This window comes from Trichechus manatus, unplaced genomic scaffold, assembly GCF_000243295.1.
Source record: "Trichechus manatus latirostris isolate Lorelei unplaced genomic scaffold, TriManLat1.0 scaffold00231, whole genome shotgun sequence".
In the NCBI taxonomy this organism is placed as follows: Eukaryota; Metazoa; Chordata; class Mammalia; order Sirenia; family Trichechidae; genus Trichechus; species Trichechus manatus.
In genome coordinates this window covers 998,445-1,126,397 of record NW_004444167.1, presented here as the reverse complement: position 1 = coordinate 1,126,397, position 127,953 = coordinate 998,445, and the positions used below count along the sequence as shown (strand labels likewise).

The window sequence follows — 127,953 nt, the reverse complement described above, 5'->3', positions numbered from 1 at the left end:
GGTGTATCTTTGGCTATGTGTATTTTCTCCAAAAAAAAGGTTGAGAAGTTAGAGGGTTGACATGTATGGAGTTGTTAACAAATGTCATAAAAGAATATGTGTACTACTGTTTCATGAGAAACTATTTGTTCTGTAAGCCTTCACCTGAAGTATAAAAACAAAAAACAGAATAGACAGGGAGACACACACAGGGGGAAGACAGATACCTCATTTACAAGTAAAGGAACACCAGGGATTGCCAGCAGCTACTAGAAGCTGAAATAGACAAGGAAGGACCGCCCTCTAGAACCACATCCTGAATTCGAACTTCTAGCATCCTGAGCTGTGAGAAAATAAATTTCTGTTCTTTAAAGCAGAAAAAAAAAAAAAAATTAAACACTTATGCACATCGAAAGACTTCTTCAAAAGAATAAAAAGAGAAACTACAGACTGGGGAAAAAAAATTGACAACGAGATATCTGACAAGGTACTGATTTCTAAAATTTATAGAAAAGTTCAACACCTCAACAACAAAAAGAAACAATCCACTTTAAAAAATGGGCAAGGGACATGAACCGACACTTCATCAAAGAAGCATTCAGGCAGTCAACAAATACATGAAGAGATGCTCATGATCATCAGCCATTAAGAAAAAAGAAAGAAAAACCAAACCCATTGCCATCAAGTCGATTCCAACTCTTAGCGACCCTATAGGACAGAGTAGAACTACCCCATAGGGTTTCCAAGGAGCTACTGGTGGATTCAAACTGCTGATCTTTGGTTAGCAGCCAACTCTTAACCCTATGTCACCAGGATTTCCATCAGCTATTAGAGAGATGCAAATCAAAACAATAATGAGATATTACCTTCCACCAGCAATAATGACAATTATCAAAAAAATAAAAAAACAGAATACAATAAATGCTGATGAGGATGTGAGGAGGTTGGAACTTTCATACACTGCTGGTTGGAATGTAAAAGTTTACAACCACTGTGGAAAATGGTATAGTGCTTCCTTAAAAAGTAAGAAATAGAAATACGTACGATCCAGCAATTCCACTACTAGGTATATACCCTAGAGAAATGAGAGCTGTGACACAAATAGATACATGCACACTTATGTTCATTGCAATATTATTCACAATGGCAAAACGATGGAAACAACCTAAGTGCCCAATAAAGGATGAATGGATAAACAAACTGTGGTACATACACACAATGGAATACTACACAACATTAAAGAATAATGATAAATCCATGAAACATCTCACAACATGGATGAACCTGGAGGACATTATGCTGAGTGAAATAAGTCAATCACGAAAAGACGAATATTGTATGAGACCACTATTATAAAAAGTCAAGCAAAGCTTTGCACTCAGAAAGAAACATTGTTTGATGGTTACCGGGGATAGGAGGAGGAGGGAGAGAAAATCAATAACAAGACTATTGTCAGGTGCCGTCGAGTCAGTTCCAACTCAAGTGACCCTGTGTATAACAGAAGAAACTCTGCATGATCCCACACCATCCTCACAATCGTTGCCATGCTTGAGCCCATCATTACAACCACTGTGTCTATCCATCTTATTGAGGGTCATCCTTTTTTTCGCTGATCCTCTACTTTATCAAGCATGATATTCTTCTCAAGGGACTGGTGCCTCCTGATAACATGTCCAAAGTAGCTGAGATGTAGTCTTGTCATCCTCACTTCTAAGAATTCTGGCTGTAATTTTCCAGGACAAATTTGTTTTTTCTTCTGGAAGCCCATGGTTTATTCAGTATTCTTGGCCAACATCATAATTCAAAGGTGTCAATTCTTCTTCAATCTTCCTTATTCATAGTCCAGCTTTTACATGCATAAGAGGTGATGAAAATATCATGGCTTGAGTCAGGTACACCTTAGTCTTTAGTGATATATTTGCTTTTTAACACCTTAACGAGGTCTTTTGCAGCAGATTTGCCCAATGCAATAATATGTCATTTGATTTCTTGTTTGCTGCTTCCATGGGCATTGATTGTGGATCCAAGAAAAATGAAATCCTTTACAACTTCAATATATTCTCCGTTTATCATGATGTTGCTCATTGGTCCATTTGTGAGAATTTTTGTTTTCTTTATGTTGAGATGTAATCCATAATGAAGGCCTCAGTCTTTGATCTTCATTAGTAGGTACTTCAAGCCCTCTTTGCTTTCAGCAAGCAAAGTTGTGTCATCTGCATATCACAGGTTGTTAATGAGTCTTCCTCCAATTCTGATGCCCCCTTCGTCTTCATATAGTCCACCTAGATAGTAGATACTTATTAACCTGGCTGAGGGAAAGACAATACATAATATAGGGAAAGTCAGCACAACATGACCAACACAAAGGAAGACATTGAGAGGTACGCAAGAGTAAAATGCTACAACAGTAAATACTATTACACAATTCTACAGTAACAGTAATAATAAACAATAATTTACAAGTGGATACATAGGTAGATATGTAAGCTGAACAGGTACGGGATGGCATATGGGAGTATACCCATGAGCATATATAGATTTGACATAGGGTATTTCTACATATGCATATGTATGTGTTGCAATTATATCCACGTATGTAGTAGAATACAAGGGGACGCAGTTATGAAAACTTCTTAGACATAACCAAACACCTCTAGGAACTGAGTCATTGGGCTTTAGGGCTTATGACCTTAGTCTTGGGGGGACATCTAGGTCAACTGGCATAACATATTCTATAAAGAAAATGTCCTACATGCTACTTGGGTGATTAGCTACTGGGGTCTTAAAAGCTAGTGAGAGGCCATCTAAGACACAACTATTGGTCTCTTCCTGTCCGGAGCAAAGAAAAGTGACAAAAATCAAAGTCTCAAGGAAACAATTAGTCCAAAGAACTAACGGTCCACACAAACCAGTTACCTCCACTAGCCTGAGACTAGAAGAACTAAATGGTATCTGGCTACCACTACCGAGCACTCTCAGCAGGATCACAGTAGAAGGTCTTGGGCAGAGTGGGAGAAACATATATAGCAAAATTCAAATTTATAAAAAACACCAGACTTACTGGTCTGATAGAGACTGGTGGAACTCCCAAACTAAGGCCCTTAGACTCCCTTCAGACCTGGAACTGAACCCACTCCTGAAGATCACCTTTCATCCAAACAATAGACAGACCTATAAAATGAACAATAACACCCATGAGAAACACACTCCTCAGAACAATCAACCACATGAGACCAAAAGGACAGTGTTTGCCCAAAACAAAGTTCAGAAGACAGGAAATGACAGGACAGATAGGCAAATGGAAACAGGGAACTCAGGGAGGGAGTAGGTAGGGTGCTGTCACGTCGAGGGGATTGCAACTAACATCACGAAACAAAATATGTATAAATTGTTGAATAGGAAGCTAGTTTGCTTTGTGAACTTTCATCCAAATCACAATACAATGTTCAGAAAAAAAAGATAATACTGAGATGAGAAAAAATGTATTTAGAGAGGTTATGTGACAAAGGTCAAATAGATAGTAAATGGTAGATATTAAGAGTTGAAGGTCAAAAGGTGTTAACTAGTAGAGGCCATTAGTTTAAGTTACATGTAGATGATAAATAGTAGAGATTATGTGTCCCAGTCACATAAGTGTGAAGTGGTAGAGGTCATGAGTGCAAGATCACATAAGTGGTAAGTGGTAGAAGTTAGGTGTTAAAGGTCAGATAGATGGCAGATGGTAGAAGTTGTATGTTCAAGATCACATAGATGGTGAGTAGTAGAATTTATGTTTCAAAGGCCACATAGGTGGTAAGTGGAAGTGTCTCTCCAGCTTCAGTTTTCTCATTAGTAAGAGGAAGGCTTTCGTCTGGATGGTTGTAGAGCACATTACTGGTTACTCAATATCTATTTTTCCTTTTCTGGCATGGTTAGAAAGTTACTTGACTGCCTAACCATGTCAGATAGCTGATACGACTGCCCAACTAGAACTTCATTTCCCAGTGCTACTTGTAGACTGGTGTGACTTAGTGATCAAGCTCTCACCCATTAAATGTCAGCAGAAGTGGTATTTATCACTTCCAGGCCTGGCCTGTAAAGTCTTGCGCTAAGCTCCTGTATCCATATTCCATTTTCACAAAATGAAATAAGGAAGTGCGCGAGCCCAGCTTTACTCAAGCAAGGCAGGACAATGTCCAAGGGAATCACCCAGAAACAAAATAAGATAAGCTGAGTCTCTAAACCATTGCCTGGAGCACAGCCACATGACAACCCGGAATGCTCACCTCAGATTGTAACATGAGAAAAAAATAAAATTTTATTTTCTTTAAGCCACAAAACTATTGTTAATTCTCTTTGTTACAGCACCCAATCCTTACCTTAACTAACACAGTGAATTCACAAAAACCAAGTCAAAACAAAGTCGTTTGCCATCAAGTCAATTCCAACTCATGGCAACCTCATATGTACAGAGTATGCAATCTATAGGGTTTTCAAAGCTGTGACTTTTCAGAAGAAAATCTCCAGAACTTTTTTCTGCAGAGCCTCTGGGAGGGTTCCAACTGCCAACCTTTTGGTTAGTAGTGAAGTGCTTAACCATTTGCACCACTCAGGGGCTCTGTCAGTGAACTCACAGATGCCTTAAATTCTAAAATCTGAAGTTTTCATTAAAGAAATATAAAGATGATAATGTTATGCCCATAATTTTATAATAAACAGAGCAGTTGATGGTTTGATAAAACTAGAATCCCTAGCACTATATCTCTTTCCCTAAAATGATGTACAATGTACACCATTTCTGATATTTACTTCCCTGGTTTCACATCAATTTGTTTTTCTTTATATGATGGCATCACTAAATATAACCTTAACATCCCCTATCATGTTTCCTTATACTTTTAATTCATACCATAATGTTAAGTAAAAACTGTAATGAAGAAATCAGGCTATTTTGCTGTAGATAAGAAATTGTGCCCGATCAATTTTATAGCATTGGAATAACTTTATGCTCAGAATCATGACTAAACTAAAAGAGATTTTCTTTCTATAATACCACTATTCTGAATTTTAATGAATATGAAAGAGGACAAAAAGTTGTGAAAATAAACGAATGCACTCTCCATCACAATAGCAGCTTTCAGAAATTAATATTATATGTGGGATAATTTATATTAACAAAACATATTTGATATTTTCTTGTTGAAAATAGTCCTATGGCAATAATTTTACTTTTGGCAAGATAATGGCAAGTCCCCCAGCACTTTGCATGTTACTGAATAGTAGCAGCTCCATCATTAAATCGTCAAGTGTTTTTGAGTATCCATTAAATGCCTCCATGGACAGTGGGGTCACAAAAACATGTAAGAAACAATTCTTACTTTCCAAGAGTTTTCAGTCTAGTTGGGGAGATAAAATTACACATATGAAATGAATTCAAAGAAAGAATTCAATACATACTGAAGTGATTTAGGGAAATTTTCCAGAAGAGGAACATCTTAATCTAGAATTTTGACTGGCAACAGAAGGCTTTTTTCAAGATAGAAAAAAATAGCAGTGAACAAGGTTAAAAAAGTAGTGGAACATTTCCAGGCCAAGAAGCATGAGTACATAGAAATCTGGAACTAATAGGAACATAAGTAATGTTGGAAAGGCATGATGAAGCTAGATTATTTGCAACTTTAGAAATGTGGGTATAGGGTTTGTATTTGATACCAAAGTCAATAAGAAGAAATGATATGTTTCCAAACAGTTCTATGCTTATGTTTTAGTAATATCACTGCAACAGTTTTATGGAAAAAGTTATTGGATTGGCGAGAAATTGAAGACAAGGAGATATCCATATCATGAAAATGATAAAGCCTTCTGTGAGTTCTCCATTCTGGTGGATTTTTGACCTATTTGTTGGAGCCTACATGTCTTCAGGGGGACACCTTGGAAACAAGGGAGAAGCAATCTCTCCCCAGCTCTTCATTTCTCCAATTTATATATTGAGGTGTGTCTTAGTCATCTAGTGCTGCTATAACAGAAATACCACAAGTGGATGGTTTTAAGGAAGAGAAGTTTATTTCTTCACAGTTAAAGTAGGCTAAAAGCCCAAATTCACGGCATCAGCTCCAGGGGAAAGCTTTTTCTCTCTGTCAGCCTTCTTCTCTTCAGCGTTCCCCTGGACTAGGAGCTTCTAGGTGCAGGGACCCTGGTCCAAAGTACACGCTTTGCTCCTGGCACTGCTTTCTTGATGGTAGGAGGTCCCCCACTCTCTGCTTGCTTCCCTTTCCTTTTATCTCTTGAGAGATAAAAGGTGGTACAGGCCATACCCCAAGGAAACTCCCTTTATATTGGATCAGGGATGTGACCTGGGTAAAGGTGGTGTTACAATCCCACCCTAATCCTCTTTAACATAAAACTATAATTACAAAATGGAGGCCAACCACACAATTCTGGGAATCATGGCCCAGCCAAATTGATACACACATTTTGGGGGGGACATAATTCAAACCATGACAAGGTGTTATGCGATATTTGGTTTGCAAAAGTAGTTCTACTGGTGTGCTTTTTTAATGGTTAAAAACAATAACCCTGGGTCAATAATTTTAAGAAATATTGATTTCACATTATATTTCTCATCCAACACTCTTGAGACTATGCCTTCAAGCATATAGAATCATTTGTATTCCTTCCCTCCTCTAGCATTAAGAATGTAAGTTTATAAAAGATTAACAGAAAATATATAACAAGCACGAAATTAACACATAATGTATATAAGCTGAAAATTCTCTTACTACCAAAGATCTCAATATTAAAATTGTCCTTAAGATCATTTGTAGTGGTAGGAATCCTTCTATTCTGACCAAGCTAGGAAACTTCTATATGCCTTTACTAATGCCATGATCCTGGACTTCACCATCTTTCTGGGGTTTTGGTTATATGGTCACTTTTCAAGTCCTTCAAGACCCACATGCTTTATAATGTTACCTACATGTTTCCAGCCACTTCAGTGGCCTCCCTTCCTACAGTTATCTGCAATCACTCCAAGAGTACCCATGGTTTTAGCATTTGGGAAAAAGGAAATCAGAGCCTGGTTCATATCTTTTCAATGACTTCCTTTGTATCTTTATAATGTCCCAACCTATAATCAACATTTGCAAAACTCAGACTATATGTCGGGCTTTATTCCAGATGCTGGAGAAACAAGAACAAACAGGTCACAGTTTCTTCCAAAAAAATAACCAACAGTCTGGGGTGCATAAACCAATATGCATCATGAAAGAAGTATGTGTAAGATAATTTGGGGCACAAAACAAGGCATGACTGATTAATCACACCAGTGAGTCCAGAAAAACTTCATCAAAAAGGTTGCCTGAGGAAAATAAAGAGGAATAGTCATATAAGCAGGAAAGACGGGTAGAGATGGGAGAGGAGAGGAAGGGAGAAGGAACTGAACATTGCAGGCAACATGACAAAAATGCAGAGGCTTTAAACAACATGGTACACACAGAAAGGGCTTTGGTAGAGTTGGGTATTGGGTTGTGAAGGCCTCATGGTGATAGATGACTTTAGAGAGAGAAGAAATTTGTTGTTGTTGTTGTGTGCCATTGAGTGGATTCTGACTCATAGCAACCCTAAAGGACAGAGTAGAACTGTCCTGTAGGATTTCCAAGGCTGTAATCTTTATGGAAGCAGACTGCCAACACATCTTTCTCCCACAGAGAGGCTAGTGGGTTTGAACCACCCACCTTTCAGTTAGCAGCCAAGTACTAAATCACTGTGCCGTCAGGGCTCCTTAACCTGTTCATGGAACGTTTTACATTTCATTACTAAGGATTGAAAATGGAGCCCTGGTGGCACAGTGGTTAGGGGCTCAGCTGCTAACCAAATGGTCAGCAGTCTGAATCCACCAACTGCTCCTTGGAAACTCTATGGCGCAGTTCTACTCTGTCCTATAGGGTCACTGTTAGTCCGAATTGACTCGTCAGCAACAAGTTAGGAGTTTTTTTTTTTTTTGAAGCAGTTATAATTAAGGTACATATATTTGAGTACTTACTATGTTCCAGGTGCTGTTCTAGACTGTTTACTTGCATGAGCTTATTTGATTCTCAAAAACAATAATAATAATACTATTAGATAGGTAGTATTGTTATTCCCTTTTAAGCATGAGAAAGCTGAGGCCCGGGATGGTTTAGTAATTTGCCCAAGGTCACAAAGCTAGAAAGTGGAGGAACCAAGAAGCCTGACATAACAAACTGGGGCTTTATTTATCATGCTGACCCCCTTTAGTAATGTGTGCTTTAGTCCATTGAAAACAGTCATCTATTAAAGTATTTTAAGTAGAAGAATAATATAATATTTCAGCAGTAAAGATGAGACAGGATTGGAAACAAGGGAGGTGGGAGGCAATAGGAAAGGAGAAAATGAGATACGGAGAAATGATATTAAAGAAGTAGAAGCTATAAAACCAAAGACCAAATCCATTGCCGTCGAGTTGATAGTACCCAGGAAATGATTAAATGCAGGAAAACTATATCAGTAAGCTTTTGCTGAATAACTAAGCACTCCAAAATTAGTGACTTGAAATAACAAGTATTATTTAATTCATAAATCCACCTTGGAAACTCTATGATGCAGTTCTACTCTGTCCTAGAGGATTGCTATGAGTTGAAATCAACTTGACGGCAAAGGGTTTGATTTTTTTTTTTTCAGGATGGATACAATCTAAAAAGACAGACAATAACAAGCATCGGTGATAATGTGGAGAAATTTGAACCCTCACACACTACTAATGGGACTCTAAAGTGATGCAGCCATTCCTCAAAATGTTGAACATAGAGTTATCACATGACATAACAATCCACTCCTAGATATGTGCCCAACAGAAAGGAAAGCATATGTTCACACAAAAACTTGTATGTGAATGTTCATAGCAGTATTATTCACACAAGCCAAAAAGTGGAAACAATCCAAATGTCTGTCAACTGATGAATGGTTAAATATAATGTAATATATCCATACAATGGAATATTAAACTAGTTGCCTTCAAATCAATTCCAACTCATGGCAAACCCATACATGTGTCAGAGTAGAACTGTGCTCCATAGGATTTTCAGTGTCTGATTTTTCAGAAGTAGATCACGGCACCTATGGGTGGACTCAAACTTCCAACCTTTCAGTTAGCAGCCTAGTGTGTTAATCATTTGCACCACACAGGGACTTCTAGTGGAATATTATTCTACCATAAAAAAGAATGAAGTACTGATACATTCAATAACATAGATGAACCTTGAAAACATTATGCATAGTAAAAGAAGCCAGTCACAAAATGTGACATGTTGTATGATTTCATATGTATGGAATTCCCAGGATAGGTAAATCCATTGAGACAGAATGTAGAATAGTAGTTTCCTAAGTCTGGATGTGTTGGAAATGAGAGTGACTGCTTATGTGTATGAGGTTATTTTGGGGATCACAGACATGTTCTAAAATTTTTTGTGGTAATTAATGATTGTACAACTCTGTGAACATACTAAAAACCACTTAACTGTGCACTTTAAATGGGCAGATTGTATGATATGCTAATTATATCTCAATAAAGTTGTATTAAAAAGGTTTTTCAAGGCTAACGATAAAAAGGACTTAGAATGACCTTGGAATTAGACATTTGCAAATATAGTTACTATACTTGGTACTAGGAAAAAAATTCTTAAGCTTAAGGTGCAAATACTTGGAATAAAAATAAAATAAGTAATAAGGCCCACTCAGATTTAAGAGAAAGGGGAACAGACTATACCTTTGGTAGGAGGAGCTGCGAAGTCACATTGCAAAGGACATTGAAAAAGGAGGAATAGAAAATTGTCACCATTTCTTATCTAATTGACAAGATGAGAAAAAAAAAATCATCAATAAAGACTTTCTGAATTCTTGCCTGAGAAACTGGGTGGATGATGTGATGTCATTTAGAGATGGGGCCAGTAGGACACCACACCGGTTTTCCCCAGAAAATTAATGTTTTCATGCTTGTATTCAGTAGTCTGAAAGACAATGGTCTACACAAATGACACAGCAATAATAACTGCAAGAATTGTGGTTGAATATTCATCGTAAGACTGAATTTAAGGAAAAACGTATTGAAAACTACATATCACATGATACTGCATCAGAAGCTACTGACCTTTCATAATGCCAGACTGTGTGAAAATAAGCCATGATTTCTTTTGAGGTCTGAAGCCATAGAAAGCTCACTCTCACATCTGTCAAATCAGTCTTCTTGTGGAAATTCACCAAAATGAAACCATTGTCAAGGATGTTATATAAATAGGCTTTATGCTCACTGAGCTCTGCTATGTTTAAAATCAAGTTAAAAGCCCTTATAGAAATAGAAATATTTCATGTGTGCTGTTGACAGAAAAATATCAGAGCTGATGTGGAAGAGAGAAAGTACCTTTGAGAGCTGGGGGAAGAGATATGACGTAGGGCACTCGTTGTCCCAAACTAGTGATAGAAATCAAGTCAGAGTGGTTATTATGGTTTGTCAACATGCATTCTTTGCTTAGCTCAGAGGAGATTATCAGATTATCAATTGGTTTTATAAAAGGAATTCCACTTTTTGAATCAAATCTGCTTCTAATTCTTGACTCCCATGCTCAAAAACTTGAATCAAGTTTCACATGACCAACTCAAGTAAACTCAGTTTTTTCAGCCTAGTATTCAAGACTTTAGCCAAACCAGAACACAAACCTGTTGCCTTAAAGGTGATTCTTACTCATAACCAAAAAGAAAACCAAACCCGTTGCCATCGAATCCATTCATCTCTCAACCCATATTTCTCAATCTTCATTTAAATTTAGCCAAAGGTATTGTTCAAATGATTTATATGCTGTCCTGCAAACATACCCTGTCCTTCTTTGTTCTTTGCCTTCTTCACTCATCTTTTCAGCCTCAGCTCATGCTGCTTCCCTATTTCTCAATGCTTCAAAAATCTTAGTTGTCCTTCAAGTCATGACTCCCATACTAACCAATTTCAGCAAGCTTATTATGACTCCTCTGTTTCTTGAACTACCATTCCACTTTGTACCTCACTCTTATCACTATTTCAGTCTTCCCTCTGTTAAACTTTTTGTTTTATCTCCTCCTTCCTTATACACTTCCTTAGGGCACACGAATCCACTGTTTTTTAACTGGAGTTGCCAAGACTGGGAGGTGGAGAGTGAGCGCTCCTTCTGCCAACAATTTTTTATCTGCTTCATATAATGTCTATAGATTTCCAGAGAATATATCATTTGAATTAAGAGTTTTGTAGATTAAAAAGTATGTTGGAAAACTACTGTTTACTTATTTTTGCATCCCCTACTGTTCCAAACACCTTCTTTTTCCCATGGTGGTGGGCACAATATGTATGAGCTAAACCGAGGGTAATGAATAATATTGTCCTCTACCTACCAGAAAGGATAAAGGGATATCAACTATGAGAAATTTCATATCCAATCAGTTGGTGTATATTGGTTTATAATGTTGATAATTGTATAATCATTAGCTTAAAAATTTTTTTAAAAGTGGCAAGCAAACAGAAAAATAAGCAGTGTTAAAGAAAGTGATTGTCAGTGCTGGATTCAACTTGGATCAAGCATCAATAAAAAAGATGATCAGAACTTCTTAAAATGAATAGAACTTCTTAAAATAAGCAGTGAAGTAAGATATTAGCAAGTATTAAATTGTAGTGCATAATCTACTCTGAACTCCTGACCTAAACATGCAACCATAACTATACCATCTTAGGTTTCGATCTTTGCTTTACCCTTGTGGTAGGCAGAATAATGCCTCTCTTCAAAGATGTCCTGTATATATGTTACTTTATGTGGTGCAGGGGAGGGGAGAGGGAAGAAGCTTAAGGTTGCATATGAAATTCAGATCCTAATTAGCCGACATTTAAATAAGAAAATTACCTGTATTATCCAGATAAGCCCAAAGTCATAACATACACACACACACATAAACAGTTGAAATTGAATTGATTCCAACTCATAGTAACCCCATGTGTTGCAGAGTAAAACTGCATTCCATAAAGTTTTTAAGGCTGTGAATTTTCAGAAGAAAATCTCCAGGCCTTTTTTTCTGAGGAGCCTCTGGGTGGATTTGAGCTGCCAACCTTTTTGTTAGTTATCCAGCACTTAATCATTTTCCCCACCCAAAGACGCCAATATAATCAGAAGAGTTTCTTAAATGTGAAAGAAGGAGTCAGGTGAATCAGAACCTGGGAGACGACATTGTAAGAACACTTGACCAGCCATAGCTGGCTTTGAAGATGGGAGGAGGCCGTAAGTCAAGGAATCCAAACAATTTCTGCGAACTTGAAAAAAAATGGAGTCTCCCCTAGAGCTTCCAGAAAGGAGTATTGACATGCCAACACCTTGAGTTTAGTTCAGTGAAAACTATTACAGACTCTCCACCTCCAGAACTGTAAGATAATAAATTTCTGTTGTTTTAGACCACTAAGTTTGTGGTAATTGGTTATAACAACAGTAGGAAACTAATGTTATTGTCGTTGTCATTGTTATGTGCTGTCCAGTTGGTTCTGACTCATAGCAACCCTATGTACAACAAATGAAATGCTGCCCGGTCCTGCGACATCCTCGTGAATGTTGTTATGCTTGAGTCATCGTTGCAGCCACTGTGTCAATCCATCTCGTTGAGGGTCTTCCTCTTTTTTGATGACCCTCTACTTTAAAAAGCATGATATCCTTCTCCAGGGACTGGTCCCTCTGAATAACATGTTCAAAGTATATGAGACAATATCTCACCATCGTTGCTTCTGAGGAGCATTCTGGCTGTATTTCTTCTGAGACAGATTTGTTCTCTCTTTTGGCAATCCATGGTATATTCAATATTCTTCACCAACACCACAATTCGAAAACATCCATTCTTCTTCGATCTTCCTTATTCATTGTCCAGCTTTTGCATGCATAGGAGATGATTGAAAATACCATGACTTTGGTCAGGCACACCTTAGTCCTTAAAGTGACATTTTTACTTTTTAACACTTTATTTAAAGAGTTCTTTCACAGTAGATTTGCCCAATGTAATGCATCGTTTGATTTCTTGACTGCTGCTTCCATGGATGTTGATTGTGGATCCAAGCAAAATGAAATCCTTGACAACTTCAAACTTTTCTCCATTTATCATGATGTTGCTTATTGGTCCAGTTGTGAGGATATTTACTTTCTTTAAGTTGAAGTATAATCCATACTTAAGGCTGTGATCTTTGATCTTCATCAGTAAGTCCTTCAAGACCTCTTCACTTTCAACAAACGAGGTTGTGTCATCTACATAACATAGGTTGTTAATGAGTCTTCCTCCAATCATGATGCCCTGTTCTTCTTCAATGGTTCAGCTTCTTGGATTATTTGCTCAGCATACAGATTGAATAAAGCTGAAAGAACTGAAGAAAAAATTTCACCCTCGAGTTGCAATAGTGAAAGATTCTGAGGGCAAAATACTGAACAACGCAGGAAGCATCAAAAGAAGATGAAAGGAATACACAGAGTCACTGTACCAAAAAGAATTAGTCGAAGTTCAGCCATTTCAGGAAGTAGCATATGATAAAAAACCGATGGTACTGAAGGAAGAAGTCCAAGCTGCACTGAAGACACTGGCAAGAAAGAAGACTCCAGAAATTGGCTAAATACCAGTTGAGATGTTTCAACAAATAGATGCAGCTCTGCAAGTGCTCACTTGTCTATGCCAAGAAATTTGGAAGACAGCTACCTGGCCAACTCACGGAAAGAGATCCATACTTATGCCTATTCCAAAGAAAGGAGATCCAACTGAATGCAGAAATTATCAAACAATATCATTAATATTGCACGCAAGTAAAATTTTGTAAAGATCATTAAAAAGCAGTTTCAGCAGTACATCAACAGAGAACTGCCAGAAATTCAAGCTAGATTCAGAAGAGGATGTGGAATCAGGGATACCATTGCTGATGTCAGATGGATCCTGGCTGAAAGCAGAGAATACCACAAAGATGTTTACCTGTGTTTTATTGACTATGCAAAGGCATTCAACCATGTGGATCATAACATTATGGATAACATTTCAAAGAATGGGAATTACAGAACACTTCATTGTGCCCATGAGGAACCTGTACATAGATTAAGAGGCAGTAGTTCGAATAGAAAAAGGGGATACCTAGTAGTTTAAAGTCAGGAAAGGTGTACACCAGGTTCTATCCTTTCACCATACTTATTCAGGAAATTAATACACACACCAACATTATTTCAGCTTCCCCAGATGCCCAGAAGACTGTTCTCTCCTCATCAAGTATCTCTTCTATTGCAATCATCTGTCATTACTCCCAAACTATCTTTATTTGTAAGATGATCATTATACTTTGATAAGATAGTGATGTTTTCTGTAAATTGCTACTATGTCAAAACAATTACTAGGAAAGATATTACCAAAGACTTAATGAATATTTAAGTCATAATTACAGAGCTATTTTTATCAATGTCATTTCAGAACTAATTTAGAAGCAAAATATATTTTTAAATCCAAAAATGCACACAACACTTTTAACATACTATTTTTCACTATTTTTAAGAAGAAAAACTGGTTGCCAGTGTTGTGTGTTGACCTCTTCTTTAAAAACAAACCATTTCAGAAAACTATTGTTTATTTGGTCTTCCTATAATAGGTGTGTAGGGAAGCATAAGAGAATGAGGAGAATAAAGGTGATATCGCACATCTTACATAATTTCTTCAAGATAATAATAATCTATTTAAAAGACTGCGAAGATCAAACAGAATTGGGAATTAGAGAAAAACTCAATTTCACGGACATACAGATTGCTTCTGTTTCTAACTTGCTTTTGTTTCAGTATTTTTTAGAAAGTGTGAGAGACTCCTCTTTTTATCTTAACAACAAAAAGTCATCACCAGACAAGATTTGCCAAAATACTGACTCTAGTTTAGAGAGTGAATTCCTCTAAATCTAGTTTTCTCATATGTAAAAGAGAGCTGATTTTACCCAGCTTACTTCCTACATGGGTTGATTCTGAGGATCAAATGAGATAACGTATGCAAAACATTTAGTAACCTGCTAAACCTCAGTTCTTACTCTGAGAAAAACACCAAGCTAGGTACACAAGCAAGAATTAGACAAGTTGATGCCCAAGCCAATAAATCAATATTTAATGTACAATATGACACAGAACAATATGAGAATCATTGTTGAAACTGAAAGGGGATGGTGAGATACCCTCATCCCTAAGGAATAAGAGTGCCAACTATGTGCCAGGAACTAAGCATATTAATTGCTTTATGCACACTATATCATTTAACCCTCACAATAATCTAATGAGGTAGTTTTTCCCTTTTTACTGAAGAGAAAACTGAGTCTTAGAAGATTAACTTCCAAGGTATGAAAACAATAAGTGGTAGACTCATTCATTAATTTATTCATTTAACAAATAATTATTGAGCATCTGCTGTGTAACAACATTGTTCTTGATGTTGAGATTACAGCAGTAAACAAAACAGATAAAAATACCTGTGTTCAAAAAATTTATATTTTAGTTGCGGAGACAGAAAATAAACAGGATAAAAAATATATATATAGCATGGTAGCTAGTGATAAATTGCCAAGAAAATAAATAAAGTATGGAAATAGAAGTGGGTGGAGTTTGAAATTTTAAGTAAGTCCTCATGTTGAACATGTTAAGTTTGATAGCTTATTAGACATCTGTCTTAGTCATCTAGCGCTGCTCTAACAGAAATACCACAAGTGGATGGCTTTAACAAAGAGAAATTTATTTTCTTACAGTCTAGCAGGCTAGAAGTCCAAATTCAGGGTGTCAGCTCCAGGGGAAGGGGAAGGCTTTCTATCTCTGTTGGCTCTGGAAGAAGGTCCTCATTGTCATTAGTCTTCTGCTGGACTAGGAGCCTCTCTGTGCAGGAACCTCAGGTCCAAAGGACACGCTGTGCTCCTGGTGTTTCTTCTTGGTGGTATGAGGTCCCCAATTCTCTGCTTGCTTCCCTTTCCTTTTATCTCTTGTAAGATAAAAGGTGGTCCAGGCCATACTCCAGGGAAACTCCCTTCACATTGTGTCAGGGATTTGACTTTAGTAAAGGTGTTACAAACCCACCCTAATCTTCTTTAACATAAAATTACAATCACAAAGTGGAGGACAACCACACAATTCTGGGAACCATGGCCCAGCCAAACTGATACACACATTTTTGGGGGGACATAATTCAAACCATGACATTCCACCCTTTGGCCCCCCAAAAATCATATCCTTGCAACATGGAAAACATATTCACCCCATCATATCATAGCAAGTGTTAACTCCAAGTCCAAAATTCAAAAATTCCTCTTCATCTGTGAAATCTAGAATATAAGTTATCTGCTTCCAAAGGTACAATGGCAGAACAGGCACAAGCTAGACATTTCCATTACAAATGGGAGAAACTGGAGGGAAAGAAGGGATAACAGGCACCAAGCAAGTCAGCAAAACACATTACATTAGCCCTCAAGGCTTTGAAAATAAACCTCTGTTCTCTGAGACAATTTACACAATGGCCCTGCCCTCCAGACTTTAGGTACTGGCCACAGTCGCCAGATTCTGAGTGGAAGCCGCTCGGCCCTGGGCTTCAGCTCTGCCTTCCAGGCCCACTGGGACAGCATCTCTGCTCCCCTGGCTCTAGGCACACCATTCTCCCAGTCCATCTGAGTGGCAACTTCACCCTTACAAGCACCAGAGGCCATGGCTCCACCCCTTGAAATCTCTGAGGTCATGGCCATACCTTTTGAGACTGAGGCAGCTCGGCTTCTTGTGTTCCTTGCCTCTTCAGCTGCTGCTTCCTGTGGCCTCTTGGCCCTTGGGCCTCAATCCTGCATCTGCCCTGCTGGGGCAAGTGTTCCAAAGCTAGGTATCTCCACCAATAAGTGCCCGGAAGCACCCTACTCTGCCAGGAAGCCTCCGGCACACAGGCACTTGGCTCTCTGGCTCCATAGGTCCATTCCAGCGCCATCTCACGCTGGTCTCCCGGTTCTGCTGCTGTTGGTTCTCTGCCACTGCCACTCACTCCTCTATCCATTCACAGGTTCAAAACCACTTCTACATTTTAGGTTATCTGTTAGACCAGCACCCCGCTCTCTTGGCACCAAATGTCTTAGACTGGGTTCTCTAGAGAACCAAAACCAATAAAGCATATAAATATATATATAGAGAGAGTTATATCAAGGAAATAGCTCACACAGTTGTAGAGGCTAAAACGTCCCAAGTCCATGGATCAGGGTAGAGGCCTCTCCCACTTCACAGAGCCGCAGAAGCTGGTGAACCCAAGGTGGGCAGGTCGGAGAGCAGCTCCCACTCACAGGCTGTGAAGGTCAATGAATTCCAAGATCCACAAGGTTTCTCCTGATTCATGTAGCTGCAGGGGCTGGCGAACCCAAGATCAGCAGGTTGGGGAAGTGGACTCTTGCTCACAGGCTGAGAAGTTCAATGAATTCCAAGATCAAAAGGTAAGCTCCTAGCTCAAGTCCCAGGAACTGGAGGTGAGACAACAAGAGACAGCTGCTGACTCCAGGACAAGCCAAAAACCTTGGCAAGTCGAGCAGGCAGAAAGTAACTGGTGGAAGGCAGAGAGATGAAACTGAGGTGGCGGTGAGCTGCTACAGGCCCCACCTCCACCAGTAACACCCAGCAGATTCCATCATGGGGGTGATCACAACATTATACAACTGCTAAAACACTGAGAATAATGGCCTAGCCAAGTTGACATACAATCTTAACCATCACAACATCCAAGTTTACTTTTCAGATAGGCAGTGAATATATGAGAGAAGGCAACATTTGAACAATGGCCTGAAAATACTGAGAGAGCTGGACATGCAGATATCAAAGGAGAAAGCATTTGAAGGAAAGCATACAGTAAGTGCAAAGATCCTGTGATGGGATGTTAGTGTGGCTGGAGCTAAGTGAGAAAAGGGAAGATTAAGTCAGTATGGTAATCAGGGACAAGGACCGGGATGAGGCCTTTTAGATCATTGTCAGGTCTTTGGAATTTTCCCCTTATAAGAAAATAGAGTTTTAATTCAAGATATCTTCTAACCAGCGATACTGGTTAAAACATGTCCAGGAAAAAGAAGATGGCAACTTAAACAGTAGGTAAATTATAAATTGTCAGGTTCTGAATATATTCTGAAGTAGAACCAGTAGGATTTGCAGATGAATTAAATGTGGGGTGTAAAAGAAAGAAAGGAGTAAAAAATGACAGCAAGGTTGAAGACTGAGACAGCAGAAAGATGTTTGCCATTAACCTTTGGGAGGAAGAGATATAATGGGAAATATCCAGAGCTTCAATTTAGACACAGTAAGTTTGATATTCTTATTAGACATACAAATGTACTTGTCAAGTAGAAAGTTGAATATATCAGATGCAGTTTTGGGGGAAAAGCCTGGGCTGAAAAAACAAATTTAGAAACCACTAACATAAAAACTTAATTCCACATTTGCTTGCTTCCCAAACCTAGCTCCTAACTTTGGGAGCAATTCTTCACTGCATAATATATCCATCAGACTAACTTTACAAGATGAAAACATCCTTGGAAACTAGAAAGAGGCTCTCCCTCCAGTCAGATGGAAGATTTGCATCTTGACCAGAATAGTAAAGATAATGTCTCCCTCAGGGGCAAAGATTGGACACATTGGCTTGTAGCCCCTTATAAGGTTGGTTTTTTTAACATTAGGCTTCTTCAGACATCACAAAATCTACCGTGTGTGAAATGACCACCAGGGACTACTCTGCGTCACCATGAGACAGCAGGCAATAGGAAACGATGCAATCTGAAGTTCATTCAGCTTGTTGTCCCATGAGTAGAAAACTGCCTAAATCCACTTAGGCTCAACATTTACTTACAAACCATATTTATAGTAACCGCTGCTTGTCTGTCTGTTAGGTGTCTTCGAGTCAGTTCCAACTCACAGTGACCCTATGTACAACAGAACAAAACACTACCTGGTCCTGCGCCATACTCACAATTGTTATGTTTGAGCCTGTTGTTGCAGGCATTGTGTCAATCCATCTTGTTGAGAGTCTTCCTCTTTTTTGCCGGCCCTCTATTTTACCAAGCATGATATCCTTCTTCAGGGACTGGTCCCTCCTGATAACATGTCCAAAGTACGTGAGACGTAGTCTCACCATCCTTGCTTCTAAGGAGCATTCTGGTTGTACTTCTTCCAAGACAGATTTGTTCATTCTTTTGGCAAAAATATTCTTTGCCAACACCACAATTCAAAGGCGTCAATTCTTCTTCAGTCTTCCTTATTCATTGTCCAGCTTTCACATGCATGTGAGGCGACTGAAAACACCATGGCTTGGATCAGGCACACCTTAGTTTTCAAGGTGACATCTTTGCTTTTCAACACTTTCAAGAGGTCTTTTGCAGCAGAGAATGTGCAATGCAATACATCTTTTGATTTCTTGACTGCTGCTTCCATGGGAGTTGATCCTGCATCCAAGTAAAATGAAACTCTTGACAACTTCAATCTTTTCTCCATTTATCATGATGTTGATTATTGGTCCAGTTGTGAGGACTTTTGTTTTCTTTACATTGATGTGTATTCCGTACTGAAGGCTGTGGTCCTTGATATTCATCAGTAAGTGCTTCAAGTCCTCTTCACTTTCAGCAAGCAAGGTTGTGTCATCTGCATACCACAAGTTGTTAATGAGTCTTCCTCCAATCCTGATGCCCCCTTCTTCTTCATGTAGTCCAGCTTCTCAGATTATTTGCTCAGCATAAAAATTGAATAGGTATGGTGAAAGGATACAACCCTGATGTACATCTTTCCTGACTTAAACCACACAGTATCCCCTTGTTCTGTTCAAACAACTGCCTCTTGATCTATGTACAGATTCCTCATGAGCACAGTTAAGTGTTCTGGAATTTCCATTCTTTGCAATGTTATCCATAATTTATTATGATCCACACAGTCGAATGCCTTTGCATAGTCAATAAAACACGAGTAAACATCTTTCTGGGGTTCTCTGCTCTCACCCAGGATTCATCTGACATCAGCAATCATATCCCTCATTCTATGTCCCTTTCTGAATCCGGCCTGAATTTCTGACAGTTCCCTGTCAATATATTGCTGCAGCCACCTTTGAATGATCTTCAGCAAAATTTTACTTGCATGTGATATTAATGATATTGTTCGATAATTTCCACCTTTGGATGGATTACCTTTCTTGGGACTAGGCATAAATATGGATCTCTTCCCAGCTGGTTGGCCAGGTAGCTGTCTTCCTAATTTCTTAGCATAGATGAGTGAACACTTCCAGTGCTGCATCTGTTTGTTGAAACGTCTCAACTGGTATTCTATTAATTCCTGAAGCCTTGTTTTTTGCCAATACATTCAGTGCAGCTTGGACTTCCTCCTTCAGTACCATGGGTTCTTGATCATATGCTATCTCCTGAAATGTTTGAACGTCAACCAGTTCTTTTTGGTATAATGACTGTGTATTCCTTCCATCTTCTTTTGATGCTTCCTGCGTCATTTAATATTTTCCCCGTAGAATCCTTCAATATTGCAACCCGAGGCTTGAATTTTTTCTTCAGTTCTTTCAGCTTGAGAAATGCTGAGCCTGTTCTTCCCTTTTGGTTTTCTATCTCCAGCTCTTTGCACATGTCATTATAATACTTTATCTTCTTGAGTCACCCTTTGAAATCTTCTGTTCAGTTCTTTTACTTCATCATTTCTTCCTTTGCTTTAGCTACTTGACATTCAAGAGCAAGTTTCACAGTCTCTTCTGACATCAGTTTTGGTGTTTTCTTTCTTTCATGTCTTTTTAATGTTCTCTTGCTTTCTTCATGTATGATGTCCTTCCACAACTTGTCTGGTCATCGGTCATTAGTATTCAACTTGTCAAATCTATTTTTTTTTTTTTTTTTTTTTTTTCTTTTTATTGTACTTCAGGTGAAGGTTTACAGAACAAATAGTTTCTCATTAAACATTAGTATACAGATTGTTTTATGACATTGGTTAACAACCCCATGACATGTCAACCCTCTCCCTTATCGAACTTTTTTAATTTTTTTGGTGAAAATATACATAGCCAAAGATACACCATTTCAAAAGTCTCTACATGCACATTTCAGTGACATCAACTATGCTCTTCCAGTTGTGCTGCTATTCTCACTTTAGATGAAGGTTTACAGACTAAAATAGTTTCTCATTAAACAGTTAGTACACATGTTGCCCTATGACAATGGTTAACAATCCCACTACACGTCAACACTGTCCTTACTCAACCTGGGGTTGCCTATCACCAGCTTTCCTGTTCCCTTCTGCCTTCTAGCCCTTGTCCCTGAACTGCTGTGTCTCATTAGTCCCATTTTCTTTTATGGGGCTGTCCAATCCTGGCTGAATGGTGAACCTCGGAAGTGACTTCACCACTGAGCTAAAAGGGTGTCTGGGGGCCATACTCTAGGGGTTTCTCCAGTCTCTTTCAGGCCAGTAAATCTGGTCTTTTTTTGTGTGTGTTAGAATTTTTGCTCTACATCCTTCTCCAGCTCTGTCCAGAACCCTCTGTTGTGATCCCGGTCAGAGAAGTTAGTGGTGGTAGCTGGGCACCATCTAGCTGTACTGGACTAAGTCTGGTGGAGGCCTTGATAGCCGTGGTCCATTAGTCCTTTGGACTAATCTTTTCCTTGTGTCCTGCTCTCTTCATTCTCCCTTGCTCCCAAAGGGGTGAGACCAGTGGAGTATCTTAGATGGCTGCTCACAGGCTTTTAAGACCCCAGAAGCTTCAAATCTATTCTTGAGATGGTTTTAAATTCAGGTGGGATATGCTCAAGGTCATACTTTGTCTCTTGTGGACTTGTTCTAAATTTCTTCAGTTTCAATTTGAACTTGCATATGAGCAATTGATGGTCCCTGACCTTGTTCTGACTGATGATATTGAGCTTTTCCATCGTCGCTTTCCACAGATGTAGTCGATTTGATTCCTGTGTATTCCATCTGGTGAGGTCCACGTGTATAGTCATTGTTGAAAAAAGGTATTTGCAGTGAAGAAATCGTTGGTCATGCAAAATTCTAGCATGCAATCTTTGGCATCATTTCTATCACCAACGCCATATTTTCCAACTGCCTATCTTTCTTCTTTGTCTTCAACTTTTGCATTTCAACCACCAGTAATTATCAATGCATCCTGATTGCATGTTTGATCAATTTCAGACTGCAGAAGTTGGTAAAAATCTTCAGTTACTTCATCTTTGGCCTTAGTGGTCGGTGCATAAATTTGAATAATAGTCGTATTAACTGGTCTTCCTTGTAGGTGTATGGATATTATCCTATCACTGATGGCATTGTATTTCATGATAGATCTTGAAACGTTCTTTTTGATGATGAATGCAATGCCATTCCTCTTCAATTTGTCATTACTGGCATAGCAGAGCATATGATTGTCCCATTCAGAATGGCCAATACCAGTCCATTTCAGCTCACTAATGCCTAGGATATTGATGTTTATGCATTCCATTTCATTTTTGACGATTTCTAATTTTCCTAGATTCATGCTTCATACATTCCTTGTTCCTATTATTAATGGATCTTTGCAGGCGTTTCTTCTCATTTTGAGTCGTGCCACATTGGCAAATGAAGATCCCAAAAGCTTAACTCTATCTTCGTCATTAAGGTCGACTCTATTTTGAGGAGGCAGCTCTTCCCCAGTCATATTTTGAGTGCCTTCCAACCTGAAGGGCTCACCTTAGGCACTATATCAGACATTGTTCCACTGCCATTCATAAGGTTTTCACTACTAATTCTTTTCAGAAGTAGACCTCCAGGTCTTCTTCCTAGTCTGTATTAACTAGGAAGAAGCTGCTGCTTAGGGACTGTTAAACTACTTAACAATAACTATCACTATTTTATGCTACCTGGAAGAGACGGAATTGAATATTGAGGTACCAGGCAAAGGGAAAGAAGGTGCAGGGACAGAGTGGAAAAGACACTCCTGACAGAAAGAACAACATATGCAAAGTGCTAGAAATGAGAGAGAGCATAACCTTTAAGGTAAACAACAGTGAACATTCTTAAGGCTTTCATCAGGAGACCTTTATAAACTCCACATTATGTCATACAATTCTATTTGATGCTGAAACCAAACTTTATCTCTTCATATTATTATTACTTACATTACAACTGTATGAGAATAAATAACCCCACTGAGATGCAAATACTGGACAGGTGAAATGACTTAGGTAAGAACTCACAAATCTCAGTCTCAAGAGTAATGAAAATTATACCTCATCAAAATTACTAGGTAATGTACATCATAGATATGAGTAGTTTAAATAACAAATGTTAAACACAGTAGTAGCTCAGTATGGCCAGCATAAAGCACAAGGGCAAGACTGAAGGAAATGAGTATAGACATGCAGGAGAAAATCCAGAACGGACCTTTTATGTCCTGCTTTGAAGGAAGTTGAACTATGTCCTAGAGATCAAGAAGAACCACTGACAAAATTGTAACAAGGGCAAAGGCATGATCTGATTTGAACTTTGAAAATAAAATCCCTCTGATACCAGACGACAAGTTGGACTGGGGAAAAAGAAATGAGAGTGGAAGCAGATAAAACAGTCAGACTATGTTGCAGTAATCCATGCAAGAATTGACAAAGGCCCAAACAAAGGTATTAGCAAAGGATTGAAAGAAGGAGGCGGCTTCAATCGGACTTAAAGTTGTATCTTCACAACTGTAAGTTAGAATGATTTCTACTGTAAATAAGAGAATAATTTTGGGTCTTTTTTTTTCATATATGATGTATGGAAATGGGTAAGTTTGCTCCAGTGTCTCAGGGATGTCAGAACTCTGTGTTGACTTCTCCATGGTGCTGTTGTCTCTGTTTCATGGTCTCAAACAGCAGCCTTGAGTATCACATCCCCAAACAGTGTTCATAACAGGAAGGAAAGGAAGCAGTTCTCTATACAGGTATCTGTTTGTTTGTTTTTTATCATAAAGAGAGATCTTTCCCAGAAACCTTTAATCTGACTTTCCCTTTGACCAGGATTGTTTCAAATGTCCACACCTTAAATGAAAGGACAGTTGAGAAAACAAGATCTAGCCATTCCAGCCTTTAGAATGGGATATGAACTGCAACAGAAGGAATAGAGGGTTGAGGTTGACTCTTACAGAGGCAAATGTTAGTGTCTACCGGAGTAGTTGACTATATGTGGAAGGTGAAAAAGGAGAAAGCAAAATAATTCCTTAGATAGCTGCCTTGGGCCATTGGCCAGAGGCATTAAGATTAAAAAAGAAAAAAGAACAGAAAATAACAAATGTTGGCAAAAATGTGGGGAAATTGAAACCTTTATCCATTGCTGGTGGGAATGCAAAATGGTACAGTCGTGGAGAACAGTGTGGCAGTTCCTCAAAAAACTAAAAATAGAACTACAGTATGACCCAGCAATTCCACTATAGGTACATACCCACAAAACTTGAAAGCAGAGACTCAAACAGAGACTCGTACACCAATGTTTATTGCAGCATTATTCTCAATATCCAAAAGGTGGAAACAAACATCCATCATCAGACAAATGAATAAATGAAATGTGGTACTTGCATACAATGGAATACTACTCAACCAGTAGCAGAAATTAAATCCTGATATATGCAACAATATGGCTGGAGCTTGAAGACATTATGTTGAGTGAAATAAGTCAATCACAAAAGGACAAATATTGTATGATCTCACTTATATAAAAAGACAAGAACAGGCAAATGTATAGAGACCAGTGTTTATTAGTGGTTACTGGGGTGGGACAGAGGGGAAAGGGAGATGGGGTTAATGGTGATTGAAAAAATCTCATTGAAAGAGTAGCAGCTGAGGCTGCTTATGTACAACCAAAAACCTCATGGGATTTGATTCTTTGATTTGGAGGTTTAGGGTCATGGTTTCATGGGACATCCCAGTTAACTGGCCTAATAATGTATTTAGTGCCTCTGTTCTGCCTCCTCATTTGTTGCGTAGTGCCTGGGGCCTTAAAAGTCTGCAAATGGCCATCTAAGGCATGTCTGCAGCAACAGAGGAAGAAAGAGAATCAGGAATAGGAGGAGGATATGGAATGTGTGGCTAATTGCCTCCATGAACAACTGCCTCTTTTGCCATGAGACCAGAAGAACTAGATGGTGCCCAGCTACCATTACAGAATATTTTGATCAAAGATTCTGTAGAAGAATCCTGATCAAAAGTGGGGAAATACAGAATTTCAAAATCTCATGGACTCCAGACTTTCTGGAGCCATGGAGGCTGGATGAACCCCTGAAACTATTCCCCTTAGACAAACTTTAAACCTTAAACCAAAAAATATCACCTGAAGTCTTCTTAAAACTAAACAATAATCTAGCTTAACCAGTAAAAAATGTCTGTCTTGAACACTATGCTCTTTTATGATCTATCCATATAGGATCGAACTGACAACAGTAACTTGAAATATTAGGTAGGAACCTTAGGGGATGGCGAGTTTATGTTAATGGGAGAGGAACAACTTAGAAAAAGAGGGTGAGAATGGATGCACAATTTGGAAAATGTAATCAATGTCACTGAATTGTACATGTAGAAATGGTTGGGGAAAATAAGAAAGAGAGAACCAAAGAGAAAATCCAGGAAAGAGAAGTCCAGTTGAGAGATTTAGAAAGAAAGTCCATGGAAGTAAGAAGGAAAGCAGGAGAGAGCAATGTTTTAAGATGGAAAAGACGTTAATGGTATTAAATGCCTCCTGGAGATCAAATAAAAAGTGAAAGAGTGTCTGTCAGTTTTAGCAACAAATATGTCATGGTAACCATTGCCAATCAAGAAAAGATCTAGGAAGCTGGTTACAGAGAAAGGATTTTTCACCCATTGCTTATAATTGCTGTTTCCTTCTTTGAAAAATGTTTTCTTTATCAAGGTTAACCATTAATTTGCTTATTCATTACTCACAAAAAGATGGCAAAATAAAATTTAAGAGATATAGTATGCAATGAAAAGCAAATTTCTCGTGGTGGTGACCTGAGGCAGAGTCACAGTTGATGTGGGAGGGTTGCTATTAAAGGAAAAACTCTAAAATTTTTCATCACTCTCTGTTTTGTGTTTTTCTTTTTGAGTTCTCTGATAAGTCGTTTAAATGAAAGTGGATACTAAGTTTTGTGTTGTAGTACATTTCAGTTTAATGGATTTTTTATAGTCTTAGATGTCTGCTATTATTCTATAGAAGGTCAGCCAGAGTGACCTGTTGTCCATAAAGAACTGGAAAAAATACAACCCACAATTTATGAGCAAGTGCAATACTCTCAGCACAGTGTATGCAATTTCACATTCAATCATGCCCTCTTGTGTTTGAATGTAGCCTAGCAACTCTCATTTTAAATTGAAATGCCTTAAACAGCACTGAGAACCCTCTACGTGCCGGAATCTATGCCAGGAGCAGAGGATATAGCCATGGATAAGACCTTGTTCTTTTTACCTGTCATCAAGTCGGCCTTCGACTCATGGTGACCCCCTGCACCATGGAACGAAATACTGCTAGTGCTATTCCATCTTCATGATCAGCTGCAGATCAGATCATTATGATCCATAGGGTTTTCATTGGCTGATTTTGCAAGTAGATCACCAGCCCTTTCTTCCCAGTCCATCGCAGTCTGGAAGCTCTGATGAAACCTGTTTATCATCATAACAACACACAAGCCTCTACGGCAGATGGGTGGTGTCTGTGCCTGAGATGCATTCGCTGTGAATCTAACTGGGTGTCCCAAAAGGAAGGTGAGAACTCTACTACTGAAACACTAATGTCTTTGGACAATACCTACAAGGTCCCTATCCTCATGGAGATTAGTAAGGACTTGCTTTAATTATTACAGAAGTTTAAATTCCATTTGAAAGCCTCTCCATTTGAAGATTAAGCTTTTCGTTACATGGTACAAATAGTTTTATCAGTTAAAAGAGAAATATTGTCAATAATTTCTTTAAATAATTTCTTAAATTATGGATTTGATTTATCCTTAAACTTTTCTTTTTAACTTCCAATGACTAAAATTTTAGAATATACTGATTTAGTTTTATAGCTATTATTTACAATAATAATCTTGAATATAATGCATCGTGGTGTTTAATTCTAAAGCTCTTATTTAATCTTAGTGTTAGTTGTCATTGAGAAGCCTATGAGGCTATAATTTCATAGTTTATGATCCCCAGAAAGATTTCTTTATTAAATTACAGACAAGAGACGGAGCTTTTATTCTATGCTATAAAGTTGAAATTCCCTGAATCTCATTATATCTTACCATCTGCGTTTTTATGATTTTTATCTAATGTCAACTCTGAAAATCTCAGTGCTGATATAAATTCCTCAAATTTTACTGTCTGGTGCTTGTGGCTTTTGGAACAAAACTTCTTGTTTTGATTCAAAAGAACAATGACTCAATTATGTATAGTATAGGTAATATATTCTGTGACCCAGAATGAATCTATCTATAATGATTTCAGCTATGATGAGATGTTAGCCATGGTGGGAAAATTTGGGAGAATTCTGCTTTTAATAAAACGTAATCATCCATTTTAGCTTTTGATTACACAAAGATTGTTATTTCACCTTGAACAGTTAAATCATCGTATCTCTGTATTAGGGGATTGTCCCCTCATTCCTAATAAGAAGACCACTATGCATTTCTCATTCAACCAATTGGTCATTCCCCGTCAGAAAGATAACAACATAAACTTACTGTGTTAAGGCTCTAGTCTATTTTCCTGTGTCTCTAGGCAGGAAGTAGTTGGTTAAAGTTAGTCCTATGAGTGGTGGCTTTAGCTCCTCCCCTCAAAGGATCCCAGATTAACCTAAAATCTGATTAAAAACAGTGATCTTGCTATGCAAATTTAGCTTCAAAGCAAGTTCCCCAGTCTCTTTTACGAGTGGATTGCTAACTCAAAGCCTCATTTACATTAAAAATCTAAATGTTCCCATTTGCCCTCTCAAATTGTATATTGTATTTTTTTAAATAAGTGGATGATGTGAGCATATCCCACTTTTCCCTAGGAAGGCTTTTGCCCCATCCAATTGTATATCAAACCTTTGGCTAAAATTATGAATGAAAGCTTATCAAACCTGCATACACCCTGAATTGCCTGCCTTATCTGTGGAGGCCTAAGTCATGAATCAAGGACCATGATCGGACAAACAGTTGTTCATGCGTGATGTAAAAGGCAAGTTGACACCTTTGCTGAAGAGTTATGAAATCCACCTCAGCAGATATATCCAAAATCTCTGACAGCTTTTTCGTCATGCTGGAGGGAGGAGGGATTTGCCCATGATCATACTCCTTCCCCAATATTTTTAAACAGATCTGTATCAGTTTAGCAATTGGTACAATGATGTGAAGTAAACCATCCCAAAGCTCAGTTGCATTAGAAAGGATGTGGATACAAGAAGAGTTAGACAAATGAGGTGATTTTTGTTAACAAATATGCCACAGAAGTCTAATAATAATGCCTATATAATTATCTCTTTTCTGAATCAAATCTGACCTTACTTTTGCTTTTTTTATACACTCTGACCAAGAAAAACTAAAACAGACACCTATGCATCCACTTTTTGAGTGCTCTCTGCTAACACTTATGAGCTCATTCTTGTCAGTCCATGTCTCTACTTATACCTGACTGCACAAGGGACCTCCAAGATTTAAACTTATTTCTTGTCTGAGGGCTTATAAACTTTTTCATATAATGGGACACAAAAAATAGATTATGTCCATATAAGACACTGTTATGGATTGAATTGTGTCCCCCCAGAATATGCATTGAAATCCTAACCCCGTACCTGTAACCATGAACCTCTTTGGAAATAGAGAATTTGTTGTTATGTTAATCAGGCCATACCAGTGTAGGGTGGGTGTTGATCTAATCACTTCTGAGATATAAAAAAGCAAAACAGAGACACACAGAGGCGAAGAGGAAGACAGAGGATGATTACAGATACACTTAAAAAATCAGGAATGCTAAGGATTTCTGGAAGCTATTGGAGGCTTAAATAGACAAGGAAGGGCCACCCCCTAGAGCCACACCCTGAATTTGGACTTTCTAGGCTTCTGAACTGTGAGAAAATAAATTCCTGTTTTATAAAGCCACTCACTTGTGGTATTTTTTATTATACTCATTTGTGGTTTTTTTGGCAGCACTAGGTAACTAAGACACTGAGGTAAATTAGAAAAGTTTTGAAAGCATTTATGCCAAGCTAATGGGAAAGTTTATTATTTATATTACATAATTAAGACAAAAAATGGAATATAAAGTATTGGGAAACATATTAGATTCTAAATTTGTATGAAATTCCCAAATAAAATCCTTTTAATATTTTTCTTAAGAAATTTGATCTTGCTCCCATGAACATAACTTTTTTTTTTTTCCTACCAGATTGTTTGCTTTTACGGCAATAAGCAATTGCTGATAGTGACTTTTTAATGAAGATCTCTCTGAAAGATTATTAGTCATCTTTCATAGGAAGCAAATACATTGTAACTGCTAGAAAAAGAAAATTTATTGCTTTTCACCAACTTCAGAAACTCACTTTTCAGCATTAAACACAATTTGGGTAATAAGATTTCATTAAATCATATTTCAAGGATCCAACCATACTTTAAATCTATTTGAGATAGAATCAGAGAAAACAGACTTCTGACTTAAAAAATTAAAAAAGTAGACAAAGCATAGGAAACAATAGCTCCCAAGACACTGAAGATTAGGCAATTAAAGAAAGTGATCCTACAGAGATGAGAAACAAGAAAAGTGAGCCTTATAATTGCCCCAGCTTAATGCCTGGAGAAAGATTCTATGATGTAGCACAGGCAGAGGAATCTCAGCAGAGCTCTATGGTCTCACTATATTGAGAGGGTGAAGCTCGGAATCTAAGAAAGCCAACGTAGCTAGAGTTTACCACAGAAAAGAGAGTTATACTTTGCAGACTGCACAGATAAAGAACTCTGGACATCTTCAGAGGGTTCCCCTGGACTATTTAGTTGAGTCCTGAGCAAGATAAGCAAGTGAGGAAACTACTTGAAGTTGAGGAGAAAACCACCTGAAAGGAATAGAAGGAACACTGTCTGGGGCATATATGGGGTAAGACATAGAACTTGTTCCCAAAGCTAGAGTGGAAAATACCATAATTTCTGAAGTAATGGTTAGAGTATGTCTTAGTTATCTAGTGCTGCTATAACATAAATACCACAAGTGGATGGCTTTAACACACAGAATTTATTCTCACACAGTTTAGGAGGCTAGAAGTCTGAATTCAGGGCACCAGATCTAGGGGAAGGCTTCCTTTCTTTGTCGACTCTGGGGGAAGCTCCTTGCCTCATTTCAATATCTGTGGGCCCGGCTTTCCTTGGAAATCTCCATGTGTCTTGGCATCAATCTTCCTCTGGGTCTAGGAGGTTCTCAGTGTAGGGGCCCCAGGTCCAAATGACACACTCCACTCCTGGCTCTTCTTTCTTGGTGGTAGTAGGCCCCTCTTCTCTGCTCGCCTCTCTCTCTTTTTATCTCCTCTAAGATAAAAGGTGCGACTCAAGCAAGGGTGGTACATCCCACCCTAATCCTCATTAACATAACTATCTTAGGCTAGGTTCTCTAGAGAAGCAAAACCAGTGAAGGGTATATAAATGGTGTATGTATATATATATATGTTTTTATATATATACAGAGAATGAAAGAGAGAGAGATTTATTTCAAGGAAATGGCTCATGCAGTTGTAGAGGCTGGCAAATCACATTCCGTGGGTCAGGAGTCAGCCTGCAGGTTTCTCCTAACTCATGTAGCTACAAGGACTGACGAACCTCAGATGACCAGGTCACACAGCAGGCTGCTGGCTCACAGGCTGCAGAGACTGACAGATTCCAATTTCAGCAGGCAAACAGCTACCTCAAGTCCCAAGAAGCGGAGGTCACATGATGATGAGCCGTTCGCAGGATCCAGAGCAAAAGTCTTGCTGGAACACCCATTTATATACTGGAGGCAGGCCACACCCCTAAGAAAACTCCCTTTCTAATGATTGGCTGCTGATACCAGATCTCATCATGAAGTTAACTATATCATTACCTAACTGACAAATTACATCATTACATAACTGATGAACCACCGAGAATCATGGCCCAGGCAAATTGATACATAACCTAAACCATCACAGTCCATGCCTTGTCAACTTGGCGCCTGTAATACATCTCCTTAAACCATACACAATCTACAAATAAAGACAATTACAAAGTCATACTTGCACCTAACACAATACAGTAACACATGTACAACCGAAAACGCACTAACCTTGTTTACATCTTATTATTTTATAAGTGAAGAAAAATAAATGTTTGATGCACACATACAAGGAAGAAATACTCATAAAAACACCCATAACAATTACAGTCCTTGTTTCTGCAACTGGTCACCTGGTCATAACTAGTATTTAGAGCTACCTTTTTCCACCACACATTCCATATTCCTTTTGCGCTATGCAAGCACCTCAGCTGGTCGTGGTTCTTTGCCTGGTGGGGTGACCCAAACCGTTATTTCTGAAGGGTCTGGGTCATTAGTAGTGGTGTCAGAATTAGGTCGCTGTAGTTTTCTATTGACTTTAATCACAGGGCATGATAGCACTGAAAGATGCCCTAAGGGATCTCCTGCATTCCAGACATACTTTTCTTTACCTCCATTATGTAATACTAATCTGGTTTCCTGTTGGTAATGAGGATCAATCACACCAGCCAACATGGAACTCCCTTCTTTGCCTGTTGATCCAGAGGCATAAGGAGCCCAAAGTGGCCAGGTGGCATTCTTAACTTCCAGTTTAATGGAATCAGTGATGTGTCTCCAGGTGGGAGCTTGCCTCCCTTTGGAACTAAGACCTCCAGGCCTGCAGAGCATGGGGTGGCAGGGATAGGAAGCAAAATTTTGCAAGTGGGTCACTAAGGGTAATAGTGAGTGTTGCCACTCCCATTTCTACCCCTTGATTCCTGGACCCATAAATCCTGGCTATGGGAGAAAGAGAACCATATATTGAACTCTGGTTTAGAGCATATACAACCTCCTAGAGAACATTGTCCCAACCCTGTAAGATATTACCACCTAGGTGGCACCATAATTGTGTCTTTAGAAGATAATTCCGTTGTTCTATCAAGCTAGCTGATTCAGGATGATGGGGAACATGGTAAGACCAGTGAATTCCATGAGCATGTGCCCATTGCCATACTGTATTGGCTGCGAAGTGAGTCCCTTGATCCGAGGCAATGTGGTGTGGGATACCATGACGGTGGATAAGGCATTCTGTAAGTCCACAGATGGTAGTTTTGGCAGAAGCATTGTGTGCAGGAAAGATAAATCCATACCCAGAGTAAGCATCTATTTCAGAAAGAACAAAACATTGCTTTTTCCATGATGAAAGCAGTCCAATACAATCAACATGCCACCAGGTTGCTGGCTGATCACCTTGAGGAATGCTGCCATATTAGGGACTTAATGTTAGTCTCTGCTACTGACAGACTGGGCACTCAGCAGTGGCTTTAGCCAGTTTTGCCTTGATGAGTGAAAATCCATGTTTCTGAGCCCATGCATAACTTCTACCACAGCCACTTTGTCCATGAGTCCATTGGGCAAAGACTGGAGTGACTGGGGAGAGAGGATGATTGATTTCTATAGTCATCCTATCGACTTGATTGTTAAAATCCTCCTTTGCTTAGGTTACCCCTTGGTGAACATTCACATGAGATACAAATATATTCACTTCTTTGGCTCATTTAGAGAGATCTATCCACATATCTCTTCCCTATAACTTCTTTTGTCCAATTTTCTAATCTTGCTCCTTCCAAGTCCCTAACCATCCAACCAACACATTGGACACAGCCCATGAATAAGTATATAATCACACATCTGGCCATTTCGCCTTTCAAACAAAGTGAACAACCACATACACTGCTTGGAGTTCTGCCCATTGGGAGGATTACCCTTCAGCACTGTCCTTCAAGGAGGTCCCAGAAAGGGGCTATAGTGCCGCCACTGTCCACTTTCCAGTAGTGTCTGCATATCTTGCAGAAATATCTGTAAACCAAGCACAAGTTTTCCCTTCCTCAGTCAACTGATCATAAGGAACATCACCAGTAGGGGCCTGCCAAAATCTCCAAACAGTATCTCTATCTGTCATTGAAACTTCAAACACTTTGGATCAGCAGGATCATATGGTCCAAGTGGTAGAGTGGCTTGCACAATAGCCTGAACCTGTTGCAGAGCCTTCTCTTGTTCTGGACCCCACTCAAAACTAGCAGATTTTCAAATCATTTGATAAATAGGCCGGAGTAGCACACCTAAATGAGGACTATGTTGTCTCCAAAGTCCAAAGAAGTCCACCAGGCATTGTGCAACCTTTTTAGTTGCAAGAGGATGTAGATGAAATAACTTATCCTTCACTTTAGAAGGAATAACTTGAATTCCCCACACCACTAAACCCCTAGAAATTTCACTGAGGTGAAAGGCACCTGAATTTCTGTTGGATTAATTTCCCACCTTCCAACACATAAATGTTTTACCAATAGGTCCAGAGTTATTGACATTTCTTCCTTATAAGGTTTGATCAGCATACTGTCTTCAATGTAATGGACCAGTGTAACATCCTGTGGCAGGGAAAGGTGATCAAGCTCCCTGTGGACTAAATGATGACATAGGGTGGGAGACTTGATATACCTCTGAGGTAGGACAATGAAGGTGTATTGCTGGCCTTGCCAGCTGAAGGCAAACTGATTCTGGTAGTCCTACAAAACAGGTATGGAGAAAAAGGCATTAGCCAGATCAGTAGCTGCATACCAGACACCAGGAGATGTATCAGTCTTCTCAAGCAATGAAACCACATCTGGAACAACAGCTGCAATTGGAGTCATCACCTGGTTGTTTTTGATAATCCACTGTCATTCTCCAAGATCCATCTGTTTTTTACACAGGCCGAATAGATAAGTTGAATGTTGAAGTGGTAGGAATCACCACCCCTGTGGCCTTCAAGTCCTTGGTGGTGGCAGTAATCTCTGCAAGCACTCCAGGAATGTGGTATTCCTTTTTGTTTACTATTTTCCTAGGTAGGGGCAGTTTTAATGGCTTCCACTTGGCTTTTCCTACCATAATAGCCCTTTGTCGACTTGTTAGGGATCCAGTGTGGGGCTTCTGCCAGTCGTTGACTATATCTATTTCAATTACACATTCTGGAACTGGGGAAATCACTACAGGATCTGTTCGGAGATACACTAGCCCCACTGTGAAATGAATCTCTGCTAAGACTCCATTAATAACCTGACCTCCATATGCCCCTACTCTGACTGGTGGGCCACAGTGACATTTTGGGTGTCCTAGAATTAGTGTCAGTTCAGAGCCAGTGTCCAGTAATCCCCAAAAAGTCTGATTACTTCCTTTTCCCCAATGAACAATCACTTGTGTGAAAGGCCATAAACCCTTTGTTGACTCAACCAAATAAACTATTAGATCCTTTCCTAAGCTCTTGAGCTGAAATACTGAATGAAGAATCTGTGATTAGTGGGCCCGTATCAATAAAGTTAGACTGATTCAATTTTATCTTCCTTGCATCATTATCTCATACCCTTAATAGCCATCCTTACACATATTCTCCAGGTTTCTGTTTGTACATATTACACAAGTCAAGCAGTTCTTTTTAAGTATGACCTCAGGAGGAGGGTCAAATTTTGTTCTTCACCTTTTGTTGCTCACTGGGACTTAAGTCTATTTATAGATCAAGAAGCAAAAATGGGTGGTGAGGATGTGTTCTGAGAAGTTTCAATAGTGTTTTTTAAGGCATCTGTCTCTGGTGATGCCCCAGGTAATGACTCAGACACCTCCCCAGAAGAAGACTCAGACAAAGTCTCTGCAGACACAGCTGGGTTAATCTCATCAGATTGGGGTGGAGGGGCTAATGGTTTTACTGGGGAGGGTGGCTTAGCAGACAAAGATGGAGTAATCTCATCAGATGGGAGTGGAGGGGCTAATGGTTTTACTGGGGAGGGTGGCTTAGCAGACAAAGATGGAGTAATCTCTTCAGATGGGAGTGAGAGGACTGGTTCTGTTGTCAGGAGTGATTCAATGGAATTTAGGGTCTCAGCTTCCTGATTATTTGCCCATATGTCCCTATCCCAAGTTTCAGGATCCCATTTCTTCCTAATCAATGCCCTCACTGTAACTTAAGACAACATTCAAGGTTGGGAATTCAACTGACATTGAAATTTAGCCACTTTTACGATAAGTCTCTGAGTTTGATTTTAGGCGATATAAACTTTATTACTACAGGAAACAAGACCTTCTTTCAGAAATTGAAAAATTTCTTGAAAGCCACAAACTACCAAATCTCACTCAAAAAATAATTGATAGGTGATGTCAGAGAAAATGGTGGAGTAAGGACGTCTGAAAATACGGCCCTCTGTAAAAGCAAATTAAAAAGGGCAAACTATCAGAATCAACATTTTTGGAACTCTGGGACTTAACAAAAGGTTCACAGCAACCTGGGGTGGGGGTGGGGGGGCTTATTCAAGAAAAGTCTCTGAATCAAGATAAAAACAGTGAGCTTTTTGATATTTTAACTTACTCTAGTTCCATCCCCTGTTCCTCAGCACAGTGGCAGTCTTGAAAAATAACAGCCTGCATTCCCAGTACCCTGTTTTTGTTAAGTGCCTTCAAGTTCGTTCTGAATCATAGCAACCCTACGTACAACAGAACGAAACACTGTCCAGTCCTGTGTCATCCCCACCATTGCTGCTATGTATGAGCCCATTGTTGCAGCCATTGTGTCAGTCCGTCTCTTTAAGGGTCTGCCTCTTTTTCTTTGACCATCTCCTTTATCAAGCATGATGTCCTTCTCTATGGCCTGGTCCCTCCTGATTATATGTCCAAAGTACTTGAAACAAACTCTCCCCACGCTTGCTTCTATGGAGCATTCTGGCTGTACTTCTTCCAAGAGAGGTTTGTTTGGCAGTCCATGGTATATTCAATATTCTTTGCCAACATCATAATTCAAAGGCTGTAGTCTTTGATATTCATCAGTAAGTGCTTCAAGTTCTCTTTACCTTCAGCAAGAAGGGTTGTGTCATCTGCATATCACAGGTTGTTAATGAGTCTTCGTGCTGAGTTCTTCATATAGTCTAGATTCTCTGATTATTTGCACAGGATACAGATTGAATACATATGGTGAAAAGATACTATCATGTCACACACCTTTCTTGATTTTGAAAAATTCAGTATTCCCTTGTTCTGTTCAAGCAACTACCTCTTGATCTATGTACAGGTTCCATATGAGAACAATTAAGTGCTCTGGAATACCCATTCTTTGAAATGTTATCCATAATTTGTTATGACCCACACAGTCAAATGCCTTTGCATAGTCAATAAAACACAGGTAAACATCTTTCTGGTATTCTCTGCTTTCAGCCAAGAGCCATCTGACATCAGCAATGGTATTCTTCATTTTGTGTTCTCTTTTGAGCCCAGGTTGAATTTCTGGCAGTTCCCTGTTGATGTACTGCTACAAAATTTGACTAACATGTGATATTAAGGATATTGTTTGATAATTTCTGCATTCAGTTGGATCACCTTTCTTTAGAATGGGCACAAACATGGATCTCTTTCAGTCGGTTGGTCAGGTAGCTGTCTTCCAAATTTCTTAGCATACACGAGTGAGAACTTCCAGCGCTGCATCCATTTATACTAACATCCAATTCCTGGAGCTTGTTTTTCTCCAATGTCTTCATTGCAGCTTGGACTTCTTCCTTCATTACCATCAGTTCTCGATCATATGCTACCTCCTAAAATGTTTGAACATCGCCAATTCTTTTCAGTACGGTGACTCTGTATATTCTTTCCATCTTCTTTTGATGCTTCCTGCTTCGTTCAGTATTTTGCCCAAAGAATCCTTCAAAATTGCAACTCAAGGTTTGAATTTTTTCTTCAGTTCTTTCAGCTTGAGAAATGCCAAGCGTGTTCTTCCCTTTTGGTTTTCTGACTCCAGGTCTTTGCACATTTCATTATAATACTTCGCTTTGTCTTCTCTAGCCATCTTTTGATATCTTCTGTTGAACTCTTTCACTTTATCATTTCTTCCATTCATTTTATACTTTCAAGAGCAACTTTCAGACTCTCTTCTGACATCCATTTTGGTCTTTTTTTCTTTCTTGTCTTTAATAACTCCTTGCTTTCTTCATGTATGATGTCCTTGATGTCATCCCACAACTCGTCTTGTCTTTAGTCATTAGATTTCAGTGGATCAAATCTACTCTTCAGAAGGTCTCCAAATTCATCTGGGATATAATCAAGGTTATATTTTGGTTCTCTCGGACTTGGTTAAATTTCCTTCAGCTCCAATTTAAACTTGCATGTGAGCAACTGATGGTCTGTTCTGCAGTGGCCCTCTGACCTTGTTCTGACTGATGATATTGAGACTTTCCATAGACTCTTTCTACAGATGTAGTCGATTTGATTAGTGTGTTTTCTATCTGGTGAGGCCCACAGATAGAGTCAGAGTTTATGTTGTTGAAAAAAGGTGTTTATAATGAATAAGTCATTGTTGTTGTTGTTGTTGTTGTTAGATGCCATCAAGTTGATTCTGACTCCTAGAGAAACTATGTACAACACCATCCTCACAATCATTGCTCTGTTTGAGCCCCTTGTTGCAGCTACTGTGTCAATCCATCTGGTTGAGGGTCTTCCTCTTTTTTGCTGACCCTCTACTTTCCCATGCATGATGTTCTTCTCCAGGGACTGGTCCCTCCTGATAACATGTCCAAAGTAAGTGAGATGAAGTCTTCTCATCCTTGCTTCTAAGGAGCATTCTGGCTGTACTTCTTCCAAGACAGATTTGTTCATTCTTCCGGCAGTCCATGATATATTCAATATTCTTCGCCAACACCATAATTGAAAGGCATCAATTCTTCTTCTGTTTCCTTATTCATCGTCCAGCTTTCACATGCATATGAGGTGATTGAAAACATTATGGCTTAGGTCGGGGGCACCTAGGTCCTTAAAGTGACATCTTTGCTTCTTAACACTCCAAAGAGGTCTTTTACAGCAGATTTGCCAAATGCAATATGTCGTTTGAATTCTTGACTGCTGCTTCCATGGGTGTTGATTGTGGATCCAAGTAAAACGAAATCCTCGACAACATCAATCTTTTCTCCGTTTATCATGATGTTGCTTATTGGTCCAGTTGTGAGGGGTTTTGCTTTCTTTATGTTGAGGTGTAATCAATACTGAAGGCCATTGTCTTTGACCTTCATTAATAAGTGCTTCAAGTCCTCTTCACTTTCAGCAAGCAAAGTTGTGTCATCTGCATATCACAGATTGTTAATGAGTCTTCCTCCAATCCTGATGCCCCCTTCTTCTTCAGATAGTCCAGTGTCTCAGATAACTTGCTCAGCATACAAACTGAATACGTATGGTGAAAGGATACAACCCTGATACACACCTTTCCTGACTTTAAACCAAACAGTATCCCCTTGTTCTGTTCGAATGACTGCTTCTTGGTCTATGTACAGGTTCCTCATGAGCACAATTAAGTGTTCTGGAATTCCCATTCTTTGCAATGTTATCCATAATTTGTTACGATCCACCCAGTTGAATGCCTTTGCATAGTCAATGAAACACAGGTAAATATCTTTCTGGTATTCTCTCCTTTCATCCTGGATCCACCTGATATCAGCAATGATATCCCTTGTTCCACGTCCTCTTCTGAATCCGGCTTGAATTTCTGCAAGTTCCTTGTCGATGTACTGTTGTAATAGTTTTTGAATGATCTTTGGCAAAATACTTGTGTGTGACATTAATGATATTTTTCGATAAATTCCACATTATGTTGGATCTCCTTTCTTTAGGACGGGTACAAATATGGATCTCTTCCAGTCAGTTGGCCAGGTAGCTGTCTTCTTAATTTCTTGGCATAGAGGAGTGAGTGCTTCCAGAGCTGCATTCATTTGTAAAACATCTCAAAGAGTATTCTGTCAGTTCCTAGAGCTTTGTTTTTTCACCAACGCCTTCAGTGCAGCTTGGACCTCTTCCTTCAGTACCATCAGTTCTTTGTCATATGCCACCTCCTTTAATGGTTGAACGTCGACCAATTATTTTTAGTATAGTGACTCTGTGTATACCTTCTATTTTCGTTTGATGCTTCCTTCCTTGTTTAATATTTTTCCCATAGAATCCTTCACTATTGCAACTCAAGGCATGAATTTTTTTCTTCAGTTCTTTCAGCTTTAGAAATGCCAAGTGTGTTCTTTCCTTTTGGTTTTCTATCTCTAGATTTTTGCACTTTTCATTATAATACTTTATTTCGTCTTCTCTAGCCTCCCTTTGGAATCTTCAGTTCAGCTCTTTTACTTCATCGTTTCTTCCTTCCTCTTTAACTACTCTACATTCAACAGCAACTTTGAGAGTCTCTTCTGACATCCATTTTGGTCTTTTTTTTTATTATTTATTGTCTTTAATGACCTCTTGCTTTCTTCATGTATGACGTCCTGGATGTCATTCCACAACTCATCTGGTCTTCAGTCATTAGTGTTCAATGTATGAAATCTCTTCTTGAGATAATCTCTAAATTCAGGTGGGATATAGTCAAGGTTGTACTTTGGCTCAGGTGAACTTCTAATATTCTTCAACTTCAACTTGAACTTGCATATGAACAATTGATTGTCTGTTCCTCAGTAGGCCCGTGGCCTTATTCTGACCTTTAATATTGAGCTTTTCCATCGTCTTTTTGCACAGATGTAGTCAATTTGATTACTGTGTATTCCATCTGGTGAGGTCCATGTGTATAGTCAACATTTACGCTGTTTAAAAAAAGTATTTGCAGTGAAAAAGTCATTTGTCTTGCAAAATTCTATCATGCGATCTCTGGCGTTGTTTCTGTCACCAAGGCCATATTTTACAACTACTGATTCTTCTTCTTTGTTTCTAACTTTTGCATTCTAATCACCAGTAATTATCGATGCATCTTGATTGTAAGTTTGATCAATTTCATACTGCAAAAGTTGGTAAAAATCTTCAATTTCTTCACCTTTGGCTTTAGCAGTTGGTGCATAAATCTGAATAATAGTCATATTAATTGGTCTTCCTTGTAGTCATATGGATATTATCCTATCACTGACAGCATTGTACTTCAGATAGATCTTCTAAAAAAAAAAATTTATTGTTTTAGCTTAAGTGAAAGTTTACATTCCAAGTTACTCTCTCATACAAAAATTAATACTTACATTGTTACGTGACCCTAATTGCTCTCCCTATACTGTGACAGCACATTCCTCCTTTCCACTCCTGATTTCCCATGTCCGTTCAACCAGCTCCTGACCCTCTCTGCCTTCTCATCTCACCTCTGGACAGGAGCTGCCCATTTAGTTTCATGTATCTACTTGAACTAAGAAGCACTCTCTTCACGAGTATCTTGGTTTGTTTGTTTGTTTATTGTTGTAGTTTAAGTGAAAGTTTACATTTCAAGTTAGTCTCTCATACAGAAATTTATACATACATTGTTATGTGACCCTAATTGCTCTCCCTATACTGTGACAGCATACTTCTCCTTTCCACCCCTGATTTCCCATGTCCATTCAACTAGCTCCTAACCCTCTCTGCCATCTCATCTCACCTCCGGACAGAAGCTGCCCATTTAGTCTCATATATCTACTTGAGCTAAGAAGCACAATCTTCACGAGTATCATTTTATGTCTCATAGTCCAGTCTAATCTTTGTCTGAAGAGTTGGCCTCGGGAATGTTTTTAGTTCTCAGTTGACATAGAGTCCAGGGGCCACACTTTCTGTGGTTCCTCCAGTCTCAGTAAGACCATTAATTCTGGTCTTTTTACTAGAATTTGAGTTCTGCACCCTACTTTTCTCCTGCTCCATCAGGGCCTCTCTGTTGTGTTCCCTGTCAGAGCAGTCATTAGTGGTAGCCGTGCATCATCTAGTACTTCTGGTGTCAGGCTGATGGAGTCTCTGGTTTATGTGGCCCTTTCTGTCTCTTGAGCTAATACTTTCCTTGTGTCTTTGGTGTTCTTCATTCTTTACTCCAGGTGGGCTGGGACCAATTGATGCATCTTAGATGGCCGCTCGCTAGCTTTTAAGACCCCAGAGGCCAGCCACCAAAGTAGGATGCAAAACATTTTCTTAATAAACTTTGTTATGCCAATTGACCTAGATGTCCCCTGAAAGTATGGTCCCCAGACCCCCACCCCTGCTACTTTGTCCCTCAAAGTGATTGGTTATGTTCAGGAAACTTCTTAGCTTTGGTTTAGTCTGGTTGTGCTGACTTCCCCTGTAGTGTGGGCTGTTCTTCCCTTCACCTGAGTTAATTCTTGTCTACTATCTAGTTAGTGAATAACCATCTCCCTCCCTCCCCACCCTCATAACCATCAAATAATGTTTTCTTCTGTGTTTAAACCTTTTCTTGAGTTCTTATAATAGTGGTCTTATATAATATTTGTCCTTTTGTGACTGACTAAATTCACTCCACATAATGCCTTCCAGATTCCTCCATGTTATGTTTCACGGATTCATCGTTGTTCTTTATTGTTACATAGTATTCCATTGTGCAAATATACCATAATTTGTTTAGCCATTCGTCCGTTGATGAACGTTGTTTCCATCTTTTTGCTATCATGAGCAGTGCTGCAATGAACATGAGTATGCATATATCTATTTGTGTGATGGTTCTTGTTTCTCTAGGATATATTCCAAGGAGCAGAATTGCTGGATCGTATGGTACTTCTCTTTCTAGCTTTTTAAGGAAGTGTCAGGATAGACCTTGAAATGTTCTTTTTGATGATGAACGTGATGCCATTCCTCTTCACTTTGTTTTTCCAGGAATATTAGACCATATGATTGTCTGATTCAAAATGTCCAATACCAGTCCATTTCAGCTCACTAATGCCTAGGATATCGATGTTTATGTATTCCATTTTATTTTTGACAATTTCCAATTTTTGTAGATTCATACTTCATACATTTCATATTCCAATTATTAATTGATGTTTGCAGCTGTTTATTCTCATTTTTCAGTTGTGCCATATCAGCAAATGAAAGTCCTGAAACTTTGACTCCTTCCATGTCATTAAAGTTGACTCTACTTTGAGGAGGCAGCTCTTCCCCAGCCGTCTTTTGAGCACCTTCCAGCGTAAGGGGCTTGTCTTCTGGCACTATATCAGACAATGTTTTGCTGCTATTCATAAGGTTTTCATTAGCCAATTTTTTCCGAAGTAAACTGCCAGGTCCTTCTTCCTAGTCTATCTTAGTCTGGAAGCTCAACTGAAACCTGTTCACGAAGGTGATCCTGCTGGTATTTGAAATACTGGCGGCAAAGCTTTCAGTATCACAGCAACACGCAAGCCACCACGATATGACAAACTGACACATGTGTGGTGAGAATAAGTCATTAGTCTTGCATGATAGAATTTTGCAAGACTAATGACTTATTTATTTATTTTGCAAGAATAAGTCATTAGTTCTTGCAAAATTCTGTCAGGCAACCTTAGGCATTGTTTCTGTCATCAAGACCACATTTTCCAACTACAGATCCATCTTCTTTGTTTCCAACTTTCGCATTTTGGTCACCAGTAATTATCAATGCATCCTGACTGCATGTTTGATCAAATAAAACACTATACAAAGTACTCAGACACAAAAGGTTACATATTGTATTATTTCATCTATAAGAAACGACCAGAATAGACAAATTCATATAGAAGGAAAGTAGATTGGTGTTTGCCAGGGGATAAGGCAAGGGGAGAATTGGGAGTGACTGCTAATAGTATGAGGTCTCTTTTTGTGGTGATAAAAATGTTCCAAAATTAGAAAGTATACTCACAATGTTGTGCAACCATCACCACTATCTAATTTTGGATCATTTGAACATCTTATTTTGAACATTGTGAACATCTATTAGTATATTCACACTGTTATGCAATCGTCACCACTAAGAACCATTGGATTTTACACTTTAAAATAGTGAATTTTATGTTATGCAAATTATATCATATCAAAAAAATAAGCAATAGATAGACTTAACATCTCATATCTATTTAAGGAATTGAACTTGTAGAGACAACTTTCCCACAAAGAAACTCTAGGCCCAGATGGCTTTACTGGTGAATTCTATCAAATATTTAAGAAAGATATAACATCATTACATATTCTACACAAATTCTTCCAGAAAACTGAATAAGAGGGAATATTTCCTATTTCAGTCAGAATTATTGATACCAAAATCAGACAAAGACTTTGCAAGAAATAAAAAAGAGAAAGAAGAAACTACAGAGAAAAGTCCCTCATAAACATAAATGAAAAACAATTCTTAAAATATTTTAGCAAATCTAATCCAACAATAAATATATAAGAAGGATAATACATCATGACCAAGTAGGTTTACCCTAGAAATGAAAGATTTGCCTAACATTTGAAAATCAATCACTGTAATTCATATATAGACTAAAATGGAAAGCCATGCCATCATTTTTATAGATGCAGAGAAAGTGTTGGACAAAACTTAGCATCCATCCCTGAAAAACACTATAAGCCCTTGGTGAAATGCCTGATACTAGGGCCTGAGGCAGGGAAAAATATAAGATAAGCCTGGAGTCTTTCTATTTCTAGATTCTTTCTGCTATAATACAACCACTATACCCCATTCTACCTAAAACACATATCTGCTAATCTCTTAAAATCTAAGTTCAAAAAGATTAAGAGGCTCTCCATTGCCTACAATTTAAAGTCAAATTTCTATAAATAGATTACAAGATATTTCACCATCTCATCTTGATCTATCTTTCCATACTCATCCTTGGCTAGCTTTCAAAATACACCCTACTCTTAGCCACATGGGAGTCATTGAAAATTCCATGTATATTCCTTTGCTTTCTTGCCTGTGTATCTTCGTGTAGGCTATTTCCTGGGTTTACAGGGTTGTCTTTTGTATTCTCTCTCTGGCAAAATCTAGCTTACTCAAATCCACTCCTGACCCAACTTCAGTCTGCTCTTTACAGGCAGACACCGTATTTTTGTTTTAAATACAAATCTGATTATGGCATTCTCCTGCTAAAAAATTTTGTAATACATAGAAATTTTATAAGCCACCAATTCCAATGTGTCATTTAATACTTTCCTGTAACATTAATATATTTACACTGTAATTATTTTCAGTATAACTTGTAATTAAATCTTCTTAGAAAGTCCCATTCCCTGTGGGCAAGAAACTTAAACCAGTTATTTTTAGGTTACTTTAATCTCTCTAGTGTTTTGTTAATTATTTCGGATATAAATTCTGCTAATTTTGCTTCCCCCCCCCCCCGGCCGCCCACTCCACTTTCTCCCCAGGATGGCATGTGTCTAAGGTGGAGAGGCTACTATATTGTCTCCATTGGATACAGACACCTATTCTGGGGTCATTCTCTCTTCTCCGACATCCACTGTAAGGACAGGTGTCTCATCCTGTCTGTTTTTGATAGATCCCCAATGGTATCTGCTGAAGTATCTTTGGTCCCTTCCCTCTACTTGCATGATATATGCTGTCTGAAACATTTTTTTCAGACTTTATATTAGCTAACTTTGACAAGTTGCCATGCGATGGATTGCTTTTGTGTAGCCTTTCTCAGCAGGGTCTTGTAACTCCCACCCAAGTGATTGGGTGGGACTGTGCAAATAGTGTACTTGTGGCCCACCAAGGGGATTGGTCAGTTTTGCCATCCTACTGGGCTTGAAATGAGCCATCCCAGAGGTGGGAAAGAGAAGATCCTATCACCATCAAGGAAGAATAGCCAGTAACGGAGAATGACCTTTGCACCGGGATCCCTGGGCTGAGAAGCTCCTGGAACCAGGAAAGAGAGAGAGAGATGTAATACTGAAGACAGCAAGAAGTGGTGGCAGAGAAACACTGGCAGGAGAGACTAGCCGGAGACCATGCAGTGGGTTTCCTGGCCCATGGAGTAAGAAAGCCGAGTGCCTTCAGGTCGAGGCTTACTGACGGGGTAGGGTGTCTCTGGGCACTTATTGGCAGAGCTAAAAGAGCTTTGTAACACTTGCCTGAACAGGGCAGAGGCCCAGGGCCAGGGAGAGTCCTGCCTGTGAGCATGGCTGGGAAGAGGCTGTTCTGATGGAAGAACTGTATCCTGAGTATTCCTGAACCTGAATTGTAACCTGTTCAAAACCAAATCTATTGCCTTTGAGTTGATTCTAACTCATACCGACCCTATAGGACAGAGTAGACCTGCCCCGTACGGTTTCCAAGGAGTGGCTGGTGGATTTGAACTGCCAACCTTTTGGTTAGCAGCCACATTTAACTGCTACACCACCAGGGCTCCTGTAACCTGTTATTTCCCTAATAAACCCCATAATCATAAGTATCGTGTGTAAGTTCTGTGTGGCCATTGCAATGAAGTATCAAACCCAGCAGAGAAGTAGAGATGCTGTGGGAGGGATGGTTGGTGTCAGAATTGGTAAAGATGGCAGAGAGAGGAGGCATGTCTGACCTCTGCCTCATAGGAATCAGCCTTGGGCTGTTGATTTTGATTCTCCTTCCCCCTTGTGAAGTTAGAGGAGGTCAGATGCCTCCTCCATGCAATTTTTACACAAGCTATTCAGGATCACATGGTATGACTGCTCTCTGGTGCCTCTGTGTGACCTGTAGTAGACTAGGACTGTCATCAGGCATATTTTCCTGCCACCAACATAGGCATCTTTACTACCTACATGCCACTGTAAGTCTGTCACTTCCCTGGTTACAGCGTGTTCAAATTCTTATATCAAACTCTTCACGAAAATGTTTTTCAGAGGGCCAAGCTTGCAATTTCTTTGGGCTTTATTTGGAGGATAAGACACAGATCTTTTCTATGCTTAGGCAAGTCATTCCCAAACATAAAGGAATGTTGCATTAGAAGTTCTCATGACAGGGACTATTTCACTTTATCAGGATTTACCTGGTGATCTGAAGGAGGAAGGCGATTACCTCTATATCCTCACAAGGCTCTTACTTAGTTCACTGAAGGCAGTGATGGTCTGTTTTATTCACATTGGTGTCTGGTACATAATAGAATCTCAGTAAACATTTATTGAATGAACATATGAATGACTCAGGTTCCATGTCCATGCCCTTGTAAAAGACAATTTTTCTGTCTAGAATTAAAGATTTTGCCTTTAATTGCAGTATCTTCTTGATTTAATACAGGTACATTGAGTGTGACAGATGGGTTGTGTCTTAGGCTGAGCTCTCTAGAGATGCAAAACCAGTAAAGCATGTAAATATATAGATAGATAGATAGATTTATAATAAGGAAATGGCTCACAAGGTTGTAGACATTGGAATGTCCCAAGTCCATGGGTCAGGATAGGGGTTTCTCCTGATTCAGGTATCCATAGGGGCTGGTGAACCCAAGATTGGCAGGTCAGAGAGCAGGACTCTTGCTCACAGGCTGCGAAGATGGACAAATCCCAAGACTAGCAGGCAAGACCTCAAGTAAGCTGCTAGCTCAGGTCTCAAGAACCGGAGGCCACACACTCAAGGAAACTCCCTTTCAACTGATTAGCTACTCACAGCAGATCCCACCGTGGGGGTGATCTCATTACATCAAATCTCAACATGGAAGTGATCACAACATCATACAACTCCCAAACCACTGAGAATCATGCCCAGGCAAGTTGACACACAAGCTTAACCATCAGAGGTTTCAAGAAGTGAGAAACACCAACTTAAGATAAAAGTGAATTCAAGACATGATATAGTGCAATCAAGGCAGAATTAACCATGACACTTATAGCAAGGCCTGGACTTATTTTTCTAGCGTCAAAAAACATAAATAATAAAAAAAAGAAGTAAAACCATTGAGAAAATATGCATTTCACAAATGTCCTTCTCTGCTCCAACAATACTCCTTAAAAAGCTCTCTTTTAATATTATTATTATTTGCTCACCTTTTTGACCAAAGTAGTTAAATACAATAAATATTTGCTAGGAAAATTATAGTACTGGAAAGACGTTAAAAACTGCTTTCATAAACTAATTCAAGGGTATAATGCTAAGAAAACTTGTCCTCTAATATCATGTTGTTATTGTTGGGTGCCGTCAAGTTGGTTCTGACTCATACCAACACTAGGTACCACGGAACGAAACACTGCTCGGTCCTGCATCATGCTCACAATTGTTATTATGCTTGAGCCCATTGTTACAGCCATCTCATTGAGGGTCTTCCTCTTTTTTGCTGACCCTCTACTTTTACCAAGCATGATGTCCTTCTCCAGGGACTGATCCCCCCTGACAATATGTCCAAAGTATGTAAGACGTAGTCTCGCCATCCTTGCTTCTAAGGAGCATTCTTGTTTTACTTCTTCCAAGATAGATTCGTTTGTTCTTTTGGCAGTTCACAGTATATTCAATATTTTTTGCCAACACCACAATTCAAAGGTGTCAATTCCTCTTCGGTCTTCCTTGTTCATTGTCCAGCTTTCACACGCATATGAGACAGTTGAAAATACTATGGCTTGGGTCAGGTGCACCTTAGTCTTCAAGGTGACATCTTTGATTTACTTTTCAAAACTTTAAAGAGGTGTTTTGCAGCAGATTTTCCCAATGCAATACGTCTTTTGATTTCTTGACTGCTGCTTCCATGGGTGTTGATTGTGCATCCAAGTAAAATGAAATCCTCAACAACTTCAATCTTTTCTCTGTTTATCATAAGGTCCAGTTGTGACTATTTTTGTTTTCTTTATGTTGAGTTGTAATCCATACTAAAGGCTGTAGTCTTTGATCTTCATCAGTAAGTGCTTCAAGTCCTCTTCACTTCCAGCAAGCAAGGTTGTGTCATCTGCATAACGCAGGTTGTTAATTAGTCTTCCTCCCATCTTGATGCCTCCTTCTTCTTCATAGAGTCCAGCTTCTCAGATTATTTGCTCAGCATACAGATTGATTAAGTATTGTGAAACTATACAACTCTGATGCATACCTTTCCTGACTTCAAACCACACAGTATCTCCCTGTTATGTTGGAACAAATGTCTCTTGATCTATGTACAGGTTCCCCATGAGCATAATTTAGTGTTCTGGAATTCCCATTCTTCACAATGTTATCTGTAATTTCTTATGATCCACACAGTCGAGTGTGTTTGCATAGTCAATAAAATATAGGTAAACATCTTTCTGGTATTCTCTGCTTTCAGCCAGGATCCATCTGAGATCAGCAATGATATCCCTGGTTCCATGTCCTCTTATGAATCCAGCCTGAATTTCTGGCGCTTCCATGCCAATATACTGCTGCAGACGCTTTTGAATGATCTTCAGCAAAATTTTACTTGCATGCGATATTAATGATATTGTTTGATAATTTCTGCATTCAGTTGGATCACCTTTCTTGGGAATAGGCATAAATATGGATCTCTTCCAGTCGGTTGGCCAGGTAGCTGTCTTCCAAATTTCTTGGCATAGACAAGTGAGCACTTCCAGGGCTGCATCCATTTGTTGAAACATCTCAATTGCTATTCCATCAGTTCCTGGAGCCTTGTTTTTCCCCAATGCCTTTGGTGCAGCTTGGATTTCTTCATTCAGTGCCATCGGTTCCTGAGCATATGCTACCTCTTGAAATGGTTGAATGTTGACCAATTCTTTTTGGTATAATGACTCTGTGTTCCTTCCATCCTCCTTTGATGCTTCCTGCATCATTTAATATTTTCCCCATAGAATCCTTCACTATTGTAACTCAAGGCTTGAATTTTTTCTTCAGTTTAGCTTGATAAATGCCAAGGGTGTTCTTCCCTTTTGGTTTTTTATCTCCAGCTCTTTTCACATGTCATTATAATACTTTATCTTCTCAAGTCGCCCTTTCAGATCTTCTGTTCAGTTCTTTTACTTCATCATTTCTCCCTTTTTCTTTAGCTACTTGACATTCATGAGCAAGTTTCACAGTCTCTTCTGACATCCATTTTCGTCTTTTTTTCCTATCTTTTTAACAACCTCTTGCTTTCTTCACGTATAATGTCCTTGATGTCATTCCACAACTCGTCTGTTCTTTGTGTGTTCGTTGCATCAAATCTATTCTTGAGATGGTCTCTAAATTCAGGTGGGATACACTCAAGGTTATACTTTGACTGCCATGGACTTGTTCTAATTTTCTTCAGCTTCAACTTGAACTTGCATAGGAGCAATTGATGGTCTGTTCCACAGTCAGCCTCTGGCCTTGTTCTGAATGATGATATTGAACTTTTCTATCGTTTCTTTCCACAGATGTAGTTGATTAGATTACTGTGTTTTCCAGCTGGCGAGGTCCACGTGTATAGTCACCATTTATATTGTTGGAAAAGGTATTTGCAATGAAGAAGTCGCTGGTCTTGCAAAATTCTATCATGTAATCTCCAGCATCGTTTCTATCACCAAGGCCATATATTCCAACTACCAATCCTTCTTTGCTTCCAACTTTCGCATTACAATCACCAGTAATTATCAATGTATCCTGGTTGCATATTTGATCAATTTCAGACTGCAGAAGCTGGTAAAAATCTTCAATTTCTTCATCTTTGGCTTTGGTGGTTGGTGGGTAAATTTGAATAATGGTCATATTAACTGGTCTTGTAGGCATATGGATATTATCCTATCACTGACAGTGTTGTACTTCAGGGTAGATCTTGAAATGTTCTTTTTGAAGATGAATGCAATGTCATTCCTCTTCAAGTTGTAGACATAGTCGACTGTTTGACAGTCTGATTCAAAATGCCCAATACCAGTCAATTTCAGCTCACTAATGCCTAGGATATCGATATTTATGTGTTCCATTTCATTTTTGAAGATTTACAATTTTCCTAGACACATACTTCATACATTCCATGTTCAAATTATTAAAGGATGTTTGCAGCTGTTTATTCTCATTTTCAGTCATGCCACATCTGCAAAGAAAGGTCTCGAAAGTTTGACTCCATCCATTTCTTTAAGGTTGAGTCAACTTTGAGGAGACAGCTCTTTCCCTGTCGTCTTTTGAGTGCCTTCCAACCTGGGGGAGCTCATCATCCAGCACTATATCAGACAATGTTCTGCCACTATTAATAAGGTTTTCACTGGCTAATTCTTTTCAGAAGTAGACTGCCGGGTCGTTCTTCCCAGTCTGTCTTAGTCTGGAAGCTAAGCTGAAACTTGTCTTCCATAAGTGACCCTGCTGGTATCTGAATACTGGTGGCATAGTCTCCAGCATCACAGCAACACACAAGGCCCTACAATATGACAAATTGACAGACACATGCCAGTCTAATATCATAGGCTATGAAATACCTTGCTGTTTGAAGTAATGTAAGTGAGAATGGAATATTCCCTTTTACCTGAAAGATTCAGGGAATTCATTCCATCCAGAGCTGTAGCCTGGATTTACAACCAGGTGCTGGCCTTCATGTAAGGGATTTGGGGACAAAATAATTCACATTTATCTTAACTTTGCAAAATCTGAGAAGCAAGACCTTGAGTCTACTTCTCATCTCATGGGGGTAATCAGATTATGTATTTCCTAACAGCATCTTAAACAAAGTTTCTAATGGGACATGGCCAAAGGCACACAATTCAACCCTTTTCCTTTTAAGTGACTGCTGCTTTCTCAATAATAATTTGAACCAATGGTATTGAAGGAAGAAATCCAAGCTGCACTGAAGACATTGGTGGAAAACAAGGCTCCAGTAATTGCTAGAATACCAATTGAGATGTTTCAACAAATGGATGCGAATCTGGAAGCACTCACTAGTCTATGGCAAGAAATTTGGAGGACGGCTATCTGGCCAACCAACTGGAAGAGATCCATATTTGTGCCCATTCCAAAGAATGATGACCCAACAGAATGCAGAAATTATCGAACCATGTCATTAATATCACACACAGTCAAATTTTGCTGAAGACAATTCAGAAACATTTGCAGCAGTACATCGATGGGGAACTGCCAGAAATTCAAGCTGGATTCAGGAGGGATATCATTGCTGATGTCAGATGGATCCTGGCTGAATGCAGAGAATACCAGAAAGACATTTACCTGTGTTTTATTGACTATGGAAAGGCATTCGACTGTGTGGATCATAATGAATTATGGGTAACACTACGAAGAATAGGAATTCCAGAACACTTAACTGTGCTCATGAGGAACCTGTACATAGATCAAGAGGCAGTTGTTTCAACATAACAAGGGGATACTGTGTGGTTTAAAGTCAGGAAAGGTGTGTGTCAGGGTTGTATCCTTTCACCATACTTATTCAATCTGTATGCTTAGCAAATAATCTGAGAAGCTCGTCTCTGTGAAGAAGGAGGCATCAGGATTGGAGGAAGACTCCTTTACAACTTGAGATAATTCAGATGATAAAACCTTGCTTGCTGAAAGTGAAGAGGACTTGAAGGACTTACTGATGAAGATAGAAGAGTACAGCCTTCAGTATTGATTACACCTCTACATAAAGAAAACAAAAATCCTCACAACTGGACCAATAAGCAATGTTGTATTAAACAGAAAAAAGACTGAAGTTGTAAAGGATTTCATTTTACTTGGTTCCACAATCAATGCCCATGGAAATAGCAGTCAAGAAATCAAACGATGTATTGCATTGGGAAAATCTGCTGCAAAAGATCTCTTTAACGTGTTAAAAAGTAGAGATGTCACTTTAAAGACTAAGGTGCACCTGACCCAAGCCATGGTATTTTCAGTGGTCTCATATGCATATGAAAGCTGGACAACGAATAAGGAAGTCTGAAGAAAAATTGATGCCTTTGAATTATGGTGTTGGCAAAGAACATTGAATGTACTGTGGACCGCCAGAAGAACAAACAAATCTGTTTTGGAAAAATTAGAGCCAGAATGCTCCTTAAAAGCAAGGATGGCAGGGCTTCATCTCACATACTTTGGACATGTTATCAGGAGGGACCAGTCCCTGGAGAAGGACATCATGCAAGGTAAAATAGAGGATGAGCGAAAAAGAAAAAGACCCTCAGAAAGATGGGTTGACCTAGTGGCTGCATCATGGTCTCAACCATAGCAAAGATTGTGAGGATGGCGCAGGAAGGGGCAGTGTTTCCTTCTGTTGTACATGGGGTCGCTATAGAGTCAGAATTGACACTTAACAACAATTTCCCCAGACCTGCTTCTGTCCTTCCACCTTCTGTACAAATTTCTGTGATACTCAAATCAAAGCAGATTTCTACCTCTTCTACCCCTTTCTTTGAATCATTCAGCTTAAGACCATTCCCCATAAAAAGAAAAAGCCCCTAAGTGCTACCTCAGTTAGGTGCTCCAAGTTTCCCCACAAGACACGGTTGCCTAAAGTTAATAAATTTAACTTTCTTTGATGAGCTTTATTGATACAAGTTGCTTAGATGTCATTGTGCTTGCAAAGTCTACGTTCAATAGTTTGGGGTAAAGAGATAGATGGATTCATATTGCCATTATAAGCAACAACGAAAGTAATGCTTGTGTATGGGCACTGCAGGCCTACATGCTAAATCTACTAAACTTTAACAATCTATGGCTATTTAATCTTTGTGAGATGAAAAAAGTGTAGCAGCAAGGCGATGCACCAGAAACTGGAGACTCCCAGGCTGGAAAGGCTTCCGGCTCCAAGGAACTCTTACCGACCCTGTGTAGCAGTGCTCAAGACTAGGAAGACGCAACGCGCATGCGCAGTGTCCGTAGGCCGCCCCTCCGTCCTTTCCTGTGCGTCGGACTCCATCCGGGTCCTTGGGCGCCGTGTTCCCGCGCCGGCGGCGGTTGCTGGTTGGTTGTTGGACGTTGATTATTTCCGCAGCTCCAGCTTCGGAAGAGCCGGTGGGTCAGAGGGTGAGTCTAGGATGGCAGCACGGAAATGGGAAATCAGGCGATTGCCCCTGGCGTGGCTGTTGTCCCCTCAAGTGTGCTTTGTGCGGAGACGGGGCCCGGGGCGGATTCGGGGTCCGGGGCGGATTCGAGTCCCGAGCACCTCGAGGCGGAGGAGAGTGGCTCTCCCGGCCTTTCCCCCCAAGCCCGGAATTGGGTCTCCCTGCCCCCTCCTCTCTGGCGGCTTTCTCCTGACACCTCTCCCCACACTTGTTAGAAGTTCGTAACAGTCATCCTCTCATTTGCATTCATTATAGTTTTCGGAGGGACTGGGCCCAGCAGCCCCCCAGTTGAAGTGGGTCGGCATCCTCTGCCTTCCGGGCAGGGACAGCCGACCTCCCTGCTGCTTCTCGACTCATCGGGATCTGTCACGAACACGCGTGGCCAGGCCACCCCTGCCCTGCGCGCTCCCTTGATGGTCGGGGCTTCAGAGACCTTTTCAAGTTAGCTGCAACATGGCATAGGGGAAAAGCTCAGCGGGGATTGTGGAAGGCCAGGTTCTAGCTCTGGCCCTACAGTTAACTAGGTGCGTAACCGGAATGGTGTATGAGTTCCCATCTGGCTCTCAAGTTCTGAGACTTGCCTTAAGCTGCCCTGTCCCCAAGTGAGGCTTATCCAGAATGAATCAGCACCGGAGGAAAGACGAGGAAAGGGGCGGTGCTGGGTCAGGTTTTGAGTTTTATCTGGTTGTGATGCCAGAGAATTGCCCTGGGCCACAGCAGTTTGGATCGTTGAGGATTGGAAAAAGCGGAAAAGGCACGTTTGTTTGTATGAGTTGGATGGCAGTGGGTATGTATGTATGTATGTGGTGAAGACATTTTAGTTTCCTGTGGGTGAGGTGATCCAGACTTTTAGAGGTGAACTCTGCTCCTGTTAAGAATTCAAAAAAAAAAAAAAAACACTTGCTTGTACCTTGGTTTGGGAGACCTGCTTTAACCGCCTTGCAAGGAAGTCAGTATGCCTGTTCTTTTCCAAATTTAATCTGACTAAAAGAATCACATGTAATATTTGTAAAAGTACGGATTCCCTGGACCCTGTTTCAGAAGTGTTGGGGGGTCTGAGAATCTATATTTTCAATAAGCATCCTAAGCGATTCTTACTGATAAGGCACTTGGAGGCATGAGTCTTTGAGTCAAAAGACTTAGTTTTAAAAATCCAGTTCCTTCCATCACTTGATCGCTTTAGGGCATAGGCAGTGAACTTCTCAGTGTCTCAGTTTTTTCATCTGAAAAACGAGAACGATAATTTCTACCTCAGAAACTATTAATTTATTTAAGTCCTTTAATGTTCTTGCCCTTTTATGTCTACAAAACCTAGCATAGTACTTAGCGTTTAACAGGCCCGCAGAACTGTGTTGAACTGGCCTAAGTAAGATAGCATGTAAATGCCTATAGCAGAGAAGACACTTGGAAAGCTTTACTGTCCTTTCTCTTTATCTTTCAATTTTTTTGTTTTTATTAATAAGTGTTTTACTGAATATTCTTATTAGAAACAAATAAATCTCTTGATGATCGTAACAGTCAGCAAATATTCCTGATTCTTTTTAAAATTACTTCTGACATTAGATTATTGGTGAATTTAAATGGATGCCGAGTCCATTTGTTGGACTGAATTTATGACTTATTATATAAATTATTATCAGTAAATACTGTAGATCTCGTTACTGTGCCAGAATTCTAGCTCATGCTGACTGTAATTCTTTTGTTGTTATTCCAGAATTCTAGATCATTATGTTTTTAAAGACATCATTTAGGCTCCATATATTCTTTTTCAACAAGACCTACATCATCAACTTAAAGAATTTGATTTATTACTCTATGTAAAGTGTGTGGGTAAATAACTCAGGAATGCTGAAGCCATGTAAAAGGATTGATGGTGGTGGTTGATCCATTTAAATAGAAAACGAAGAATTAAAATTTTGGGATTAGGGTTTAAGAACACAATATAAATTCTATAAATCTTGATAATATAAAAATACTATATCTTGCAGAGGGAAAAAAAGACCTGGCGATCTGCTTGCATAAAGATTACAGTCTAGGAAGCCCTATGGAGCAGTTCTACTCTGTCATATAGCGTCACTATGAGTAGGAATCAACTTGACGGCACCTAAAACAACAACAGCTATATCTTAGAAAAACCAGGAGGTGCCAAGAAGTATAAAAATGCTAACTTTCATACCTTTCATGGTGGTCAGTCCACACTGTCTAAAATGGAGTCCTACATTAAAAATGACTCTGATCTCTTAATATTTGTATTGTAATTTTTCTTAACTTTAGAGGAATCTTCTAGGAACTAAACCTGCTTATTGTGAAAAAACCTTTCTCCCCAGAGGTCATCAGTTTCTTTAGTTCACTTTATTTTTTTTTTTTCTTTTTCTGCTGTTGCATTCAAGTAAAATTAAATGTTGTTTTTATTAAAAATAGCATATCTAATATGATCTCATTGTTATAAAATTATTTCTGTGTATCCTACTTATATGTATACATAGATGAAAAGTATTTCTGAGTGATAGAATTTGGTTTGATTTTATTCCTTTTACATTTCTGTATTGAGATTTTTACAATGAATATATAGCATTTTACAAAAACGCTATTTAACAAAAGGGAGATTTGGTTATTACATTCTTTACAGGGAGAGTTCTGGATTTTAGTAAGTAACCCAAAAGTTGTTGAGTAATCATTACTAACGTAAATTTGTAGTCAGGAAATGAATACTTGTTTGCCATTAGGGTGGTTTTATGTTGGTTTAGTAAGATATGTTATCCCTGTAGAGGCAATGTGTGTGGTATCTTTATAATTAAGTTGCTTTGCTTTGAATTCTGGCACTACCAGCATGACCTCAGTAAAGTTGCATGGGTCCCTGTCATCGTCTACTAAAACTGAGTGTTAAATTTATTTCACAAGATTTTTGTAAAGATTAATATATGCATTTACACAGCCTAGTCCACTGCCCAGAACCCAGAGTCTGGTCAGAAAAGAACAACTGTTATTACTGTTTTAAACTTGCAGATGTGACTGATTGTATATACGCGTGTCCTTTTTAAAGTCTATATATTATACTTTTGTTTGTATATAAATTACTTAAAGTGCTCTGCAATGGACTTTTCTCAGGATTGAACTTCTTGTTCTGGAAGCTGTGTATCATCATAATGAGGCTTGTAATTCTTGATAACTATGACTTGGCTAGTGAATGGGCAGCCAAATACATCTGTAATCGCATCATTCAGTTCAAGCCTGGACAGGATAGATATTTTACCCTGGGTTTACCAACAGGTAATAAACCACTTTTTCCATTTTAGATAGTCAAGATGGTGGGATTGTAGGGTTTCTCTTAGTAAAATAGTTTCCCCATGTGCTTCTTGCTATATTACTGATTGACCATATTAGTATATAATTAAAATAAATCAGAAATAAATACATGTTTAGTAGCTAAATTTAGTTAACTATTTTCTTGTGTTAAGATTCTTCTCACCTACCACTCCAAAATGTGATAGGAAATATCCTAACTAAAATGATTGTCGTAGTGTTCTTTGTAGCTTTCTCTAGTGATCTTTCCTTTGTTTGCTTTTAGGGCATTACTTTCCCTGTTTATATAATTTGTTAGTAGATTAACCTTCTTATTAATTGTTAAGAGGTACCTAAAGTATGTATTATTGCTTCTTAATTTCACCTCCTTGGCCTCATATTCTCTTATTAGCCCTTTACTATCTCTGTGTTTATCTTCCTTCTATTCTAGAAGTATTACAAGTGAAACGTTTGAAGACTGGTGTATTTTTACCACACAATAAACATAAGCATTAATTACATATTTTATTGGATTTAGTTCTGTTAAGGATTCCCTTAAAAAATAACCAGGTGGTGTGATTGATCTTATGGCCCTTTATTTGGTATTGTTGACCTATGACTTCCACAGGAAATGATATTGGGCCTGGAATCAGAGCTGCTACTTTCTTGGTGAGAACAAAACATTTTATTCCATACCTGTAAAATAAGTAATAGTTTATAATGCTGTTTTGAGGCTCAAATAAGTTAGTGTATGATACTTTGAATATAATAAATACTTTATGAATTTTAGGTTTCCATAGGTGTGTTTTATTTCAACAGACTATTTTCTCCTCCTGCTTGTCCTTCCATACATGCCAACTATATACAAGCTACAAGTCACAATTTTTTTCAACTTGGGTAACTTCCATGAATAGTAATTTTTGACACATGAAATTGCTTTTTTATTTGTTGTGTTTTTTGTTCCAGAACAGTAGATCTTGGTGAGAATGGCAAAGGGGGATTTTTTAAAATTATGCACACTAGTGCTATACCCCCTTACCATCCCCAGTTCTGATATGTGAGCTCTGGTTGTTGAACATGGCTTTTGTATAAATTTGCATACTGTAAACTTGGGTTATACTCAGGATAGTTGCAGCTAATTGCTTTGCCTTAATTATGATGCAGAAATAAACAGTAGTCTGAGTGTGTGGGTAGAAGGGCTTCAGAGTCATAAATGCTAGCAGTGCTAAACATATGTTTGTATATTTAGATCTATAACTTATGCTTTATTTTGGAGAACCTAACTGCCTAGTAATACATCTGCCAAGGCGTCATCTCTGGAAAACCTTTGCTGACATTTTTCACTAGTCTCCTTTGGGGACCATTGACAATGTTGGTTATACCCCCTCACCCACTGCTTTTGACTAGTGAACATACATATCTGTAATTGCAAATAACATGCTGTATTATAATTGTCCCCCCACCAAGCACAATTTCTGGGGGCTGTCTGCTCAATATATACTACTGAAGTGATCTTAATAGCCTGACATTTAAAGGCTTGCATGCTGTAGGCCTGACTTGCTTCTCAGCCATACCTTCCACCACTCCTACTCTCAATCATGCTAGGCAAATTGGACTGCTTATAGTTGAAAAATTAAGTTAACTTAAATTAATTAATTATTTAAGTTAAATAAATGAAAATTAAATTAACTTCCTGGCTTCTGTACTTTTACACATGTTGCTAGCATATAATATAGTGAAAATATAGACTGCAGCCCTCAGTATGGTTTACACCTCAACATAAAAATCCTCAACAACTGGTCCAATAAGAACATCATGATAAATGGAGAAAAGATTGAAGTTGTCAAGGATTCATTTTACTTGAATCTACAGTCAACACCCGTGGAAGCAGCAGTCAGGAAATCAAAGAACACATTGCATTGGGCAAATCTGCTGCAAAAGACCTCTTTAAAGTGTTAAAAAGCAAAGATGTCGCCTTGAAGATTAAGGTGTGCCTGGCCCAAGCCATGGTATTTTCAGTAGCCTTTTATCTGTGTGAAAGGTGGACAATGAATAAGGAAGACTGAAGAAGAATTGATGCCTTTGAATATGGTGTTGGCGAAGAATATTGAATATACCATGGACAGCCAAAAGAAGGAACAAATTTGTCTCGGAAGAAGTACAGCCAGAATGCTCCTTAGAAGCAAAGATGGCGAGACTTGGTCTCACATACTTTGAACATGTTAACAAGAGGAACCAGTTCCTGGAGAAGGACATCATGCTTAGTAAAGTCGAGGGTCATCGAAAAAGAGGAAGACCCCCAATGAGATGGATTGACACAGTGGCTGCAACAATAGGCTCAACCATAACGATTGTGAAGTCAATGCAGGACAGGGCAGTGTTTCGTTCTGTTGTACACAGGGCCGCTATGAGTTGAAACCATCTTGATGGCACCTGACCACAACATATGAGCTCTGGAAACATTCAGTTCTAGATTTGAATCCTTGGCTTAACTTCCATGTGACATTTGATAAATTCCTTAATGTTTTCGACTCAATTTTTCCACTTCAAAATGAGAAAGATAATGAGAGACTACCAAGGTTTGTAAGGTTTGCCTGAGGTAACATATATAACATCAGCACAGCATCTAGCACATAGTAGGCATGCAGATAGCATCTCTGACCTTCTCTCTTTCCCTGTTTTCCATTACACCCTACCTGTCTTTGACTTTTGGAATTCCACCCCTTCTTCAGTTCTCAGTTGAAAAATCATCTTTTTTGATCTTTCCTTGAATAGATTTTTCTTCTTTGGTTCATTGCAGTACTCCAGACTTTTTTTTAAGATTATTTACAGTGTTTTTCGTTTTGTCTTGGTTATTTTATACTTGTTTAGTCCTATTTTGTGAGCTCTTCCAAGACAGAAACAGTCTTAATAATCTTTATCTCAACTATAGTAAGGACTTGCTAAATATTGGTTATGTTAGTACATAAGTATTGCAAAACAATTATTAAAATGAAATTTCTTTAACCAGTTCACCCTGTGTCATACTTTTAATTTTTTGTTTGTTTTCCTTCAGCCACATTTATTAAAAAGTAGGCAGTGTCATTACCATTGTGACAGCTTCTCACTTTTTATTCACACATCCTTAAATTGAGGGAATCCTGTAATTATTCTCTTGACTCTGAGAGATAAGAGACGTAAGATTCATTTATGCTTCTAAAGAGGAAGAAGGGAAAACATGTTTACCTGTTTTTTAGCCAAGTTTTGTGTTAATGAGCTATAGTTTTTTGAGAAGGAATTGTAAAATTTGACCATATAAGTTTTAAATTACTAATTTCAATTTAAAACAACATATACGCTTAGCTTTAAGAAATTCTAAAATATTTTTCTATTCTCTGAACCTATCTGTGTGGTATTTAGTATAGCCACTTTTATTACTCTGTCATCTTAAATAGCAGACTATCTTTTTACTACTCTTGAGCTTCCTTAGTATTTTTTTGCCAGCGACTACATGGGGTCACCATGAGTCAGAATCGACTGAAGGGCAATCGGTTTTGTTTTGGTTTTTAGTTTAGTTATATTAGACTTCTGCCTGCTATTTGAGTAGAAATTTTCTGTGCAGGTTCTCCCTCCCACTCCATGATGGTGGGTGGAATAGGAATCAGTACTCCAGCCAGGACTGGAAGGGCCAGGTAGCTAGCTTGTTACAAGAATACAGTTAATCTAGCCTTCCAGTTTGGAGATAAAATAAAAAAAGAAAAAAAACAACAGATTTGGGAAACAAAGAAGAAAGACTATTCCCAAATGGCTAAATTCATTTGTATTTATTTTATCGTATCACACAACCACCACCAAACAAAATTCTTTTGAAATATCAATTTTTAAAAATGTAAAAGAATCACATTATAAGCAATAAAACTAAGAAAGCACATGAAGCATCCAAAGCAAAGATACTATTTCCTGGAAGTCCTCTATCTTAAACTTTTCTTTCTCACTTTACATTACACATTTTAGCGGACATGTGCTGAAGAGAATACTAAATGAGGAACAGGAGGTCCACTTAAAAAGCTATAAAAGCTGAAGTTCTTTACTCAATCCTTGCTAGTTTAAAAAATTATTTTGAAAGTAGGGACAGTATTTAAATTTGGCTCCGTTTTCCCCTTTGATTTCACTAAGTGGTCAGCAGTTGACCTATTTGTGTATGATTTATACTAGAACTTCTCTGAATAATAAAAGATTTTTTTCACAAGAAGTGGGATGTTAGTTTTCCTTTTAATTTAAATATCTTTACAAGTTTCTAATCTTGGAATTTGCAATAGTAATTCCAAATACTCAACAATTCAAGAATAGGTTTTCACACTATAATTTCTAGTGATTTCCAGGTTTATTCAGCAAATTCTACAAGTAATATTTTTTTTTTCAACTTGGGTGATTTCCATGAATAGTACTTTTTAGCACATCATATGATTGAAATTTCATGGCACCTTGTAAAGAAACTAATTTGTTCAACGTATTTGTTAATTAAATATGTGTTTAAGGTAATAATTACCTAATAAATTAGAAATATAGAATAATTGTTAAATCATAAAAGAATAAAGTTAAAAATTTTTTAAAAAATAGATTTTCAAGTTATGTTAGAAATAAATCTTTATCTGTTTTAGGGAGTACACCTTTAGGATGTTACAAAAAACTAATAGAATATCACAAGAATGGAGACCTTTCTTTTAAATATGTGAAGACCTTTAACATGGATGAATATGTAGGTAAGCTATATTTGAGTATATTACTTGCATATATTTTATATTTTTAATACAATGTACTGCTTTGTGATGAGGTTGTTTATATAAAGGTTTATTTTTGTGATGATAACACTGTATAGTGGAAGCAGTGCTGGACTAGAGAAATCAGAAGATCTGTATTCATCTTGGGCTCTGCCACTGATCGGTCATGTAACTTTGAGCCAATCTATCACATTTCTCATTCTGTAACTTTTTTTTAAAATTCTTTTCTTAAGGCAGGGTTAAAACCAGTGTTGTTATGGGGATAAATTAAGTAATGTGTGTAAAAGTAAGTTGTAAAATATTTTTTCAAATATAATGTTAATATTAAAGCCCTGAAGCTTTTCTAGTTTATTGATATAATACTTGGTTAACTGGAAAGGGCTGTAATGCATAGAAACTCTGTTAAAATTTAAACTTGGAATGCATTTTCAGTTCATGTACTGGAGGATTATTGGCAAGTAAAAATGTACTAATATATTTTAAGCAACAAATGCTTTATAGGCAGTGATAGCATAAGTGATAGCCAAACAACTGTTGTGATTCAGTATATTTTGCATGCATGTAGAAAGAGTAGAGGAGAAATATAGGCCAACATTTCAGTTAAATGGCTAATTGTGTTGAGCTTAACACAATCAGTTCCACTAGTTAATATTTTATGCGTTTGAGAGGTGGAGTGGAGTGTGTAAGTGTACATGCACTAGACTTTCTGTGTTTGAATCCTAGCCTTTCTGTGAGCTCTGTGACTTTGGGAAAGTTATTAAACTTCTCTGTTGTCAGTTGTTCATCTATAAAATGAGAATAATGATAGTATTTCCATAGGTGTTGTGCATATTAATAGAGTTAATACACGCATGTAAAGCAATCAAAATAATGCCTGTCATATAATAAGCATATGTTCCACATAAAATGTTTTTAAATTGAATATGGTATAGAAAGGCCATATAATTTAAATAGCATTTATGGCTTAATCAGAAAAAATAAACTTTACATTTATTTCTGGACATAGTTACATTTTTATTTATTAATTTCGTATTTAGGACTTCCCAGAAATCATCCTGAAAGCTATCATTCTTATATGTGGAATAACTTTTTTAAGCATATTGATATAGATCCTAATAATGCTCATATCCTTGATGGAAATGCTGCAGATTTGCAAGCAGAATGTGATGCATTTGAAAAGAAAATTAAAGAAGCTGGAGGAATAGATCTTTTTGTTGGAGGTATGTAAAACATTTTGTCATTAATCAGTGGTTTGTTAATATTTGAATTAGGTGTTATAAAATTAAAAGAAAAAGGCATCACTGTGTAATGTAAAAAATATCTGTGACTTTATAATACCTATTTACTCAACTACTGATTTCTACTTTATTTTAATAAAAAAAAAAAATCTTAAAATTTTAACAGTTGGAATTGTTTAAATCATGTCTTAGGAGGTAGGTCCCAATCTCTGTTAAACTTCTGATTTTACCCTGTTAGGACTGACAGTTTACCACACTTTTCAAAAAGAGTATCTGTTTCCTTTCCTCAATGATAATCTTATCCTTTTAATATTTTTTTTGAAAATTCCAACCTATCTGTCATGGATTGAATTGTGTCCACCAAAAACGTCTGTCAACTTGGCTAGGCCATGATTCCCAGTATTGTGTGATTGTCTACCGTTTTGTCATCTGATGGGATTTTCCTGTGTGTTATAAATTCTGTCTACGATGTTGATAAGGTGGGACTAGTGGTCATTATGTTAATGAGGCAGGACTCAGTCTATAAGATTAAGTTGTGTCTTAAGTCAACCTCTTTTGAGATATAAAAGAGAGAAGCGAGCAGAGAAATGGGGACCTCATACCACCAAGAAACAAGAGCCAGGAGAATAGCGCATCCTTTGGACCCAGGGTCCCTGCGCTGAGAATCTCCTTGACCAGGGAAGATGGATGACAAGGACTTTCCCCCAGAACTGACACAGAGAGAAAGCCTTCCCCTAGAGCTGGTGCCCTGAATTTGGACTTCTAGCCTCCTAGACTGTGATAGAATAAATTTCTTTGTGAAAGCCATCCACTTGTGGTATTTCTGTTATAGCAGCACTAGATAACTAAGATACTATTCTTCTTATCAAAGTGCAGGGTTGAACCTCTAAAAGTTTGCTTAAGGAACAGGTGGATTTTAACACTTCTGTGCTGATCACTTAAGTTGTTTCGTCTCTCTGAGAAGTCAGTGAAGAATTATGTAAAACTTTGTATTCATTATTAACCTTTAAACCAGTTGTCATGGAGTCATTCTGACTCATGGTGTCAGAATAGAACTATGTTCCATAGGATTTTCAATGGCTGATTTTTTTTTAAGTAGATCACCATGCCTTACTTCCAGCCTGCCACTGGGGAGACTTGAATCTATAACTTTTCGGTTAGCAGCCATTATAATTGTCTTCATAAATTCCAAAGTGAATGAGTGTTTAATTGACCAAATTCCACTTGTGAATTATGCGTAACCCACTGCTGTTGAGTTGATTCCGACTCACAGCAACTCTATAGGACAGGGTAGAACTGCCCCACAGGGTTTCCAAGGAGCAGCTGCTGGATTCAAACTGTGGACCTTTTGGTTAGTAGCCGAGCCCTTAACCACTGTGCCACCAGGGCTCCAAATAATATGTATGTACGTGTATATATGAAGGTCACTGGGTGGCACAAACAGTTAAGCACTTGCCTACTAGCTAGAAGGTTAGGACCACCCAGAAACACCTCAGAAAACAGGCCCGTCAGTCTGTTTCCTGAAGGTCACAGCTTTGAAAACACTATGGAGCAGTTCTACCGTGCACGCACGAGGTCTTCAGGAGTCGGAATCGTGTAGATGTGTATTTTACATATATATATGCACACACCCACACACATTAAAAACTTGAGGCTATTTTAAGTATCTAAACAACTTGATTGAACATTTATATTTTAAATGAATTAGGTACATAATCTACCATTGAAACTAGGAAAAAGTTTCTTCTCTTGTAATGACAATATGGTTTCCTGTCATCTATAGAAACAGCTGGAACAGGTAGCTATAATTATCATCAGAACAGTATAACATGAACTAAGCCAAAACCAAAATTGTTTTTGGTGCATCCTTTACTTCTCAACTAAAAATACTAAAGCCTAAGTTAACACTTAAGTTTTCTGGTTATGTCTTACAATGAATTTATTAGGAGACTGCTCATAATTACATGAATTAGAGCTTCCATAGAGCTGTACTGAAGTTAATCTGTGGTTGAGGTGGCCACATATGGCTGAGGTGATTTTTTGCCCTTAAAGTCAGACATAAATTTGCATCCTGTTTCTGCTACTTACTGTCTGTATGGCCTTGTAAAATAAGTTTAATATAATTAAGTCATCAGTAAAACAGGTAATATTTACCATTCCAGAATTGTGAGAATTAACTGAGCTGTAATATATGTAAAATGCTTCTCACAACTAACTCCTTAAGTATAACTGGAAATAGATACATTTGCAGTGTTCAGTCTTCTCTTTCTCTTAGAACTGTAGATGCTGAAATAATTTTTCCTTATTTTATTGAATTTCCTGTTGAGGTTTTGACTGAATTACCTTTCAGGGCATTCCAGTGAGACTGAAATATTCTCTTTGAGGAAATTTTTATCCCTGCCTAACAGAACCAATGCCATTTATTTTCCTGTGTAGATGGGGTGATTATTTATCTGTGCAAGAATCCAAGTTAGACTCTTGCTTTTCAAAATAGAAGTTTATCTGTGTTTTTTAAATAAAATTGCTAATATTGCTTGAGTATTCCTAGAGAACGTATACCCTCCAGATAAGTCAATTTTGAGATAATTTCCATTTTGCAACTGCCAAAATCAAGACTAAGACAATAGATGTTTTAGAACATTTAAGGAATGTACTAACCTTTCATTAGATTTTCTAAACTGTATTCCAAAATGACTGGAATACCATATACCTAGATCTGTTTATCTTAGTTATATCAAGAAATGTTTTCACTGATTTACCATTATGTAAAAAAATATATAAGTTGTTAGAGGTTCATGATTAAAAATGGCTGCATGATTTTTTTCCCTTCTTCAGTTGAGGACTTTTTTTCCCCTTTAATTTGTTGACCTTAGGTAAGGCTCCGTGGGCAGTTGTCTTGTGGACTTCAGTGCCAGGAAATAGACTTCACTGGAGAAGAAAAACAAAAGAAACTGATAGGAACTCTCTAGTTCCAGTTTGTTCTTTTATCTGCTTTCCAGAAAGCATTTGTAGATTAATGCAATGCTTAAAGGTTATAACTCTCTTATTTAAGATTTCTGGTAGAATTCTCTTCTTTCATCATAACTTTAAGTCATTTCTGATTTCTTTTTAGCTAAAAATTTTTTGTACATTTCCTTACTATAAGCCACTTCAGTTTTCCTTTTAAGCAGATGGAGTATAAATTAAAATTATTTATGCTTATTACCGACTCTTACTACTACAAAGAAAGTGACTTTGTTTTTAGACAAATTTTTGTTTTAACTTTTCTATAGTTGTTCCCCCCAACACCCCCCCCAAAAAAAAAGTTTTAAGAGAGTTTCCTTGGCGCCTCCATTAGCATCTTCATAGTAGTCATGCGATGATCCAGGATCTGAAATTTTATAGTTACCACTCTAGTGTACCTAATCACTTTGCACGTAGGGAGAGAATGGTTAGTTTATTGTCTTCTCTGAACTTTTTCCTGTTTGGGTATTGCAATACCTTATTTTTGGAAGTGTCCTTATACAAGAATCTCATTTGATTCTTTGCATTTGTTGATTTAGGTTTGCAGGAGCACTGGTTGTGCAGTGGTTAAAGCATTGGCTGTTAACTGAAAGGTCAGCAGTTTGAATCCACCAGCTGCTCCAAGGGAGAAAGATGTGGCAGTCTGCTTCCATAAAGATTTACAGTCTTGGAAACCCCATAGGGCAGTTCTTCTCTGTCATGTAGGATTGCTATGAGTTGGAATCAACTCAACAGGAGTGGGTTTGGTTTTTTTTGTGGGGGTATCATTGAGTTGTCAAGATGAGGCTTGATATCTGGATCTTACTACTTACCCTTTTTGTGTTCCAGGGTTTGTTTAATAAAAACACTAAGAACTGAACCAAATGGGATCAAAATACCAGCTTTATTAAAAGTAAAGTTGGATTCGAGATTGCAGGTGGGGATTGAGGCCACAATGGGGTTTCCTACCCCTCCCTTCTAAATTAGAAAGAACAGAATGGAAGAAAGAGTTCAAAAATGTTAACCTACTATTGCTTACTCAGGGGAAATGGAACAAGATTTTGCTTCCCTCTATACAAAAGAAAAAGGAGAAAAAATGTACTCTCAGAAGTTCTCATTCTTCCTCTGATGGCAAAAGTGATGAGTAAGGCTTGTAATGCAATCTCTGACCCATCCCTAGCAATGCAATATACACACAGAATTTTGTAGATAGAATCTAAAGATATTATTAATTTTAAAATTATCTTTAGGTATTTATTTGTTAAAAAGTTAAATATAAGAAGACAGTGAAGAAAACCAGCCTTCTGGTTTGGTTATGTGATTGGATTCTGTGGTTTACAAGTAACAGAAACTAATAAGGGAACAAAAGCAAATTTACTAGAATGATTCTGAGGTGACTCACAGAATGGAAGGAGGAATTGAAATAACCAATTCTTCAGAAGGATAAGAACCAAGAAGCCTTAGAACTCAGAAGTAGGGTCTCATTAACCTCTTGTAGTAGTATCATCAGATCCTTCAGTTCTAGATGCTTTCTTTCTTTCTGTATCCCTGGTCAAGTTTCAGATTCTCCAGAGAAAGATTCTGATTGGTCCAGCTTGGGACATGTGCTTATCCCTAGGCCACAATCACTCTGTCCAAGAGAGATGCAAGGTTTTGCGATTGTTCTGGTCCTTGTTCTGTTGTACATAGGGTCGCTATGAGTTGGAATTGACTTGATAGTACCTAACAACAGCAGTCGTTGTGGTAAGGGAAGCAGAGCAGAGGAAGAAGCCAGAAGTGGGAGAAACTATACCAAGTACACCAAAGAAAAGCAACTATCTATTTATTCAACTGTTATTTATGGAGAGCCTCCTGTGTATTATATGCTACTGTAAATGACAAGGATACAGCAGTGAAGAAGATAGAGAAAGCCCTTACTCATGAAGTTTACATTCTATCCCACAGAATTATAACAACACAGGACAACGTATAACTCGAACTCTGAGGTTTTAGAGATGCTTCATGGAGGTGCTGATATCTTAGTTTAGACTTGAAGGCTGAATAAGAGTTAGCATGGGTTTTAGGTTACATGATTATTTTTAAGAAAGTTTTGTAAAGCTTTGTAAACTATTCTGAACATTTAAAAAATAGTTTTATATAAGCAATTTCAATTTTTGACAGTTACTCATGGCAAATATGGGAATGTGTTGACCCTTCTCCATCATGAACCTTCACTCATAGTATCAGCTTAGCTGTGCACTTCTGTATGTGCACTTCTGTGAGACTACTGCTGTTGGTCTTAGTATGGTTCCTATCTTTTCTGCAACTTTTATTTTCCTAGTTCTATCCTTTCCTTTCTATACATATATAGAAAAATATAAATATTTGGATAGATGTATACTTAAGAGGAAAAACAGAACACTTTTACAAATTTACAGAGAAATGCATATCTATCATTCAAAACTTACAAGCAAATACATAGTAGTGGAAAAGAAACATCCATGTGTATCAGATACGTGTAGATCTGGTTTATGTCTCCACATTGAAAATGCCTAGGTTGTTATGCTTTGGTAATCTGTACCTACACTTCATTCTCTTTTCTCTTCCATCAAAACCAAGTTCCTCTTTGTCATATTTTATGTTGTTGTGACTTGGGAAAAATTTGTTAGAATTTTTTTTTAAGAGTCAGTAAAATACACTTATCATTAAAGCAAATATGTAGAATATAAATGTAATAGACCTTTTAATGACTCAGAGAACTTGTAGGCTTATTTTTTAATTGAGATTGCCAGATAGCTGATTGGCTAGTAGGAAACGTATATAAAACTTGATTTAATTTATGTCATAGAAGGATTCTTGACTTTATGAAAAGATTTACTTCCTGTTTACTTCAAATGAGGAATGCTGTATTCTTATCTGTATTTTAGAAGCAGTCCTGAACATTAGTGCTGGCAGTTGTTGTTGTTAGGTGCCATCAAGTCATTTCCGACTCATAGCGATCGCATGTACAACAGAATGAGACACTGCCCGGTCTTGTGCCATCCTCATGATTGTTGCTATGTTTGAACTCATCGTTGCAGTCACTGTGTCAGTCCATCTCCTTGAGGGCCTTCGTCTTTTTCACTGACCCTTCACTTTACCAAGCATTATGTCCTTCTCCAGGGACTGGTTCTTCCTGATAACACGTCCAGAATATGTGAGTTGAAATCTCGTCATCTTCGCTTCTAAGGAGCATTCTGGCTGTACTTCTTCCAAGACAGACTTGTTCATTCTTTTCGCAGTCCATGGTATATTCAATATTCTTTGCCATCACCACAACTCAAAGGCATCAGTTCTTCTTTGGTCTTCTTTATTCATTGTTCAGCTTTCGCACGCATATGGGGCAATTGAAAACACCAAGGCACAGCACTGGGCAAATCTGCTGTAAAAGACCTCTTTATAAAGTGTTAAAAAGCAAAGATGTCACTTTGAGGACTAAGGTGCACCTGACCCAAGCCATGGTGTTTTCAGTTGCCTCATATGCATGTGAAAGTGCTGGCAGTAGGTCTCTTTAAAGCATTGATTTTCAAATTGTGGGTTGTCATCCATTATTAAAGCGTGAAATAACTATAGTCAGTCACATCTAGCATTTCCTTTTTGTTAATGAAATGGAATGTAATAGAAAATAGCTTGTGTGGCTCCTTGTAAGGGTGTAAGTATTGTTTCATGCAGTTCTTGTTTTAATTATATTTATATATGTGTAAGGGTGTGATGTGTGTGTATGTGTACTAGATTGCAATGTCAAATGTATTTTTTATAACAGGTTACAGTCAACAAAGTTTTTTTTAAAAAAACCCTCTACTCTAGTTATCTATGTTATCTAGTCCAATGTATACATTTTTATAAGTGAGGAACTGTAATACAGACAGGTCACTAGTTAATTACCCTATCTGGACTAGAACCAAGTGAGTTATAAGTCTGAGTAGAAGAGCACTGAGTTGGGAATCAGAAGGCTTAAATTTGAGTCCTATCTCAGTATTTACTAAAATTGTGATCTTGAGTAAGTCACTTACTATCCTTGAGCATCAAAGTTTCCTTTTGAGTTTAAAATAAAAAAAAGGCAAGGGAGCTGAGAGGGGTAAATATACTTAATTTGTCTCCCAAGATGCTTAGATATATCTGTTGTTGAGATGATACATGTGAAAGTGCTTTATAAACTAAAGTGTTATTCTAATGTAAGAAAAAAGAAAACCAAACCCATTGCTGTCGAGTTGATTCCGACTCATAGTGACCCTATGGGACAGAGTAGAATTGCCCTATAGGGTTTCCAAGGGGTGTCTGGTGGATTTGAACTGCCAACCTTTTGGTTAGCAGCCATAGTTCTTAACCACTATGCCACCAGGGTGTCCATTCTAATGTAAGATGATACTTAATTTTACTGCTATTGTTAGAATCATGCTAGCTCAGTGCTTTGCATATAGAAAATATTGAAATACTTGAATCATAGTCTTAGCGACCTTATAGGACAGAGTAGAACTGCCCCATAGGGTTTCCAGGGAGCACCTGGTGGATTCGAACTGCAGACTTTTTGGTTAGCAGTCATGGCTCCTAACCAATATGCTACCAGGGTTTCCATTCTAATGTAAGGTGATACTTAATTTTACTGCTATTGTTAGAATCATGCTATCTCAATGCTAAGCCTGTAGAAAATATTGAGATACTTGAATCAGGTACAGGAACGGATTCAGCTATAAAATAAAACAAGGTAAGTATGTTTATTATTATTTCTTTACTCTTAAAACCGCATTGAATTATGAGAAATCTTACTTTATGTGAGAAACCTTATTTACTTATTAATATATACCTGTGTGTATGTGTATTTCTTTTAAAAGGAATAGGTCCAGATGGTCATATCGCTTTCAATGAGCCAGGATCCAGTTTAGTATCAAGGACAAGATTAAAGACTCTAGCAATGGACACCATTTTGGCAAGTGCTAAATATTTTGATGGAGATTTGTCGAAAGTGCCAACTATGGCTCTAACAGTTGGTGTGGGGACAGTGATGGATGCTAGAGAAGTAAGAATTAAATGTTCTTTAATGTTTTCCCTTTTATGTTTTTATATTTTGGGGAGATTATGGTGCTGAGTAGGTGATAATTTTGGTTGCATCTTTTCATAATATAAATTCTTTTCCAGCTTTTAGTAACTAACTTCTGTCAGTCTCAATGACATCCTTAGGATTCAACTAAATTAAGTCTTTGGGATCTATAGACTAATAATCAGGCACCACCTCTTTGGAGGTACTGCTTCATTTGTCTATTCCTGCTTTACAGTTTGAACTGAGGTCTTGACATCATAATGATCAGATGGTTCTTTTTTAAGTGAAATAGTCTTATGAAAGGACTGCTGGGACAAAGATGCAATTTAGTTACACTACTGTTGGAGCCCTCAGGATAATGCAGTGTGAAGTGCTTCTTGACTGTAGGTGAAGAGCCCAGTTGGTTTCCAGCAGAAAGGAACTGATCTAAGGCAAGATTTATTCCAAATTTGGTATATTTTAGAAGAATAAAGATCAGAACAATATGTCCTACTTCATTTTTAAAGTTTTAATTGGGGTGTTATTGCCTTCCCTGAGAATAACAGAACAGTTATATCCAGTCCATTATTATAAGTGGTTAAATTATATGGAAACTCAGAATCCCATTCCTTTTTGGCAGCAGGATTGGACAGGGTAAACTGATCTTGACATAAATATACCTAGACTTGAGCATACAAATAGAACTGCCATTCAAAATATAGGAGTTTCTTATTGTCTAAAAAATAAGAACTTGGCTGCTAGCCAAAAGGTCGGCAGTTCAAACCCACCAGCCAGTCCTTGGAAACCTTATGGGGCAGTTATACTCTGTCCTGTAGGGTCACTGTGAGTTGCAATCGACTTGATGGCAATGGTTTGTTGTTGGTTTTTTTTAATATGAAAAAAAGATCTTTCAAGGACTGAAGTTTCATACTAAGTAAGTTAGAAAAAAGATTTCAGAGCATTCTTATTTCTAAAATATGAAACTGAAAGTTATGCAAATAGGTTTCTTGTATTCAACAAGATTTAAGTTATAATGCAACCACATGCTAATTGTTAGAATGAATAGAGAATTATTCAAATATTGATTTTTTTTCTTTTGATTAATTTTTTCAACAAGAGTATATGATGCCCTTTACCTTACAATATTTATCCCTAACATAAAGAAAATCATCATGGCAAAACTACTATATTTTTCACAAATAATGCATTCACATAAATATCGCACCCACACATATAATGTGCATAGCGCGCTTAGGAAAATAATGCGCAGAGGTGTTGTGTGGTAGGCAAAAAAATGTATATAGTACGTGCATTATCTGTGTAAAAATACTATGGAATTTCGTCATTTTCCCAATAGCCTATCATATTGCTTTGAGTTTTCACAGCATTCTTTTGAAACAAATACAGTGAAACCTGAAAGAGCTGGAACTTTGACAGGACTGCCTTGTTTTTCTGTGTCTAGTACCTAACACTGCCTGTCGCATAATAGGTATTCAATAACTTGGGAACTGTTTGAATGAATTATATATTTTCATAATTCATTTTGGATGAAATTAGTCATATCCACAGCTTGGTGATCTTCCTGAATCATCAGAACTGATTTTTATTGACTTTTGGTAGTTTTCCAAAAGCCAAATTTATCCTCAAAGCATTAAATTTTGTTTTACTCAGGTATATTTAAAGATGTTGCCATATACCGTATTATTATGCAAATAATGCTTACTTTTTGTATTAGCCAGCTTCGCCCTCTCTGCACACCGTATTTTCAGAAGCATGCTATGCTAATTTTTTTTTTACAGCAACATGTGGAAGAGGACTGGCATGGTAGCATTTGTGAGGGTGCCTCACAGTGGGAGGGCATGGGCGGCAAACAAACACAGGTGTGCATTATTTGCATAAAAATATGGTATTTGAAAAGTAATTTCAAAAGACAGACAAAACAGTTTTTAACTACAGCAGTTTCTTTAGAATTATTATAGTTATACTAATTTGGATATTTATTCTTATGGTGACTTAAGGAAAAATCAATAAAATCCTCCTTTTGACTTTATTGCCTTACTGAAAGTCACAAAGATCACTAATGACCTCCTAATTGCTAAAACCAACATCTTTTCCATATATCTTATCCTACTGGGCCTCATCCTCATCGATTAATGTTGACCATTTCTCCCTTCATGAGATGCTACTATTATTCTTTCTTTAAACATTCCTTCTCAGTCGGCTTCCCCAACTCATCTTGCATCTGTCTTTTGAATGCCATTGTTCTGTAGAGTTTCACCCCCCCATTTTGTATTCATTCTGCATACTCTTCTTGAACAGTTTTCTCCATGACCTTTTTTTTAAAAGCTACCATGTCAGTAACAGTCACATTTTGGAAAATTCTTCTAAGTAGTTTTATTACTATTCCAAAAAGATCAACAACTATCTCCATCCTTTACCTATCCTATTCTCTATATTACTGTCTGGATTATTTTTTCAAAAATATGGTTTAGTTTATTACTTATCTGTATAATTAAGGTCCTCTTATTCCCTGTTTCCCCATCACAAGATGAGCCCTCGCCTGTTAGCTTGGCTCTGTATTATCAGACTTCAGCCACAGTTTCCGACCATTTCCTTCCATGTGCCGTATGGTCCACATTAACAAACTTCTAGGTTTTTATTGACTAGCCCATACCTGTCTGAAAAGCTCCCTTTTTGGAACTTTTCTGCTTATCCTTAAGACTTGGCTTCAGATAGGAGGTACTCTAAGCTTTTCCCAACTCTCCCAGAGAGCTGTTGGACCTTCATGTCATCATTGTGTCTTATTATGTTGTTTAATGTATATATTTTATACACTAATTTGTTTACCTGTCTATTCTTCTGGCATTCTTGGCATCTTAAGGCTGTGTGATGGGTAAAAGCTTAGAAATCCTGCATACTCTACTGGCTAGCTTTATGACATTATGTAAGTCACTCAACCTTTCTAAACCTATATTTCCTCATTTATAAAGTGGTAAATAGAAAATAGCAGGAAACGATGTTGAGGGCTAAAAATGAGGTTATAGATTTTTGTAATTTATTCACATCTATTTGTTTTTGGAGTGATAGATTAAATGTTGACTTTTAACTTTTAAATCAGCTTATTTCATAACCTTTTAAATAGCATTATTGCTATATGTTTATGTATTTTTTTAAGTAACATGAAACTACTATATCCTTGCAATATCTCCTAAAACTGGTTGTCAGACATCAGTGTACATAAGAATCACACACTGTACACGAGCCTCCACACCCAGAGATTGATTCTTTAAATTTGGCGATTTTGCAGTTTGCCTAGATTATTCTAATACAGGTCCTCTATTTTCCTAAAATGACAAATACTCTGCTTGAGAATAGTGGAGCAGGTATATTCTAACTAATCACATATCAGTGTTAAATTATATTCTGATAGCAATTTTTTTCAATTTCTACTTTTCCAGATATTTCTTCTTAATTTTCAATTATATGTTGTATCAATGCTCTAGCCATAAAAAAGCACCAATAACTAATTCTTTATCCAACCCTAAGCTTCCATCAGCCTCCTTTCCTTCCATTCCCTTCATGATACTGCTGCTAACATCAGTAGGTACTTTCCCTTTCTCATCAATAAAAGTTTGGTTGTCTTTTTCACTGTTTCTTTTCAGTATACACTTAAATGTTGAGAATTGTAGCCACCACTCTCATTACCTTTTTATACTGTTTGCTTCAGTAATGAAAGACTTAGCTCATATTGTCTAATTGGTAGACCTTTTAATAGTTTCTCTGTCTCTGAAGGAGTATAATATACTAACAAAACCATGATACAAACAAGTTATGGAATCTTTGTTCTCAGTTTATCTGTAAAGTAGGAATAAGAATAGTATTAATCTTGTAATGTTGTTTTGAGGATTAAATGAGATAATTCAAGGAAAACGCTTAATTTACTGTTTTACTTTTGAACTACAAAATCATATTTTTAAATTCTCCTGAAATAAACTTCAGAAAATATCTTTCATGCAGTAATCAGTAGATATTCTAATACCTACTTTAATGCAGTGTGTGTTAAAGTAGCTTTATAGAGATTCTTCAGGTGCTAGCCTAAGGACTTTTGCAAGATTGTCTGCATAATAATCCCGTAAAGGTTCTGATTCCTAGGTTCTAACTCCACATGTTCTGAATTAGAAGAGCTAGGATGGAGCCAAGAACCTGCATATTTAAAAAGAAAACTACTGTTACATATATCAATCTTAAGAAAAGAACACTGGCTAATAATGTCAGGCAAAAAAAATAATAAGCACGTTCATAAATGAGTATTCTTCCCTGAGCCGTGATCCCTATAATTAAGAACAAGAAGTATCAATAAAAACATTAGTTGAAATTCATACATATCTTAATTCATTCATGGGCTTTGATTTTAGTTAAGGTGTAACTTCAAAATGAAAATCACATAGTGAATTTCGATAAAAGAAATACATAATATCCTGACTCATTTCTCCCGTTAAAAAATACAGTTATAAAATATGTAATACAAAACTTTTATGTTGTTATATTTTAGAATTACAACCATTTTAACATTCATTTTTTTACTTACCAATTGTGATGAGAAAAACATATTTAAAGGTTTAGTACATTACATAAATTTGTGTGCATATGTTGAGTTGGTAAAATGGAATCAGTGTACTGTTAAAAGGTGATAAAGAGAAGATTCATTCTGACACATGTACTCTCACATTTGCACATATTCTTTGAATTATGTTATAGGTAATTAGACATTGGAACAAAGAGCTTAGATTTTTCTGGAGTTTATAAGGATATTCTCAGTCATATGTGCTTAAATGATCTCTTATTTTCAAGTAGATCCCTAATCTTTATATCATTTTGTTCCAGGACAGCTTTAAATAGCTTATATTCAATGAAGCAGTCTTCAGACTTCTTTAGGATTACTCTTTAAATGTTGAACAGTTTTGCTTTCTTACAAGCAGTATCTATTGCTTATCTAAACTAAAGCAATTTGGTGTATCATTCTAAATTATATAAATTACTTGTCGACTTGCAATTCTGCTTTTGGAAAACAGCTCTTTTTTTTTTTTTCCTTCATTGTGTCTTCTGCGTACTCATAGGCATTATGAGCTATTCACTAATGCCCCCTAGAAAGGTGTTATTTTGTTTCTTAAACTAGGAAAAGGGATACATTTTGTGCTTGCCTGTTATATTAAGAAGTAGAAATACCTTGAACTGTGAATAAGCATGGAGCTATTTTACCCTTAGAAGAATATCGGTGCTAAAGTCTTTGTTTTAAAAAAAAAAAGCAAAAACATATTTTATATATATTTATATATATATAATATATAAACATATATATAGACAGAGAGAGAGCTGCCTAGTCATTGGAACATGCTTTAACTATTAACAGGTGATGCTCATGGTTTTTCAGGTAATGATCCTCATAACAGGTGCACACAAGGCATTTGCCCTGTACAAAGCAATAGAAGAAGGAGTCAATCACATGTGGACTGTTTCAGCTTTCCAGCAGCATCCCCGAACAATTTTTGTATGTGATGAAGATGCTACTTTAGAATTAAGAGTTAAAACTGTGAAATACTTTAAAGGTGAGCATTGAATTTGAAAAGCAGGCTATGAGAATGTTCCACTGTAGATAATAAAATACAACTGTGCAGTTACATCCTCCACTGTGGCCTATTGAAAACTGGCATTGTGCTGACACAGTAGCCAGTTTTCAAGGAACAGAAACTTCTAGCTTCGGATAATAGTAGCCATCAGAGTAGTTTCTTATTTTTTTCATGAAGAGAATCTCTTCAGTCTGTATTTTTAGCAAATACACTTTTTCTTGAAATACACAATTTAGTAAAATTTATTGCTTTCATATTGAATATGCAAGATTTAAAAACGCAGAAGAACATATATGCCCTGTTTTTCTTTTCATTGTTTACCTACCCCACCCTCCCCTTAAGCTGTGTTTAGAACCTAAGTAGATAAGATGGGTCTTCCACTAGCTTATTTAATCCTCATGATTTCAGACAAATTTATTTCCATACGTTCAGGTTTTAATGACTAAATCTTAAAGCAGCATGGAATGAACTCTGCAAGTAAGCAGCAGCATGTCTCCTTTTCAAGCTAGAGATGGAGTAGTTATCCAGGTTATTTCTGAAACAATAGTTTTATTATCCAGACAGCTGATGTAGATTTTCCTTTTGCTTCTTCCTTTACTTCAGTAATTCTCAAACCTTACTGTGCAGGTTCTGTATATAAAACCACATATAATTGCTGTAATGGGTGATTTCAGAGATTGTGAGGGGAAATTTTGACTGTTAAACCTATTTCCTCAATTTAAACCTATTTCTTAAGAGTCAACTCCACTAATATATACATATACATATGTACATATAAACAAGCTATAAATATAGGTACTCTTTATAAAGCACCTGTATTTATATAGATGATATAAAACTACTGCATAACCTTTTGGCCATACATGTAAGTCAGTGATTCACAAAGTGTGTTGCACTGCTGGTTTTACATGAATGAATATATATATTTTTAAACTTTTTACTCCAGGTAACTAGGTATTTATTTTAACATGTGTTAGGGAAAATGTATGGAACAAATCAAACCTGTATTTCATGGTATCATTGCTTAGGACAAGGTTAAAATAGCTGCCATATTTTATTGCCTCTAAATGCATCTTTTTTCACATTTATATTATCTGAAATTGAGATGTGTCTTAAAATTGGTAATATAGCTTATCTGATAGCATTTTTTATTAGTGGTACATAAAATAATAGTGTGTCTTTATGGTCTACAGCATCTCATATTCCTGAAATACAGTATATAAACTTTATAAGTCAGTTTAAAGAAAATCATTAACTCAGTTTATGTAAATAAATGAATATGACAAAAATCTTGAAGGTAGAATACAAATGATCGAAGTTTGACAAACACTGAAAACAGTTTCATATTTTTAAAACAAAATTTTGATCATGCTGTGTATATAGTTTTGTCCTGTATTGTCACTTACATGTTGTGAGCATTTTAGTAAATATTTAGTAAATATTCAAAAGCATTGTTAATGGTTACATAATAGTCAAGTAGATTATCATAATTTATTTAAACAATTCTTTATTGTTAAACACTTAGATTATTTCCAGTCATTTATATTTTTATCAGTTAAATTGCTAGTTTACCAAGTCACAAATGTATCAGATTAAATTGTTAGCTTCTTTGTAATTTGACAGATAGAGGCAAAGAGCACTTAAGTAATTAAGTTGTAAGACAGTTCATGGATAGAGTTCTCATATTTTTCTATGCAGTCCTTCAGATTTCATCACAAACATTCGATTCTTTTTAAAAGTTAATATAAAGAATCCTTATTATCCATATATTTTAATACCAGTTTTAAGGAGCTTCATTTAACTTGGCCATTTTCTAGTACCAGTAATCCCCAGATAAAGTTAGTAGTAGACTGATTTTGTCACAGTTTGATTTTTATCAGAACATTTTTATATTATAGTGAAGTAAATAAGAAATTTAATAGTAATAGTCAATACTTATGTGGCTAGGCACTATTGACTTAATTCCCACAATTCTACAAAGTGAGTACTCTTATTACAGATGAGTTAACAGGCTTAATAGAGATGTTAAGGCATTTATCAAAAGTCACATAGGTCATATGTGGGCAGAGCCGGGTAATTGAAAACAGGCTTGTCTGAAGTCTGGGCTTTTGACCACTCTTTTATACTGCCTCCCAGAGAAGAATTAAACTCTGGCTATGACAGCATCCAAATCAAAATCATATTTCCATCTATTTGATGTGTTTTTATTTCATACCATAATCATTGTTTCCCAAAACCTATAGACATATGTTAAAGATAATTTAAAGTGTAGAAGGGAAGTAGATGTTTATGTATTTAGTTCTTTCAGTTCTATCTATCCAAATTCTAAGCTCTTTTGAAACATTTTGAAGTGAAGATTATTGAGAGGATTGCTTCACTGCCTTTTTGAAGACACTGTATTTTCCACACAGGAGCTGTCAGTATTTCTGAAGGTTTCATGATACCAGCTTCTGTAATGATGCCTTCTTCAATATGGAGAAAAATGGAATTGAGATATTCTGGGCTATATGTAGGCCTTATTTTACAGAAAGGATATTTTGATATAGGGTAAAGTAATTGACTATCATAAACTTATACATATTTCAAATATAGTTTTATATATTTTCCATATCCTCTTTGAGTTATTATTACATAACTTTAAGATGTACTTGAGGATAATGATCCCTGTAGTTGCCATCTGTAATTTTTCAAATTCCATTCGGATCATTACCCTTTCTTCTGCTGTCACTGAAAATGACAACAGGAATCACAAAGGAGTCTAGTTATTTATTTCCTGAGTAAGATAACTGGAAGTTTCAGTATATACCTTTTGAAGATGTAAGTAAATCACAAGAAAACAAGTTTAATACGTGGGAATTTGTTTTACAAGTTCTAGCTTTTTTTTGTCTTTGCTTTTAAAATAGAACTTAAGCTGTGTGTCCTTGAGTTAGTATATTTTCAAGACAGCATCATCGTGGTGAACTTTTTTTGTGTGTGTATCATCCTTTTTAGGCCTCACCCCAATACCTAGACCAAGGTTGAATGAATTCAAAACTGAGCTGAAACCATAAAAAGTTACTTTGTAAAGACACTGACATTTAGAATCTGTGGTATTTATCTCCTGGCAAAATGTCAAAGTCTTGCATTTTTTATCACTACTCGTTAAAATAATTTGTTTATAAGTAGCAATTATTTTTCATCAAATTCTTGTGTCACTTTTACTTTGTCTTAGTAAATCCTTGATTTATTATCTAAAAAGCAATTAATAGAATTTTCAAAATAATTTCTAGCTGAAAACAGCTTTATTTTATGGATAAAAGTTATGACCAATGTGTATTAAAAAAAAAAACTTTATAAAGAAGTTGAATTTTTAATGTTTATCCAAGTGTTGTTGTGTGTGTTTAAAAGCTCTAATGTATTCTTTCCATGATCAAAGTGGTTAGCAAATGATACATGAGTTATATCAAGTAGAAAAATGATCTCCTAAGAAATTGGCCGTGTAGAAGATGATACCCACTGAAACCCACTGCCGTTGAATCAGTTCTGACTCATAGCAACCCCATAGGGTTTCCAAGGCTGTAAATCTCTACAGAAGCAGACTGCTGCATCTTTCTCCCACGGAGCTGCTGGTGGGTTCAAACTGCCAACCTTTCTGTTAGCAGTCAGTTGCTTTAACCACTGCGCCACCAGGGTTCCTCTAGAAGATGATACATCTTTTAAATAGCATGGTTGAAATTTCCATTATCCTTGATGCCCCCTCTCCAGTCACCATTTTACTGCTTTTTACATAGTGGTTGTTGAAAATGAATTAACTTTCTAAGTTAAATCCTGTTTTAAATGGGAGTGGTTCTCTTTGGAGAAATTATCTGGTAACTCTTTTTCATTAGCAGATATTTCTTTTGCACTACCAAAAATTACCCCTTAATGTATATTCTTGGTAAATGTAAATTATATTTTCCAGTTAATCATCAGTCAGTAAGCACGGATTAAAGTGCTTTCAAGTATGTTTCACATTGTGTGAGTCAAAAGCAGTACAAACATCCCTGCCTGGAAGTAGTTGACATTCTTGGTAAAGAGTTGGCTAGTTATTATTAGCAGTTTGAGAAAATGAGATGTAATATATTGCATTCAAATGAACGCTCCATGGAGGCAGGACTTTAGTTAACTACGTTATTTCAACATCTAGAAGTGTGCCTGGCACGTTGGAGGCAATTGATAAATTTTGGGTGGTTGAGCAGTAGATAGATTGGTGAATACACAATTATCAGAATATTTCAATTTAAGTGCTTAATTATATAAATCAAACTATAAAGACTAAAGGATATTAAATAAGGGAGAGATTCATATTTAGAGAGTAGTTGAAGAAAACTTTAATTGAGCTAATGGGATTGAGAGCCCTGGAAGATGGGTAGCATTTAGCTGTCCTCAGAAAAATGCACGTGTGAATACAAATGTGCGTATACATAAGTTTATATATTTTGAAGATTTTGAACTTACTCTCTAGTTCTGTTATCCTTGGACTCCAGGTTAAAAGTTGATGCTGCTAATTTCTGCTAGGTAGACAGCTTCTCATTTTCATCTGTTAAAGTCAGAGATAGCTCAGTAGTAATAATCTTTTTACTGCACGTTAAGTTTAACTCTTGTCCTGTTTAAATATAGAGTGATTTTTAACTTTTTAAATGATGATGGTACTTTGGATTTTTTTTAACCTTGAAAAATACATTAGAATGTAGGCCAAGGCCAAAATATTCATAAGCTAGTGTAGTGTAAAACTAGCTTCCGTGAAGTACACAAAGAATGTTCACTGACATAATGATTGTGAATTTATTCTGCTCTGGCTTCCCTCAAAATCCTTGTACTGGAACATCCAAGAGCTATCTCTATTAGGGTTTCAAATTAACTTTAGCAGCTAGCAGCAAAAGGGTATGGGGGAAGGGCTTTATTAGCCCTGAGAAAAAGATTCTTAAATATTTATATATATATATTTAGCAAAGAACAAATGCCAGTGAGAATATTTTCACATCTAGCCTCAGGGACGGCTCTGCATGAAGAGTACTGGAGATTACATTATCTGAGATATATGCCAAATACTAATATGAGACTGATGACTATTATGCAATGTTGAGTAAGTTTCTTTCTGTTCTGAATTGTAGAATCAGAAGTTTTGAGTGCAGATTACTTCATTTTAGAGATAAATGCCTAGTACCAAGTAGCTAAGTGGCTATCATACATCTAAGGTAGAGGTGGAACTAAAATCCGGTGACTTTATGCTTAGTTTGGTACGTATTATACAAGTCTTTGTAATTTTTCTGGTCAGCTGTTGCTCCGAGTTTTACTATTTTAAAACTTTTCCCATTACCCACTTCAATCTTTTGTCTTTTTTCTCTTCAGCTGCATGGGAGACTTAACTTCTGTCCTTCCACAATCCTACCTCCAAGCTTCCAAATTTATCTTAATCCTCACAGTCCTTTCCTTTCAGATCTAGCCAGTCATTCTACCAATGCCCTTACCCTCCACTGTCCTGCCTTAAGCATCATGAGCTATAGAATCTTCCTCTTCTGTCTCCATCCTCTCCTTCTCTTCTGCTGCCTTACTATCTATATATGTTCTGGATTCATTAAAACAAAATTTCCTCATTCACACCTTCCCCTCTAGCTACCATCATCTCACTGAACCTTTAGACTTCTTTCAACAAAGTTTACTGAGCTCCTAAAATGTGCCAGGTACAGGACATGAGGCAGTGAATAAGGTCCTGGACCTCAGTTTCTAGCTGGAGACATGATAGAAAAACGTATTTTCAGGTAGTGAAAAGTACTGTAAAGAAAGTGAAACCGATAACAAAACAACCAGAGAGATTATAGTGTAGTAAGAAAGGGATAAAATGAGAGGACCTGAGATCAGATCAGAGGACAAAGGCAATAGAAAAATAGATTATTATTTTCTAAGTGACCAGAGGCAATTTGAGGATTTTAAGTAGGGAAATGGCATAATCCAATTTCTGGTTTTAAAAACATCATGTTGGCTGCTGTATGGAAATTGTATCACGGGGCAGGGGAAAAAGGGTGGAAGCAGAATTAGGAATAGAGAGTATTGCGTTAGGAATACTCAGGTTAGTGATGACAGTGGTTTGGACTAGGGTGGTAGCAGAGGAGATGAAGAACTGTGGCCAGTTTGAGATAAATATTGAAAGTAGTGCCCAAAGGTAGAGCCAGCTGGTCATGCTGAATTAAATGAGAGGGAAAAAAAAATCTCAACAATGAATTTTAGCTTTGTGGCTTTAGCAACTCAGTGAAGGCTGACACCATATACCAAGATTTTTGAAGAAATGGTTTGGGGACAGGGAGAAGTCTTGACATAGTTAAGTTTGAGATACCAATCAGACATTGAAGTAGAATGTTGAGTAGAATTCTCTCTCAGTGTTAGTTGCAGTAGTGAATGCTTCCCCCCTTTTTAAGATGCTTCCTCTCCTGGTTTTTCTCCTGTTAGAGGAACTTTGTAGTGCTCTTTGCATGTTCCTTTCTTTATCCCCTAAAAGCAGGTCTTCCTCAGGTTTAGAGTTTGAGTGCTTTAGCAGCCTTCCTGACAAAGAACTTCTAGTTACTAACAAGTACTCTGTCTCCCCAGTCTAATCTTACTTCCTGGAAAAAAAAACTGCGTAACTTCCTTTCCAGGTTCTTAACCTGGAAGATTTAACTGATTTCTTTAATCTCCAAAATATAAAATATTTAGTTCATTAATTGGGTCAAAGGTAATCTTTCCTTATGCATTAAGACATACAAGGACTGGGCAGTATTTCCCAAGAAAGCTTTAATGAACAGAATGATTTACAGGCATACCAATTATAAAATTTAAATCTAGGAAATTAATGCTTAATACAGGCTATCTTCTGTATTGTTTTAGTACACCATCCTCGATGTAGTCCACTCACCTCTATCACACATGTCAAAATAGTGGAAAAGAATGTGCCAGATGAACAGACAGGGTAATACCTTGGAGAAATAAAGCTGTCGTAGCAAAGCAGCAGTTCTGAGCCCCTTGAAACTACCACAGAAGATCAAAATCAAGATTTTAGATGTAATTAAAATATATTAAAACCGTGTCATTGTTCAAATGTGTTGTCATACTGAAGCTCTTCGAAGAAAAGAACTGCTCCTACTTATAGTTATTCCCAAAGTACCTTAAACTAGACCTTCACTATGTTTCATAAATAATTGTAAACTGATATTTGTGGGTAGTTAAAACTAAACATACAGAAACATTTCTATATTTTTCAATAAACTTGACTATTTTTAATTAGATGGGGACTGATGTTCTATCTTAGTCTTTAGCTTTCTAAAGTAAATGAGATGTAGTTAAAAATTAACCATACAAATAGTACTGTGCTTTCTTTCTTTAAGGTTTAATGCATGTGCACAATAAACTTGTGGATCCACTATACAGTATGAAAGAAGGAAATTGAAGGAGATTGGAAGCAAAAATTCTGCTTGAATGAACAAAATACTTTATAAGTAGTAAATGAATTTTCAGCTATGCAATATGATAGAACACGGGGAATTTTGAAGATTGTCACTTTAAAAGTCCAATGTCTATGTTAAACGTTCCATACTTAGAATGTGTTGATTTTACACTAGGGCTTGCTTAGAAGTAGTTGGCTCTCACAACTGATCAGTTATTAGCCAGCTTGTAAAAACAATGCAGAAATGAAGTGCCCACCTGTTTTTTAAAAAAAAGTCATTAAAGGTAAAGATTTTGCTTATCAAGTACTGTTTCATAATATGACTCCAATGGCGTAATATACATAGATTTTAATTTTTATTACATGAAGACACTCCAGACTTTTCAGGTTATCAAACAACTTTCATTGCAAACTTTCACTTCTGGAATGCTATATTTTCTGTGCATTACACACAAGCTTTTCTGCACGTGGTTGCCTTAGTCATCTTTCTGCGGTAGCATCTGGACATCAAAAGTCCTGCTACATATTGTTGGTAAAGGAAATTTGAAGAGATTACAGTGCCTAAAAGTATAGTTTACGTCTTTTCAAAACGTATGTAAAGTGCATGTTTTTGTGCACCTTCTTCTATAGCACTTTTTAAAAAAATGTTTTTATTTAATGGCTTGGTTTCATGCCCTGAGTAATTATCATGGCAACTATGAGCTTTATATCCACATACTTAATTTTTTTCTCAAAATAATTTCCTTTTTCTGGTTATTGTTAAACTTAATAAATTATTAGCTTTATTCCTTGTATACAAAATTGCCTAAAAGGATAATATGTTTAAGTTACTGTAAACTATTTTAGATTGCCATAGTAACTTGTATTATTAACCTGAATATAAAGTATATTGTTTTCTACCTTTAACTCAAATAAAGCTTATAATAAAACAAATATAAGGTATCTAAATTTTATTTCCAGAAGTGAAATTTAAGAATACATGCATTTGAGAGATTCCAATGATCAATTCGCATTGGGCAAAGATGTCACTTTAAGGACTAAGGTGTGCCTGACCCAAGCCATGGTGCTTTCAGTTGCCTCATATGCATGTGAGAAAGCTGGAAGTGAATAAGGAAAACTGAAGAAGAATTGATGCCTTTGAATATGGTGTTGGCGAAGAATATTGAATATACCATGGACTGCCAAAAGAACGAACAAATGTGTCTTGGAATAAGTACAGCCAGAATGCTCTTTAGAAGCAAGATGGCGAGACTTTGTCTCACATACCTTGGACATGTTATCAGGAGGGATTAATGAGTCTCTGGAGAAGGACATCACACTTGGTATAGCAGAGGGTCATCGAAAAAGAGGAAGACCCTTAACAAGATGAATTGACACAGTGGCTGCAACAATGGGCTATAACAACGACCATGAGGATGGCGCAGGACCAGGCACTGTTTCGTTCTGTGGTACACAGGGTTGCTATGAGTCAGAACTGACTTGATGGCACCTAACAATGATTAATAGTACTTGTGAACCTGCATTTACCCTTTGTTGCCATCATGCAATAAGGGATTTAAATTAAAAGACAGTATCTCTACCCAGTTTTCAGTCTTGCTTCCTTTTCCTTTGCATATTTTGTACCTTATAAGCCCATCTGGTAGAAAAAAAAATTACATGTGTATCTATTTAATTGCCTGTGGTTGAAATGTATTTACAATTAAGTTTCTTGAAATATTTAAGCAGCAAATAAGATGAAAACTAGTAAAACTCCCACGGTAACATACGTTGCTTTATTTAAATTCCAGATGATGATGTAATAGCTATATTATAAATGGTTTTTAAATGACTAGTGAATCAGCATCTTCCAGTCACGCTTCTGCTAATATACATTGGTTACTGCGAAGTACCCCACCTTAGAAGATCAGATAGTTTCATAGTGAAAAAGCTAAAGGTACCTGTTTGGGTGCGTGGTTCACTGGTTATTTCTGTGCTTTAAATGTGATAGTTGAAGTCTAAAAGATCTCCTTTCTGCTATTACCCTTCTTGTTAGTCTAGTTGAGGTCCATGTACTCAATCTCATTAAACGAACTACACTTTAGATACTTTAGTTCCCTAATCCAAGAGCTAAGCTGCTCTTAACAGAACTAAGAAGCCTAGTAAAGACATTTAATAGGAGTCAATTTTTAAAAGCATGGAAGCTAATAGTTGGGGGTCTGGATAAAGACCATTATTTGAATGCCAGCTCTGTCAAGAACTGTGATATTGGACAATACGTAGACCTCAGCTTCCTCACCTTTAAAACAAGTTAATAGTACCGTACTTCAGTTGTTAGGTATATTAAATGAAGGAATGCCTGTTGAGCTCAGTAGTGGCAAAAGTTGGTTAGTGGTTGTTACGTGCCTTCGAAATGATTTTCTACTCAGTAACCCTGTATGACAGACTGGAACTGCCCCATAGGATTTTTTAGGCTATAATCTTTATGGGAGCAGACTGCCAGGTCTTTCTCTTGTGGAGCCATTTAGTAGGCTGGAACCGTGAACCTTTTGGTTAACAGCCGACCTCTTCACCAATGTGCCACTTGAATTCCTCAAAGGTTGGTGGACAAGTGCAAAGTATTTGTGACATCCCAGGGACCATCATTAAATTTATACAGCTAGGACTAAATCACAAATTATTTAACATCTATACTCAATTTTAAGTAAATTCCCACTGTCTTAATTTATAATGATTTTATATTACCTTAGCATAAAATTCATCGATATTCTTATCCCTAAAAGACACTTACTTCATTCAAAATAGAGGACAAAAATCAATGCTAAAATTATTTTAGCCTGTTGTTGCTAGGTGCCCTTGAGTCAATTATCCAACTCATAGTGACCTTAGGTACAACAGAACGAAACACTGCCTGCAGCGTTGCCATGTTTGAGCCCATTGCTGCAGCCACTGTGTCAATCCATCTCGTTGAGGGTCTTACTCTTTTTCACTGATCCTCAAGCATGATGTCCTTTTCCAGGGACTGGTCCCTCCTGGTAATGTGTCTGAAGTATGTGAGACAAAGTCTTGGCCATCCTTGCTTCTAAGCATTCTGGCTGTACTTCTTCCAAGGCAGATTTGCTTGTTTTGGCAGTCCATGGTCTGTTCAACATTCTTCACCAACACCACAATTCAAATGCATCAGTTCTTCGGTCTTTTCCTTACTTATTGTCCAGCCTTCACCAGCATATGAGGTGATTGAAAATACCCTGGCTTAGGTCAGGCACACCCTTGTCCTCAACGTGACATGTTTGCTTTTCAACACTTTAAAGAGGTCTTTCGCAGCACATATGCCCAATGCAATATGTCTTTTGATTTCTTGACTGCTGCTTCCATGGGTGTTGATTGTGGATCCAAGGAAAAAAGAAACCCCTGACAACTTCAGTCCTTTCTCCACTTATCATGACTTCAAAAAGAACATTATCTTACCTTACTGTAATATAATCTGTGCACTTGCTTGTTCACAGATGAAGTAAGCATGGGAGTTAAGAACACATGCTTGAAGCCAGACAGCCATTTATTGCTTGCTTCTGTAACCTGAGTCTCCTCAATTATAAATCTGTTGTGGTGGTGTTAAGTGCCGTTGAGCTGGTTCCAACTCGTAGCAACCCTGTGTACTACAGAACGAAACACTGCCTGGTCCCGCACCATGCTCACATCAGTATGTTGAGCCCACTGGTGCAGCCACTATGTCAGTCCATCTCGTTGATGTCTTTTTCACTGACCCTCTACTTCACCAAGCATGATGCCCTTCTCCAGGGACTGATCCCTCCTGACAACATGTCCAAAGTACGTAAGACATAAATCTCGCCATCCTTGCTTCTAAGGAGCATTCTAGTTGTATTTCTTCCAAGACAAAATTATAAATCTAGACAGTAATTATTAAACTCATTACAGCTGCTGCTAATGCCAAATACCTATTACTTTGTACAAACTATATGGATGCATTTTGAATATTAGAGATGATTAAGAAAGCCTCTGCCTTCATTCTAACTTTTTATTTATGTATTTGGTAAACCATGTAGTTTCAAGATAACTTTTCATAAAAGTTTATTAAAATTTTATCCAAACTAAATGATTAGATAATGCTATTGGGTTCATTTAATAACTGATCCATGCATATCTAAATTGATCCAGCTAACAAATCTGAAACTTAAGATAACTTTATTATTAAAATTTTAATATGCAGGGAATTCTGATTTCAAAAGACTAAGCAAAAAGACTATAAGCTACATTTTAATGAGAAGTTAGCTAAGTCAGTTTCTTAAATAGACTGCATAGGCAGTCAAACATTCCGTAACTATAGATGGCTTGGTTTGCTTTTCTTCCTGTTTTTTTTTTTTTAACATTTTATCTATCGTTAAATTGCTTTAAGTGAAAGTTTACATAGCAATTTCTTTTTCCAGTCAATGATTCTTAAACAGATTATTTCATGACATTCATTGCAATCCCCAAAATGTGTCAGCACTCTCCCCATTTCCTCCCTGGGTTCCCCGTTTCCATTAAGTCCAGTTTCACTGTCCCTCCCTGTCTTCTCATCTTTGGTTTTGGGCAAATGTTGCCCTTTTCATCTTGTATAGCTGATTGTTCTAAGATGCCCATTCTTCACAGATGTTATTATTTTAAAGCCTTGTCTATTATTTGGCTGAAAAGTGGCCTCTGGAAGTGTCTGTAGTTTCAAGTTAGAAGGTTGTCTTAGGACAAAAGTCTCAGGGGGTCCTCTAGTCTCTTTCAGACCAGTAAGTCTAGTCTTTTTTTAATTTGAATTTTGTTCTGCATTTTATACCCATTCTAACTGGGACCTTCTATTGTGATCCCAGTCAGAGTGGTTGGTAGTGGTAGCCAAGCACCATCAAGTTCTTCTGGTCTCAGGTTGGAGAAGGCTGTGGTTCATGTGGGCCATTAGTCCTTTGGAGTAATTGCTTCCTTGAGTCTTTGATTTTCTTCGTTCTCCTTTGCTCCAGACAGGATGGAACAAATAGTTGCTTCTTAGATGGCTGCTCACCAGCTTTTAAGACCCCTTTGAAACTTAAGGTAATTTTGAAACTCACTTTAACTAGACAAATTTTAAGTACAGGGCCTTTTAGTGTAAGTAAGGAAAAAATATGCATAAAACAAAGTCAAGATTCACTGAGCACTTACTAGATGCCATGCACTCTTCTGAATATTTTAAATGTATTATCTCATTTAATCCTCACAACCTTATAGAGGTAAATAGTAGTATTGTCTGGATTTTATTAAAGAGGAAACAGACAAAGAGAGGGTAAGAACCTGGCCAAAGTCACAACGCTGTAGAGTTGTGGAATAGGAATTTGAGACAACGCCAATATGCCTTCAGAATCCAGGCTCTTATCTACCACACTTGTCCCTGTCAAAGAAAAGCCAGTAGGTTATTTAAACCTGAAAACCCTGAACGTAACAAGCAAATTTTTATTGAGAGGAGAGGACATTTTTATAATTCCACTTTGTTAATATAAATACTAAGAAAAATTGAAGGATACAAAAATTTTGACTTAGGAAAATTCTTTGTATTTTCCTACCAGTCATTTATCAGGTTGTGTTTTCAGAACTTTTATAAAAGCATCTTTTGGAACTTCAATGTTGCCAACTTTTCTCAGTTTTTTCTTTCCTTCTGCTTGTCTCCTCAAAAGTTTCATTTTTCGGGTAATATCACCACCATACTGTAAAATATTTTTAAAGTCCAAATCAATCCCCAGAAATATCATCAAAAAATATAATTACATATAGAAACATTGATACAATCACAACAGCCTTATATAAACTATATCCAGAAGGTAGAAATCTGCAATATTATCTATCAAATCCCCTTTCTACTTAATTCTAATTTTACTAACTTCTCAAAGAAAGATAAAGGCAGACTTTACTTATGTATGTTCAGGAAGAATTGTCAATCTCCTTACTGAGTCAAGGCTTGAAATTTTGAAGTATATAGCTGTAATGGAATCTGGAAACTCTTACATAAGCATAAATGTGACAGCTATGTTAAGCATTCACTTTATCATTTAATTCCCATTGATAACTTAATTTTTTTTTTTGATATATAGACAAGACAGCAAACTCAGCAAAGCAATGTAGAAGAGGTGAATTCAATCCCATACTCTTCCCACTCTAAGATAAAACCATCATTTTCAAAATCTTTCATTATAAATTAAATCAACTAAACATATCACCCTGATCACAGAAATAACTTACATAATCCTTTCTTAGATAGTATTGTGCATAAGGAATTTTCATAAATAAGATTAAAAACAAATTTAAGAATATGGTCAAATGAACACGCTATCACGGTGAGGCTGAAATTTGCCCATTTAAAAAGAAAACTGGAGATGAAGGGTATTATAAAATATACCAATAAATAATCAAAACTAATAAATATGTACCCCTTTGGTTTTAAGCTCATAAAGTACATACATTATTACAAAGTAAAATAAATACATACACATTTTGCCAAAACATTTTTTCTATAGGCTTTCACGCTGTAAAAGAGAAAATTTTGTGTAAGTATATAACCTCATTATATTGTTTAAAAGTACTTTATTTCCAAAAGCAATCTCCCTTTACTGAAGGTTTTTAAGGTTAGTGTCATACCAGTGTAAAATTGCTTAATCAAAATTAGACAGTTCAAATGCTCTTATATTTACTTTCATGTACTTGGCATAAAATAGCAAATGAATTCAACCTGAGTATCTATATAAATTTTATTAAGGAAAAAAGGTCAAGGATTGTGGTAGTCAGGCTCGAATGGCCGTATGTGAGCATGGCGTGACTTCTGATGACAAGAACTATAGAAGTCTATTTCTGGCTCAACCTAAAAATACTTCCACTATTCTAAAAAAATTAATTAAAAATGATTATTGTGCGTCTACTAAGTAACTTCAGTGCATATGGGTCAAGAGTAGCTAGGAATTTAAACAACATTACTAGACTTAGACTTTTATAAAACTCATTGCAGGGGAAACTAATTTGAATATAACCACCCATGCAGTTATAATATTTATAAATATTTCTGTACTTGTTTCTGAGAAATTTAAAAATCACTCTAATTTTTGAAAATAGCTCAATTTTTACGCATTCCATAGGACAATATATCTCTTTTCCTTGGAAGTATTCTCTACCTCAACAGACTTGTGTTAGCATGACTATCTGCTAACTGTTTTAAATTGCACTTCCAGGATATTCCCTGGTTACCAATTCCACTCTGCCTAATCTATGAGTATTCAAGAAACATAAAATAACTGAAACAAAATAGTGTTAGAAGATGAAATTTATTGTAAATACATGCATAAAATGTATCCCAACATACATATCTCATATATAAAAATGATAATTGTATGCAAAGACTAACATGATATTGGCATTCCTTTCACACCTTTCTGGTAATACAACCTCCCTAGCTCTGGGGAAGTGGTAATGATTCTGGGGAAGTGGTAAAAAGAAAAAAAAACAATTTAGTCTGTCTTTTGGAAGAGTATCTCCAAAACCTTTCAGTTCCAGTTCTAATTTGCTTATAAATTAATTTACCTAAAGAAATAAAACAAAAACTTAACAAAAATAACTAATTAATTTCTCTTACTCAGGAAATTCAGTAACATCAAATGAGTAGAAACAAAAGCAATTCTTCAAATAACTAAGTAACATCATCCAATGGTCTTATATAAGTAAAGTTGACAGTCACCGATTAGATTAATGGAATTAAGAGTCGGGTAGCTCTATCATCCACCACTCGTCTGTTAGTTTCTTGTTCTATGGTGGTTTGCATGTTGTGAAGCTGGAAGCTATGCTACCAGTATTTCAAATACCAGTAGGGTCACCCATGGTGGACAGGTTTCAGTGGAGTGTCCAGACTAAGACAGACTAGGAAGAAGGACCTGGCAGTCTACTTCTGGAAAACCTGTCCAGGGAAAACCTTATGAACAGCAGTGGAACATTGTCTGATCAGTGGCTGCAACAATGGGCTCAAACATAGCAATGATTGTGAGGATGGCGTAGGACTGGGCAATGTTACGCTGTTGTACGCAGGGTTGCCATGAGTTAGAACTGACTTGATGGAACCTAACAACAACAACAAGCTCCATTATAGAGCTTCTATACATAAGCTTAGGGCAATCTTATTTTATGTTTTCTTTGGTTTTCTAGGTGTATCATTCCTAAAACCAGCCTGGGAACAAAAAAAAAATTTCAACTCACGTTTCTCTTGCAATGATTTTACTTCCAATAGCAGCTTGAATTGCTATTTCAAACAGCTGTCTGGGAAGAGAATCCTTTAGACGTTCACATATGACTTTGCCAACAGAATGCGCTTTATCTCTGAGAGAGAAAAAATACAACTCCTTACATAATCTAGATAAGAATATTTAAAGGAGCTTTTTAGTCCCTATATATACCCAAAGTAAGAGTGGTTTCTTAAAGAAGTTCAAATAGAACTCATTTATCACAAACATCTCTTATTCAGTGGAACATGTATGATTTTGAATTGCAAAAATTATATATAGTCTGAAAGTTTTCAAGATTTCTTCCATTCCCTGAATTATGCAATTTCAACTAGAGCTTTTTGTTATTTATTTTAAGAAAATATTGTGCATATAAAACAAAAACAAAATTATATTGAATGTAGTGAGTAAAGAAAGATATATAAATCCAGTACAGAAAATTTAGAAAAGAAAAACATACATTACAAAATAAAAGCCATTCTTGATGTCCATTCCGTCATCTAGAGAAGACCACCGTTAACATTTTACAGGAGGAAGGGCCTGTTGATCTACTTAAGAAAATCAGCCAATACAGCAAGTAACAACAATGATTTTAAACATGTATCCTTCTAGTCATTTTCTAGCATATGTATTTATATTTAATTTTTGTAATTTGGATCATTATGTATATGATATTCTGTTTTATTTAATGTAGACATTTTTCTATGTCACTTAATGTTACTCCACAATATAGTTTTAATAATTTAAAATAATAGGCTAATGGGTGCCCCATAATTTTTAATAAATCCCCCATTTCTTGAAAATGTAGGTATTTCATTTTTCATTATTATGTTTTATGAATATAAAAAAACCTTTTCAATCCAAACTGTATCATTATAAAGTCTAAAACACATTTTCCTTTTGTCTTACATGGTAAGGAAAACATTTGTTTACATGATAACTAGTCTATTTGGCTGTCATAATTTATTCTCCTTTTATATTTTTAACAGTTTGGAAAAAGAAGGGTGGAAAAAGAATGGAGTGAAAAGCTAGTAGAGGGAAACATTTTAATTACCTTTAAAAGTTTTTAAAATGAAGCTGCTCAAATAAAAATGAGTAATCAATAACTACAGGCAAACCTATCAAAAGTGATTACTTTCATATTCCATGATTAGTTTTTTTTCAACTTACTTGTGTACAACAGTTACTAGCTCTTCTACAATATTTCCGTTCAATAGAATATCCATTTTTACAAGTTCTGCAGTCTGGTAACCTGCATCTTCATAATCAAAACTAGTAAGAAAAAAGAAAAAAGTCCAAGTCATAGATAAACATATTTTCTAGATTACTTTTTTTTACCTTTTCAAAACATCTTTTCTCCACCCTCTCCTATTACCTCCCCCCCACCCCTCACCCCCCAAAAAAAGAGCTAACTTTCCATCAAAATACTAAATACATAGTTTCAGGCTAATAGATCTAAATGTCCAGAGCAAGGAACAAACTTTTTTTTTACATTTATGAAATGAGGGGCAAAATAATGATGGATGTAATGAGCACAGGAGGAGGAGGAGTGGGGAGAAGGAAGGGGAACATGCTCTAGAGGGGGAAAAACAAGAAATTGGTAAGCCAGATGAGGAAAATGGATCAGGAAAAAAGAAAGCCCACTGAAGGCAAATGTCATCTCCTTCCCAGTGTTCCCAGTAGCTGGCTGTCTACAGACAGTACTGTATATTAAAGTTATTCTGAGATTCATGAGTTGGGTTTCTGTTTAGTTTTCTACTACCAAGAACAACCATATGTTTCAGGAAGTGCTTTAGACTTGATCTAACAGTCATTATATAAGACTTTTGGATTTCATACATGGCTATTTAGTTTCAACCTTCACAGAAACTTTTGTGAGAATTAAATGAGTTAATGCATGTAAAGCACTTAGAACAGTACTTGGTACATAATAAGTGTTTAGAACAGAGCCTAGCTTAGCACATATAAGCACTTAATAAGTGTCAGCCCAGTAAAGAAAGGCCTGATGATCTGCTTCCATAAAGGTTACAGCCAAGAAAACCCTATGGTACAGTTCTACTCTGTAATGGGGTCTGCATAAGTCTGAATCAACTCAAAGGCAATGGGTTTGGTTTATTACTATTATTAATATAGCCAAAGCATTCATTACTATTATTAATATAGCCAAAGCTTGCAATGCTAATCAAAACAGACATGTTGAAATATTTAACTTATTTAACTGAAGTCTAAAAGAAAATTTCAGTTTTGCTTACACTTCTTCCTAGTCATGGACAAGAACATGTAAGTTCTTATTGTCTTAATCATAAAATAAACTGGTGCTCTTAACAAAAAAATACTACCAAAATGCTATGATTTATTATGTAATAGTAACTTTCCCTTCCTGTTTCTCCATCCATGTGCTCCTATGGGATAAAACACTGGTTTCTGTCCTGGGAAGACCAAAGAATTAAAGAGTTCAGAAATGCCAGGACACACCTAAACTTTTTACAGATTGATGTATATTTTTGTATTTTTTAAATGTATATAGATGCTATTGGGATTACATGGCATACAGATACACTTCAAACCCAGAGATCATAGCAGCTTTTAAAATCATGTATAATTCTTAATCAAAAGATAGAAAGAATACAACTATTATCATAAAGATGATCTTAAATTTTTTATTAAAAAAGGGATAATAGTTTGATGAAGAATCCAAGGGACTGAGTCTCCCTTAAGCAAATTACAAGTACTCTGCAACCCCTGTGAGGTTGCTGCTCCAAGCCTTTCTAGTCTTAGAGTCTGATTCTTAAATGTCTTCAAGGCAGCTGAGATTGTTAAATAGGTGAAGCATTATTATACTCTTGGTGGTCAGTATTTCAAAAATTTGTCAAGGCATCTGAGTTTTCCATTAAATTTTACCTAGCATATCCAGAAGACAGGGATTTCAGAGAATCATAGAAATCTACCACAATTTCATTCAAAGGGAAGAGATATTTAAGCATAACTCTATTTTGATCAATATACATCATATTCTTCTGAACTCCTCTTCGAGCCTAAAAAAGGGAAAAGACGTGCTTGATCATAACATATTTAGATATTGACTTAAATTAACAAAAATACCAATTATCAAGTTTCAAATTCCCTTACAAATCCCGACAATAGACAGTGGGAAAAATGAAGAAGTATTTCTTTAACAGTCTAGTAAAAACTTGTGGCCAATATTTATAGTATAGGGAGAACCATTTTGTATGTCAGTTATTTTATGCTTATTACCAAAACTTGAATCCTTTCTTTTTATCTAATAATGTTATCTTTTCTAATTACAGTGTTTTATTTAACAATAAATCAAATGTAACTACATTTAAATCAAAGTCCTACTTTCTCCTTTCCTAAGTAAGGAAACATAGGTCCAGATAAATTAAGTGACTAACTGAAGTTACAATCTAGTCTGTGAAAACAGAATTCAAACTAAAGTCTCTTAGTCACCATGTGAGAGTTCTTTTCAATAAAGAAAATGGAGAATGCCTTCCAATCTGACAGTGCCTGAAGTACTGTCATTGTCTTTGAAACTATATTCAATGTTAAGTACTCAAGCAGGCTTAAAAACATTATACTTTTAGCTACTCTGGATAAGTAAAACATCAAATTTCTTTCTTTTGGGCTAAAATATTAATTCAGAACATTAGCAAAAGATAATCAAAAATACTGACTACATTTTTCTTATTTTTAAATATATGTGTGTGTGTGTGTGTGTGTGTGTGTGTGTGTAGATATATTTATAAATCTCTTACTAAGTTCAATGTGCTCAGCTGAAGAAATTTTTTTTCAAAACCTGGGCTGAGAACCACTGTTTTAAAGGACTAAAACCTACTTTTATAGTAAACTGGATTACATTTATACCTGGCAAAGCATCATAATTTTTGCAGTGTATTCATCTGGTGTGATAATAGTGCCCAAAACAACTGGCTCCAAATATTCTGTTACTTTTGATTTATCAGGGAATTGTGCAGGATTGATGATTGTAATTTCTTTTTCTCTATATTCCTAAAAAGTAGAAAAAAATCACCAACAGTTAAAAAGAAATCTTAATATAATTATCACATTTCATAAAAGTTTGATTTTAATGTATAGTATATGTTGGAATTTGTATTGTTACTGAATTTGTTGGAATTAACAAAAACATAAAGAATCCCTAAAAGTTAGAATATGGGCAGTCCCTGGGTTACGAACGTCTGATTTACAGACAGCTTGTACTTAAGAAAGGACTGCCACAAAGCCTATTACATTAAAAATTTGAGTTAAATACAATGGTTCATAATAACATTTGAACACATGCATTACTTTCTGATGATCATGAAAACACCGAGCAGTTTGGAAGTGTTTCCTAAATGTTTTATATGCATAGAAAGGTAAAATATATATTATATACTAAGACAAATATTTTACTGACACTAATTAAGAACCATATATACCTGTTCTGACTTAACTACAAATTCGACTTAAAAACAGACTTAGGAATGGATCTCGTTTGTAAGCCAGTGACTGCCTGTATTATCTTACCATGCTTTAAGTTAAAAAAAAATTCCTATTATAATCATTTAACATTAAGAACGATTACTTCTAAATAATATACTCTGGTTACTGACATTTATTAAATACATTTCATGTACTGTTTAGGAAACGTGTGACAGAAGAATACATTTTAATCTGCCCGTTATAAGGCATTATAATTACAGTTCTAACTGTAACTACAATTACTAAGATTAATTTTGTTGGAAAATACTTACGGGTGCCAAAGTTAATATTCGTTTAAATGAACAGATTGCCACATAGAATTCCATTAACTCTATCGTTAACATCAAATCTAAAATTTCCCACTGCCATGTAGGATTGTGTCACTTCTTATAAATTCCCTATGACCTAAATTATATTTTTCATCTTTGTACTGGATTTAGAACAGTATTTGTCATCACTAATTCTAGTTTTTACTCCCAGTACAGACTAGTGTTGACAATCTGGAGATTATCAGGTTAAGAAAAATACTGCAGAAATTACCATATTTTTACACAAATAATGCACACGTTCTGTGTTTGTTTGCTAGCCATGCCCTCCCCCCATGAGGCACCCTCACAAGTACCACCATGCCAATCCTCTTCCACGCAAAGTGTGCTCACAAAAATACCTGGGGGGCCGGGGGGGACTGCAACCTGCAAACACAGAAGGTGTGCATTATTTGTATAAAAATACAGTAGTTTTCAAATAGTTTCTCCCTTATTATCTATAAGGTAATTTTTGTTATTACTAACCAAAAAGTAAATATCTAATTAGTTTTAATAGCTAGTTAGCTAATGGTATACTAAAAAGTTTCTGTTGCATTCTGCATACACATATGCATACACACACACACACACACACGCACACCTACACTTAGTTTTCTCCTACAGTTTTCACATTAGTACTAAACATTATAGTACCTTTATCAATTTTGCTGATGAAAGAACAGCTTTATATGGAACAGTGGGGGTTGTCAAAATAACAGAAGCATTATATTCTTGCTCTAGTCGCTGGTTGAAAACTTCCATATGCAAGAGTCCAAGAAATCCCAACCTGGGGGAAAAAGCCAAACTCCACAATGTTTATGTCCCATGGGCTCTATTTTCTTCAATAAACACATTGTTAACTTTGGAGGGAAGAGTGGTATCAAGAGGCATTCAAGCAATTCACATCATAAGTAAACGCTAGCATAATTTTATTAAATAAGATTCAAATCTTCCATTAGGATTCTATTTGGAATGGCTATAAAACTTACCCATAGAATGTCAATCCATGGTGTGAAAGAGGCAAATTGTTTTAGTTCATTTTTACACTAACATGAACTTATCTTCAGAAATGTTCAAGAGCAATGCACCATTTAAACTTTACTCTTGTATAAAAACAGGACTCTACAACGTGAATCTTACCTCCAGCCAGCGCCTAGGGCAAGGCTAGTATCCCGATAAACTGTTACGCTGGAGTCATTTAAAGTCAGTTTTTCTATAGCACTCTTCAGGTTATTATATTCAGACTGGTCTATAGGGTACATTCCTGGGGACACAATGAATTCCAATTACCACATGTGATAAGTTGTCTACAGCCCTAATCTAATATGCAGTGCTGCCAAATTTAATATTAATCATTTAGCTTTTAAATTACTTTTTTATTATTTCACTGACAAAATACTGGTTTGCTAAAAAATCTGAATATTATGTTGGTTTCAAAGTATCTTCTAAGTCATGAGCCTTAATGAATTTACAACTGGATTCGCACTCCAAATGATATTTTTATGCATTTTCAAAAATATAGGGAAATCACAAGATCTAAAGAATCATGGGAATTAGGCCTATAAAGAAAATAAATTTTATTTATTTAAAAAAACAAAAGGGCAAGCCAACCTACAACCACAAACAGTATCTAAAAAAAGGAATAGAAATGAAAACTACACTAAACTCTAAATTCTCTAAGGCAGACAGATTATCTATTAAAATTAAAGACACTGTTAGAAATTATAGGACTTACTACTGATTCATCAGATTCTTTTGTATCTAACACCTCTGAAACCCGCATCTCTCAAGTCCTCCAAAACCCGCATGACTGTGTTTGCTAAACATGGGGAAACAAAGTTCTTAATTCCTAATGAGAGATACTGTAGGGAGGAAAATAAGGGATGGATACCCAGTACAGAGTAAGCTGATGGTAGGTAACCTTCAATCAAGTCTTCCTTTTTCAAAAGTCTGCAATACTACACAGTAGTAAACGGTTTTGAATGATACATACATGAGGCAACACTATTGTCGAGTGTATACTACTGTAATACAGTATTAAAGGCCAGCTAAGAAGAAGGCATTCAGCAGCGTCTACTGATAATTAGTAATAAAAACTTCCTAACTAGAAAAATGTTTTAAGTATAAACTTGACTAACGCCCTAGAGAAACAAAAAGAAAATTTATATTACAATGTTTTTCTGTATTTCAGAGTTTGTTTCTTAAGAAGTCCTAAAAAAATTTAGGAGATAATCTCCATATAAAGTTTCATCATTACATATGAAATTATAAACTGATATGTAAATAGCACACAAAAATCAACTAAAAGAAATGGCATATCCTGGCATTAGCAGTTACTTACAATAATCAGAGTATTTATTGTCTAGTAATTTTTGTTTCATTGCACAGGCTTTATTTTTAAAATATTTTGGCCTTCATCCTTCAAATTTGTGATCTCCTCACCTGCAAATACCATTGGTTTCGCTGATTTAAACCCAGGCAAGGGCTCCACTGGTTGCTTATGTAAATATAATGTATCTCCTATTTGAGCTTCAGTGACATCTTTCATCCCAGCAATCAGATAGCCCACCTGTCCTGCATATCTAAATAAAATTATTATATGGAAATAATATTTACTGATCTTAATATTTCAAGTCCATATTCATAATTAGTTCCACCTTCCCAGGAAACTATCACACACTTTCCAAACAAAACTTGGTCAAACTGAAAATAAGTGCTACATATCAATTCTCAAACTAAGAATTATCGGCAAAAACCACACCATGCCTATAGTCCATTAACCAAGGACTTCTGCACCAAAACAAGCTTAAGGCCTTCTTCATGACTCTGAACACACTTGCAAATGAGACACCAGATTATGAAACGTAAACACAGTGAAACGGATAAGTGCAGAAGCACAGAACACTTTCTGTAATGTCTACTTTACTAATCAACTGTGTTACAAATGTGCTTTAAGGGAAAAAAAAAAGGTAAATTTTTAGACAGGCAGAAAACTGAAGTCTCAACAAATCTGACATGTATTTGATGTTCCTCTTGTAGGAAAAGAGCAAATCTCAAGATTTCAGAGTTTTAGCAAAAGCAAATTCCTGAACATAGCTTGTCTCAGAATATATTCAACTAATTCCTTACACTTTTGAATTCTACATCTTAAAAAACAACTAATTTACATTTAGAATGAGGTATAGGAACCTTAACCAAAGGTTTGTTAATGTACAATATATGTATGGCAGAATACAGACTTCAGAAATATTTGAGTAAAATAAAATAGATGTTCTGACTCAATCAAATAAAACATATAATCAACAAAACAGTGCTGGTTTTAGACATACAACATAAAACCCTCAGATGTGGCCTACATAATCATATGGTTCAATACCCTAATTTTTACAGATGAGGGAACAAAGACCGTGCCCAAGGTCATCTATCTAATTAGTACCTGACAGAATAAAATCCAAAAAAACCCAAACCCGTTGCCAGTCAAGTTGATTCCGACTCATAGCGACCCTGTAAGACAGAGTAGAACTGCCCCATAGGGTTTCCAAGAAGCGGCTGGTGGATTCAAACTCCCGACTTTTTTTTGGTTAGCAGCCAATCTCTTAACCACTGTGCCACCAAGGCTCCTGGAAGAGTAGGAAGTAAAATATTCTAATGCACACTGCCTTGTTAACCCCACTCCCCATGAGTTCTAGTTAATCAAGGTTTTACCATGAATTCCACACTAAAGTTATCACTTTCTATACTATCTTTGGAAACCCTGGTGACACAGTGGTTAAGAGCTATGGCTGCTAACTAAAAGATCGGCAGTTGGAATCCACCAGGCGCTCCCTGGAAACCCTATGGGGCAGTTCTGTTCTGTCCAATAGGGTCACTAAGAGTCGGAACTGTCTCGATGGCAAGAGGTTTATACTATCTTCATGTTGAAAAATACGGTTGTTGTTGTTAGTTGCCATTGAATCAGTTCTGACTCATAGCGACCCCATTTGTGCAGAGAGTAGAACTGCTCCACAGGCTTTTCAAGGCTGTGACCTTTGGAAGCAGATCATCAGGCTTGTCTTCCATGGTGCCTCTCGGTGGGTTTGAACTGCCAACCTTTCAGCTAACAGTCGAGCGCTTAACGATCTGGGCCACCTGGGACTCTTTCTATACTACATTTACGTTGAAAAATGTAGTTATAAAAATTAAATGCCTAGCTATGACTAGCCATTAGGAATAAAAATGTATCAATTATTTTTTAAATTTATAGAAGTTTCTACTGTTCTTCACATATGAGATTCCTTTCAGCAGAGTATTCACTGTATTAAAAAAACAAACTAAACCCGCTGCCCTCAAGTCAATTCCGACTCATAGCAACCCTACAGGACAGAGCAGAACTACCCTATAGGGTTTTCAAGGAGCAGCTGGTGGATTCAAACTGCTGACCTTTAGGTTAGCAGCTGAGCTCTTAGCCACTGAGCCACGAGGGCTCCTTAAGTTACCAAATTGGGATCATTCTATGCATATACCAAGTTGAAAAAGCAGCAGAGACTAGAAACACATTGAATTTATTCTAATTACTAACAGAGATTACTTACAATTTATGAGTTGGCTGCTCATTAGGATTCAGAGCTCCTACTTCGTTAACTTCATAGATCTTTTGAGTATGTGCAGACACAATTTTATCTCCTTTGGATACCACTCCATCAAATAGTGCTATATTGGCTATCACACCCCTATACTGGTCAAAGGTGGAGTCAAATACCAAAGCTCTCAGGGGATTTTTGCAATGTGCTTTAGGACTATAGAGAATAAGTCAAAAACAAATATACACATACTAAATTAAAATCTTAATAAAATGCCTATTTTCAACTCAAATAAGTTTAATTTATTCTAGTACTAGCATTTAGTCAACCATGAGAACGACTAATACCAAACAGCCAAAATAAAAAGATTTTTTTATAAAATAAGGCATACTACCTGTTTTTACATTAGATTTAAATCAACCTTCAGTTTAAAATAAGTGATTTTTTTTAACTACTTATAAAACTGACGGGATACATTTGTTCAGTTTTAAAGCAAAGAACAATAATTGCCAATGCACTGAAGTCTCTTTATTATAATGATTGTTAGGATGATATCCCTTTCATACTTGCTTTTTCTTTTATTTTACTGTACCATATTTGCCGTCTACATATTACTAAATATACATCAGAAGTTTATTCTCACTGACTGCAAGAGTATATCTGTCATATCCACTAAAATAACAGACCAAATTGATGGTCCTTGGACTATTAAATAAGTGAATAGTACAAACATAGCAAATACTTACGGGGGTATTCTTTCGATGACTGCCTGAAGAACACTTTCAACATTTGTTCCAAGTTTAGCAGAAATCTAAAAATATGTGAAAAAATCAGCATTTAAAATTAAGACTATAATTTCCTATTCTAATGACTATGATTTATTAGAAGGAAGAAAGAATTCTAAGAGTTATCAATTTGTTTGAAGAACATAGCAAAATGAGGAAAAGCATAGTGTATTGACAAATGACCTTCCATTATAGTTAGGTAGCTCTATGGTTCTAAGATTAACTAAATTATAAGAACATTCTGATTATGGAATTGAAAGAGCAATGGACTAAGTTAAAAAAAAAAAAAAATCTAAGTAGTAATCCTAACTCTGCATGGAATATATGATTTTGACTAATACATATATCACCTGGAGCTTCAATTTCATCTGAAAAATGAAGTAATTATTTTGTTTAAATCTCATATATATAAGATTTATATCTATCTATAAATAGGTATATAACATAAATATTTAACGTGTGTGTGTGTGTGTGGATGGCATACCTGCAACTATAAGGCTTAGTACTACTATTTCATTGTTCTCACATCAAAAACGCAAGCCAAAAGAGTCAAATCACATGTGCATGCCTGATCTTTGGCACCATCAGTAAATGGACTGTCTCTGAAATCTTGATTTGAAAACCCATCTGATGAATACAACCTCTTACTGTTCAAACTCACTTAGTCTAGACCAGGGTTTCTTAACTTCAGCACTATAGACATTTTGAGCTGGATGATTCTTTGTTGTGGGGGCTATCCCATATATTGAAGTATGTTTAGCAGCATCCATGGCCTCTACACAGGATGCCAGCAGCACACCTGTCTCCAGCTGTGACAACCAAAAAATGTCTTCAGAAATTACCAATTAATTATCTCTTACGGGGCAAGATCGCTCCCTGCTGAGTACTGCTTTCAACTCTAGTACCTTCTTTGCAATAGTCCTTTAAGATTACAACTTCTAATTCATCAATGCACTACTTTTTTCTTTATACATTATTCCCCCACCCCACTCCCTTCCCATCCTTCCTAGATGAGACTCCAAAGTCCACTATTTATTTAGAATTACTCTGTTGAACCTTCTATTCTCTCCCTATCACAAGCAGCTAACAAAGCCTTAACCCTGACTGCATCTAATCATGTGCTTTTTCTATGTCTATATACAGAGCAGCTGAACATTACTAGAGAAAAATCAAATACAGACATACCTTGGAGATATTGAAGGTTTGGTTCCAGACCACCATAATAAAGCAAATATTGCAATAAAGTGAGTCACTCAAAATTTTTGGTTTCCCATTGCATACAGAAGTTATGTTTACACTATACTGTAGTCTGTAGAGTCACTATGAGTCAGAATCAACTCGATGGCAACAGGTGTTTTGGGGGGTCTATTAAGTATGCAATAGCATTATGTCTAAAACAACAATGTACTTTATTTCTAAAAAAATGATAACCATCATCTGAGCCTTCGGTGAGTTGTAATCTTTTCGCTGGTGGAGGGTCTTGCCTCGATGTAGATAGCTGCTGACGGATCAGGGTGGTGGCTGCTGAAGGTTTGAATGGCTGTGGCAATTTCTTCAAATAAGACAACAATGAAGTTTGCCACATTGATTGACTTTTCCTTTCACAGAAGATTTCTCTGTAGCATGCAGTGCTGTTTGATAGCATTTTACCCACAATAAGAACTTCTTTCAAAACTGGAGTCAATCTTCTCAAACCTTGCCGCTGCTTTATCAACTAAGTTTATGTAATATTCTAACTCCTTTGTTATCATTACAACAGTGTTCACAGCATCTTCACCAAGAGTAGATTCCATCTCAAGAAACTACTTTCTTTGCTCATCTATAAGAACCAACTCCTCATCCCTTAAATTTTTATGAGATTGCAGCAACTCAGTCTTACCTTCAGGCTCCACTTTTAATTCTAGTTCTCTTGCCATTTCCACCACATCTGCAGTTACTTCCTCCACTGAAGTCTTGAACCCCTCAAAGTCATCCATGAGGGCTGGAATCAACTTCTTCCAAACTCCTGTTAATGTTGATATTTTGACCAACTCCCATTAATCACTAGTATTCCTAATGGCATCTAGAATGGTGAAACCTTTCTAGAAGGTTTGCAGTTTACTTTGCCCAGATTCATCATAGGAATCACTATCTATGGTAGCTATTAAAAAAAACAAAAACAAAAAAACCAACAACAACCATTGCCATTGAGTCAATTCTGACTCATAGCGACCCTATGTGACAGAGTAGAACTGCCCCATAGAGTTTCCAAAAATCGGCTGGTGGATTCGAACTGCCGACCTCTCGGTTAGCACCCGAGCTCTTAACCACTGCACTGCTCTTAACCACTGCATTTAAGAAATGTATTCATTAAATAATAAGACTTGAAAGTTGAAATTACTCCTTGATCCATGGGCTACAGAATGGATAGATGTTGTGTTAGCAGGCATGAAAACATTAATCTCCTTGTACATCTCCCAGCAGAGCTCTTGGGTGACCAGGGGCATTGTCAATGAGCAGTAATATTTTGAAAGGAATCTTTTTTTCTGAGCAGTAGGTCTCAATCACCAAACAAACCAAACCTGTTGCCGTCGTGCCAATTCTGACTCCTAATGGCACTATATGATCTCAATGGTGAGCCTAAAATATTCAGTAAACCATGTTGTAAACAAATGTGCTGTCATCCAGGCTTTGTTGTTCTATTTATAGAGCACAGGCAGAGTAGATTTAGCATAATTCTTAAGGGCCCTAGGATTTTTGGAATCGTAAACGAGCCCTGGCTTCAACTTAAAATCACCAGTTGCGTTAGCCCCTAACAAGAGAGTCAGCTTGTCCTTTGAAGCTTTGAAACCAGGCATTGACTGACTTCTCCTCTCTAGCTATGAAAGTCCTAGATGGCATCTTATTCCAATATAAGGCTGTTTCATCTACACCGAAAATCTGTTGTTTAGTGTAGCCACCTTCATCAGTTACCTTAGCTAGATCTTCTGAATAACCTGCTGCAGTTTTACACCAGCACTTGCTGCTTCACCATGCACTTTTATGTTATGGAGATGGCATCTTTCCTTAAACCTCACGAACCAACCTCTTCTAGCTTCAAACTTTTCTTCTGCAGCTTCCTCACCTCTCTCAGCTTTCACAGAATTGAAGAGAGTTAGGGCCTTGCTCTGGATTAGGCTTTGGCTTAAGGGAATGTTGTGGCTGGTTTGATCTTCTATCCAGACCACTAAAACTTTTCTCTGTATCAGCAATCAGGCTGTTGCATTTTCTGATCATTCATGTGTTCACTGCACTGGAGTAGCACTTTAAATTTCCTTCAAAAACCTTTCCTTTGCATTCACAACTTGGTGCAAGAGGCCTAGCTTTTGGCCTATCTTGGCTTTAGACATGCCTTCCTCACTAAGCATAATCATTTCTAGCTTTTGATTTAAAGCGAGAGATGTGAGACTCTTCCGTACATTTCAACACTTAGAGACCATTGTAGGGTTATTAACTAGCATAATTTCAATATTGTCATGTCTCAGGAAATAGGAAGGCCAGAGGAGAGGGAAACAGACAGATGGGGGAATGGCCAGTCAGTGGAGCAGTCAGAACACACACATTTATTGATTAAGTTCACCATCTTTTGTGGGCACGGTTTGTGGCACCCCAAAACTATTACAATAGTAACATCAAAGATCACTGATCACAGATCACCATAACAGATACAATAATGAAAGTTTGAAATATTGCGAGAATTACCAAAATGTGACACAGAGATAGAAAGTGAGCACATGCTGTTGGAAAAATGGCACCAACAGACTTGCTCAATGCAGTGTTACCATATACCTTCAATTTGTAAAAAATGCAACACCTGCAAAGCACAATAAAGCGAAGCGCAATAAAATCAGGTATGCCTGTGACTGATCTCGAATGGTTTTTCATGAATCTATGACCACAGATCTCTACGTGCACCTAGCCCTTCTAGTAGTCCCAGCACATGTCCTCTAGTAAAGTCACAATACCACTCTGTAAGATTATTTCACACCACTCTCCTTTTCAACCCATACATTTTCCACTCTGGCCAATTCACTCTCAGCTAATAACTTCACCTCTTATTTCATTAAGGAAACAGAAACATCAAAAACTCCCTCATCCAAAAATAGAAACAACTCTACATCTTCACCTACAACCTGCAGCCTTCTCTCGTTACAGAGTATTCCTACTTTTCTGAAAAGTCAGTCCTTCCATACTTCTGTTTTGGATTATATACTCTCTCTAACCCTTATCAAGTTTTTCCTCCTAACACTCTAAACACTGACAATAATTTGGTCTAAGTTCTAGGACCACTTTTGTACCTATACTTGCTCCCTAGGAAATAACATCCATTACTGGGATTTTAAATACAAGTACCACATATATGCTGATAATTCCTAAATATATATCTCTAAACCAGACGTCTTCATGAATGCCACATTTGTATATTTATACAGTATCTCCACTTGGATGTCTAACAGACATTTCAAATTCACTATGTCCAAAAGAAAGCTCTTATTTATCCTCCATGTCTGTTCCCCATTGGATCTTTTCATATTAATAAGTGATTGCACCATTCAATCAGTTGCTCAAACTCAAAGCCTCCAAGTCAACCTTCATTCTTCCCTGTCTTTCACTTCCTTACATCTAACCAATCTGAAAATCTGTTGTATCTACAAAATATACATCAGACTGGTCCACTTCTCCAATGTCACCATCACAGACTTAACTGAAATCATTTCTCACCTGGACTATTACTTCTAGCTGGTCTCCCTATATCTCTTGTCCCTCTCTAATCCATTCTCTATAAGGTAGCCTGAATGATCAGTTTATTTCCCTCTCTTGCTTTAAAATATTTCATCAGCTTAGAATAATTTTCAAACTCTTTAGCATAGCAAGAGTCCCAGCATGACTTGGTATCTGCCTACCTGTGCAAAGCCATCTAGCTTTTCTGTTCATTAAACATGTGAAATCTTTTCCTCATTTAGGATCTTTGCACTTTTTCTCCCTCTTCCTAGAACGCTTGTTCTCCTCTTAACTTCTTCAGGTGTCAGTTCAAATGTCCTCTCATCAGAGTGGTCTTCCCTAAGTGTGGGGGTGGGGGTTTCCACTTGTTAATTATGATATTCCATCTAGAACAATACCATGTGTTGAATGAATTTCCTTGACAACATCTTTCCCATTCAATAATGACTATGCTTACTTCTTTACTTATTAACTGACTCTCCAAGTACAATATAGACACCGGGAGGCAGTGGTCCTGTTTGTCTTGTTGACTGCTGTGTCTCTAGCTGGTAATATACTAAATAAAACATCTGAATAAATTTTGCACAGATTTACTAAAATCAGAATTGTATTTTAATATCGCATACTCTAAGTTATGAAACCATAATTCCAACGACCGCCTTATAATGTTCCTCTTTATAATAAAACCTTCAAATTCTATGTATCCGAGGGAAAAAAAAAACTGCTTTAATTAGTTATTATCAAGTTGTCTATAATAATCCATTGCATTAAGGTTTAACAAATACACTTAACCACCTAAAACTTGGGTTTTCAAAAACCAAACGAGATTGAGAATGGAAGCTAAACATTATATTGTTGCACTCACAAACTCAGTAGCATGCAGCATATCACAGTTCGGCTGTGACTGTTTAACACTCAAACTCATTTGAAAGGTTAAAAAATAAATTCAAATTTAAAATGGTATTAACTTTGATATAAATAAAGTCTATTGTTTCCTAAAATTGGTACTATATAATTCCTATCTCTCCTGATAATGCAATAAAGGTTTTTGATAAGGATCAAATGAAATAGTAGTAACATTAACTTCGTCAAACTATAAACATACTATACAGTACCACGCTATCAAATACTGTGAAATTTCACTTAGGCCAAGTACCTGAGATTTTTTAAAGTATAACCAACAGTCTGCAAAAAAAGTATTTTACCTTAATACATTCATCACTTGGAATATCAAACGCCTTTTCAATTTGTTTTTCGACCCTTTCAGGATCAGCATTCTTCAAATCTATCTTAACAAAAAAAAAAAAAAATCCATGATATCTTAGTAAAAATAAAATGTATTATATATTAACAGTATTTGAAGATAACTGAAAGCTTACCTGCTTTAACCTAACTGACCTATGATTTTTTTCAAAAATATTAAAATAATCTAGATATAAGCAATGTAATCTAACAAATATAACCACAGACAGCAGAGCATGTCTGACTATTCAAGGTAGAAGAATAGCTGAATAATAATTTTTCAATTCGCACCATGTGTAGTGATTTTATAAGTTAGACATACATCATCATTCTAACATTAAGTTTGGTAACAACCTGTCTTACCTATGGGCAGCCTTGCTTCTTTTAAATTTAACTCCAAAATCATAAGTATTATTTAGTGGAATGCATATTTTTAAATTAAGATTCTTAATTTATTAATTTTAAAATATACAAGTGGAGGTTTATCAACAACTCTCAGTTTAGCACTTAACTGTTATGTTTCACGCATTGAACTACATTGTTTCCTCCTAGATCATAAGCTCCTTTTCTTTTCTTGTGTATAGTTTAGCATAACAGACATATTTTCTCTGCCTTGTTTCCCTTTACTATGGGAACGGTCCTCCATCACTCCATGTAAATCAGGGAGACTACACGCAAAGACATAGGGGTTTGAATTGCAATTCTATCACATGTAAGTCAAAAAAATAAATCCCACCAGTGCATTTAATAAAAATCTGAAGATCCCGCATATAAAAAAAAATACTACGCATGATATTCAAACACTAAATATACTTTTAGAAAGTGAAATAACGAATAGCATTTGTTGTCTCGTAATTACCTTGTTTATAACCGGAATTACTGATAGCTGCGCTTCAAAGGCAAGAAAGAAGTTTGCTACAGTTTGGGCTTGAATACCCTGAAAATATCAAAACACAAGATACCAAGATGACCATTCTAACTGTCTGTCACAAAACCATTCAAGACTATTCCACACATCTTTATTAAAACTGAAGTTTTGTGTGACTTTAATAATAAAATTCAACAAAATGCCATATATCTGCTTTTCCTACTTTTCTCTCCAATTTATCTCTTCAGGGCCAAAACAAAGTCAGCTGATGGTAAAGCAATAATCACAGCAAGCAGAATGAGCCACAGACTCTCTACTAAGCTTGATATGGTAGCCTTAAGGAGAGGTACAGGGCAAACTATGGTACTAATACTTCCATATATCTGGATTATCCCGTGATAATTCCTTCAGTTCAGGAAGCATTTATTGGAAGGTCTTTTCTGTGCTGGAGTCCTGGTGGCACAGTGGTTAAGAGCTCAGGCTGCTAACCAAAAGGCTGGCAGTTCGAATCCACCAGCTGCTCCTTGGAAACCCTATGGGGCAGTTCTACTCTGTCCTGTAGACTTGCTATGAGTCAAAATCGACTTGACAGCAATGGGTTTGTTGTTTTTTTTTGTTGTTGTTGTTCTCTGTGCTAAGGACTGTATCAGGCACTGAAGACAAAAACAGGAAACATGGTCCCTCAGGACTTCAAAGCCTACTAGAGGACACAGTGGTGTGATGCAGTTTATAAAGCTTTCTCACCCTCACCTCCACAAAAAAAACCCAATCCTGTTGCTGTTTAGTCAATTCCAACTTATGGTGATCCGTTGTGTTACAGAGCTGAACTGCTCCATAGGGTTTTCCTGGCTGTAATCTTCAATAAAGTAGATCACCAGGCCTTTCTTGTGTGGCACCACGGGGTGAGTTTGAACAGCTAACCTTTAGGTTAGTAGTCAAGAGCAAAACATTTGCATAACCCAGTGCCATTTATAAAGCCCAGTACTATGTATATGAGGTAGAGACTGGCATCCCCTGACAGGATCAGGGAAGGCTTAACACAGGGGGAAAAAAAAAAAGTTTAGGTTTGAATGAAGAGTTTGTGATAAACTGAGGTATGCCAAAAACTTAACTTTAAACAGTTTATCATAGCTCTTATATTATAGGGTAATCTGCTGAATATATTTTTATGGCTGACGTTTCTACCCTCCAAAATTTACTAATGCTATCGACACGTTTCTTTAAACCTAACAATTACCAAATTAATACTGAACATTACCCAAAATGATCCAAACACTAAAGATCATTTTCAAGTTCTGTTAAAAATTGATAGGGCAATCAAATATTAAAAACTGTTAAAACTGTTTTTTTTTTTGGTAGGATGCATTTATGAATATGACATATTTTGACAAAAAAAATACCTCAATCTCTTGAACAATTCCTCTGATCAGCTTTAAAATTCTCACAAAACTCTCACAAATTTTGTGAGAATTCATACTTTAAAAGATGAACTAGTCAATTTCATAGAATGCTTTAGTATAACATAACTTCAAATTAACAGGACCAACGCATATGATTTTGGCTAAGACAATAAATCTTTTTTTTTTTTACCAAACAAAAAAATACATTTCTAAAGCACAGTTTAAGGAAAACCTCTTGAAATAATTAGCTAGCATGTCGCATCACATAAAATGAAGACTACCTACCTCATTTGCATCAACCACAAGTAAAACACCCTGGCAAGCAGAGAGTGACCTGGATACTTCATAGCTAAAATCAACATGGCCCTGAGAAACAAAAAAAAAAAAACAAAAATACTGATAACTCTAAATGTTAGCTATAATTTTTTTAGGGAGGGCATTATGGCAAATCTATTGACCCCATTTGACAAAAACTGTTAAATGTAAGTTTGGTTTTTTTAGTCTGCCCTTGGTAAACAATTTACATTAATATAAGAACACTGAGCTAAATGCAAAGGTAAGTGTATAATATAAAGTAAAAAATTAAACAAGTACAAAAATAAAGTACAAGGCTGACTTTAAATATACACTCAAAATAAGAAGTAAACTTACAGGTGTATCAATGAGATTTAAAAGGTACTGCTTTCCTTCACAATTATAAAAGAGAGACGCTGTCTGTGCTTTAACAGTGATTCCTCTTTCTCGTTCCACTTGCAGTTTATCGAGAACTTGCTTATTATTCTTTGTTTTATCAATTGTCCCTATAAACAGAAACACTTATTGTATTTCTGTGGGCTTAAAAAAAACAATACTGCATATAATATTGAAACCAAAATTTAAAAAAGCATGGTAAAAGTAATTACTGTTAATTAATTGCCATTAATTAAGTATATAATACAAAATGAAAATACCTGTTAGTTCCAGAAGCCTGTCAGCTAACGTACTTTTGCCATGATCCACATGTGCAATGATACTGAAATTTCTAATATTTTCAACAGGAAATCTAGACATGTCGATTTTTTCCTAGAAAGGGGAGTGTAATATTACATTTATTAGTATAAATTTTGCACAATATGAAACAAGTATACTAACTCAAAGAATATTCTTTTAGTCTTTTCGAACAGTTTCATTTCTAGCATTTATATTGTTCCACTGAAAATAAAGAGATGTATGGCTAAGCTCAAATTACAGGAACATATGATAGAACTCATGAAATACATCCGTTTCAGTCAAAGGCAACCATACAGCTAAATAAAAGTCCTTTGTTTACCTATAGGACAGCCTAGGACACCATACAGGGCAGTTCTACTCTATCATATTAGGTTGCTATGAGTCAGAAAAGGAGCCCTGGTGGGACAGTGGTTAAGTGCTCAGCTGCTAACTAAAAGGTTGGTGGTTCGAACCCACCAGCCACTCCGTGGAGAAAGATGTGGCAGTCAGCTTCCGTAAAGATTTACTGCCTTGGATACACTATGGGGTAGTTCTACTCTACCCCCACAGGGTTGCTGAGTTGGAACTGATTCCACGGCAAAGGGTTTGGTTTTCTGGCATGAGTCACAATCTACAAAACAACAGGGCCCATCAGGAATGGAACATATTTTCATGAATACAGAACACAAGATACCTAGAACTCCTGAGAAGCTTCAAAGTGCCCTGGTCCAGCAAAACCTCTTGAGTCAAAGGAGCTACAGAAAAACTGAATGAAAGGAAATTCTCTGACCCCATTACACATTTAATTACCAGAATCAGATCTATTTAAAAATCTGTGCTCCTAATTGAGTCTTCAAAGGTTTAATTTAGATATAATTTTGTTACTTTGCAACTTCTCTGGAAAGTGAAAAAAAGATCACATCAGTAAAGAAAAAAAGTGTTCCCCCCCCCTTATTACTTAAAACTCTAAAGTATTTTTAAATTAAGTTCCTGATTTTTAGTGCACATACCTTTTTTAGTACTTTACTGAGACTTATCACCAACTGTTGAAAATTGGAAAGTTGGTATTATTTCTCCCAATCATAACCAAAATCATAATCTCCCAATCATACTCAAAAGAAGATGGAAAGAATATACAGAGTCACTGTACCAAAAACAACTGGTTGAAATTTAACCATTTCAAGAGGTAGCATATGATCAAGAACCAAGGTACTGAAGGAAGAGGTCCAACCTGCACTGAAGGAATTGGTGAAAAACAAGACCCTGGGAATTGAAAGAATACCAACTGAGATGTTTCAGCAAACGGATGCAGCACTGGAAGCCCTCACTTGTCTGTGCCAAGAAATTTGGAAGACAGCTACCTGGCCAACCAACTGGAAGAGATCCAGATTTGTACCCATTCCAAAGAAAGGTGATCCAACAGAATGTAGAAATTACTGAACAATATCATTAATATCACACACGATTAAAATTTTGATGAAGACCATTCAAGGTGGTTGCTGCTGTACATCGACAGGGAACTGCCAGAAATTCAAGCCGGATTCAGAAGAGGACATAGAACGAGGGATATCGCTGCAGATGTCAGATGGATCATGGCTGAAAGCAAAGAATACCAGAAAGATGTTTATTTATGTTTTATTGACTATGCAAAGGCATTCAACTATATGGATCCTAACAAAGTATAAGTAACATTACGAAGAATGGGAATTCCAGAACACTCAATTGTGCTCATAAAGAACCTGCACTTAGACCAAGAGGCAGTCATTTGAGCAGAACAAAGGGATACTGCATGGTTTAAAGTCAGGAAAGGTGTGTGTCAGGGTTGTATCCTTTCACCATACTTATTTAATCTGTATGCTGAGCAAATAATCCAAGAAGCTGGACTATATGAAGAAGGGGGCATCAGGATTGGAGGAAGATTCATTGTGATGGTTCAAATTGTATGTCAACTTAGCTACGGCAGTATTCTCAGTGTTTTAGCAGTTGTATAATGTTGTGATCACCCCCATGATGGAAATCTGCTGAGTGGTACTGGCGGAGGCGGGGCCTGTGGCAGCTCACCGCCCCCTCAGTTTCATCTCTCTGCTTTCTGCCGGTTACTTTCTGCCTGCTCACCTTGCCGAGGTTTTTGGCTTGTTCCAGGCTCAGCAGCTGCCTCTTGTTGTCTCACCTCCGGTTCTTGGAACTTGAGCTAGCAGCTTACCTGTTGATCTTGGATTCATCGAACTTCTCAGCCTGCGAGCAAGAGTCCGGTTTCCTGACCTGCTGACCTTGGGTTTGCCAGCCCCTGCAGCTACATGAATCAGGAGAAACGTTGCCGTCTTGTCTGCTGATCTTGGAATTCACTGACCCTCACAGCCTGTGAGTGGGAGCCCCTCTCGGACCTGCCGACCTTGGGTTCACCAGCTTCTGTGGCTCCGTGAATTGGGAGAGGCCTCTACCCTGATCTATGGACTTGGGACGTTTTAGCCTCTACAATTGCGTGAGCTATTTCCTTAATATAAATCTCTCTCTATACATATGTATTTATACACTTTACTAGTTTTGCTTCTCTAGAAAACCTAGCCTAAGACGCTCATTAACAACCTGTGTGTAGATGACACAACTTTGCTTGCTGAAAGTTGAAGAGGACTTGAAGCACTTACTGACAAAGATCAAAGACCACAGCCTTTAGTACGGATTACACCTCAACATAAAGAAAACAAAAATCCTCACAACTGGATCAATAAGCAACATCATTATAAATGGAGAAAAGATTGACGTTGTCAAGGATTTCATTTTACTTGGATCCACAATCAACAACTATGGAAGCAGCAGTCAAGAAATCAAAAGACGCATTGCACTGGGCAAATCTGCTGCAAAAGACCTCTTTAAAGTGTTGAAAAGCAAAGATATCACTTTAAGCACTATGGTATGCTTGACTCAAGGCATGGTGTTTTCAATTGCCTCATATGCATGCGAAAGCTGGACAATGAATAATGAAGACCAGATCAAAGAATTGAAGCCTTTGAATTATGGTTTTGACAAAGAATACTGAATATAATACCATGGACTTCCAAAAGAATGAACAAATCTGTCTTGGAAGAAGTACAGACAGAATGCTCATTAGAAGTGAGGATGGTGAGACCTTGTCTCACATACTTCAGACATGTTATCAGGAGGGACCACTCCCTGGAGAAGAACATCATACTTGGTAGAGTAGAGAGTCAATGAAAAAGAGGAAGACCCGCAATGTGATGGACACAGTGGCTGCAAGAATAGGCTCAAGCATAATAACGATTGTGAGGATGGCACAGGACCCGGCAGTGTTTCATTCTGTTATACACAGGGTTGCTATGAGTCAGAACCGCCTTGATGGCACCTAACAACAACAACAATCATAATCGGCAAAACCTGTGAAATTATGAAATAGAAAATCCACATGAGCTTCAAGTTTCCTTTTTATAAGTGCTCCAATACAGGGCAGACAATAAAGGTGCAACTATATTAGAAAGAAATTCTGCCAAAAAACGAATTTTGATTTGTTTACCTGGTGGATCACAACCCACCCCGTCCCCCACACCCCCAATTCAATTCAAAGGGTATGAAAGGACTGCATCACTTTTTAGGGGAAATTTGAATTGCAATATAAACTCATTCTAAATTCCACAGCCATTTTAGAAAAGGCCAACAGTGCTTAATTATACATAAGGTCTTATTTTTTCCAGTTTCTCATAACTTGCATTCAGTTACTTCACTTTTTTCCCCTCAACTCTCTCTCTTATCAGAGCATAGTTTTTAGAGGTGCCAACCCCCTGCTTTGCCCAACCACAAGAACAAAGAGTCAAAATTACCCAGGTTTACTTCGGCTAGGGTAAAATGAAATAATAAAACACAGAAGCTAACACACAACCAACACTTTTTGTATTCTAGGTATTAGACTAAAAAGTCTCCTGCCTTACACCATGTAATCCTTACAAATAAGCGTCCGATGCTTCATCAGCATCCCACTTAACAGATGATGAAAAAGAGTCACAAAAAAGTTCATGTCCATATCACACGGCCAATAAATTGCAAGAAAATGGAGATTATACTAGCAGCTTCCTCAGTAGGCTTTTAGGAGAATTAAGTTCATACATACAAACACTTCGACCAGAGCCTCGCCAAAACAATGAGTTGGTTATTGCCATTACAACTTAAATGTACGAAGTTACTTGCCTAAGGTCACACTAGTGAGCGGGGCCCGCGCTCTCTGCTCTGCCTCCCCCTATAGAATCGCAAGCTGCGATCACTGCCGAGTCCGAGTAAGCCCTTCACATTCCCAAATGTAACGATAAGAGACTAAAGGGCGGTCACCTTGCGGTCTCCGGAGCTGTAGAGCCTGGCTAGAGCCCAGGGCTCGGCAGCAGCCCCGCGGGTCGCGGCGCAACGCGGCCATGGCAGCCCCAGACACACAGCCCCGGGGGCCCACCGCACAAGCGCGCGTCCGCGCCGCCAGCCCCGGACAGCGAGCACCCACATGGCCCCGGGCGGCGGGGAGATCAGGAAGGGGTCCCAGGACGAGACAGAGCCATCACCCGCGGCTTTTCTTTTTCAATGACATCCCCGTTAAGACCGAGCGGCCAACATCCAACCAGGCACTCCGAAACGGAAGAGACCACAGTACTCAACAGCACTGCCCAACCAGCGGCTCTGGGGGACGATGGATCGCCCGCACGCACACATGACGTCACACGCCTCCTCGCGAGAGTGTAGGGAAGTCACGTGACTCAGGTCGCCCAACACCTTCCTCAACGTGAAGAATAGTGAGCTTTTGCTTTGTGTGCTGAGTTCAGTGCCAATTACTTCTCATTACCTGCTTTTTTCTCACTGCAGCTTTGCGGTGTCCTGTTCACGTCCCCCAGGCTACCTCCGGAAATCCAGACTGAGTGACTTAAGTGCATACAGGTGGTCGCAGGGGCGGATTATCCAACAGGCAAGGTAAGCACGGTGCTTACCTCGTTTACCAGATCATCTGTAGTGAACAGTTTTACATTTTTTCACCACATCAAAGACTGTGCTTCTAGGTATGACTGACATCTGTCTCTCTCCCAACTCCACAGCACCTTTCCAGAATCAAAGCCACTCTTCACATTTACAACCCTTGACAGGGGCAGATGACCCGGTAAACAGTAAGCACGGGCTTACTTGTGCTTACTTACTAATCTGCAGTAGACAATTTCACATGTGTTTCATGTGGTGAAACACGTGAAATTGCTCACTACTGATGAGGTAGCTGGTAAGCAAGGTAACCGCTGTGCTTACCTTGCCTATTGGATAATCTGCACCTGGGTGGTCCTAGGAGTGGTGGAGCCGGGTTTTTCAACCCAGGTAATCTGATTGCTGATCCTCCTGTATTCATCGCTTCCACGCATACCCTTAGCCAAGAGCTGGGTGAGGATCCGAGGTTTAAATCGTGGAACGTAATGATGCTTTTATTAGCACAGCTTTCATTGGGAATTAGCCTCCTACAAATGGCAAAATAATATCCGAACTGTTTTAAAATCTAGAAGTTGAAATATATTTCCCATTTTCTCGTGATATCATTAATACTGAAATGCATCTGAAAAGAAATGGCCATAAAAATGATTGTAATAACTACTGTAAGGAAAGTGAAGGTGGAAAAAGGTTACTGAAAGCCCTGATGGCTCCATCATCTTGAAGTTACTACTTCAACAAATGTTTACCCTGTAGAGTTGCAGAGCTCTGGCTAAGTAAGGTGAGGGATAAGGACAAGAGATGAATGGGACCTGGATATCACATCCAAGCCCTTCCTTTAAATCTTACAAGGATTTGATTTGAGATTTCTTTGTGAGTTGTGGTGGAGGATGTTAATCTCTGATTTTGTTTCATCAAAAATTTCTGTTACAGAGTTTCTTTAAAATGGTCTTTAGGTGGACTAAATCAAAGCTAAGAAGTTTCCAGAATACAATCAAACACTTCGAGGGACAGAGTAGCAGTGGCAGCGGTCTGGGGACTATGCTTTCAGGGGACATTTAGGTCAATTGGCATAACAAAGTTTATTAAGAAAATGTTCTGCATTTGGTGAGTGGTGTCTGGGGTCTTAAAAACTAGCAAGCAGCCATCTAAGATGCATCAATTGGTCCCAACCACCTAGAATAAAGGAGAATGAAGAACACCAAAGACCCAAGGAAAGAGCCCAAGAGACAGAAAGGGCTACATAAACCAGAGACTTCATCAGCCTGAGACCAGAAGAACTAGGTGGTGGCCAGCTACCACCAATGACCGCCCTGACAGGGAACACAACAGAGCCCCTGATGGAGCAGGAGAAAAGTGGGGTGCAGAACTCAAATTCTGCAGACTTAATGGTCTGACTGAGACCAGAGGAACCCCAGAAAGCATGGCCCCCAGCCTGTCTTTCAACCCAGAACTAAAACAAGTCCCAAGGCCAACTCTTCAAAGATTGGACTGGACTGTGGGACATAAAATGATACTCGTGTAGAGTGTGCCTCTTAGCTCAAGTAGATGCATGAGACTAAATGGGCAGCTTCTGTCCAGAGGTGAGATGAGAAAGCAGAGAGGGTTAGGAGCTAGTTGAATGGATGTGGGAAATCAGGGGTGGAAAGGAGGAGTGTGCTGTCGCAGTATAGGGAAAGCAACTGGGGTCACATAACAGTGTATGTATAAATTTTTGTATGAGAGACTGACTTGAATTGTAAACTTTCACTTAAACTACAACAATTTAAAAAAAAAAAAAAAAAGGCCCTTAGGGGACTCACTATTGAGCAAAGGAGTAAAATGAATTTCCAAAAGTTTAGGAAGTCTGTTAGGATTCTTTAAAAAAAAAAAAAAAAAACACAAAAAAACAGAAGCACAAAGAACGTAGTAGCCTTGGAATCTTATCTGGAGTTTCAGCCTTATATTTAGGTCTTTTTTCAGTCTGTATGAAAACTGCTATACATCAGGCTTCTTGCTTCTTATTTTTTTCATTCAGCATTACTCTTGTTAAATTTTCTGTTTCTTTAATGTAGATCTAGTTCATCTCTTAATTTCTGAATTAAAAAGGAAAAAAAATGTCATTGAGTGGATTCCAACTCATGGCGAGCACGTGAGTTTCATGGAGACCTCATGTTTTTTTATGGGTTCCATAGAGTTTTCAGCGGCTGTTCAAAAACAGATCACCAAGACTTTCTTCCTTCTCAAAGGCCTCTGGGTGGGTTTGAACCACCAGCCTTTCAGTTAGTAGCCCAGCGCTTAACCTTTTGTGCCATGTAAGGACTCCAAAATTTTGATTAGCATTCCATTACTTGTGTATACCACTCTTTAAAAAATCGATTTCCCTATGAAAGGCAGATTATTTCTCTCTTATTTTAAACATTGCTATTATCATTGAAAATATCCCTCTCTGCCCCTATACAAGACCTTCTCTGAGATAATACCCAGTATAGAGTTGCTAGCTCTTACAAAATTAATTTCTCTAATCTTTTTTAATTGTTTTCCAGAGAGGCACCCTATGAGTTTACACTCCCTCCAGCATTGTATGATTGTTTCTAATTCCCTACATCCCTATTAGCACTTGATATTTCCAAAGAAAATTAGTCAATAGTAAAATGGTATGTTATTGGTATTTTAATTTGTATTTGTATGATTGCTGCAGAGATTAAGCATTTTTGAATGCTTATAAATCCTTTTTGTTTCCCATTTTATGAATTACTTAGTCATATCCTTTGCTCATTTTTCTATCAATTGTTCTCTTTTTCTTGCTGCTCTTTATAAATCATCCTCCTTTTCTTGCTGCTCTTCAAGATTTTCCTATATATTCTGAATGTAAATGCTTTATTGGTTAGTCATTGAAAGTATCTTCATCCAGTCTATCAACCATCTCTACTTTGACATGCCTGCCCTTCATCACACAACTGTTTTTTTTTTTAATTTTGATATTGCTGTATACATTTATTTGTCTCTTCTCAGTTTGTGCTTTCTGGATCTTATTTAAGAAATACTTTCCCACTCCAGTGTGACCAAGACAGTCACCAAAATCTTCTAATGGTGTTATTGTTTTGTCTTTCACAAAACTGATCCTTTTTGTATACACTTTGGGATATTTTATTTACTTATTTTCTAATTCTTGTATTGAAGTTTTCTTTTCGCTTTTTTAAAGAGTTGTTTTGTGATTAATGGTTATTTTATTTTTATGGCATCCTATTCTTGTTTTTTGGATTATCTTCCCTTTTCTGTCTCAGAACAATAATTTTAATGTGTTTGTTTGAAAGCTACTCCTCTCTGCATTATTTCTCTTTTATCTAAGGTTTATCTTGTTCTTTGTTTTAGTCTCTCTTTTTTAATGTTTGAAGGGTTTTTTTTTTAATATGTCTCATGAAACTTGGCTAGCCTTTCCATTTTAAGAGTGAGGGACTAAAAACCAAAAAAACAAAAAAAGAAACCTCAGTAGAAGTTCTGTGTATGTGTTGATATTGTTGATCCAAAATATTGATATTGTGGAGCATTTTTAGCACTAGCAATGCTAAAAATAAATGCCTAAAATAACACAGGCACAATTTTATAGCATGTTAACAAAGGGTCCTCAGTATTGCTATTGTTGTTGTTAGGTGCCGTCAAGTCAGTTCTGACTTATAGTGACCCTACGTACAATGGAATGAAACACTGCCTGGTCCTGTGCCATCATCACAGTCATTGCTATACATGAGGCCATTGTTGCAGCCACTGTGTCAGTCCATCTCATCATAGGTCTTCCTCTTTTTCACTTACCCTCTACCTTACCAAGCATGATGTCCTTCTCCAGGGACTGATCCCTCCTGATAACATGTACAAAGTATGTGAGACAAAGTCTTGCCATCTTTGCTTCCAAGGAGCACTCTGCCTATACTTCTTCCAAGACAGACTTGTTCGTTCTTCTGGCACTCCATGGTATATTCAGTATTCTTAGCCAACAGCATAATTCAAATGCATCAGTTCTTCTTTGGTCTTCCTTGTTCATTGTCCAGCTTTCACACGCATACGAGGCGACTGAAAATATCATGACTTGGGTCAGGTGCACCTTAGTTCTCAAAGTGACGTCTTCACTTTTCAACACTTTTGCTATTAGGCAGCTAAAATGCTGCCACCATGTGTCTACAGTGTAAAATACAGCTTAGAATTCATTTTGTAGGCCAGTTTTGATTTTTTTTTTTTTTTTTTGACTTTCACATTATTTCAAGTTTTGGACATAAAATGAGACTTTGTAAATATTTTTATATTGCAAGTTAGAAAGAATTGATGGAAAGGGGAAGAAAATTGGCAGGTGTTAAATATAGAAAGGATAATTTCACCCAGTTCGTGAAGGGCTTAGAATTGGATTTTGCTAGCTGACCAAAAGATGGGCAGTTTGAATCCACCAGCTGCTCCTTGGAAACCCTGTGAGGCAGTTCTGTTCTGTCCTGTAGGGTTTCTATGAGTCAGAATCGTCTTAGTGGCAACGGGGTTTCGTTTAGTTAGCATTTGGTGCCCTGGTGGCGCAGTGGTTAAGAGTTTGGCTGTTAACCAAAAGGTTGGCAGTTCAAATCCACCAGCCATTCCTTAGAAACCCTGTGCGGCAGTTCTACTCTGCCCTATAGGGTCCCTATGAGTCAGACTCGATTTGACAGCAACAGGTTGTTTTTTCTTTTTTTGGCTTTTAGTTAACATTTCACCATTATCTTGTACAGAAGTCATTGTAAGCAAGAAAGTAACCCATCAGGATTTTGGTTTAAGAAGCTTACTCTGAAAATGGTGTGTCAAATTGACTGAGGATGAAAGCAAATGAGGTGACTGAGGTAATGGTGGGGGAGGAGGAGAGAAGAATCTTCTAATTTAATAATCTAGGTGAGTCACAGTAAGGACCCGGATGAGGACTGGCAGGAAATGGAGATGAAAGGGCGAGTAGTCGACATTTTGGAAATAGATTTAACAGGACTAAATTGATGTAGAGAGAGAGGGAGGAGTCCAGGATAACTCCACATTTTTTAAGCTTTAGTAGATTGCAGAATGGCATTGCTGTTAACTACAATGTGAAACTTAAACTATCCAGTATCCAGCAGGTAGTTATAAATGGGACATGGGGGAAAAGTTCAGGGCTAAAGTTTTAAAAGCCATCTGTAAAAAGATAATAACCAAAACTATGGTGTTGGATAAGTTTTCCGAGTCAGAGGGTAGGGAATAAAATAATTGAGAAAAGACTCCAACACACCTTAGGGTACCTTTTGTGAAATGGTAGAAACAGGCCTCAAGGATACAAGGATAGCATTATGGGTGTATGTTTACATTTTTCAAAAAGTGCCCTTAAGCATTCAAGAGGTGGCCTCTAGCTAAGCTCAGGGTCAATAGCCTTCTCTCTAAATCTTGATCCTGTTAAGAATCTGTAGGGCCTTCTCTTTCCAAAACTCAAAAATGAATCAAACTGGGAATCTGCATTGTTGTTGTGAGTTGCTATAGTGTCAGCTTCAACTCATGGAGCCCTTAAGTACAACAGTACAAACCTAGCCCAGTCCTGTGCCGTTTCCATGATCTTTGAGCTCATTGTTACGGCTATTGTGTCAGTCCATCTCACTGAGGATTTTCCTAATATTTTGCTGACCCTCTACATCATAATTTATGGTAATTTGTGAAAATGCCTTGAACTCAAAGACTCCTTTAACAGTAACTATATTTAAAGTAGAGCCCTGGTGGCGCAGTGGTTAAGCATTCAGCTGCTAACAGAAAGGTCAGCAGTTCAAATCCACCAGCCACTCCTTGGAAACCCCACGGAGCAGTTCTACTCTGTCCTGTGGGGTCACTATGCATTGGAATCAACTCCATGGCAACAGGTTTGGTTTTTGGTTTTATATTTGAAATATTTATATTCAAGTAAGAGCATTACAAAGCCAAATAACCTAAATAAATACTTCTGTGGCAGATTATTTTTCAAAAAAAATGCTCACAGTAGTATTTCTGGTCCAGCATGCTCTCCCAGAACCTGGTCACTACTCCCACTATTTTAATTTTCTATTGTTATGTTACTAATTACCACAATTGTAGCAACTTAAAACATGCAAATTTATTAGTTTACAGTTTTGTAGGTCAGAACTCTAGCATGGCTTAGCTAGGTTCTCTGTTCAGGGTTTCACAGGCTGATCTAGTAGCTGGGAGGGGTGGGCTTTTACCTAGATCCTCTAGGGAAGAAAATACTTCCAAGCGCATTCAGTTTGCTGGCAGGATTCAATTCCTTGTGGTTGTAGAGCTGATATACTCATTTCCTCTCTGGCTATCAGGGAGGGCAGCTCTTAACTCCTAAAGGCCACTTACATTCATTGGTACTTGGCCCCTTGTTCAAGCCAGCAATGCTGTATTGAACCCCCCTTGTGCTTCAATTCTCTGACTTCTGCCACCTGCCAGAGAAAACCCTGCTTTTAAAAGACTCCTGTGTTTAGATCAGGTTCACCCAGAAAATCTCCCTATCTTAACTTCAATTGATTAGTGACTGTGGTGTTAACTTTACCCAAAGAATTTGGTCTTTGTTCTTGGTTCCTGACAGACAACCTCTAATGGCTATGCCAGAAAAAGCCACTGTGAGATCAGCTGACCTCAGGGGACGGGAAAATGATTCAATCAATTATGCCGACGTCATGAGGCCCCAATAAAGACTCTGGACACTGAAGCTTCATGGTTTTCCTAGCTGGTGATAGACATTGATGGACATATGAGGGTAGCACATTCCTTTTTAGGGCATGGACGCTTCACATTGGAAACCTTCCCAGACTCCACCCTACATGTCTTTTCATCAGTATTCTTTTTTCTATAATAAAGCTGTAATCATAAGTATAGTGATTTCCTGAGTTCTGTGAGTTCTAGAGAATTACTGAACCTGAGGGAATAATGGGAGCCAGCATGATCAGAAGTGAGGAGGTCCCTGGGGACTATGAGTGTATGGCTAGCAAGCTGAAGGGGTTAGAGGGAACCCCTGAATTTGTAGCCAGCAGGTAAGAATTTAGGGGGTCCTGGGAACCCTCTAGTTTATAGCTGGCACCTGAAGTCTTGGGACAATTTGGCAGTCTGGAGAACTGTGCCCTTTAATTTGTGAAATCTGACCAATCAGGGTGGTTAGGGTCAGAGGAAGAAGTACTGAATGTGCAGTTGGAAGTAGAACAGAATTGAATTGAACTGAATTGGAATTGATTGACCCAATTCAGTTGGTGTGAGAATAGATTGTATTGATCTTTACAGTGACCTTAATTACATCCCTTTTGACATGTAATTTAACAAAATCACCAAAGTAACACTAGGAGGCAAAGGTTTTGGGGGCCATTTAGACTCCTGCCTACCACACCTATCAAGAGAAGTCTCTTTCCTCTTCCACTGAACCTGGGCAGGATTTTATGGTTGCTTTGACAAATAGGAAGAGGTGGAAATGCCTCCCAAGAGTAGGTCACAGATGGCAGTAGGCTTCCACCTGGCTTTCTTCCTCAGGACACTTGTCCTTGGAACCCAATCACCATTGTGAGGAAGGTAGGCCACATAAAGAGGTATGTGTATGTTCTAGAACACAGCTGTAGTCACAGTGGCACCCAGCATCAACCATCAGACATGTGGAGTGAGCAAGTCTTTAGGTGATTCCAATCCTTAGCCTTTGGGCTACTACAGATTTTGCCAAGTGAAACAGAGAAGAGCTCTCCCCATCCAAACCAAACCTGTTGCCATCGGGTCAATTCCGACTCACAGAGACTCTGTAGGACAGAGTAGAACTGCCCTATAGGGTTTCCAAGGAATGCCTGATGGATTCGAACTGCTAGCCTTCTGGTTAGCAGCCAAACTCAACCACTACACCACTGGGTGTCCTCTCCCCATCAGCTCTACCCAAATTACAGATTTGTGGGCAAAATAAATGTGTCATTGTTTTAATTCACTTTGGGATGGTTTGCTATATAACAGTAGATGTCTAGGACAACTTATATATGTAGATTTATTGTAGTTTGAGAAATCTTCATTATTAATCATTGAATAGAATTTGTTCTTATTATGTTCCAGACACTGTATTAAGCCATGGAGATGCAAAACTGAAATAAACACAGTTGTGGAACTGAAAGGATTCACAGCCAAGGGAAGAGAGCCATTATGTGAAAGATTATTATATTACAATGCTGAAATTGCTATAATTGAAATATGGATAGGGTATTACAGGAGAATGGAGAAGAGGCATCTTCTTCAGTCAGATCCTGAGGGTATCATGAAAGTCTTCATATGAAAGGTGACAATAATACTTATTTATGCAACCTTATAAAAAGACTCACTATGTGCTATGTACTCTCCTAAGCACTTTATAAATATTACCTCAACTAATCCTCAAAACACTCCTATCACTAGATATTATCATCCCCATTTTACAAATGGAGAAACTGAGGTTTAGGCAGATTAAATAACTTGCCTGAATTTACACATATAGTATGCAGCAGAGGGCCATTCAGATCTTACTGTGACAGATTTCAAAACTATTCTGTTGACCAAAATGTTATGTTCCCTAATTTGGGTGGTAAAGGATGAGTCAAATTTAACCAAGTTTAAAGTGGGACATGGGGGCTGACATTCCAGATAGAGATCCTGTGTAAGCAAAGACATGATACATGCAGGAAATCGCCAGCAGTTCTAGGTTGCAGGAATTTGGAGTTTGGCAAGAGATGAAGCGGAAAAAGAAATGAAAGGAGGAGCTTGGACTTTATGTTGTAGGCAGTTGAAGCCACTGTAAGATTAGAAAGGTTTTAGGCAGGGGAATAATTTGTCAATTTTGTTAAATGCAGGTTATTGTAACAGCTGCTTGGAGGCAAGATTTTAGGGTACAAGGCTGAAGGCAGGGAATGAGTTAGGTCCAGGAGATAAATGATGACAGCCTACTTGAAGGCAGTGGTGGGTCGGTGATTGGCGAAGAAATAAACTTGACTAACATCAAGGTTTAGGAGGTAAAATCAGCCTGTCTTAAAAATGGTATGTAACGTGAAAGATGTGATTGCCACTTATAAACCCAAAACAAACAAACAAAAAATATGTTCCTATTTTACACTTGAAATAAATAACCTGGTCTCTGATTTCCATTCATTACAGGTATCACTTAATTGGTAAAAAAAAAAAAAAAAATTAAATAGCGTTACAAGGGAAGAGGCAGCATTTTGTTTTGACACTGTTGAGACTCTTGTGGCAGTCTTGTCTTTCTAACTTATGGAGTATTGCTCTTTATCATTAAAAAGTAAACAACTCAGAAGCAAAGCTTATTGTTCACAAATTCCTCAGTGAATCTTGTCAATTCAAGGTTTTAGAAATAACCGAAAATAACCTGCCTTGGCATCCTTTTATTGTTTGGGATGTACAGAACCTTGTTTGTTCTTTTTAGCTGCCATTAATTTGGCTCCCTACTCATGGGGACCCCATGCACAACATAATCAAATGCTTCCTGGTCCTGCACCATCCGCATGATTGGTTGCAGATCAGATCATTGTGATCCATAGGGCTTTCATTGGCTGATTTTCAGAAATAGAGAGCCAGGCCTTTCTTCCTAGTCCGTCATAGTCTGGAAGCTAGGCTGAAACCTATTCGGCATCATACCAACATGCAAGCTTCCACTGACAGGTGGTAGCTGCACAAGAGGTGCACTGGCTGAGATTTAAACCCCACTTTAACCCCAGTTTAAAGTCTTTGAAGGTCCCTGGGTGACACAAACAGTTTGCACTCAACTAGTAACCTAAAGGTTGGTGATTCGAACTCGCCCAGTGGCACTGCAGAAGAAAGGACTGGTGATCTGCTTCCATAAAGATTACAGCCAATAGAACCCGATGGAGCTCAGTTCTACTCTGTAAACTAGGGTCTCCGTGAATAGGATTCAACTTGATGGCAACGGGTTTTTTGTTGTTTTTTTTAATCTTTGACCTGCACAGATGATGTGTCACTTGTTCACCAAGTTACATCACACCTAAGGTGGGCTGCTTTGTGCATCAGTCAACTAACTTCCATAACCCCAAGGTAGTACCCAGGCAATGATTGTACTCTTTGGTTATATATTTAGGAACACATATCCTTCAGAAAGCTATGTCTTGTTCAGAATGCTGTGTAAGTGAGCATGTGTATTTCATGTAAGAAGACTTCACTAAGAGTTTTGATATGTTTTGCTATTTTACATATGTATAATATAATTTTGATGCTAGTATATGATTTTATCCCCATAAGATGCTAGGAGGGATACAATTAGTACTGTTTGAGCGGAAAAAAATATTGCAACCCAACATATACAACATGCACCTCATTCGCAGCCACCACCTGTCAGTGGAGGCTTGCATAATGCTGTGAGTTTAAGCAGCTTTCAGCAGAGCTTCTAGACTAAAACAAGAAGAAAGTCGTGGGCATTTACTTCTGAAAATCAGCCAATGAAAACCCTATGGATCACAAAGGTCTGATCTGCAACTGATCATGGGGATGGCTCAAGACCAGGCAGTTTTGTTCCCTTGTGCATGGGGCTGCCATGAGTCCTGGGCCAAATCTTGGAAGCTAGCAACAACAATAAGACAGTTTGTTTGTTACAGTGTTTCAATTGTTGTTGTTAGGTGCCACCAAGTTGGTTCTGACTCACAGTGAACATACATATAACAGAGGAAACAATGCCAGGTCCTGCACCATCCTCACGATTGTTGCTATATTTGAGACCATTGTTGAAGTCACTATGTCAGTTCATCTCGTTGAGGTCTTCATTTTTTTGGCTGACCCTCTTGTTTTACCAAGCATACTGTCTTTTTCCAGGGATTGGTCTCTCCTGATAACATGTCCAAAGTGTGTAAGATGAAGTCTCGCCATCCTCGCTTTTAAGGAACATTCTGGTTGTACTTCTTCCAAGACAGATTTGTTCGTTCTGGGCAGTCCATGGTATATTCAATATTCTTCACCAACACCATAATTCAAAGATACCAATTCTTCTTCTATCTTCTTTATTCGTCATCCAGCTTGCATATGAGGCAATTGAAAATATCATGGCTTGGGCCAGGTGCACCTCAGTCCTCAGGGTGACATCTTTGCTTCTTAACAATTTAAAGAGGTCTTTTACAGCAGATTGGTCCAGTAAAATATATTGTTTGATTTGTTGACTGTTGCTTCAATGGGCAATGATTGTGGATTCAAGTAAAATAAAATCCTTGACTTCAGTATTTTTTCCATGTATCATGATGTTGTTTATTGGTCCAGTTGTGAGGATTTTGTTTTCTTTATGTTAAGGTGTAATCCATTGATCTTCATCAGTAAGTGCTTCAAGTCCTCTTTGCTTTCAGCAAGCAGGGTTGTGTTATTTGCATATCTCAGGTTGTTAATGAGCCTTCCTCCAATCTTCATGCTGCATTCTTCTTCATATAGTCTAGCTTCTCCGATTATTTGCTAAGCATACAGATTGAGTAAGTATGGTGAAAGGATACAAATCTGACACACACCTTTCCTGATTTTAAATCATACAGTATCCCCTTGTTCTGTTTGAATGACTGCCTCTTGGTCTATATACAGTTTCCTCATGAGCACAATTACGTGTTTGGAGTTTCCATTCTTCATGATGTTATCCATAATCCGTTATGATGCACACAGTTGAATGCCTTTGTATAGTCAATAAAACACAGTTAAACATCTTTTGGTATTCTCTGCTTTCAGCAAAGATCCATCTGATATCAGCAATGATACCCCTCATTCCACGTCCTCTTCTGAATCCAGCTTGACTTTCTAGTAGTTCCCTGTTGATGTACTGCTGCATCTGTTTCGTAATTATCTTCAGCAAACTTTTACTTGCGTGTACTAATGATATTGTTCAATAATTTCCACATTCCTTTAGATCATTTTTATTTGGAATAGGCATGCATATTTATCTCTTCTAGTCAGTTGTCCAGGTAACTGTCTTGTTGGCATAGACAGACGAGTGAGCACCTCCAGTGTTGCATCTGTTTGTTAAAACATCTCAGTTGGGAGTTCCGGCAAAATGGCACCATGCCGTCCCTCCACAGCAAAGATCCAAAAAACTAGGCCAAACAGGGAATACAACAATGCTGAAACCCTAAAACATCAAATGAAGAGATAAAGAACTCAGCCAAGCACCCAATGGAGTGAGAAAACTGACAGAGAATGGAGAGCGAGGAGAGAT

The 127,953-nt window shown here is 37.4% G+C and overlaps 2 protein-coding genes across 20 annotated transcripts; one reads left to right on the top strand and one right to left on the bottom strand.

The window, feature by feature from the left end:
* Positions 1-52,734: 52,734 nt before the first annotated feature.
* GNPDA2 (glucosamine-6-phosphate deaminase 2) lies at positions 52,735-102,954 on the top strand. 13 transcript variants are annotated; one of them, XR_002825991.1, is made up of 9 exons: positions 52,752-52,805; positions 53,099-53,367; positions 55,952-56,113; positions 60,766-60,867; positions 61,923-62,105; positions 69,956-70,140; positions 75,551-75,746; positions 80,900-81,025; positions 83,144-84,320. XR_002825991.1 is itself a non-coding variant. In XM_023743004.1 (8 exons), the coding sequence occupies exons 3-8, from the start codon at positions 55,990-55,992 to the stop codon at positions 102,791-102,793; spliced, it is 846 nt and encodes a 281-aa protein (XP_023598772.1). In that variant the 5' UTR covers positions 52,745-52,805; positions 53,099-53,367; positions 55,952-55,989; the 3' UTR covers positions 102,794-102,954. The 13 variants fall into 13 exon arrangements, 12 of the variants coding, with proteins under 12 accessions (XP_023598769.1, XP_023598777.1, XP_023598772.1 ...); XM_023743004.1 differs by lacking the exons at positions 80,900-81,025; positions 83,144-84,320 and adding an exon at positions 102,738-102,954 and having other exon boundaries at positions 52,745-52,805; XM_023743005.1 differs by lacking the exons at positions 80,900-81,025; positions 83,144-84,320 and adding an exon at positions 82,647-83,126 and having other exon boundaries at positions 52,745-52,805; positions 62,034-62,105.
* On the bottom strand, positions 88,129-116,036 carry GUF1 (GTP binding elongation factor GUF1). 7 transcript variants are annotated; one of them, XM_023742991.1, is made up of 18 exons: positions 115,149-115,350; positions 111,824-111,856; positions 110,795-110,906; positions 110,496-110,644; positions 110,130-110,210; positions 108,436-108,513; positions 107,540-107,623; positions 101,556-101,620; positions 100,822-101,025; positions 98,693-98,832; positions 97,391-97,514; positions 96,905-97,037; positions 95,331-95,474; positions 94,350-94,483; positions 92,619-92,720; positions 91,426-91,545; positions 89,678-89,714; positions 88,129-88,898 (listed from the first exon to the last, which is right to left on the bottom strand). In XM_023742991.1, exons 1-18 carry the CDS (start codon positions 115,311-115,313, stop codon positions 88,761-88,763), a joined length of 2,043 nt encoding a protein of 680 aa, XP_023598759.1. In that variant the 5' UTR covers positions 115,314-115,350; the 3' UTR covers positions 88,129-88,760. The 7 variants fall into 7 exon arrangements, with proteins under 7 accessions (XP_023598759.1, XP_023598764.1, XP_023598765.1 ...); XM_023742996.1 differs by lacking the exon at positions 111,824-111,856 and adding an exon at positions 111,508-111,579 and having other exon boundaries at positions 115,149-115,267; XM_023742997.1 differs by lacking the exons at positions 111,824-111,856; positions 115,149-115,350 and adding an exon at positions 115,648-116,036.
* Between the last annotated feature and the right edge of the window lie 11,917 nt (positions 116,037-127,953).

Bases quoted from the DNA above. Each gene is read 5' to 3' on its own strand.
- GNPDA2 (XM_023743001.1), top strand. From the start codon at position 55,990: ATGAGGCTTGTAATTCTTGATAACTATGACTTGGCTAGTGAATGGGCA. The intron at 56,114-60,765 runs GTAATAAACCAC...TATCTGTTTTAG, and splicing joins TACCCTGGGTTTACCAACAG to GGAGTACACCTTTAGGATGT. The intron at 62,106-69,955 runs GTATGTAAAACA...TTCTTTTAAAAG, and splicing joins AATAGATCTTTTTGTTGGAG to GAATAGGTCCAGATGGTCAT.
- GUF1 (XM_023742991.1), bottom strand. From the start codon at position 115,313: ATGTGGGTGCTCGCTGTCCGGGGCTGGCGGCGCGGACGCGCGCTTGTG. The intron at 110,211-110,495 runs GTAAGTTTACTT...TTTGTTTCTCAG, and splicing joins TAAATCTCATTGATACACCT to GGCCATGTTGATTTTAGCTA. The intron at 101,621-107,539 runs GTAAAATACTTT...ACATATTTTTAG, and splicing joins CAAGTGATGAATGTATTAAG to ATTTCTGCTAAACTTGGAAC.